Raw genomic sequence first — 144179 nt, forward strand, 5'->3', positions numbered from 1 at the left:
TAATATTATCCATCAAAAAGAATGAAATAAAGCCATGTAGCAAGACCTAAAGATCATCATATTAAGTGAAGTCAGACAGAGAAAGACAAATACCGTATCATTTACATGTGGAATCTAACAGAAATGATACAGTAGAACTTATAAAACAGAAACGGATTCAATGGAGGTTTTGATTTTGATGTCCCTGGCAATGAGTGAATTCGAATACCTGTTAATATGTTTAAACATTTGTATTTCTCTTACATGGACTGTCTGCTTATTTTCTCTGCCTATTTTCCCGTTGGTTTGTATGGATTTCTGTGTAATATTAAGACATTAACCCTCTTCCATTATCTTCACTTTGTTCATCTCTCTTTGTCTTGAGAGCTTGCAGCTATTCTTGGTAAATGTCACCACTATTCGTAGAATATATATGTATTCTCTTGTATGCCTATCTTACAGGTATTGTTCTCTTTTATTTGCCTTATTTTTAAATCTTTAGTCCCTCTAGAATGTTTTTATGTAGTATAATTGGAGGTCCACACTTATTGTTTTCTAGATGGATAGCCAGTTGAATTGACACTTTATTAAATAATCAATTTTTACCATATCATACTACAAATTTTATCATATACTACCATTCTCAAGTGTACGTTGATGTATTTCAAAACTATTTATTATCATTCTTTTCTATTCTTAAAACAAAAATATATTCATTTTTATTATTTTCTTGAGATTTGGGAACATTTTATATGCATTTAGAATAATTATATTCAGAGAAGATCAGGTAGGTGTCTAAATTTGCATATTAATTTGAGATATTTACATTTTGTAATGGTGCTTTTTTTTTGTCTTTTTGTCCTTTTTATGGCCACACCCATGGCATATGGAGGTTCCCAGGCTAGGGATCTAATCGGAGCTATAGCTGCTGGCCTACGCCAGACCCACAGCAATGCAGGATCTGAGCTGTGTAGGCGACCTATACCACAGCCCATGGCAGCTCAGATCCTTAACCCACTGAGTGAGGCCAGGGATTGAATCCACAACCTCATGGTTCCTAGTCAGATTCATTTCCACTGAGCCACGATGGGAACTCCACATTTTGTAATAGTACTTCCCACACAAGACAAGATCTGCATATCCTTTCTTTTTGAAGTTTTTTTTTAATAAGATATTGGAGTGTTCTTCAAGTAGGTTTGTATCTCAATTTTTTCCTGAGAATTTTGTAATTGTTCTGCGTTAAAAAAATTATTTTTCCCATTTTCCAAAATCTAGGTAATCCAGAAAATCTTTTACAATATTTTATAGTGTCCATATATGGTAAAAAACCTTCTGAGGCTTATCAGACACAACTTAGAATAGATTTACAAGGAGATCCTACTGAATAGCATTGAGAACTTTGTCTAGATACTCATGTTGCAACAGAACAAAGGGTGGGGAAAAAATGTAATTGTAATGTATACATGTAAGGATAACTTGATCCCCTTGCTGTACAGTGGGAAAATAAAAAAAAAAAACCTGAAAATTTTAGTACTTGCCTTAGCACTTCGAGTTTTCTATGTACTAAAGAATATATTAATCAAAAAGATTGTTTCTTTTTCTCAATGTTTTTCCCTATTTTATTTTCTTTCCCTTCTATGTTTGATGATGATAATGGCCACTGCCAATACTGTTTTCTCCCTAATTTTAACTGAAATCATTTTATTTGGATGATCTAGATAAAATACTTTGCTTTTGTTTTTTGTTAAATTGATTTATTACATTTAAATGATTTTCTTATTTTGAATTTTATTTCAAATATTTTACAATAAGAATTATTTAATTCAACTCAAAGTTTTTTTTTCTCATCTATAATGCAGTTAGCATCAATATCTATAATTCCTATACCATTTATAATTATCTCGCTCTTGAAAAAAGGTAGGACACGAAAGTTTTCAAAAAATAGTTCACTGCTCAGGGGAAGCCCTTCCTTTCGATCAAGGATATCTGAGTTTTCTTTGTCACATAATATCGACCTCAGGAAATATTTGCATCTCCACTGCACTTTGACCTTCCTCTCAAAATGTCATTAATGACATATTTTACTGACAAAATATGTAATCATATTTTAACATCTAATTACATTGATTTAGAACCTTGCTGCACTTTAAGTCTTAGAGTAAATTTAACCTTCTGATAACTAGTGCTGATTTTCCTGTGTTTAAAAGACCCCAAGTAATAATTTTCTGACTTACTTTCAAATCATCACTTGTTAGCCTTTGCCAGAATTTAAAAGTTGCCGATATTTAAGAAACATTTTTTTCTATGTTGGGACACTCTGTTTTCTCTTTAATAATAATTACTTCTCTCGCCCCATCACAACATTGCAAAAAGATAGGTTTTCTTAAATTGGTTGTTCTGTTTTAAGGACTTGTCTTCCTGGAAAAGTGTAATTCAAAATTAAGCCTAAATATATTATAGGATTTCATAGCTCTTTCTGTTAATATAAAATATTTTTAGGTATTTTAAGCCACCCTAGTTATGGTCACATCACCTACAAAAATATAGTCAATCAAGTGTGATCCCAGCTTCTTATTACAGATCCTGTGCTACTATCTACACCTGATCTGTCATCAATTTTCTGACTAATCAGTCAGTCTTTTTGCTTCTTTTAAACACTGGATAACATTACTTATTCCCCAATTAATTCACATATCTTTATATTGTGGAAAATCTTCTAAAACCAAAGACTTAGGTCATTAACTTGGCTCCAGTATTTATAAACTGTACAATCTAAATATCCTTAAGCTCACTAACCATCAGCTGAGAGTGTGTGAGATACCATATAACACATGTATTTATTCAATTTCTATTAACTGAACTTTAATGAAGAAAGAAGATGGAACAAAGTCCTGAGAAAATCAGTTATCCTAATGATAAACCCAACTGCAATATCATTGAAGCTTTTTGTGCAACAAATTGTTACTGAGAATACTATGTCAATTCATCGGCCTTGGCATCATAACATACATCCCATTTAGTAATTATGGGAGGCACACATCTTGTACCTATAAAAATTTTGTCTTGAAAATATTCTATGGTTTCAATAAGGAAAACAATTGAGATTATATTATTTATTTCAAATTTTGGTTTCATAGGAAAACAGATTAAATTTAGAACATATGCAGAAGTTAAAATCTTACAACTGGAGATTTAAGTGAATATAAATGTTGACTATGAAACATCTCTCTCTAATTATAGGGAATGTGTCTTAGAGAACCATGTGAATAAATATATCAATTAACCTATTTTTTTTGTCTTTTTGTCTTTTCTAGGGCCACACCCGTGGCATATGGAGATTCCTAAGCTAGGGGTCTAATCGGAGCTGGAGCCATCAGCCTATGCCACAGCCACAGCAATGAGGGATCTGAGCCGTGTCTGCGACCTACACCACAGCTCATGGCATCGCCTGATCCCAAACCCACTGAGAAAAGCCAGGGATCAAACCCGCAACCCCATGGTTCCTAGTCAGATACGTTAACCACTGAGCCACCATGGGAACTCTCCAGTGTATTAATTCATCTCTTAAGGCTCTGATTACTTATTTCCTTTGCTGCCTTTACTATAACAGATTCATTCTAACATTAATTTCTTATAGTAGTTCATGTACAAATTGCCTTTGAAAATATTATTAAATCTGAACCACCCCACAATACTTGGAAGATATTTTATCCACATTTTCATGTAAGGACACTGAGTTTTAAGGAATAGTTTTATTTCTAGACAAAGTAGCAAAGCTAATAGGTAGCCAAGTGCTGTGTCTTTCTGTAAACATGTACTCTTGTAGCTAATCAGTCATTTATCCTTGAATAGTCATGGTAATGAGATGCCTGTTTCTCAAGGCAAGTGAAATATTGTCATCATGGTGTATCTCATAATCTCTCAGCATTCCCTAAAGAGTAGATCCCAATATCCCTTCAAGAACTGGAGTAGACAATTCATTACCACATTAATCCCTGGCTTCATCCATGAGTTCCTCTGCAAAGGCTTTACTGTGTCTGGTCTCTCTTTCCCCCACTCTAGAGATCATTTTCTGCATCACCAACTCTCTTGGTCAAACTCTTGAAACTTTTTGGGGATGAGGTGGAATGTTGCATTAAAAAAATACAGAAATTTCAAGATGGCTGCAAATGATGGGTATGAGAATAGAGATAAAAGAAATATAAAAGTGAATAAACAAATATGTTAAATAAAATATTTTTTAAAAAATACAGAAAAGTACCTTGTGTGGACAAATGATAACATGATATAAATAAAGGATCTTAAGTTCAACCCTCTACACTTGAATACAAAATTTATGTGAAGAGATCAGTTTTGTCCCTGCCCAAACTCAAAACATTATCAAGACAAATATCCATTTATCTAAGTTTTTGCATCCCCTACCTTTTACCCTGAGGTCCAAGACCTATGGGGTTTTGGCACACACTATCGACTAACTATCACAACCCTGTTTACAACCCCCTTTTCTCACCCCCTTCAGCTATGCCAGGCCACATTTCACAGTAATGGCCAATGAGGGCTTGGCAAAAGTCTTCTGGGAAAACTTCCCCTTCCCAAATAGACAAAATATCTTTAAAAGACCTCATGCTCTTCATCATTTGTCCTTCTTCCCCTTTCCTGACTGGAATATATTCATGGCATTGATCATTTATAGCATCTCCTTTGAAACCATGAGTGTAAAATTCACACACAAGAATGGGATCAGAAAGAGAGGGGTCCTGGATCTTGCTGATTTCCTTAAGCAGTTGTATGTTCTTAGTGTGCTTGCTCCAAGATTCCTTGTTTCACATATATCAAAGAATGTTGACCACTTAAATTAATATTTTCCCCTTCATTACCAAGCCTCAAACTCAGGATCAAACCAATCACTTCTGTCTTGGACCAGTACACTGGCCTTATGGTAGCTTCCCCTTCTCATTGACATCCTTCTAATTACTTACCCACACAACATATGAAATTTGCGGTGTGGGATTTGTGTTTATGTTTAGAAATAATATAATGAATGAACATACCTAATGGATTAATCCATAATGAAGGGATTAAGAAATATGTAAAAGAACACATTTTTTGATTCAACCAGTAAAGAAACATAGTTTTATCCTAAGTTGTGTTCATCCAACTTTCCAAAAGGCCATAAACTCTGAAATCAATGATGACCCTGATATAAAGAAACCATATTTCTTAGTAAACAAATCTTTTTATTAAGAAACATATTTTTGTTCCATTTTAGTATATTCCAAATGTATATTCTTCCCATGCTTGTGCAAACAGCCACAGTACAGAGAAAAAATGCGTAAGAAGTTTTACTTGAAAAATGATCAGAATGAAATCTTCTGTCGTCAGTGGTCTGATGAATTACTCCATCCCCATCAACTGCAAACAGCTTCACTGAAGTTAAATCAGGTTCCTGACAGACAATTCTTTTCTTTGGTGTGAAGGTAATGGTGGAGGAGGGATGAGGTGGATTTCAGCTGGACTTAGAGTGATCACTTCAAAGGCACAATATGATCTGTAATGATGATTAGCAGCAAGAGGAATAGCATCTTCTGTAGCAAAGTGGTTGGTAATCCCAATAGCCAGAAACATATCCACAGTCATGGCCACAACCAGAACCATAGCCCCAGCCATGTCCATAGCCACAACCAGATCCAAAATCACAGCCATAGCCACAGCTGGAGCCATATACACAACCAGAACCATAGTCCCGACAGGGATTTCTGTAATAGTTATAGCACATGGTGTCAGGATGTAAGGCTTCAGTTGAGGTGTAGGAGAATTTCTGAAGTCTACTTTTCCAGGAACTTTATATACTTGCAGGTGTGGATGGGTCATATGTCACATGTACAATGATTTTCCCAAAATAAGCTCATTCTGTTTACAAAAAATTTGTTAGTTTGACATTATTTATTACTGTGCTAGGAATTTTCTCAAAATAATTATACACTTTCAAAGCATCCAAGTTTACATAAGCATAGTTTTATCTTCCATCATTGAATTTCATGACCATGACAGAACAAAAATACGTTTGACCTATAAATATATGCTTGTTATTTTGTTCTTTCAATGTCTTGGAAATCATCCATTCAATGCAAACTTCTACTCACTGTTATTAATATCCTTTTCTTCATCATCATATCATCTTGGCTTTTTTTTTTACCTTCCCAACTATTTTTTTTCACTATAATCACACACTGAACAGTATGAATCTGGAGAATTGATAACTGGTACACCTCTCTCTTAAGTTTCAGAGGCTCTGTAATAGTAATAGCGCTCCGTGGCAAACAGGTTGATTATTTCCTGACTGAGCCATTTCCTAATCTCATGATCATGGACGATGTCCCCAAATTTATACAATAGTTTCTGCATCTACTAAATGGGAATAAAAATAGTTGCATATATTTTAAAATTTGTTGAGAGGCCCATAGAAAATATAAAGATCTTAGTACAGATCCTGATTACATGATCATGGAAAATGTCCCCAAATTTATACAATAGTTTCTGCATCTACTAAATGGGAATAAAAATAGTTGCATATATTTTAAAATTTGTTGAGAGGCCCATAGAAAATATAAAGATCTTAGTACAGATCCTGATTATCATAGTGACTCAATACATTCTATTTCTTTACTCCCTTTCTTCAATTCAAGTACAAGCATTCCCAAATAACAGCAGCTTTTCAAATATCCATATTTACTTGTACTGATACAATTATTGTACTAAAATTTTAAGATTTACTTTAATGTTGCTCTGTTAATTAATGTTTTTCATAATGACTTTTCAAAAGTGATCCAATTCCCTCAGAAAATTAACTACCATATGATAGGCCACTCTGCACCATGCATTTTAAGGAATATTTCTGTAAAAATACAGTATTAGGAAATTTATCACAGGGCTTGCCTTCATAGCATATTTAAAGCTTGTAATCATGAACATCTATTGAAATTATAAGTACCTAACTTGAGAATAAGCACATGTTTTTAAAGAGGAGACACAATTTTTGCATTCCAAGATTGTCACAGGATTGCTTTGTAAAAGTAAAGTCAGTCTCTGGAAGTGCAACCATACTGCAGTTGGCAATTTCAGTAGAAATGAATAATGTGTTATTATAAAGTAGCTCCTCCTGATTCTTAAGATAATACCCTAAAAGTTCTATGAGAATCATACTGATAGCAAATATACCTTTTCTCTCTTTCCCCTAGATGTCAATTCAACCTGAGTTAAGAAGTGATTTGATCCACCACCTTACACAGCCATGCATACACTCTACATATAAAATACTTCATTTTCTAAAAACAAAAATTGCTTTTAAGATATATGTATTTGAACCTTAAAACCATTTGATGAAACTACTAGATTATGAATCATGACATCATTTAACAAAGGCTGGGGCTAAGAAGGGTTTGCTTCCAAATCAAAATCACAGTAACATTTCCAAGTTTTCTTGGTCTCACTTGCAATCTATAGACATGCCAGTAACTTCTCTTTGAATGTTCTCAGTGTTGGGGAACTCTCAACTTATTGTTTTAAACAATCCCATTTTATTATGAAATCTCTTTTTGTTAGTAGTTTCTACACAATCCAAATCTCTCAGAAGCCCCATTAGGAGTTCCTAGTGTAACTTAAGATCCTTGTATGCATAACATTTATCTTCCTAGTCCCTCCCTACCCTGTCCCCCATGAGGTCTCTAATGAAGCCTTTAGTTAATATGAAATATTTCTATCTTGCCTTCTTTAGGTTTATGCTTCTGCCAGTACTACACTCTACTTTTCTAATATGTTCATTATTCCCTCACTGCCATCACAAAGCTTTTTCTCTTCTATAGGATAAGATACTCCAAATATCTCTGATCATCTCTGACCAAACATATATAAAGTTGTTTCTTTCACCTCTTTCCCTATTAAGAGTATTACCATTTTTTTCAGTGATTCTTACTCTATGTCTTGCAGATATTGTTTAAAGGATAGGATCAATATATTTTTTAAATTAGAGTAGAAAGAGGTGTTAAAAGTCAAATAGATCTCTCTGTCTCCTGTTTGTTTTAATTTCTTCACAACATCCAGAATAAGTACTAATGTAGCGTAATACCCAAATACACTTAGAGCTGGATAAACCCTTCTGAAACTGAAATCAGTTTGAAGCTCTTAGATTTAGAAAACTCAAATATTGGGAAGTTAGCCCCCTTGTAATTCCAAATGCATTCATCAAATTCTGGTTCCTGGAAACAGAAGACCAATATTAATCTATCTTCTATGTAAGAATTCTTTTAAAATACAGAGAAAACGCTACCCTCAACACAAGTACTATAAGGTACACACTTCTAAGTATTCCCTCTCATCATCTCCTCTTTAATTCCTCTCATTCTCTGAGCTACCCTTGCAATTTTTTTTGGTTGTGCCTGTGGCATGCAGATATTCCTAGGCCAGGGATGGAACCCATGCCACAGAAGTGAGAACACCGTACCCTTAACTTGTTGAATCACCAGAGAACTCCAACCCTTGCAAATTTCTAAGTTGAGACCATAGAACATAACCCCTCCCCATTCTAATATCCTCCCAACAACACATCTTTCTTCTTTTCCTCCATAGTCCAATCTGAATATGTGGAAATGTTTTCAATTCATGTTTTAGTTTCAGTGTGAAATGTGACAAAGAAACAGAAAAGGGATGAAGTTACAAATTCAGAAAAAAAATGGTTGATGAAACCAATAAATTTTTTGAAGTAAAATTCATACACAACCCCACTCCTTATAAAACAACGCCCTGAGTGAACTGGCCTCTAGCTAACTCTCCAGCCTCATTACTTTCTGCTCTCCTGTCACACAGACCTGTTTATATCCCTAAGCACACTGGACAGTTATCATCACAGAGCCTTTATACATGAGTTATGTCAGACCACATGATTTTCTATAGCCAGTCAAATTTCTTAATGATTGTTAAAAATATTTATAATGCTGGGAGTTCCCATCATGGCGCAGAGGTTAACGAATCCGACTAGGAACCATGAGGTTACGGGTTCGATCCTTGCAATTGCTCAGTGGGTTAAGAATCCGGCATTGCCGTGAGCTGTGGTGTAGGTTGCAGATGCGGCTCAGATCCCATATTGCTGTGGCTCTGGTGTAGGCTGGCAGCAACAGCTCCAATTAGACCCCTAGCCTGGAACCCCTCCATATGCCATGGGAGCAGCCCAAGAAATGGCAAAAATACAAAAAAAAAAAACTTATTTATAATTCTGTTGATTTATTCATTTTATTTAGTTATTTTTTAAATTTTCTATTGCTATTTCCCCAATACATTTTTTTCCTGCTGTACAGCATGGTGACCCAGTTACACATACATGTACACATTCTTTTTTCTCACTTTGTCGTGCTCCATCATACGCACAGCAATGCTTCGTTGCTACACAGCAATATTTTATTGCTGATCCATTCCAAAAGTAATAGTTTGCATCTATTAACCCCAAGCTCCCAATCTATTCCACTCCCTCCCCCTCCCCCTCGGCAACCACAAGTCTATTCTCCAAGTCCATGATTTTCTTTTCCATGGAAACATTCATTTGTTCTGTATATTAGATTCCAAGTTAGACTTAATTGACATTTTTAGGACATTATATCCAAAAAAAATCAGAATATACATTCTGCTCAAGTACACATGGAACATTCTCAAGAATTGATCACATCCTGGGTGAAAAAGCTAACCTCAACAAATTTAAGAGTGTAGAAGTTATTTCAAATATCTTTTCTGACCATGATGGCATGAAACTAGAAATCAACCACAGGAAAAGAAATGAGAAAAAACTTACTACATAGATACTAAAAAACATGCTACTGAAAAACCAATGGGTCAAGGAGGACATCAAGAAGGAAATTAAAAAATACCTCAAGACAAATTGTAATGAGGTCACAACCACTCAGAATCTATGGGATGCTGCAAAAGCAGTGCTCAGAGGGAAATTTGTAGCAATACAGGCCTCCCTCAAAAAAGAAGAAAAATCTCAAATTGACAACTTAACCCACCACCTAAATGAATTAGAAAAAGAACAACAAACAGAACCTAAAGACAGCAAAAGGAAGGAAATCATAAAGATCAAAGAGGAAATCAATAAAGTAGAGACAAAAAAAGAGAAAAAAATTAATAAAACCAAGAGCTGATTCTTTGAAAAGGTAAACAAAATTGACAAACTTCTGGCTAGACTCACCAAGAAGGGGAGAGAAAAAAAAAACCAAATAAAATAAAAAATGAAAAAGGAGAAAGCACAACTGATACTACAGAAATACAAAAAAAAAAAAAAAAAGAGAGGGAGAATATTGTGAACAATTATATGCTAACAAATTTGACAGCCTAGAAGAAATGGATGACTTTCTAGAGATTTACAGACTGCCAAAACTGAATCAAGAAGAAATAGATCAGGTGAACAAACTGATCACTAAAAACGAAATTGAATATGTCGTAAAAACACTCCCTACAAATAAAAGTCCAGGACCAGATGGCTTCACAGCTGAATTCTACCAAACATGCAAAGAAGAACTTATACATATTCTGCTTAAACTTTTTCAAAAGGTTGAAGAAGAAGGAACACTCCCAAAGACATTTTATGACACCAACATCACCCTAATTCTAAAACCAGGCAAAGATACCACCAAAAAAGAAAACTATCAGCCAATGTCTTTGATAAATATAGATGCAAAAATTCTCAACAAAATTTTAGCCATCTGAATCCAACAACATAGAAAAAACATCATACACCATGACCAGGTGGGATTCATCCCAGGTGCACAAGGATGGTTCAACATATGCAGATTAATCAACATCATACACCACATTAACAAAAGAAAAGTCAGAGAGTGTTTTGCCTATGTTTTCTTCTAGGAGTTTGATGGTGTCCTGTCGTATATTTAAGTATTTCAGCCATTTGGAGTTTATTTTTGTGCATGGTGTGAGGGTGTGTTCTAGTTTCTTTGCTTTGCATACAGCTGTCCAGGTTTCCCAGCAATACTTGCTGAATAGACTTTCTTTTTCCCATTTTATGTTCTTGCCTCCCTTGTCAAAGATTAATTGACCATAGGTGTCAGGGTTAATTTCCGGATTCTCTATTCTGTTCCATTGGTCTGTCTGTCTGTTGTGGTACCAGTACCACACTGTCTTGATGACTGTGGCTTTGTGATATTGCCTGAAGTCTGGGACAGTTATGCCTCCTGCTTGGTTTTTGTTCCTCAGGATTGCTTTGGCAATTCTGGGTCTTTTGTTGTTCCATATAAATGTTTGGATTGTTTGTTGTAGTTCTGTGAAAAATGTCATGGGTAATTTGATAGGGATTGCATGGAATCTGTAGATTGCTTTGAGTAGTATGGCCATTTTTACAATATTGATTTTTCCAATCCAGGAACATGGAATATCTTTCCATTTCTTTACATCTTCTTTGATTTCATTGATTAAAGTTTTATAGTTCTCGGCATATAGGTCCTTTACCTCTTTGGTCAGGTGTATTCCGAGGTATTTGATTTTGTGAGGTACAATTTTAAAAGGTATCGTATTTTTGCATTCCTTTTCTAATATTTCATTGCTGGTATACAGAAATGCAACTGACTTCTGAATGTTAATCTTATATCACTTATAACTTGAATCTAATATCCAGCACAAATGAACATCTCCTCAGAAAAGAAAATCATGGACTTGGAGAAGAGACTTGTGGCTGCCTGATGGGAGGGGGAGGGAGTGGGAGGGATCAGGAGCTTGGGCTTATCAGACACAACTTAGAATAGATTTACAAGGAGATCCTGCTGAATAGCATTGAGAACTATGTCTAGATACTCATGTTGCAACAGAAGAAAGGGTGGGGGAAAAACTGTAATTGTAATGTATACATGTAAGGATAACCTGACCCCCTTGCTGTACAGTGGGAAAATTAAAAAAAAAAGAAAATTAAAAAAAACAAAAAACAAAAAACAAAAGAAAAGTCAAAAACCACTTGATAATCTCAATACATGCAGAGAAAGCATTTGACAAAGTCCCATACCAATTTATGATAAAAACTCTTAGCAATGTGTGTATAGAGGGAACATACCTTAACATAGTCTAAGCCATTTACAACAAATCCACAGAAAATAGAATATTCAATGGAGAAAGTCAGAAAGCCATCCCACTAAAATATAGAACAAGACAGGGATGTCCACTCTCACCACTGTTATTCAACAGAGTACTGGAAGTCCTAGCCATAGCAATCAAACAAAAGAAATAAAAGACATCCAAATAGGAAGATAAGAGGTAAAACTGTCACTGTATGCAGGTGACATGATACTATATTTAGAAAACCCTAAGGACTCAACCCAAAAAAAATTTGAACTGCTCAACAAATTTAGCAAAGTAGCAGGGTATAAGATTAACATTCAGAAATCAGTTGCATTTCTATATACTAACAATGAGATGTTAGAAAAGGAATACAAAAATACAATATCTTTTAAAATTGCACCCCCAAAGAATCAAATACCTGGGAATACACCTGACCAAGAAAGTAAAGGACTTATATGCCAAGAACTATAAAACATTAATCAAGGAAATTAAAGAAGATGTAAAGGAATGGAAACATATTCCATGCTCCTGGCTTGGAAAAATTAATATTGTAAAAATGGTCATACTACCCAAAGCAATCTACAGATTCAATGCAATCCCTATCAAATTACCCATGACATTTTTCACAGAACTACAACAAACAATCCAAAAATCTCTATGGAACCACAAAAGACCCAGAATTGCCAAAGCAATCCTGAGGAACAAAAACCAAGCAGGAGGCATAACTGTCCCAGACTTCAGGCAATATCACAAAGCCACAGTCATCAAGACAGTGTGGTACTGGTACCAAAACAGACAGACAGACCAATGGAACAGATTAGGAACTCAGAAATAAAGCCAGACACCTATGGTCAATTAATCTATGACAAAGGAGGCAAGAGCATAAAATGGGAAAAAGACAGTCTTTTCAGCAAGCATTGCTGGGAAACCTGGACAGCTGCGTACAAATCAATGAAACTAGAACACACCCTCATACCATGCACAAAAATAAACTTAAAATGGCTTAAAGACTTAAATATAGGACAAGACACCATCGAACTCCTGGAAGAGAACATAGGCACAAGACTCTCTGACATCAATGCTACAAATATTGTCTCAGGTCAGTCTCCCAAAGCAACAGAAATAAAAAGGAAAATGAACCAATGGGACCTAATCAAACTGACAAGCTTTTGCACAGCCAAGGAAACCAAAAAAGAAACCAAAAAGACAACTTACAGAATAGGAGAAAATAGTTTCAAATGATGAACTTATTTAGTTATTTAGATGTCTCATTTTTTAAAAAATTTTGTCTGTCGTTCCCTCTAAAATATGACTTCTGTGAATACACAGAGAATCATTCTTGTTCATTGTTGCATTAGAGGTCACCACAGAAATAAAAAAAAAGATCTAAATATATACAGAGATATGCCATTTTTGTGGGTTGGAAAATTCAATATTATTATGATGTCCTTTCTCCCAAAATATATCTATTGATTCAACTTAATCATAATTAAAACCTACTAAAATCTCAGCAGGATGTATTTGTTGATATTGACAAGCTGATTTTAACATTTAAGCATTGCTGGGAAACCTGGATAGCAGCATGCAAAGCAATGAAACTAGAACACACCCTCACACCATGCACAAAAATAAACTCCAAATGGCTGAAAGACTTAAATATACGACAGGACACCATCAAACTCCTAGAAGAGAACATAGGCAAAACACTCTCTGACATCAACATCATGAATATTTTCTCAGGTCAGTCTCCCAAAGCAATAGAAATTAGAGCAAAAATAAACCCATGGGACCTCATCAAACTGAAAAGCTTTTGCACAGCAAAGGAAACCCAAAAGAAAATCAAAAGACAACTTACAGAATGGGAGAAAACAGTTTCAAAAGATGCAACTGACAAGGGCTTAATCTCTAGAATATATAAGCAACTCATACAACTCAACAGCAAAAAAAACCAATCAATCAATGGAAAAATGGGCAAAAGACCTGAATAGACATTTCTCCAAAGAAGATACACAGATGGCCAACAAACACATGAAAAAATGCTCCACATCGCTGATTATAAGAGAAATGCAAATCAAAACTACCATGAGATACCACCTCACACCAGTCAGAATGGCCATCATTAATAAATCCACAAATAACAAGTGCTGGAGGGGCTGTGGAGAAAAGGGAACCCTCCTGCACTGCTGGTGGGAATGTAAACTGGTACAGCCACTATGGAGAACAGTTTGGAGATACCTTAGAAATCTATCCATAGAACTTCCATATGACCCCGCAATCCCACTCTTGGGCATCTATCCGGACAAAACTCTACTTAAAAGAGACACATGCACCCGCATGTGCATTGCAGCACTGTTCACAATAGCCAGGACATGGAAACAACCCAAATGTCCATCGACAGATGATTGGATTCGGAAGAGGTAGTATATATACACAATGGAATACTACTCAGCCATAAAAAAGGATGACATAATGCCATTTGCAGCAACATGGATGGAACTAGAGAATCTCATCCTGAGTGAAATGAGCCAGAAAGACAAAGACAAATACCATATGATATCACTTATAACTGGAATCTAATATCCAGCACAAATGAACATCTCCTCAGAAAAGAAAATCATGGACTTGGAGAAGAGACTTGTGGCTGCCTGATGGGAGGGGGAGGGAGTGGGAGGGATCGGGAGCTTGGGCTTATCAGACACAACTTAGAATAGATTTACAAGGAGATCCTGCTGAATAGCATTGAGAACTATGTCTAGATACTCATGTTGCAACAGAAGAAAGGGTGGGGGAAAAACTGTAATTGTAATGCATACATGTAAGGATAACCTGACCCCCTTGCTGTACAGTGGGAACAGAAAACTAAAAAAAAAAAATTAGATGGAAAACAAAAGAACTAGAATAGCCAAATATAATTTTGAAAAAGAAAAAATTTTGAAGTCTGTGCTAGCTGATAGTAAAATTTACTGTAACTGTGCAGTAAAAAAAAAAAGATGATGTTGTATTAGCAAGGAATGGACACTAAATAGCTGATGGAGAAAGAAATAATCCACAGGCTAAGACAACACAGTGGTTACCCAACTTTTTAGAGAGGCACAAATATTAACCTCAGTAATAATTCTGGCCCAAAAGACATAATTTCTTGCAGGAACAAATCAAATTTGATTATTAAATAAATACAATTCCCTCCAATTATGGAGTATTTATGCTGATGGACAACACAAAATCTTAGAAAAGGATAACCAAGAATTTACATTTCTGAGATAATCAGAATCAAATCTGTCTTCAGTAACCTAATGGAAACATTCATAACTCCTCAAAAACAAACAGGTTCTTCGAGGTAAACGCAGGTGATATCCAATCCTTACTTGAATGTAGAGACGATGCAATGAAGCATCCTTTGGGGAAAAAAATGTTAATCTTTATTATTTCAGAGGCATAGTGTATTCTAGGATTTGTTCTATCAACAAGATGAATAGCATCGTCTATAGAAAAATGTTCAGTGGGCATAGCAGCCGTAGTCATAGCCAAACCCATAGTCAGACTTACAGCCATGGCCAGCACCAGAGTTAAAGCCACAGTCATGTCTACTACCAGAGACAGAGCCCACATAGGCATTCCCATAATAGTTGCAACACATGATGGCAGAGGGTGAGGTTACAGTTGAGGTGCAGAAAAATGCTTTTGAAGTTTAAATGTCACCTCCTACCCTGGAAACTTTCTACACTGACGGGAAGGACTGGAGCATACCAACAATTTTCTGATTCACACAAAAAATATTTACTTGGTACCTGGTATTTACAAGTTATTCCTGTCAGTTTTTCATAGTTATAATATCCGTCTTAAAATGCTCCTATTATTATAGTCTCCAGTTTTACTAGGGAACCAGGTTTGTTTTTTGTCACCTAGGCATTGTCTTGAGCCAATTACAAATCTATAAAGAAAGTTTTCATCAATTATGCAGTCATCTGAACACATGATTCCAAGATATATTCTATGTAGCAGGGCTCTGTAGAGGCTAGGGAAGTTTATGTTTGGGAAAGCAACTTTTAAAATGAGCTTGACTAATTACATTAACTAGCTTACTAATAATTATCTCATAAGAGACGTCATTGGAACACAATGCAGCTCTATATAGAAACTCTTCAACATTTTAGAGTGTAGAGATTCTGTGAACCCAAATACTTATAATATTCTGATAATATATTTTTACCCCAAGAGCCATTCTGTGATAAATTTTTAACAACTCTAGCTGGTCATTTAGTTCAAACCAGAACAGGAAATGCAAAAACTATCCTTTACACTAACACTGTTGAATGTTTTGTAAATCATAAATTTCCTTCAGACATTTTAATCTATTTGATCCCAATGAAAGCATGAAAGTGGTAGGCAATTTATAATAAGGAAACATGGTACAAAGAGGTTTGGAAACTTACTAAAAATACACAGCTAATTCATTATGAAGTTAGAGTACTTGTTCTTTGTTATGCTACATAATCTTTCCTTCTTTGATTGCACTGGAGGCTTGAACACTTGTTTTAACAAGGAGCTTATCTTTTTTTATGGTGACCCATTTCATTTCTTTGTAAATTACTCTGTTACATAATCCCCATGTGCTTCTGAATCTTTCCTTACTCCCGGTGTCAATTTGGGTCCTAATTAAAATGGGTTTCAATATCTTGTTCACAAGCCCTTCCCATCAAGAATGGCTGATAGCCCCTCTCAATCTTTCACGTCTACTCCAAAGTCATCTCTCCTTGTTTTCTATGGGCGGGAATGGTCTCCTAGTCATATCTGATATGCAGATATGACATCCAGATCACAAGTCAACCATACTATTTACTAGGAAATTTAGAGGGAAGTAGGAGAACCCTTTTGTAAATTACCCCAAAAATAGCATCTTGGAAAAACACTCATCCATTATCTCACAGTCTTGGTGGATCAGGAGTCTGAACACAACCTAACTGGAATCTTTGCTCAGGGTCTCATAATAATTGCAATCAAGGTGTCAGCCAGGACATCCGCAAAATCTCTAGAGTTACCAGATTTAGCAAGTATACCCAAAATATTTCAGGAAACGTATTTATACTAAAGAGTAATTTGTTTTTTCATGTGAAATTCAAATTTATCCATGTTGTATTCTATCTGACAACCCTAAATGTAACGTAATTTAGGGTTGTCAGGAATGATATCCAGTCATCTCTACCAAGGTTAGAGGCAAGCTACAGATCCTTCTTTCCACACTGAAGAGAAGGTGATAATACAAAGGAATGTCACTGGCCATCATACTAGCATTCTCACTACCCACACCTGTGAAGTTACTCTTTAAGCCCAACTAGCGATTACATTTCCTCCAGGATAGTTGATAGCTTTTGCAATAGGGTTCCAACATAGGGACACTTTCCAAAATTTTTTTCTTCTCTCTCCCTTGTCAAGAAGGATATTTCTTTTCATCTATAATTGACCAACTTCTATTTATCTTTCCTATTTAAACCAGAGGTATGTCTCTTTTTTAGAAAGTTTCCTGACCCTTTTCTCTACTTCCTCTTAGCCTTAGTCTCTCCTCTGATTTCTCCCTCTGTATTTCCCAAACACTATAGTGTATAGTTATATTATAGCAGTATTCTGATCTTTGTGACTTGTATAATTTTTTGTCTTTTCCACACTTTAGGAAGCAGGAATGAAACATTTTTGTTCTCTGTTCATATCACATAATAAAATGGCCTCTGTGAGGAGCTCAATAAATGTTTGATGAATGGCACTACTCATCCACCTAACTCACAAGAAGCAGTTCTATTTCTTCAAAAATACAATCTATCCACCCATCCTTTTCTCAAGACTGCAATTACTTTCAAGTTTCAGTGGATTTTAGAAACAATGAAAGTTTATTTAGCCATGAGTGGTTGAATCTTGACTTCAGTTCTTGAAGTCTTCTTAGATCTCACATGAATATTGAATTTCTAAAGCCAAAACATATTAGACCTCTTAAACTGGCCTCACAAAACTGGCCTCTGCTACCAGATATAGAAACATAAAATTTTCCAGTTCTGTACTTAACTGGGTATTAGCATCTCCATTTTCACCATTAGGGTTCAAACCTCAAATCCATTACTAGCCTATAGTATCCTAGAATAGATTGGGACAATATTGGATGTGTAAGATTAGTTAATGCCACCCCTCTCCCTGAGTTTGTAATTTCCTTCTTAAACACCCCTAGCAGTGCGGGACCCTGCCTGGATTTAGAGACAACCAGTCATAGAGCCCTGAATGAGGAAGTCATTCTTGTTTCAGATGGGATCACAGGATCGAAAGTGCTTTTATGTGGAGAGACCTCTGTATCATTATCGTCCTTTCATCCCCACCCTGTTTAGTGTCTCTAGCAAGACACAGAATATCTGCAATGCTAGTCTTATTAATTTTGCAATACCAGAATTTCAGATATATAACTATATATACCACCACCAATTTCCCACAATTCTAAGTGCTAAAAAAAAAAAAAATACACTTCTTTAGAAATGATCTTCTCTAGGTTTTTGTCCCTTCTCTTTTACCATTGTTGTCTAAGATCTTACAGGTACGACCTTCACACAGTCCCTGAAGGTAATCTGTTTCCTTTCATTATCTATATCTATATCATTATCCATAAGGGCCACCACTTCTATCCAGCTCTTTTAACCAGTCTCTGGGTCAAGTTTCGACCTAACTTCACTAAGTCTTCTGCCTTTCTGCTTTTAACACATTTTTCTTTTCTTTTCTTTCTTCTTTTTCTTTTTTTTTTTTTTTTTTTTTGTCTTTTTGTCTTTTTGCCTTTTCTAGGGCCACACCCATGGCATAAGGAGCTTCCCAGGCTAGGGGTCTAATTGGAGGTGTAGCCACCAGCCTATGCCTGAGCCACAGCAATGCAAAATCCGAGCCGCGTCTGTGACCTACACCACAGCTCATGGCAACACCAGATCCTTAACCCACTGAGTGAGGCCAGGTATCAAACCCACAACCTCATGGTTCCTAGTCGGATTCGTTAACTACTGAGCCATGACAGGAACTCCCACATTTTTCACCATTAGTATTTTTGGAAAGCAGATTTTTCTGAAACATTTGTCTGTGTTTATATGTGTGTACAGGTTTGATGAGTACATAAATGCTGATTAATATGGAAAGAGATAAATGGATAGACCCAGGATCATGAAACACAAATGCTTAAGAACAAACCTTAGAGTTAAATTAATTAAGAGCACAAGACTCAGCCAGAGGAGCTACTTTTGAGAGGGATGAAATTCAAGATGTGTAATATTCTATATGTTACCAGTACTGACCAATCAGAATGGAAGCCAGACATAACAATTGTAATGAACAGCTGAACGTTATTCCTGCCGATCTCTGAGGATGACACAGAAATAGGAGACAAAAATATGTCGTTATCATGTTTGACACAAAAAAATACACAAACTTATTAGGACCAATGAAAAGTGTTTATTTGGAAATAATCACAATATATACAAACATAGAATAAGAAAGTGGTGGGTTTACACTTGGACTTCTGCCTTCCAGGAACATTATGGAGTAAATTGGGACTCCGTACAATTACAAACAGGACTTTCAAGAAGACAATCAAAAAGTTTTCTGCAGGCTCTGACTACTCTATTTAATGAGAAAGAATGTGATTTTGAGACATTGAAGGAAGAAGCCTGAAATAATCATTTTAGAGGAAAAGGTGCCCTGAAATTACATTCTAGTAGCAGGAAGAATGATATCTTCTATATAAAAATAGTCAGTAGCTAAGCAGGCAGAGCCATAACCACAGCCATATCCAGAGCCATATCTGGAACAATATCCACAGCCATATCCAGAACCGTAGCCTCAGCCGTAGACACAGCTACCACAATATTTTCTGTAGTAACCACAATACATGGTGTTTACAGGCAGGAGTTCAGTAGTTCTACAGACGAGCAGATGGAGGCTTCTGATGTCTGAATGTCATCTTCTGCCCTGAGACCTTTGTATACCACCAGAAATGGGTGTAGCACACAGCAATTTTCGTTTTTAAAAAGCTCATCACACCAAGGACAACAACGTTTTCAGGAAGTCAGGTTCAGGATGTAGCCCTAGCTAGTCATAAAATGTCTAGAAAACAGATGTAACCTTCACATTGAACAAGCATGTCTTGTGGAATGTAATCAAGCTTAACTTAGATTTTCACCTCAGGGGCATTAACCTTTCTGCAACTTGTAGTTTATATATACATATATATATACACACACATACATACACACTAGCATCTTATATACTCCAGCATCTTATATCTCAGCATTGACAGGAAAACACCAGGTCTGCATCACCAAAATTTTATTTGCCCAAATCCTACATGAATCTTCAAAGCACAGCTTAGGCTGCACTTCCTGTAAAAAGCATTCCTGGACATTCACAGCATTCATTAGCCTTAGTTCCTCAGTTCTTCCATAGCTCCCTGTGCCTAAATCTACTGCGGAATTGAATATTATATTAGTATGTTCCATTTTAATTATATGACTCCCTCAGTCACTTGTAATTTAAGACAAATAACTTTGTGTTTATTTTCTGTAAATCTAAAGAACTAAGCACTCACTAACTATTGAAGGAGAGCCTGTAAGATTTCTTCCACTTGTAAAAATTGCTAGTATTTTAATTTATGAGATGTATGTAAAAATAAGAACAATAATAACAACTAATAGCATTTATATTTCCTTTTATAGCTTTGAGACCACTCACATATATTGCTTCATTTTATTCTTATAAAAACAGTGTAAAACAGGAAGTCAGGTATTTATTTCTATATGCACACTAACAGATGACAAAACAGAGGCCAAGGATAGTTACATTTTACCCAAGGACTCTCAGCTGTTTAGTAGTCCAAATCCTACCATAACCATAAAAGTTATGAATTATTTTGTCCTCCAGTTTTTGTTTGTTTGTTTGTTTAGCTACGACCGTGGCATATGAAAGTTCCTGGGCCAGAGATCAAATCCAAGCTGCAGCTCAACCTATGCCACAGCTGTGGCAAAACGAGATCCTTAAGCTACTGCACCAGGTTGGAGATCAAACCCTTGCCACCTAAGTGACAACACAAGATCTTTAACCCTGTACCACAGAGAGAATTCCATTCTTACAGTTTTTAAGATGGAAAAATATTCACTTCATCTGATTAAAATTACAAATACTTTGCAACTTCTTCCTTACACTTCTTGATTTTCTTTCTTTACGACTTTTGCCACTCTTGCTAAAGTATGCTGTAAACCGTTAAGCAACCACTCAATCCCCTTTTAAACCTGCTCCATAATCCTGAATACCACATAGTAGAATCATAACTGTTCTACTCATGCCACTGCATTCTCTGTCTATTCAAAGTACGGTCTTCTTAACCCTCTATGGGTTAATTTTAGAAACTATAGCATTGAAGTAAAAACCTTTCCTAGACATCTCAAATTTTGATCAACAGGATGGAAGTACTCTAGATCCACAACTTCCACGTCAAAATATAAACACAGATTCTAGGTTTGCTTTCTAATTATGATTGTCCACTTTTGAAATTCTTTCCACTGATACCTGTTTAAGATTGGCTCCATTCCTGCCAAGTCCATGGCCCTTACGTTTTGTGTCACCTGCTTTCTCCCCCAAAGAGCTCTGGCATGACCATATTTATTTGTATTATTTTATTAATTGTTTTTCTAGACAGTGACTGAACAGTATAATTGAACTTTACAAGAATTTTTGAGTACTTACATTGGGCAAGCAGTATTCCAGGGCATAGAATATGGAAAAAAAATCTATCTAGAGCTCAAAGATAGTTCTGTACTTTAAAAACTCTCCAGGAAGAGTGAATCACCATTTCCATTGGACCAGTTTCCATCCTTTCCCCAGATGCTGCATGAAAGATCAGAGTATTCTCAATCTTGACACTGTCACACTCACTCACTCTTTAGTCCACTGCAGCCAATATTTACTATTATCATATACCCCCAACACACACACTCACACACACTCACACACACAAAACTTTCTTCATGAAAAATCCTATGTCTTTTGCCAAATCCAATGGAAACTTCACATGTAATTAATACTATTTGACCAAAAAAAAATACTATTTGATGATAAGGTGAAAATCAGGAACAAATCATCAGAAAATAAGCCATTCCAGTAAAGCCTACTAATTTGTTACTGATAACACAGTGACAAACATAACAATTTACTTGGTGTCATGTGTTTGTTGGAGTTCATAACTATAGAATGTATGTTTGATAGATGTGAAAAACATCTTATAGGAGTTTACCTGTGTATTTGACCTGAGAAAATAGAAATTATTGATTAAAATTTTTGCATTTTCAAAATATTGTCAAGAATAATATATAAGATAGAGTTATAGGAGCTCTGTTACGGTTCAGCAGGTTAAGGACCCAGTGTTGTCTCTGTGAGGATGGAGGTTCCCGGCCTTGTTCAGTGGGTTAAAGATCAGGCATTGCCACATGCTATGGCTTAGGTCATAGATGCAGCTCAGGTCTGGTGTTCCCGTGGCTGTGGCCTAGGCCTGCAGCTGTAGCTCCAATTCAGCCCTTAGCCTGGCAACTTCCATATGCCACAGGTGTGGCCATAGAAAAGAAAAAAGATTAAGTCACAGAAAATTTATCATTTTTGTAGATTAAGATGGTGAAATATCTGCAGTTTCATATTAAGCAATCTAGTAACATAATAATATAAATCTGAGTTTTCACAGTGGTATGGAAGGCATATTTTAATTTAGTACTCAGAACTATCCTGACCTAGTGCATTTTTCTCATTTTACCTTTAAGTACACCGAGGCACAGAGTAGTTAATGTTCCTGTGATCACACAGCTAATAACTAATGGAGCCTATGCTTGATCGTAAAAGCTATGACTCTGAAACCTACTATCTACACAACTTTCTGTTCATAAATATGATCACTTGTAGACCTTGAGAAATAATATCTTGCAGGACAGCACAGTTAAAGAAAATATTCCTTGTGCCAGAGAAATGTGGCTATTGAATCAAAATAGGCTTAAGATTTCTGAACATAGGGCATTAATTTCCATGAATTTTTCTTTTCCAGTCTCATAAATAATCCATACACAATGGTAAAACTTTCAAAGAAATAAATTTTATCTCAGTGACAGAAGGGATATGGCAATAGCGTGCTATTAATTGTTTAATGACTTCTGTTGGGAGTAGGGGGTCTAATTTGCTAATTATCATGGTGAACATACTGCTAGCATGACTAGTTTTAAGTTACCAACTGGCCTATGCAATTGCTGAAAGTCTGTACCACCTGCTAGTACTTTCATGTTTAGAACTTTAATCAATAAAAAATCTCTGTTGTGTATGGTGTGAGGCAGGCATCTATCTTTTCTGCATCTAAACAGATGGCAAATTTATCAGTCCCACTTACTGAATAAAGTATATCATATAAAAACTTTGTCTCTACTGGGAATCCCCCTGAAGTCTTCATCGCTAGATACTGTGGTCCTACCGGCTCAGAATGATCTGCTGCTTATATCTTGGTAATATTGCTAGACTGACTGGTCTTTGCAGGGGCACCTAACATGGCTTCTCTTCCAAACTACAGCTCTCTCCCAGGCAGCTTGTTGTGACCTTCTAAAACCATGTGGCAGAGTCTAAATACGTCATGAAATACATTTCTAATTTTAAATTCTCCAGCATCTACATTTTTAAAAAAGGTAAAAAGAAGCAGGTGAATTAATTTTACAGCATATTTTATTTAACCTAATACATCCAAAATATGATCACTTAATATATAAACAGTACTTTTAAAATTATTTGATATAGTTTTCCTAATGTTTTTACACCAAGTCTTTGAAATCAGTTTTTACTTTAAACTTACAGCACCTTTCACTTAGCACTTAGCCATATTTCAAGTAGTTAATAGTTACATCTCTCTAGTGGCTACCGTGGTGGACAGCTCAGCTGGAGGCAATCTGAGGATTCCTCTGTGAGCACAGCCATTGATTATAATTTTTCCAATAGCAATTACTACTCTAGAAATAAGCTTCCAGCTTATTTGCTTCTTTTTTCTAAATTTTATCTGCCTTGAATTCTATTTTCCCTCTTCTATAAATGACAAATTTCAACCCATCCTTTATAGCTGTGCTTATATACCATATCTTTTGGAAGCAAATTATGACTCTTTTCTCACCTCCTCTTCCCACATCCTGACTGATTAAGATTTCCCCTTTGAGTTCTTCCTCAGTAACCCCATAACAGCTGCAAAAAAACTCCTACTATTATGTGAATATGTGATTTACTATTTATTTTTTGGCTGCACCCATGGCATATGGAATTTCCCTAGCCATAGATCGAATCTGAGCCACAGCTGTGACCTATGCCACAGCTGTGGAAACACTGGATCCTTAACCCACTGCATCACAGTGAGAACTCCTGACTTACTATTTTTTATCCAACTGAATATTTCTAATTCTTAAAAGAAGGAAAAATGTGTTTTATATCTCTAAACCCAACACCAAGTCACAGCACATAGCTGGAATATGAATCTTAGAATTTAAAACACTAAAAGAACAAATAATGGATTTTACAATTTAGAACTGCTACAATGTGCAATAGCTCATCAAGGAAAAGGAGATTGAAGTTCCTGCTGTGGCCCAGTGGGTTAAGAATCTGACTGTAGCAGCTGTGGGGATGTAGGTTCAAACCCCAGAACAGCGCAATGGGTTGATGTAGCATTCCTGTAGCTGTCGTGTGAGTCACAGCTGGGTTCAAATTCAATCTCTGGCCTCAGAAATTTCCATATGCTTCCTGCATGACCATAAACATTTAAAAAGAAAAGAAGGCATGTTTCCTCATAAAGTGGTTTTAAGGCTTAAATCATTTTCTGACTATGGAAAGAACACACCCATGGCAATGGTCTTCCTTTTCCTCTGTTATATGATTAGATAAGCAATGCCAAATCTTCATTCCTCCCAGCATTCACCAAACTCATACTAAACACACACACACACACACACACACACACACACACACACACACACACATCTTCCCTAATTTTATCATCTCCATCTCTCTTAACATTATTACCATTTTCTCTTTTAACAGGCTGAAAGTATCAAACTTTCTTCGACAATGTTAGCATTTCAGATTTTGAATATAGGTTGTATTAGTTTGTGAAGATGCTAATCTGAATATACAAATTATTTTATACACCCCTAATAAATTACCTCCTTCCTTATCAATGCCTTTGATGATAAGGAGCATAATGAAACAATAATTTAGATTTTCAAAGAGGTTTAATTATTCAAACCCTCTTCCTCTGCTTGAAATACTAACCTTAGAGTTACACAGAGTACAGTCAGTCCTCAGATCAGACTTGACAAACATTCCAGCTGTGAAAACTGTCCTGCTCTTGAAAAAACTCTGGCTCCTTCATATGTTGGACATATCTTATCCTGGGCATAAGCTCATGCCAGGTATGATTTTGATGCCATCTTCCTTGGTTTGAGCCATTTTTTAAGGGGTGTCCTAGCTCCAGAGACCTCAGGGTCAGATTTTGTGCAGTACACTCTGTCATGCAGATGAGACAGCAATACCTTTACCCCTGCTAGTTTATCTCTGCTCATCACTTAATCTAAAAAGGCTTTCGGTTTTAGGATCTAAATGTTAGAGTTCAGAAAGGTCAAAGGAGGAAAGAAGACTAAAGTCAGGACCCAACAAGGTAATAGGCTCTTTAATTTAGAAAATTGACTGGACTTTTTAATCCCACTCTTGTATCTGCCACAAGTAAGGCATTGGAGAACCTTATTAAGCCACTAGACCTTATTCTTCTCCAAATGAAAAATGTCGGACAACATGACCTTACCCAAAACTTAATGAACTTCCCTTCCCCCTTTATACTTGCTACTGTCCTGGATAGACTTTCTTTGCAACTGGCATCAAGTCATTTCTCACAATTTCAAAATACCTCTCTGAGCTCTATCTCTAATATCTCAACCCTTAATCTCTTTCCCATTAAAGTGTTTTATTCCCTCCAAGCTACTGTCAGTCTGAATTTACCTTAATTATTTAAACTATTAATTTTTAATCTTCACTTACCAGAATGTGACCACTGTGAGACCAGGAAATATGTCTATCATTTGTCTCTGTGTCTTTACTGCCTAAGATAGGGCACTTTCAAAATTACTCAATAATATTTGTCAATTAAGTGACGAATTAATTTTCTCTATCTCAATAAACATATGCAAATAAATAATTTTCAATTCCATCAAAAATATAGGATATAATATTTTATTCTATTTTATCTTTTCCTAGGTTCTTTATTCTTCATGTATTTAATACATAGTTCTCCTTCTAATTTCTCATTAATTATAGAAAGTATCTCTTTCATTCCATTTCTCCTTAAAACAGACAGTGCACCTCTTATCTACCATGACATTGGAATACACCTCCAAATGAGATGTTATTCCACCTACTCTTTCTCCTCCAGTTCCATTCTAGACACAGGGAGACTTGCAAACTTACTTTTGAAAAATGGTGAGATTTGTGCTTAAGTAAGTGCGTGCATGATGATGTGGAAGAAAAGAAATAGATGGAGAAGGTATAAATACTGGCTGGCATAAGAAAAAATACTTCCTTTATGCCAGAAAGAACTCAAGGTTGAGGCAAGCTGTTAGTCCAATCTACAAGACAGGCCATGACACTTCAAAAAAAAAAATACAAATTCAGAGCAAAGAACAGAAATTTGTGCAAAAGAATGAAATGTTTTTATAGAGGAAAAAGTCATTTCCCCAGTGGTTGTATGTGAGGATCATTAAAGGATTCAAAACTGAGAGTCAGAAATTAAAGGAACATTTGGAAAAGAGTCAGAAGATACCATGTAGCAACAGGTCACAAAGATTCCAATATAAAACTAAGTAGTGAGAGGTCAAGACTTCTGTCAAACATGGAAATTCATGGATATAGAAGCTGTAGGTGGGATCCTTGAAAAAGCCATATCTTCAGGTGTGTTGTTTCAGAATCAAGGGAGGGGTGAATAGTTATGTTCTAGAAGCAAGAAGAATAATGTCTCCTGCAGCAAATTGGGCAGTAGCTGCAGTAGCCAGAGCCAGAGCCATATGCACAGCCATAGTAGGAGCCATATAAACAGCCATAATGTGAGCCATAGTCAGAGCCACAGCCATAAAGGAGACTATATCCATAGCCATAGCCTTTTCCACAGCCATAGCCCCAGGGGTTGCTGTAGTAGGTACAGTACATGGCATCTGGGGAAGTGAGTTCAGGTGGGTCGCGAGAGGATGGTTCTCAAGTGTGTGTGTGTCTTCTGTTCCCCTTGGACCTTTATATACTGTCAGAAACTGGCAGAGCATTCCATTCCTTCCATGACAGAGCCAACAACTATGTAAGCAAGCAGTATGTGCCAATCTCTGCTGTCAGTCATGGTGTGCTTGGAGCAGCTCATTGTTTTGGAGACCCCAAATTTGTTTAAAGAACATCATTTTAATTGGCTCTGCTGAACTCTGGTCTCAGCAGAATCGTGTGCCCTAATTCTGATATCCATTTTCAAAGCCTCCAATCATTTGGCTTGCAGTTTTTATTTAAATATTTTGGGGGGAGTCCTGTAGAAAAGTTTTACCCCCTTTTCTGTCTCTGCTTTCTTAATTCATCTGCCTCTGCCCATTGGAAAAGTAATACTCCTGTCTCCTTTCTTGAATTGTAGTGACTTGGTTCCAGACATCTCCCACCCAGGGAACTATGTGCCAAATATCTGTTGACATCTAATGTAGAAACCCAAAATGCCGATCATTCTACAGGAAACAAAACAGCCCCCAGAAAGAAGAACATCTGGTCCGAAATGGCAAGAATGCTAAGAGTGGATATCTTGGTCGAGAGCCATGCATTTCTACAGAAGCTTCTCTCTGTATCAACGCCCAGATCCAAACATACTCTGTCTTTCCCCTTGGAACAAATATTTAACCTTCCCATCACTAAACATGCTCTCAAAAGTCTAGGTGTTTTGGTTTATTGGTTTGTTTGATTGAAGAGTTTTTTTGTTTTTATTTTTATTTTTTTGCTTCTTTTACTGGTACAGATTCTATATTTGATTTCCAGAATCAGGCAGACTCACAAACTTAGGTGTGCGTGTGTGTGTTTTTTTTAATGCAAGGCCAGTTGATTTACCATAGTGTGTTTTTTCAAGCAAACAATAGAATGATTCAGTATTTCAGAATATTACACTCCATTATAGGTTATTACAAGATCATGTATAATTCCCTGTGCTATACAATACATACTTCTTGTGCATCTCTTTGTATAGTTTCTATCAATGAATCCCATAGCCGTAATATGCCCCTACCCCTTCTCTCAGGCCTTTGCTAACCATATGTTTGTTTCTATATCTGTGAATTTATCTCTGTTTTGTATGTACATTCATTTTATTTTTTAGAGTGTTTTTTTTTTAATTTCCCCAATACCTACCCCTACTGTACAGCATGGTGAGCAAGTTATACATAGAGTTTTCATAGAATTGGTAACCCTACAGTATGTTTTTTTCTTCTTGACATTTCACTAGGCATAATATTCTCTAGGTTCACCCACTTTTCTGCAAATGGCAGTATTTCATTTTTTATGACTGAGTACTGTCATTAAATGCATGAACACCGCATCTTCTTCAGCGAGTCATCTGTTGGTAGGTACTCAAGTTACTTCCATTCGTTGGATATGGTAAACAAAGTTGCTATGAATACTGGGATGCATATATCTTTTCAAACTAGGGTCTTTATTATATGACGGAAGCAAAAGGTTGAATCATGTGGTAGTTCTAGGTTTAGTTATTTAGGAAGCCTCCATCCGTGCATTCCCAAAAATAGTGGGATTCCCCTCCTCCACGTTCCCTCCAGTATTTGCTATTTATAGATTTTTGAGGATACCCATTCTGAAGGTGTGAGGTGATATCTCATTGTTGTTTTGATTTTCATTTCTCCCATAATTAGTGATGTTGAGACCTTTTCTGCTGCTTGTTATCCATCTGAATGTCTTCCTTGGGGGAAGAAAAGCCTGTTTCGGTATTCTGCCCGTGTTTTGATTGCGTTGTTCATTTCTTTTGATATTGAGTTTTATGAGCTGATTATTAGCACCTGGCTGGTCACATCATTTGCTATAGTTTCTTCTAAGAGTTTTTATAAAAAACCTTTAGGCTTTTAAGTTTGAGGTGATTTTTTTTTTTTTTTTGTATTTTGTCCTTTTAGGACTGCACCCCGTCATATGGAGTTTCCCATGCTAGGGGTCTAAACGGAACTACAGCTGCCAGCCTACACCAGAGCCACAAAATGCCAGATCCGAGCCATGTCTGCAACCTACACCACAGCTCTTGGTGATGCCAGATCTTAACCAACTGAGTGAGGCCGGGGATTGAAGCCGCAACCTCATGGTTCCTAGTCAGATTCGTTTCCACTGCACCAAGACGGGAACTCCTGAGGTAATTTTTTTAAATTGTGTTTGAGAATGTTCTAATCTCACTGTTTTACATGTGGCTGCCAGGTTTCCCAGCACCACTTGAAGAGACTGTCTTTCCACCGTTGTATATCTGGTCTCCTTTTTTATAGACTAATTGGTAGTAAGTGCATGATTTTATTGCTGGGGTCTTTATTCTGTACCATTGATCTATGCATCTATTTCTGTGCCATTACCAGGCAGTTTTTAATGCCTATAGTTTGGTAGTATACTCTAAAGTCTAGGAGAATTTTACTTACAGCACTGTACTTTTTCTGAGAGTGTTTGGAAATTGCAGATGTTTTGTTGTTCTCATTTTAGGAATATCTCTCTATGAATTTTAGGATTGCAAAAGGATTATTTGTTTTCATTCCATGAATTTTAAAAGTACTTGTTACAGTTCTGTTAAAAAATCTCTTAGGTATGTTGATAGGTGTTGCAATGAATCTGTACATTGCTTTGGGGAGTGAGGCCAAAATAACAGTACTGATTCTTTCCATCCAAGGACATGGGATATCTAGTTATTCATGAAATTTTCAATTTTCTCCTTCAAAGTTTTCAGAAGATAAATCTTTCATGTCCTTTTCTTTTTCTTGGTATTTTTATGCAATTTTGGGGATTTTTGTTGTTGTTGTTTTCCCTTACTAATATTTCATGATTAGTATACTGAAAAACAACGGATTACTGTGTATTAATCCTCTATCATGCAAACTAACCATTCCTTTATTATTAGTTCTAATGGATTTGGGTAGAGACTATAGAGTTCTCTGTATAAAAGACCATGTCTTCTGCAGATGGTGTCAGTGTTACCTCTTTTTTTCCAGTATGAATACATTTTGTTTGTTTTCCTTGTCCAGTGGCTGGGGCTAGGTCTTTCAGGTCTCTCTTAAATATACTGGTGAGAGGGAGCCCCCTTGTCTTCTTCCTGAATTTAGCAGGAAGGGGTTCATCTCGACACCTTGGAGGGTCATCCTGGCTGGAGGGTTAGCCTAAATGGCCTTATTATGTTGAGATCGTCTCCCTGCACACCCACGGTGATGAGAATTGTTAGCAGGAAGGGATGTTGAAGTTCTTCGAGTGCTCCCTCCGCATCTGTTGAGGGGGAGGGTGTGATGTTTTGTCCTTCCTTGTGTTGAGGGTGTGTAGCCCGTTGACTGCTTGGCCCTTGTTGAACCATCCTGGTGACCCTGGAATTCACCCCACTTGATCATGCTGTGGGAGACTTTTGTGTTCCTGAAGTGGACTCCTTAGGGTACTGTGGAGGATTGTTGCATCTGGATGCATCAACCATCTTGAACGATCATTTGCTGTTCCGTCGTGCCTCTGCCTGCTCCTGGTATCATGGTATCTAGGAGTGATCCCTCATCCTCAGTGTTTTGGACTCGTTTGAGAAGGACAAGTACAAGTTCATTGTATACATTGTCGAATTCCAGTGTGAGGCCCTCTGGTCCTCGACTTTGATATGCCCGGATTTTTATTGAACTATGGATACAATTTCACCTCTAGTGATCAACCTGTTCAATTGCTGGATTCCTCTTGACAAGTTCTTGGCCTTCTGCATGTTTGTCGAGATTAGTCTATCTCTTCTGCCTGGTCAAATTTCTTGGCATATCACTGTTCACAGTTTCTCTTCAGATTTTCTGTGTGTGTCCATCATAGCAGTTGTTATTTCTCCACTTTCATTTCTAATCAAAATCGAAGCAAAATTTTAGAGAAAAAAGAATGAAATCCAAGTTGGAAGGGGGTATAAACTTGTGAAGGTGATCCTTCTACTGGACACCCACATACATTTCAACCAGAGAATGGATGGTTTATGATCTAATAATTTTGAAACACCTTCAACAGGAATTTTCACCAAGCTGCTGATTAAATTTCTGGAGAATCTTCCATTTTCAGGGTTTTCCTATAATTGAGAAATCATTCAACCTGTATTTCTGAATTTGTCACTGGAATCATCTGATCACCTTGCTATGTTTAATCCCTAGGAACATGTGGGAAGAATATGTATCTCCATTCCAATTTTTTTATGCCTCAGTTTCTTTCCTTTTCTGTCATCTTGGAAATTCTAAACTATTTCATCTCACCAGATCTCTGGAATAGACACTTCACTTCTCAAAACCATGGCAAGCACACAATTTCTGGCCACAGTACTCTGGAATATTGAAAAGTCTTCTTCTTCTTTGCGTTACGTTAAACTTCTTTCAATTCAAACCGCTAGATATTGACCTACAACAACAGAAACAATTTCTATTCTATGAAAAACGGAATCACCAGCACAGGAAAGATTGCCTGGCACTTAAGTGGCACTCCATCACTCTTTCTCTAATAAAACAGGAATGGATGGATTAAGACAAATATCAGTGATTTACTTCTAAACTGGAAGACATTTAGATATATTATCACCATTTTCTCATGTCTCTAACGCTGAAGGCCTGTAATGTCCTTTAAGGGAGTTGCCACGTTTCAGAGTGTGCAGGGATCTTAAGAGTTAGTACATGTACACCCCGTTCTGAATATCGAAGTTTTCTCATCCCTGTCCAGTGAATGATATTAGACAACAGGTCCTTGGCCTTCTCTGCCCCCTTTCCCCTAGCCACTGTCGATCTACACTTCCTTTTCATTGGACTTCATGCTCATTTTTCACAATTCAAAATACTTCCCAGAACTATGTGTCTAAATCTTTGGTCTTCTCTCATGTTCCCATTAATCTGTTCTGATAACTCTCTGAAAATTATTTTATGAATTTATCTTAACTTTCTGTAATGTTAGTTTTTAATTTTCACTTACTAGAAAGAACCACAGTGAGAGCAGGAAACTTGCCTATCATTTTCCATTGTGTCCTCACTCTCTACAATAGGGCATTTTCCACTATATTCCTACTTACTTATTTTCCTCAGTCTCAACCAATATGGGCAAACAAATACATGTTCAATCCCATCAAAGGCAAATGATGTGATGGAATATTTTTCTTTTCATCTATCCTGTCCTTTGATCTCTACTCTAACATGCTTAACACCTAACTCTGCTTGAACTTTCTCCTTGTGGTCCGAAAGTATTTCTTTCAGGGTAGTACTCCTTTAAGCACAGGAGCCACCTCTCCTCTCGTGGGATCTTGTCATGACCAACTGAGCATGTGTCATTCCTCCTCTTCTTACCCCTCCAAGTCCATCTGGGAAAAGTGTGATTTGCAAAGCATACTTCTAAAATACTTGTTCACTTGTGCTTTGGTAAGGGAGTCCCTGAGTAGAAAATTTTGCAAACTACGTGGGAAAGATAGCACAAATGATGCCAATATAAAAAAAATTTCTTAAACTCAAAAAAATTTCTGGAATATATATATATATATGTATACACACACACACATATATATACACACACACATATATACATACATATATGAGAATAACTCTACTGTACAATTGAAAACACTGAAAATTGAATATACTTTTTAAAAAGTGACAAAAAATAAGCATTATATACAGAAAGAATTCAAGGGTCAGGTAATCTGAGTCTTCAAGGGAGGCCGTTACGCCCCACAAAAGACTAATTTACAAGTAAGTACAAAGAGGCTTGTTAGAGGCAATGAACCGTTTTTATTGAGCAAAAGTCATTTCCCCAGTGGAAGGCGGTTAGGAACATCAATATGGTCATAACAGAGAATCAGAGATTAAGGGAACATTTGGGAAAGAGTCCGATGATACCACGGGGCCTCGGGACACAAAGTTTCCAATCTAGACCTGGGGAGTCTGAGGTCCACACTCGTGTCAAGCATGGATTCTTGGATAGGGATGTGGCAGGCTGGATCCGTGACAGAGCCTTGTCTCTAGGTGGGTTGTTTCAGAAGCCAGCAGGGCCTGGATCGTGATGGTCTAGCAGCAAGAGGAATAATGTCTCCTGTAGCAAACGGGCCGGTAGCTGCAGTAACTAGAGCCAGAGCCGTAGCCACAGCCATAACGGGAGCCATAGCCACAGCCATAGCCATAAAAGGGGCCCCATCCATAGCCATAATAGGGGCTGCATCCGTAGCCATAGCCTTTTCCACAGCCATAGCCCCAGGGGTTGCTGTAGTAGCTGCAGTACATGGTGTCCGGGGACGTGAGTTCAGCTGGGTCACAAGTGGATGGTTCTCAAGTGTGTGTGTGCCTTCCGTTCCCCTTGGACCTTTATATACCATCGGGAACTGGCAGAGCATTCCATTCCCTCCGTGACCGAGCCAGCAACTATGTAAGCAAGCAGTATGTGCCACGCTCTGCTGACAGTCCGTCATGGTGTGCTTGGAACAGCTCATTGTTTGGGAGACTCCAAGGTGCGTTAAAGAGCATTGTTTTAATTGGCTCTGCTGAAGTCTAGTCTCAGCCCAATCCTGTGGCCAAGCTCGGCTACTCCGTTCTCAAAGCCACCAATCATGTGGCTTGTACTTTTCCTTCAAATGTTTTGAGGGGAGTCCTGTGGAACACTTTTGCCCCCTTTGCTGTCTCCACTGTCTTAACACATCTGCCTCTGCCCATTGGAAGCGTACTACTCCTGTCTCCTTGCTTGAATTGTAGGGACTTGGTTCCAGACATCTCCCCTCCCAGGGAACTATGTGCCTCATATCTATGGACATCTTATGTAAGACACCCAAAATGCTGATCATTCTACACGGAAAAAACAGCCCCCTGGAAGAAAGAACATCTGGTCTGAAATGGCAAGAATGATAAGAGTGGATATCTTGGTCGAGAGCCATGCATTTCTACAGAAGCTTCTCTCTGTATCAACGCCCAGATCCAAACCTGTTCTGTCTTCTCCTGTTGAACAAATACTTAACCCTTACATCACTAAACATGCCCTCAAAAGTCTAGGTGTTTTGGTTTATTGCTTTCGTTTCAGTGGTGTTTTTCTTGTTTTTTTTTTTTTGTTTGTTTGTTTGTTTTACTGGCATTTTTTTTTAATGATAGCAGTATTTTTTTTTTCATTTTTTTTTTTTGTCTTCTGTCTTTTTTAGGGCCATATCCAGCACATATGTTGGTTCCCAGGCTAGGGGTCTAATTAGAGCTGTTGCTGCCAGCCTACGCCAGAGCCACAACAATGCCTCTTCCAAGCTGCATCTGTGACCTACACCACAGCTCATGGAAATGCCAGATCCTTAAGCCACTGAGCGAGGCCAGGGATCAAACCAGCAACCTCATGGTTCCTTGTCAGATTCATTTGTGGCATACCCACGAGGGGAACTCCTGGAATAGATTCTTGATCTTGATTGTCAGGATCAGGCAAACTCCCAAACTTGGGTGGCTTTTATATTTATTTTAATTTAAGGACAGTTGATTTACCATACTGTGCTGTTTTCAGGCATATAGCAGCGTGTTTCAGTATTTCACAATATTATACTCCATTGTAGGTTATTACAAGATCATGTATAATACACTGTGCTATACAGTATATACTGATTGTTCATCACTTTGTATAGACTAGTTTGTATCAATGAATCCCATAGCCATAATATGCCCCTAACCCTTCACTTGGCCCTTTGCTAACCATACATTTGTTTCTATATCTCTGACTTTATTTCTGTTTTGCGTGCACATTCACTTTATTACGTTTAGAGTTCTCATATGAGTGATATCCTACAGTATTTTTTTTCTATTTGACTTAATTCACTATGCATAATATTCTCTACAATCACCCACTTTGCTTCCATTGGCAGTATTTACTTTTTTAAGGCTCAGTACTATCACATTAAATGCATACACACCACATCTTCTACACTGGGTCATCTGTTGCTGAGCACTCGGTTACTTCCATTTGTTGGATATTGGAAACAATGTTGCTATGAATACTGGGATACATACATCTTTTCAAACTCGTGTCTTTATTATGCCAAGGAATTAAATGGTTGAATCATATGGTCCCTCTGCATTCAGTTATTTAAGAAGCCCCCAACCTCTTTTTCCATGGTGGTTGCAACAACATACATTCCCACCAATAGTGGGATTCCCCTCCTTCACGTTACCTCCTGCTTTGTTATTTGTAGATTTTTGAGGATAGCCATTCTGAAGGTGTGAGGTGATACCATATTGCTGTTTTGATTTTCATTTCTCTCATAATTAGTGATGTTGAGATCTTTTCTGCTGCTTGTTATCAATCTGAATATCCTCCTTGGGGATAAAAAACAGCTGCTTTAAGTATTCTTCCCATATTTTGATTGCATTATTCATTTCTATTTTGTTGAGTTATATGAGCTGGATATTAACTTCTGGATGGTCACATCATTTGCTATATTTTCTTCTAAGAGGTTTTTATGTTCGGATCTTACCTTCAGGCTTGACACCAGATTTGTGGTAATTTTTGAAAATGGTGCAAGAGAATGTCCTCTTCTCAGTGTTTTACGTGTGGCTGCTCGGGTTTCCCAGCACAACTTGAAGAGACCGTCTTTCCATCATTGTGTATCTTGTCTTCTTTTTCATAGATTAATTGGTAATAAGTGTGTGATTTTATTGCTGGGGTCTTCATTCTATTCTATTGATCCATGGGTCTATTTTTGTGTCATTATCATGCAGTTTTTATGCCTGTAGTTTGACAGTATACTCTAAAGTCTAGGAGGATAATACTTTCAGGATGGTCCTTTTTCAGAGAGTGCTTTAAAAATTGCAGATGCTTTGTTATTATAGTTTTAGGAATATCTTTCTATGAATTTTTGGTTTGTAAAAGGATTATTATTTTTTGTCCTATGAATTTTAAAACTACTTGTTACGTTTCTGTTGAAAATTTTCTTAGGTATATTAATAGGGTTTGCATTGAATCTGTCTATTGCTTTGGCATGTATGGCCAATTTAACATTACTGATTCTTTCCATCCAAGGACATAGATATCTTTTTAGTTATTTGGGTAATTTTCAGTTTTCTCCTTCAAAGTTTTATAGCTGTCAGAAGATAAATCTTTCATCTCCTTGTTTACATTTTTCCCTTGGTATTTTTGATGCAATCATTTTCATTTTTTTTTTGTTTTGTTTTGTTTTACTATCCCTTCATAATATTTCATGAATAGTAAAATAAAAAAACAGATTCCTGTGTATTAATCATGTATTGTGCAAACTAACAATTTGGGGTAGAGAGTTTAGAATTCTCTGTATAAAGGACCATGTCTTCTGCCAATGGTGTCAGTGTTATCTCACCCTTCCCCATATGGACACATTTTATTTCTTTTTCCTGTCCAGGGTCTAGGTCTTTCTGTTCTCTCTTTATTTATTTATATTTATTTTTGTTTTTATTATTTTAATAGTTATTTCCACAATTTTTTTCTACTGTAGAGCATAGTGACCATTGATACATACATGTACACATTCTATTTTCTCACATTATCATACTCCATCATAAGTGACTAGACACAGTTCCCAGTGCTATGCAGCAGGATAACATTGCTAATCCCTTATTAAATAGACTAGTGAGAGTGAGCACCCTTGGCTTCTTCCTGAATTTAGCAGGAAGGGGTTCATCTCTACAGCTTGCAGGGTCATACTGGGTGGAGGTTTAGCCTAAATGTCCTTTATTATTTTGAGATAGTTTCCCTTCATACCCATTGTGATGAGAATTGTTAGCATGAATAGATGATGAATTTTGCCAAATGCTTTTTCTGCATCTGTTGAGGTGATCATGTGATATTTTGTCTTTCCTTGTATTGATGTGGTGTAGCACATTGATTGCTTGGCATACATTAAACTGTCCTTGTTACCCTGGAATTAATCAAATTTGGTCATGTGGTGTGAGCTTTGTTGTATTCTTAAATTTGACTTGTTAAAATTCTCTGTAGGATCGTTGTTACTGTAGTCATCAAAAATTTTCCATGTTGTAGTTTCCTTCTCTGCTTTTGGTATGAGGGTATTTGGGAGTGTCTAGTCATTTTCACTTTTTTGGACTCATTTGAGAAGGACATGTATAAGTTCATTCTATATGTGGTAGAATTCCCATGTGAATCCCTCTGGTCGTACACTTTCATATGCCCAGAATTTTATTGAACTATGGATACAGTTGACTTCCAATGATCAGACTGATCAATTGTATGTTTTGTGCTGACAAATTCTTGGCATTCTCTAAGTTTTGAGAAATTTGACTATTTCTTCTACATTGTCCAATTTCATGCCATATAACTTTTCAATATATCTCTTGTGAATTTCACTGTGTCAGTAATGTCAGTTGTTTAAATCCACATTCCTTTTTAAAAAAATTGCAACAACATTTTAGAGTAACAACCATGAAATCTAAGATGTAAGGCTCTCCAATATAGGGCTTAGTCCACTCTAATCCAGCAGATGTATTTTCTTCCATCTCAATCAATACGGGCGAACAAATATATGTTCACAGCAATCAAAGGCAAGTGGTATGATGGAATATTTTTCTTCTAACGTTACCTTTCCTTCACTCTCTCCTCTCACGTGCTGAAAACATAACTCTGCCTGCAATTTCATTAAGGTGAGAACATATCACTCTCGGGCTAGCACTCCTTTCAGCCCAGGAGCCACCTCTCCTCTCCTCTCTCTGGGATCCTGTCATGACCAAATGAGCAGCTGTCCCTCCTCGTCCTCTTGAGCACCAGCTCCATCTGTGACATGGGGCTCTTTGCAAGACACCCTTCTAAATTATTCCGGGACTTGTCCTTCAGTAACTGAGTGCCTGAGTATGTGGGTTTGCGCAATACGTGGGAAAGGTATCATTCATGATGTGAATATTCAAAAAAAGTCTTCTACAGAAAAATAATCTGAAATAAGTATGTGTATGTATATATATATATAAGTGTGTGTATATATGTACATACATATATAACTTGGATAAAAATTGAAACATGTAACTCACTGTAAAATGAGTATTCCTTTGCAAAAAGGAGACAGTATTAGGGAGGATATCCAGAAAGAACGCAAGGTTCAGGTATCCTGAATCGTCAAGAGAATCCGTGACACCCCCCCAAAAGACATATCTCCCCAGGAAGTACAAAGAGGCTTGTTAGAGACAATGAACCGTTTTTATTGAGCAAAAGTCATTTCCCCAGTGGAAGGCGGTTAGGAACATCAATACGGTCATAAGAGAGCCTGAGAGCTTAAGGGGACGTTTGGGAAAGAGTCCCATGATACCCTGGAGCCTCGGGCTTCAGAGATTCCAATCTAGACCTGGAGGTCCACACTCGTGTCAGAGATCCACACTCGTGTCAAGCATGGATTCTTGGATAGGGATGTGGCAGGCTGGATCCGTGACAGAGCCTTGTCTCTAGGTGGGTTGTTTCCGAAGCCAGCGGGGCCTGGATCGTGATGTTCTAGCAGCAAGAGGAATAATGTCTCCTGTAGCAAACGGGCCGGTAGCTGCAGTAACTAGAGCCAGAGCCGTAGCCACAGCCATAACGGGAGCCATAGCCACAGCCATAACGGGAGCCATAGCCACAGCCATAGCCATAAAAGGGGCCCCATCCATAGCCATAATAGGGGCTGCATCCGTAGCCATAGCCTCTTCCACAGCCATAGCCCCAGGGGTTGCTGTAGTAGCTGCAGTACATGGTGTCCGGGGACGTGGGATCACGTGGGTCGCGAGAGGATGGTTCTCAAGTGTGTGTGTGTCTCCCGTTCCCCTTGGACCTTTATATACCATCGGGAACTGGCAGAGCATTCCATTCCCTCCGTGACCGAGCCAGCAACTATGTAAGCAAGCAGTATGTGCCACGCTCTGCTGACAGTCAGTCATGGTGTGCTTGGAGCAGCTCATTGTTTGGGAGACTCCCAGTGGCATTAAAAAGCATCGTTTTAATTGGCTCTGCTGAAGTCTAGTCTCAGCCGAATCCTGTGGCCAAGCTCGGCTACTCCTTTCTCAAAGCCACCAATCATGTGGCTTCTACTTTCCCTTCAAATGTTTTGGGGGCGTCCTGTGGAACACTTTTGCCCCCTTTGCTGCCTCTGCTGTCTTAAGTCATTGGTCTCTGCCCATTGGAGGCGTACTACTCCTGTCTCCTTGCTTGAATTGTAGGGACTTGGTTCCAGGCATCTCCCCCCCAGGGAAGTCCGTGCCGCATATCTATGGACATCTTATGTAGACACCCAAAATGCTGATCATTCTGCAAGGAACAGTGCAGCCCCCAGAAAGAAAGACTCTCTGGTGCCCAGCAACAGTAAGGCTACACGTGGAAACCTTGGTCCGGGGCTCCGCATTTCTACAAAAGTGTCTCTCTGTATCGATGTCCAGATCCAAACCTGTTCTGTCTTCTCCTGTTGAACAAGTCCTTACCCCTGCCATCATTAAACGTGCTCCCCAAAGCATGGATATTTTCCTTTTTTGGTGTAATTGTGGAGTATTTTCTTTATTCACACATCTTTGTGTGGCATAGATACTTGATCTTCATTTTCAGAATCCGGCAGACACCCAAACATAGGTGTGTATTTTATATTTATTTTATTTTATTTTATTTTATTTTATTTTATTTTAATTGACTATATTTTATTAATTCAAGGACCAGTCGACTTAACCATACTCTGTGTTTTTTCTGGTGAACAGCAGAGTGGTTCTGCATTTCAGGATATTCTACAGCATTATACGTTGTTAGAATGCAGGTATACTTCCCAGTGCCATACTGTAAATCCTTTTTGTTCATCTATTTGGATAGTGTACTTGGTATCCAGGAATGCCATATCCACCAAATGCATCTACCTCGTCTCTCAGCCCTTTGCTCACCACTCGTTTGCTTCTATATCTCTGAATTTATGTCTGTTTTGCATGTACGTGCTGTGTTTACTCTCCAGAGTTCTCCTAGCAGTGATAAGCCTACAGGATGCTGTTTTCTCCTTGACTCATTTCCCCAAGCATACTCTTCTCGACCAGCACCCACTGTGCGGCCATTGGCAGTATTTCTTTTGGGGGCTCACTACTATACCCTGAAAGGCATAAACACCACATCTTCTTCACTGAGTCCTCTGTTGGTGGCCACCCGCGAAGCTTCATTCCTCGGATATTGGAAACAATGTTGCTCTGAATCCTGGGATGCGTGTAACTTTTTGGACTAGTGTCGTTATTATGGTGATGTTTATTCCTTTGCACAGAGTTGGGTGAGCTGGTGTTAAACAATTTGCGGATCACATCCTTGGCTGTAGTTTCTTCTAAGAGGTGGCTACGTTCAGGTCTCCCCTTAAGGCTTTACACCACGTTAGTGGGGATTTTTGACAATGGAGTGAGAGAATGTTCTCTTCTCGGTGGTTTCCGTGTGGCTGCTCAGGTTTGCGAGCACCCCTTGCAGAGACTGTCTCTCCGTCGTTGTGTACCTGGTCTCCTTTTGCATTGCTGCATTGGTACTAAGGGTGTGACGTCACTGCTGGGGTCTTCATGCTCTTCCGTTGGTCCACGGGTCTGTTTCTGTGCCCCTGTCATGCAGTTTTTATGCCTGTCACTTGGCAGTACCCTCTAAGGTCTAGGAGGATGTTCTGTTCCGCAAGGCCCTTTTTCGGAGAGTGCCTTGGAAACTGCAGATGGTTTCTTGTTCTCCTTTGAGGAATAGCTTTCCAGGAATACTAGGGTTACAAAGGAGTATTTTTTTCCCTTCCAGGAATGTTAAAAGTACGTGTTCCAGTTCCGGGAGAAAATGTCTTCAGTGTATTGCTAGGGGTTGCCTTGAATCTGCACCTTGCTTTGAGGAGTAGGGCCAAGGTGGTAGTACTGATTCTTCCCATCCAAGGACACAGGATATCTATGTCTGTAGTTCAGTAATTCTCAATTTTCTCCTTCAACATTTTTTAGTTTTCCGAATATGCATCTTTCTTCTTGTTTATGGATTGTCCTTGCTATTTTTCATGCATTCCTTTTCATTTTGTGATTTTTCCTGTTTCGTATTGTTGTCACTTGGCCGTCCTGCTATGGCATGTTAGGAATACGGAAAAACAGTGGATTCCTGTGCATTAATCTTGGTATGGTGCCCACTAACCATTCCTTTATTATTCGTTCCATGGGATTTAGGGTGGAGCCTCTTGAGCTCTCTGTGTTCCAGACCCTGTCTTTGGCTAATGGGGTCAGTGTTAGCTCTTTCTTCCCCACACGGACACATTGTGTTTCTTTGTCTTGTCCAGTGGCTGGGGCTAGGTCGTTCAGGTCTGTCTGAAAGAGACGGGTGAGAGGGAACACCCTTGGCTTCTTCCTGGATTGAGCAGGAAGGGGTTCATCTCGACACCTTGGAGGGTCATCCTGGCTGGAGGGTTAGCCTACGTGGCCTTATTATGTTGAGATCGTCTCCCTGCACACCCACGGTGATGAGATTTGTTAGTCTGAAGGGATGTTGAAGTTCTTCGAGTGCTCCCTCCGCATCTGTTGAGGGGGAGGGTGTGATGTTTTGTCCTTCCTTGTGTTGAGGGTGTGTAGCCCGTTGACTGCTTGGCCCTTGTTGAACCATCCTGGTGACCCTGGAATTCGTCCCACTTGATCATGCTGTGGGAGACTTTTGTGTTCCTGAAGTGGACTCCTTAGGGTTCCACGGAGGATCGTTGCATCTGGATGCATCAACCATCTTGAATGTTCACTTTCTGTTCCGTCGTGCCTCTGCCTGCTCTTGGTATCACAGTATTGGGGAATGATCCCTCATCCTCTGTGTTCTGGATTCATTTGAGAAGGACATGTGCATTTCAACCACACAACGGATGGTTTATGATCTCAGACTTTATGACAATTCCTTCAGCAGGAATTGTCACCGAGCTGCTGCTTGGTTTCCCTGAGACTCTTCCATTGTCGGTGTTTTTCCCTGATTGAGAAATCATTCCACCTGTGTTTCTGAATTGTTCTGAATCGCTGGAATCATCTGATCACCTGGCTAGGTTTGGTCCCTAAGAACACATGGGAAGAACATAGATCTCCGTCCCAACTTGTGTTATCCTCCAGGTTCTTTCCCCTTCTGTCACCCTGGAAATTCAGGGCTTTCCACTGGATGTCTCCGGTTCTCAGGAATAGACACTTGACTAGTCCATTCCACGGCCAACACACCCCTTCCGGCCACAGGTCTCTGGACGATTGAAAAGGCAGTGTCTGCACTGCATTGCACTTACCGCTTCTCCACTCCAACCACTGGATACTCACCTCCAACAACAGAAACAATTTCTATTCTATGCCAAAGGAATCACCAGGGCAGGAAAGAATGCCTGGCACCTAAGTGGCCCTCCATTGCTCTTTCCCCAGTAAAACAGGAATGGATGGCTGAAGACAAATCTTGGCGAGTGGCTTCTAAACTGGAAGCTATTTAGATATATGACCACCAGGTTCTCATGTCTCTGAAGCTCGAGCTCTCAAGTGTCCTCTGAGGGAGTGTCCACGTTTCTGAGTGTGCAGGGAGGGAAGAGGTAGTGTGCTTGACCCTGTTCTAGGGATCGAAGTTCCCTTGTCGCCGCCCAATAAATGCCAGGCGCCCGCAGGTCCGGGGCCTTCTCTGCCCCCTTTCCCCTGGCCACCGTCGATGTAGACTTCCCTTCCATTGGACTTCATGCTCCCTTTTCCCAATGCCAAATACGTCCCTGCACGATGCGTCTAAATCCTCAGGTCTCCTCCCTGTCCCCTTAGTCTGTGCGCGCACCTCTCGGAAAATGATTTGATGAAGTTATCCGAATCTTCCTCACTGTTCATGTGGACTTTCCTTTCACTAGAAAGGAACCAGTGTGAGAGCAGGACCTTTGCCTCTCTTCTTCCTCTGTGTCCTCACTCTCTACAATGGGGCAGAGTCCACTCTCTCCCAGCTGACGTATTTTCCTCAGTCTCCATCAATACGGGCGAACAAATAAGTCCTCAGTCCAACCAAAGGCAAGTGGTATGATGGAATCTTTTTCTTCTCACGTTTCCTTTCCTTCAGTCTGTCTTCTCACGTGCTGAACACGTACCTCCGCCTACAATATCTCATTGAGGGGTGAATATATCTCTTTCGGGCTAGCACTCCTTCCAGCCCAGGAGCCACCTCTCCTCTCCTCTCTCTGGGATCCTGTCATGACCAACTGAGCAGCTGTCCCTCCTCGTCCTCTTGGCCGCCAGCTCCCTCTGTGACATGGGGCTCTTTGCGAGCCGAACTTCTAAACTATTCCGGGACTTGTCCTTCGGTACCTGAGTGCCTGAGTATATGGGTTGGCGCAATACGTGGGAAAGGTATCCTTCATGATGCCAATACTAAAAACAAAAGGCTTGTATGAAGAAATAATCTGAAATATGTATGTGTATGCATATGTAGATATAGATATAGATATACATAGGGATACCTGTGGTATAAAATTGAAATGTATACCTCACTGTAAAATGAGTATTCCTTTGAACAAAGGAGACAGTATGAGGCAGGATATCCAGAAAGAACGCAAGGGTCAGGTATCCTGAATCATCAAGAGAATCCCTGACACCCCCCCAAAAGACATATCTCCCCAGGAAGTCCAAAGAGGCTTGTTAGAGACAATGATCCATTTTTTATTGAGCAAAAGTCATTTCCCCAGTGGAAGGCGGTTAGGAACATCAATACGGTCATAAGAGAGCCTGAGAGCTTAAGGGGACATTTGGGAAAGAGTCCCATGATACCCCAGAGCCTCGGGCCTCAGAGACTCCAATCTAGACCTGGAGGTCCACACTCGTGTCAAGCATGGATTCTTGGATAGGGATGTGGCAGGCTGGATCCGTGACAGAGCCTTGTCTCTAGGTGGGTTGTTTCCGAAGCCAGCGGGGCCTGGATCGTGATGTTCTAGCAGCAAGAGGAATAATGTCTCCTGTAGCAAACGGGCCGGTAGCTGCAGTAACTAGAGCCAGAGCCGTAGCCACCGCCATAGCAGGAGCCGTAGCCACAGCCATAACGGGAGCCATAGCCACAGCCATAGCCATAAAAGGGGCCCCATCCATAGCCATAATAGGGGCTGCATCCGTAGCCATAGCCTCTTCCACAGCCATAGCCCCAGGGGTTGCTGTAGTAGCTGCAGTACATGGTGTCCGGGGACGTGGGATCACGTGGGTCGCGAGAGGATGGTTCTCAAGTGTGTGTGTGTCTCCCGTTCCCCTTGGACCTTTATATACCATCGGGAACTGGCAGAGCATTCCATTCCCTCCGTGACAGAGCCAGCAACTATGTAAGCAAGCAGTATGTGCCACGCTCTGCTGACAGTCCGTCATGGTGTGCTTAGAACAGCTCATTGTTTGGGAGACTCCCAATGGCATTAAAAAGCATCGTTTTAATTGGCTCTGCTGAAGTCTAGTCTCAGCCGAATCCTGTCGCCAAGCTCAGCTACTCCGTTCTCAAAGCCGCCAATCATGTGGCTTGTACTTTTCCTTCAAATGTTTCGGGGTGCATCCTGTGGAACACTTTTGCCCCCTTTGCTACCTCTCCTGTCTCAAGTCATCGGTCTCTGCCCATTGGAAGCGTACTACTCCTGTCTCCTTGCTTGAATTGTAGGGACTTGGTTCCAGACAGCTCCCCTCCCAGGGAACTATGTGCCGCATATCTATGGACATCTTATGTAGACACCCAAAATGCTGATCATTCTGCAAGGAACCGTGCAGCCCCCAGAAAGAAAGACTCTCTGGTGCCCAGCGACAGTAAGGCTACGCGTGGAAATCTTGGTCCGGGGCTCCGCATTTCTACAAAAGCGTCTCTCTGTATCGATGTCCAGATCAAACCTGTTCTGTCTTCTCCTGCTGAACAAGTCCTTACCCCTGCCATCATTAAACGTGCTCCCCAAAGAATGGATATTTTCCTTTTTTGGTGTAATTGTGGAGTATTTTCTTTTTTCACACTTCGTTGTGTGGTCTGGATTCTTGATCTTCATTGTCAGAATCAGGCAGACACCCAAACATAGGTGTTTATTTTAGTTTTATTTTTATTTCTTTTATTTTACTTTATGTTATGTTATGTTACGTTATGTTATTTCCTTTCATTTCTTCAAGGCCAGTTGAATTAACCATACTCTGTGCTTTTTCTGGTGAACAGCAGAGTGGTTCTGCATTTCAGGATATTCTACGGCATTATAGGTTGTTAGAATGCGGGGGTAATTCCCTGTGCCGTACTGCTTATCCTTCTTGTTCCTCTCTTTGGATAGAGTAGTTTGGATCCAGGAATCCCTTAGCCATGTAATGCCCCTACCCCGTCTCTCAGCCCTTTGCGCACCGCTCGTTTGCTTCTATATCTCTGAATTTATGTCTGTTTTGCATGTACGTGCTGTGTTTACTCTCCAGAGTTCTCCTAGCAGTGATAAGCCTACAGGATGCTGTTTTCTCCTTGACTCATTTCCCCAAGCATACTCTTCTCGACCAGCACCCACTGTGCGGCCATTGGCAGTATTTCTTTTGGGGGGCTCACTACTACACCCTGAAAGGCATAAACACCACCTCTTCTTCACTGATCCTCGGTTGGTGGCCACCCATGAGGCTTCCATTCCTCGGATATTGGAAACAATGTTGCTCTGAATCCCGGGATGCGTGTAACTTTTTGGACTAGTGTCGTTATTACACGAAGACAGTGACAGGTTGCATCATATGGCCGTTCTAAGCTGAGTTATTTGAGAAGCCCCCATCCTGGTTTTCCACGGTGGTTGCAGCCACGTACACTCCCACCAGGAGTGGGAGTGGCCTCCTCCACCTTCCCTCCAGCCTTTGGGATGTGTAGATTTTTGAGGATGGCCATGCTGAAGGTGCGAGGTGATATCTCATGGATGTTTGGATTTTCCTTTCCCTCCCAATTAGTGATGTTGAGACCTTGTCTGCTGCTTGGTATCCATCTGAAGGTCTTCCTTGGACAAACAGCACGTTTGGATACTCTGCCCATATTTCCATGGCATTGTTCCTTCCTTTGCACACTGAGTTGGAAGAGCTGGGCGTGAACGCCTTGCGGGTCACATCCTTGGCTGTAGTTTCTTCTAAGAGGTGGCTACGTTCAGGTCTCCCCTTCAGGCTTTACACCACGTTGGTGGGGATTTTTGACAATGGAGTGAGAGAATGTTCTCTTCTCGGTGGTTTCCGTGTGGCTGCTCAGGTTTGCAAGCACCCCTTGCAGAGACTGTCTCTCCGTCTTTGTGTACCCGGTCTCCTTTTGCATTGCTGCATTGGTACTAAGGGTGTGATGTCGTTGCTGGGGTCTTCATGCTCTTCCGTTGGTCCACGGGTCTGTTTCTGTGCCCCTGTCATGCAGTTTTTATGCCTGTCACTTGGCAGTACCCTCTAAGGTCTAGGAGGATGTTCTGTTCCGCAAGGCCCTTTTTCGGAGAGTGCCTTGGAAACTGCAGATGGTTTCTTGTTCTCCTTTGAGGAATAGCTTTCCAGGAATACTAGGGTTACAAAGGAGTATTTTTTTCCCTTCCAGGAATGTTAAAAGTACGTGTTCCAGTTCCGGGAGAAAATGTCTTTGGTGTATTGCTAGGGGTTGCCTTGAATCTGCAGCTTGCTTTGGGGAGTAGGGCCAAGGTGGAAGTACTGATTCCTCCCATCCAATGACACGGGATATCTATGTCTGTAGTTTGGTAATTCTCAATTTTCTACTTCAACCTTTTTTAGTTTTCTGAATATGCATCTTTCTTCTGCTTGTTTATGGATTGTCCTTGCTATTTTTCATGCATTCCTTTTCATTTTGTGATTTTTCCTATTTCGTATTGTTGTCACTTGGCCGTCCTGATATGGCATGATTAGAATACGGAAAACCAATGGATTCCTGTGCATTAATCTTGGTATGGTGCCCACTAACCATTCCTTTATTATTCGCTCCACGGGATTTAGGGTGGAGCCTCTTGAGCTCTCTGTGTTCCAGACCCTGTCTTTGGCTAATGGGGTCAGTGTTAGCTCTTTCTTCCCCACACGGACACATTGTGTTTCTTTGTCTTGTCCAGTGGCTGGGGCTAGGTCGTTCAGGTCTGTCTGAAAGAGACGGGTGAGAGGGAGCACCCTTGGCTTCTTCCTGGATTGAGCAGGAAGGGGTTCATCTCGACACCTTGGAGGGTCATCCTGGCTGGAGGGTTAGCCTACATGGCCTTATTATGTTGAGATCGTCTCCCTGCACACCCACGGTGATGAGAATTGTTACCCGGAAGGGATGTTGAAGTTCTTCGTGTGCTCCCTCTGCACCTGTTGAGGGGAAGGGTGTGATGTTTTGTCTTTCCTTGTGTTGAGGGTGTGTAGCCCGTTGACTGCTTGGCCCTTGTTGAACCATCCTGGTGACCCTGGAATTCGTCCCACTTGATCATGCTGTGGGAGACTTTTGTGTTCCTGAAGTGGACTCCTTAGGGTTCCACGGAGGATCGTTGCATCTGGATGCGTCAACCATCTTGAATGCTCATTTTCTCTTCCCTCGTGCCTCTGCCTGCTCTTGGCATCACAGTATTGGGGAGTGATCCCTCATCCTCTGTGTTCTGGACTCGTTTGAGAAGGACATGTTCACGTTCGTTCTATATGTGGTCGATCTCCGCTGTGAGGCCCTCTGGTCCTCGACTTTGATATGCCCGGAGTTTGACTCAACTGGGGATACAGTTTCCCTTCTCGTGGTCAGACTGTTCAATTGCTGGTTTCCTGTTGACAAGTTCTTGGCCTGCTGCATGTTGGTGGAGATTTGTCTATGTCTTCTACGTGGTTCAGTCTCTTGGCACATGAGTGTTCGTTCACCCGTTCTCCGAGGATTTTCTGTGTGTCTCCGTCCTGTCAGTTGTTACTTCTCCACTTTTGTCTCAAATCCCAGGGGAAGCAACTAATTATAGGGTAACGACCAAGAGATCCAAGGTGGAAGGCAGGCATAAAGGTATCAGGGTGATCCTTCTTCTGGACCCATACGTACATTTCAACCACACAACGGGTGGTTTATGATCTCAGACTTTATGACAATTCCTTCAGCAGGAATTGTCACCGAGCTGCTGCTTGGTTTCCCTGAGACTCTTCCATTGTCGGTGTTCTTCCCTGATTGAGAAATCATTCCACCTGTGTTTCTGAATTGTTCTGAGTCGCTGCAATCATCTGATCACCTGGCTAGGTTTGGTCCCTAAGAACACATGGGAAGAACATAGATCTCCGTCCCAACTTGTGTGATCCTCCAGGTTCTTTCCCCTTCTGCCACCCTGGAAATTCAGGGCTTTCCACTGGATGTCTCCCGTTCTCAGGAATAGACACTTGACTTGTCCATTCCATGGCCAACACACCCCTTCTGGCCACAGGTCTCTGGACGATTGAAAAGGCAGTGTCTGCACTGCATTGCACTTACCGCTTCTCCACTCCAACCACTGGATACTCACCTCCAACAACAGAAACAATTTCTATTCTATGCCAAAGGAATCACCAGGGCAGGAAAGAATGCCTGGCACCTAAGTGGCCCTCCATTGCTCTTTCCCCAGTAAAACAGGAATGGATGGCTGAAGACAAATCTTGGCGAGTGGCTTCTAAACTGGAAGCTATTTAGATATATGACCACCAGGTTCTCATGTCTCTGAAGCTCGAGCTCTCAAGTGTCCTCTGAGGGAGTGTCCACGTTTCTGAGTGTGCAGGGAGGGAAGAGGTAGTGTGCTTGACCCTGTTCTGAGGATCGAAATTCCCTTGTCGCCGCCCAATAAATGCCAGGCACCCACAGGTCCGGGGCCTTCTCTGCCCCCTTTCCCCTGGCCACCGTCGATGTAGACTTCCCTTCCATTGGACTTCATGCTCCCTTTTCCCAATGCCAAATACATCCCTGAATGATGCGTCTAAACCTTCAGGTCTCCCTCCCTGTCCCCTTAGTCTGTGCGCGCACCTCTCGGAAAATGATTTGATGAAGTTATCCGAATCTTCCTCACTGTTCATGTGGACTTTCCTTTCACTAGAAAGGAACCAGTGTGAGAGCAGGACCTTTGCCTCTCTTCTTCCTCTGTGTCCTCACTCTCTACAATGGGGCAGAGTCCACTCTCTCCCAGCTGACGTATTTTCCTCAGTCTCCATCAATACGGGCGAACAAATAAATCCTCAGTCCAACCAAAGGCAAGTGGTATGATGGAATCTTTTTCTTCTCACGTTTCCTTTCCTTCAGTCTGTCTTCTCACGTGCTGAACACGTACCTCCGCCTACAATATCTCATTGAGGGGTGAATATATCTCTTTCGGGCTAGCACTCCTTCCAGCCCAGGAGCCACCTCTCCTCTCCTCTCTCTGGGATTCTGTCATGACCAACTGAGCAGTTGTCCCTCCTCGTCCTCTTGGCCGCCAGCTCCCTCTGTGACATGGGGCTCTTTGCGAGCCGAACTTCTAAACTATTCCGGGACTTGTCCTTCGGTACCTGAGTGCCTGAGTATATGGGTTGGCGCAATACGTGGGAAAGGTATCCTTCATGATGCCAATACTAAAAACAAAAGGCTTGTATGAAGAAATAATCTGAAATATGTATTCTATGCATATGTAGATATAGATATAGATATACATAGGAATACCTGTGGTATAAAATTGAAATGTATACCTCACTGTAAAATGAGTATTCCTTTGAACAAAGGAGACAGTATGAGGCAGGATATCCAGAAAGAACGCAAGGGTCAGGTATCCTGAATCATCAAGAGAATCCCTGACACCCCCCCAAAAGACATATCTCCCCAGGAAGTCCAAAGAGGCTTGTTAGAGACAATGATCCATTTTTTATTGAGCAAAAGTCATTTCCCCAGTGGAAGGCGGTTAGGAACATCAATACGGTCATAAGAGAGCCTGAGAGCTTAAGGGGACATTTGGGAAAGAGTCCCATGATACCCCAGAGCCTCGGGCCTCAGAGACTCCAATCTAGACCTGGAGGTCCACACTCGTGTCAAGCATGGATTCTTGGATAGGGATGTGGCAGGCTGGATCCGTGACAGAGCCTTGTCTCTAGGTGGGTTGTTTCCGAAGCCAGCGGGGCCTGGATCGTGATGTTCTAGCAGCAAGAGGAATAATGTCTCCTGTAGCAAACGGGCCGGTAGCTGCAGTAACTAGAGCCAGAGCCGTAGCCACCACCATAGCAGGAGCCGTAGCCACAGCCATAACGGGAGCCATAGCCACAGCCATAGCCATAAAAGGGGCCCCATCCATAGCCATAATAGGGGCTGCATCCGTAGCCATAGCCTCTTCCACAGCCATAGCCCCAGGGGTTGCTGTAGTAGCTGCAGTACATGGTGTCCGGGGACGTGGGATCACGTGGGTCGCGAGAGGATGGTTCTCAAGTGTGTGTGTGTCTCCCGTTCCCCTTGGACCTTTATATACCATCGGGAACTGGCAGAGCATTCCATTCCCTCCGTGACAGAGCCAGCAACTATGTAAGCAAGCAGTATGTGCCACGCTCTGCTGACAGTCCGTCATGGTGTGCTTAGAACAGCTCATTGTTTGGGAGACTCCCAATGGCATTAAAAAGCATCGTTTTAATTGGCTCTGCTGAAGTCTAGTCTCAGCCGAATCCTGTCGCCAAGCTCAGCTACTCCGTTCTCAAAGCCGCCAATCATGTGGCTTGTACTTTTCCTTCAAATGTTTCGGGGTGCATCCTGTGGAACACTTTTGCCCCCTTTGCTACCTCTCCTGTCTCAAGTCATCGGTCTCTGCCCATTGGAAGCGTACTACTCCTGTCTCCTTGCTTGAATTGTAGGGACTTGGTTCCAGACAGCTCCCCTCCCAGGGAACTATGTGCCGCATATCTATGGACATCTTATGTAGACACCCAAAATGCTGATCATTCTGCAAGGAACCGTGCAGCCCCCAGAAAGAAAGACTCTCTGGTGCCCAGCGACAGTAAGGCTACGCGTGGAAATCTTGGTCCGGGGCTCCGCATTTCTACAAAAGCGTCTCTCTGTATCGATGTCCAGATCAAACCTGTTCTGTCTTCTCCTGCTGAACAAGTCCTTACCCCTGCCATCATTAAACGTGCTCCCCAAAGAATGGATATTTTCCTTTTTTGGTGTAATTGTGGAGTATTTTCTTTTTTCACACTTCGTTGTGTGGTCTGGATTCTTGATCTTCATTGTCAGAATCAGGCAGATGCCCAAACGTAGGTATGTATTTTATTTTTATTTTACTTTATTTTATTTTATTTTATTTTATTTGACTATATTTTATTAATTCAAGGACAGTCGACTTAACCATACTCTGTGTGTTATCTCGTGAACAGCAGAGTGGTTCTGCATTTCAGAATATTCTACGGCATTATACGTTGTTAGAATGCGAGTGCAATTTCCTGTGCCGTACTGTTTATCCTTTTCGTTCCTCTCTTTGGATAGAGTAGTTTGGATCCAGGTTGCCATATCCATGAAATGTCTCTACCTCGTCTCTCAGCCCTTTGCTCACCGCTCGTTTGTTTCTATATCTCTGAATTTATGTCTGTTTTGCATGTACGTGCTGTGTTTACTCTCCAGAGCTCTCCTAGCAGTGATAAGCCTAGAGGATGCTGTTTTCTCCTTGACTCATTTCCCCAAGCATACTCTTCTCGACCAGCACCCACTGTGCGGCCATTGGCAGTATTTCTTTTGGGGGGCTCACTACTATACCCTGAAAGGCATAAACACCACATCCTTTTCACTGATCCTCAGTTGGTGGCCACCCACGAGGCTTCCATTCCTCGGATATGGGGAACAACGTTGCTCTGAATCCCGCGATGCGTGTTAATTTTTGGACTACTGTCGTTATTACACGAAGACAGTGACAGGTTGCATCATATGGCCGTTCTAAGCTGAGTTATTTGAGAAGCCCCCATCCTGGTTTTCCACGGTGGTTGCAGCCACGTACACTCCCACCAGGAGTGGGAGTGGCCTCCTCCACCTTCCCTCCAGCCTTTGTGATGTGTGGATTTTTGAGGATGGCCATGCTGAAGGTGCGAGGTGATATCTCATGGATGTTTGGATTTTCCTTTCCCTCCCAATTAGTGATGTTGAGACCTTGTCTGCTGCTTGGTATCCATCTGAAGGTCTTCCTTGGACAAACAGCACGTTTTGATATTTTGCCCATATTTCAATGGCGTTGTTCATTCTTTTGGACACTGAGTTGGATGAGCTGGGCGTGAACGCCTTGCGGGTCACATCCTTGACTGTAGTTTCTTCTAAGAGGTGGCTACGTTCAGGTCTCCCCTTCAGGCTTTACACCACGTTGGTTGGGATTTTTAACAATGGTGTGAGAGAATGTTCTCTTCTCGGTGGTTTCCGTGTGGCTGCTCAGGTTTGCGAGCACCCCTTGCAGAGACTGTCTCTCCGTCGTTGTGTACCTGGTCTCCTTTTGCATTGCTGCATTGGTACTAAGGGTGTGACGTCACTGCTGGTGTCTTCATGCTCTTCCATTGGTCCACGGGTCTGTTTCTGTGCCCCTGTCATGCAGTTTTTATGCCTGTCACTTGGCAGTACCCTCTAAGGTCTAGGAGGATGTTCTGTCCCGCAAGGCCCTTTTTCGGAGACTGCCTTGGAAATTGCAGGTGGTTTGTTGTTCTCCTTTGAGGAATAGCTTTCCAGGAATACTAGGGTTACAAAGGAGTATTTTTTTCCCTTCCAGGAATGTTAAAAGTACGTGTTCCAGTTCCGGGAGAAAATGTCTTTGGTGTATTGCTAGGGGTTGCCTTGAATCTGCAGCTTGCTTTGGGGAGTAGGGCCAAGGTGGAAGTACTGATTCCTCCCATCCAATGACACGGGATATCTATGTCTGTAGTTCGGTACTTCTCAATTTTCTACTTCAACCTTTTTTAGTTTTCTGAACATGCATCTTTCTTCTCCTTGTTTATGGATTGTCCTTGCTATTTTTCATGCATTCCTTTTCATTTTGTGATTTTTCCTCTTTCGTATTGTTGTTGCTTTGCTGTCCTGATATGGCATGATTAGAATACGGAAAACCAATGGATTGCTGTGCATTAATCTTGGTATGGTGCCCACTAACCATTCCTTTATTATTCGCTCCACGGGATTTAGGGTGGAGCCTCTTGAGCTCTCTGTGTTCCAGACCCTGTCTTTGGCTAATGGGTCAGTGTTAGCTCTTTCTTCCCCACACGGACACATTGTGTTTCTTTGTCTTGTCCAGTGGCTTGGGCTAGGTCGTTCAGGTCTGTCTGAAAGAGACGGGTGAGAGGGAACACCCTTGGCTTCTTCCTGGATTGAGCAGGAAGGGGTTCATCTCGACACCTTGGAGGGTCATCCTGGCTGGAGGGTTAGCCTAAATGGCCTTATTATGTTGAGATCGTCTCCCTGCACACCCACGGTGATGAGATTTGTTAGCCTGAAGGGATGTTGAAGTTCTTCGAGTGCTCCCTCCGCATCTGTTGAGGGGGAGGGTGTGATGTTTCGTCCTTCCTTGTGTTGAGGGTGTGTAGCCCGTTGACTGCTTGGCCCTTGTTGAACCATCCTGGTGACCCTGGAATTCGTCCCACTTGATCATGCTGTGGGAGACTTTTGTGTTCCTGAAGTGGACTCCTTAGGGTTCCACGGAGGATCGTTGCATCTGGATGCGTCAACCATCTTGAATGCTCATTTTCTCTTCCCTCGTGCCTCTGCCTGCTCTTGGCATCACAGTATTGGGGAGTGATCCCTCATCCTCTGTGTTCTGGACTCGTTTGAGAAGGACATGTTCACGTTCGTTCTATATGTGGTCGATCTCCGCTGTGAGGCCCTCTGGTCCTCGACTTTGATATGCCCGGATTTTGACTCAACTGGGGATACAGTTTCCCTTCTCGTGGTCAGACTGTTCAATTGCTGGTTTCCTCTTGACAAGTTCTTGGCCTGCTGCATGTTGGTGGATATTTGTCTATGTCTTCTACGTGGTCCAATCTCTTGGCACATGAGTGTTCGTTCACCTGTTCTCCGAGGATTTTCTGTGTGTCTCCGTCGTGTCAGTTGTTACTTCTCCACTTTTGTCTCAAATCCCAGGGGAAGCAACTAATTATAGGGTAACGACCAAGAGATCCAAGGTGGAAGGCGGGCATAAAATCATTATGGTGATCCTTCTCCTGGACCCATATGTACATTTCAACCACACAACGGGTGGTTTATGATCTCAGACTTTAGGAAGGGCCTTCAGCAGGAATTGTCACCGAGCTGCTGCTTGGTTTCCCTGAGACTCTTCCATTGTCGGTGTTTTTCTCTGATTGAGAAATCATTCCACCTGTGTTTCTGAATTGTTCTGAGTCGCTGCAATCATCTGATCACCTGGCTAGGTTTGGTCCCTAAGAACACATGGGAAGAACATAGATCTCCGTCCCAACTTGTGTGATCCTCCAGGTTCTTTCCCCTTCTGCCACCCTGGAAATTCAGGGCTTTCCACTGGATGTCTCCCGTTCTCAGGAATAGACACTTGACTTGTCCATTCCATGGCCAACACACCCCTTCTGGCCACAGGTCTCTGGACGATTGAAAAGGCAGTGTCTGCACTGCATTGCACTTACCGCTTCTCCACTCCAACCACTGGATACTCACCTCCAACAACAGAAACAATTTCTATTCTATGCCAAAGGAATCACCAGGGCAGGGAAGAATGCCTAGCACCTCAGTGGAACTCCATCGCTCTTTCCCCAGCCAGTAAAACAGGAAAGGATGGCTGAAGACAAATCTTGGCGAGTGACTTCTAAACTGGAAGCTATTTAGATATATGACCACCATGTTCTCATATCTCTGAAGCTCGAGCTCTCAAGTGTCCTCTAAGGGAGTTTCTACGTTTCTGAGTGTGCAGGAGGGAAGGGGTAGTGTGCTTTACCCTGTTCTGAGGATCAAAGTTCCCTCGTTGCCGCCCAATAAATTCTAGGCGCCCACAGGTCCGGGGCCTTCTCTGCCCCCTTTCCCCTGGCCACCGTCGATGTAGACTTCCCTTCCATTGGGCTTCATGCTCCCTTTTCAGAACACCAAATACGTCCCTGTACGAAGCGTCTAAATCCTCAGGTCTCCTCCCTGTCTCCTTAGACTGTGCGCGCACCTCTAGGAAAGGGATTTGATGAAGTTATCCGAATCTTCCTCACTGTTCATGTGGACTTTCCTCTCACTAGAAAGGAACCACTGTGAGAGCAGGACCTTTGCCTCTCTTCTTCCTCTGCGTCCTCACTCTCTACAATTGGGCAGAGTCCACTCTCTCCCAGCTGACGTATTTTCCTCGGTCCGTCAATACGGGCGAACAAATATGTGCTCAGTCCAACCAAAGGCAAGTGGTATGATGGTATCTTTTTCTTCTCACGTTTCCTTTCCTTCAGTCTGTCTTCTCACGTGCTGAACACGTACCTCCGCCTACAATATCTCATTGAGGGGTGAATATATCTCTTTCGGGCTAGCACTCCTTTCAGCCCAGGAGCCACCTCTCCTCTCCTCTCTCTGGCATCCTGTCATGACCCACTGAGCAGCTGTCCCTCCTCATCCTCTTGGCTCCATCTGTGACATGGGGCTCTTTGCAAGCCACCCTTCTAGACTATTCCGGGACTTGTCCTTCAGTACCTGAGTGCCTGAGGATATGGGTTTGTGCAATACGTGGGAAAGGTATCCTTCATGATGCCAATATTAAACACAAAAGGCTTGTACGGAGAAATAATCTGAAATATGTATGTGTATGCATATGTAGATATAGATATAGATATACATAGGAATACCTGTGGTATAAAATTGAAATGTATTCCTCGCTGTAATATGAGTATTCCTTTGAACAAAGGAGGCAGTATGAGGCAGGATATCCAGAAAGAACGCCACGGTCAGGTATCCTGAATCATCAAGAGAATCCCTGACACCCCCCCAAATGTCATATCTCCCCAGGAAGTACAACGAGACCTGTTAGAGACAATGAACCGTTTTTATTGAGCAAAAGTCATTTCCCCAGTGGAAGGCGGTTAGGAACATCAATACGGTCATAAGAGAGCCTGAGAGCTTAAGGGGACATTTGGGAAAGAGCCCCGTGATACCCCAGAGCCTCGGGCTTCACAGACTCCAATCTAGACCTGGAGGTCCACACTCGTGTCAGAGGTCCACACTCGTGTCAAGCATGGATTCTTGGATAGGGATGTGGCAGGCTGGATCCGTGACAGAGCCTTGTCTCTAGGTGGGTTGTTTCCGAAGCCAGCGGGGCCTGGATTGTGATGTTCTAGCAGCAGGAGGAATAATGTCTCCTATAGCAAACGGGCCGGTAGCTGCAGTAACTAGAGCCAGAGCCGTAGCCACCGCCATAGCAGGAGCCGTAGCCACAGCCATAACGGGAGCCATAGCCACAGCCATAGCCATAAAAGGGGCCCCATCCATAGCCATAATAGGGGCTGCATCCGTAGCCATAGCCTCTTCCACAGCCATAGCCCCAGGGGTTGCTGTAGTAGCTGCAGTACATGGTGTCCGGGGACGTGGGATCACGTGGGTCGCGAGAGGATGGTTCTCAAGTGTGTGTGTGTCTCCTGTTCCCCTTGGACCTTTATATACCGTCGGGAACTGGCAGAGCATTCCATTCCCTCCGTGACCGAGCCAGCAACTATGTAAGCAAGCAGTATGTGCCACGCTCTGCTGACAGTCAGTCATGGTGTGCTTAGAACAGCTCATTGTTTGGGAGACTCCCAATGGCATTAAAAAGCATCGTTTTAATTGGCTCTGCTGAAGTCTAGTCTCAGCCGAATCCTGTGGCCAAGCTCGGCTACTCCGTTCTCAACGCCGCCAATCAATTTGAAGGCTTGTACTTTCCCTTCAAATGTTTCAGGGGGCGTCCTGTGGATCACTTTTGCCCCCTTTGCTGCCTCTGCTGTCTTAAGTCATCGGTCACTGCCCATTGGAAGCGTACTACTCCTGTCTCCTTGCTTGAATTGTAGGGACTTGGTTCCAGGCATCTGCCGCCCAGGGAAGTCCGTGCCGCATATCTATGGACATCTTATGTAGACACCCAAAATGCTGATCATTCTGCAAGGAACAGTGCAGCCCCCAGAAAGAAAGACTCTCTGGTGCCCAGCAACAGTAAGGCTACACGTGGAAACCTTGGTCCGGGGCTCCGCATTTCTACAAAAGCGTCTCTCTGTATCGATGTCCAGATCCAAACCTGTTCTGTCTCCTCCTGTTGAACAAGGACCTACCCCTGCCATCATTAAACGTGCTCCCCAAAGCATGGATATTTTCCTTTTTTGGTGTAATTGTGGAGTATTTTCTTTATTCACACATCTTTGTGTGGCATAGATACTTGATCTTCATTTTCAGAATCAGGCAGATGCCCAAACGTAGGTATGTATTTTATTTTTATTTTACTTTATTTTATTTTATTTTATTTTATTTTATTTTATTTTATTTGACTATATTTTATTAATTCAAGGACAGTCGACTTAACCATACTCTGTGTGTTATCTGGTGAACAGCAGAGTGGTTCTGCATTTCAGTATATTCTACAGCATTATACGTTGTTAGAATGCAGGTATACTTCCCAGTTCCATACTGTAAATCCTTTTTGTTCATCTCTTTGGATAGTGTACTTGGTATCCAGGAATGCCATATCCATGAAATGCCTCTACCTCGTCTCTCAGCCCTTTGCTAACCGCTCGTTTGCTTCTATGTCTCTGAATTTATGTCTGTTTTGCATGTACGTGCTGTTATTACTCTCCAGAGTTCTCCTAGCAGTGATAAGCCTAGAGGATGCTGTTTTCTCCTTGACTCATTTCCCCAAGCATACTCTTCTCGACCAGCACCCACTGTGCGGCCATTGGCAGTATTTCCTTTTGGGGGCTCACTACTATACCCTGAAAGGCATAAACACCACATCTTCTTCACTGAGTCCGCTGTTGGTGGCCACCCGCGAGGCTTCCATTCCTCGGATATGGGGAACAACGTTGCTCTGAATCCCGCGATGCGTGTTACTTTTTGGACTAGTGTCGTTATTATACGAAGACAGTGACAGGTTGAATCATATGGCCGTTCTAAGCTGAGTTATTTGAGAAGCCCCCATCCTGGTTTTCCACGGTGATTGCACCCGCGTACACTCCCACCAGGAGTGGGAGTGGCCTCCTCCACCTTCCCTCCAGCCTTTGGGATGTGTAGATTTTTGAGGATGGCCATGCTGAAGGTGCGTGGTGATATCTCATGGATGTTTGGATTTTCCTTTCCCTCCCAATTAGTGATGTTGAGACCTTGTCTGCTGCTTGGTATCCATCTGAAGGTCTTCCTTGGACCAAAGGCCTGTTTCGGTACTCTGCCCATATTTCAATGGCATTGTTCATTCCTTTGGACACTGAGTTGGATGAGCTGGGCGTGAACGCCTTGCGGGTCACATCCTTGGCTGTAGTTTCTTCTAAGAGGTGGCTTCATTCAGGTCTCCCATTCAGGCTTTGCAGCACGTTGGTGGGGATTTTTAACAATGGTGTGAGAGAATGTTCTCTTCTCGGTGGTTTCCGTGTGGCTGCTCAGGTTTGCGAGCACCCCTTGCAGAGACTGTCTCTCCGTCTTTGTGTACCCGGTCTCCTTTTGCATTGCTGCATTGGTACTAAGGGTGTGATGTCGTTGCTGGGGTCTTCATGCTCTTCCGTTGGTCCACGGGTCTGTTTCTGTGCCCCTGTCATGCAGTTTTTATGCCTGTCACTTGGGAGTACCCTCTAACGTCTAGGAGGATGTTCTGTTCCGCACGGCCCTTTTTCGGAGAGTGCCTTGGAAACTGCAGATGGTTTCTTGTTCTCCTTTGAGGAATAGCTTTCCAGGAATACTAGGGTTACAAAGGAGTATTTGTTTCCCTTCCAGGAATGTTAAAAGTACGTGTTCCAGTTCCGGGAGAAAATGTCTTTGGTGTATTGCTAGGGGTTGCCTTGAATCTGCAGCTTGCTTTGGGGAGTAGGGCCAAGGTGGAAGTACTGATTCCTCCCATCCAATGACACGGGATATCTATGTCTGTAGTTTGGTAATTCTCAATTTTCTACTTCAACCTTTTTTAGTTTTCTGAATATGCATCTTTCTTCTGCTTGTTTATGGATTGTCCTTGCTATTTTTCATGCATTCCTTTTCATTTTGTGATTTTTCCTATTTCGTATTGTTGTCACTTGGCCGTCCTGATATGGCATGATTAGAATACGGAAAACCAATGGATTCCTGTGCATTAATCTTGGTATGGTGCCCACTAACCATTCCTTTATTATTCGCTCCACGGGATTTAGGGTGGAGCCTCTTGAGCTCTCTGTGTTCCAGACCCTGTCTTTGGCTAATGGGGTCAGTGTTAGCTCTTTCTTCCCCACACGGACACATTGTGTTTCTTTGTCTTGTCCAGTGGCTGGGGCTAGGTCGTTCAGGTCTGTCTGAAAGAGACGGGTGAGAGGGAGCACCCTTGGCTTCTTCCTGGATTGAGCAGGAAGGGGTTCATCTCGACACCTTGGAGGGTCATCCTGGCTGGAGGGTTAGCCTACATGGCCTTATTATGTTGAGATCGTCTCCCTGCACACCCACGGTGATGAGAATTGTTACCCGGAAGGGATGTTGAAGTTCTTCGTGTGCTCCCTCTGCACCTGTTGAGGGGAAGGGTGTGATGTTTTGTCTTTCCTTGTGTTGAGGGTGTGTAGCCCGTTGACTGCTTGGCCCTTGTTGAACCATCCTGGTGACCCTGGAATTCGTCCCACTTGATCATGCTGTGGGAGACTTTTGTGTTCCTGAAGTGGACTCCTTAGGGTTCCATGGAGGATCGTTGCATCTGGATTCATCAAGCACCTTGAACGATCATTTTCTCTTCCGTCGTGCCTCTGCCTGCTCTTGGTATCACAGTATTGGGGAGTGATCCCTCATCCTCTGTGTTCTGGACTCGTTTGAGAAGGACATGTTCACGTTCGTTCTATATGTGGTCGATCTCCGCTGTGAGGCCCTCTGGTCCTCGACTTTGATATGCCCGGAGTTTGACTCAACTGGGGATACAGTTTCCCTTCTCGTGGTCAGACTGTTCAATTGCTGGTTTCCTGTTGACAAGTTCTTGGCCTGCTGCATGTTGGTGGAGATTTGTCTATGTCTTCTACGTGGTTCAGTCTCTTGGCACATGAGTGTTCGTTCACCCGTTCTCCGAGGATTTTCTGTGTGTCTCCGTCCTGTCAGTTGTTACTTCTCCACTTTTGTCTCAAATCCCAGGGGAAGCAACTAATTATAGGGTAACGACCAAGAGATCCAAGGTGGAAGGCGGGCATAAAGGTATCAGGGTGATCCTTCTTCTGGACCCATACGTACATTTCAACCACACAACGGGTGGTTTATGATCTCAGACTTTATGACAATTCCTTCAGCAGGAATTGTCACCGAGCTGCTGCTTGGTTTCCCTGAGACTCTTCCATTGTCGGTGTTCTTCCCTGATTGAGAAATCATTCCACCTGTGTTTCTGAATTGTTCTGAGTCGCTGCAATCATCTGATCACCTGGCTAGGTTTGGCCCCTAAGAACACATGGGAAGAACATAGATCTCCGTCCCAACTTGTGTTATCCTCCAGGTTCTTTCCCCTTCTGCCACCCTGGAAATTCAGGGCTTTCCACTGGATGTCTCCCGTTCTCAGGAATAGACACTTGACTTGTCCATTCCATGGCCAACACACCCCTTCTGGCCACAGGTCTCTGGACGATTGAAAAGGCAGTGTCTGCACTGCATTGCACTTACCGCTTCTCCACTCCAACCACTGGATACTCACCTCCAACAACAGAAACAATTTCTATTCTATGCCAAAGGAATCACCAGGGCAGGAAAGAATGCCTGGCACCTAAGTGGCCCTCCATTGCTCTTTCCCCAGTAAAACAGGAATGGATGGCTGAAGACAAATCTTGGCGAGTGGCTTCTAAACTGGAAGCTATTTAGATATATGACCACCAGGTTCTCATGTCTCTGAAGCTCGAGCTCTCAAGTGTCCTCTGAGGGAGTGTCCACGTTTCTGAGTGTGCAGGGAGGGAAGAGGTAGTGTGCTTGACCCTGTTCTGAGGATCGAAATTCCCTTGTCGCCGCCCAATAAATGCCAGGCACCCACAGGTCCGGGGCCTTCTCTGCCCCCTTTCCCCTGGCCACCGTCGATGTAGACTTCCCTTCCATTGGACTTCATGCTCCCTTTTCCCAATGCCAAATACATCCCTGAATGATGCGTCTAAACCTTCAGGTCTCCCTCCCTGTCCCCTTAGTCTGTGCGCGCACCTCTCGGAAAATGATTTGATGAAGTTATCCGAATCTTCCTCACTGTTCATGTGGACTTTCCTTTCACTAGAAAGGAACCAGTGTGAGAGCAGGACCTTTGCCTCTCTTCTTCCTCTGTGTCCTCACTCTCTACAATGGGGCAGAGTCCACTCTCTCCCAGCTGACGTATTTTCCTCAGTCTCCATCAATACGGGCGAACAAATAAGTCCTCAGTCCAACCAAAGGCAAGTGGTATGATGGAATCTTTTTCTTCTCACGTTTCCTTTCCTTCAGTCTGTCTTCTCACATGCTGAACACGTACCTCCGCCTACAATATCTCATTGAGGGGTGAATATATCTCTTTCGGGCTAGCACTCCTTCCAGCCCAGGAGCCACCTCTCCTCTCCTCTCTCTGGGATTCTGTCATGACCAACTGAGCAGTTGTCCCTCCTCGTCCTCTTGGCCGCCAGCTCCCTCTGTGACATGGGGCTCTTTGCGAGCCGAACTTCTAAACTATTCCGGGACTTGTCCTTCGGTACCTGAGTGCCTGAGTATATGGGTTGGCGCAATACGTGGGAAAGGTATCCTTCATGATGCCAATACTAAAAACAAAAGGCTTGTATGAAGAAATAATCTGAAATATGTATGTGTATGCATATGTAGATATAGATATAGATATACATAGGGATACCTGTGGTATAAAATTGAAATGTATACCTCACTGTAAAATGAGTATTCCTTTGAACAAAGGAGACAGTATGAGGCAGGATATCCAGAAAGAACGCAAGGGTCAGGTATCCTGAATCATCAAGAGAATCCCTGACACCCCCCCAAAAGACATATCTCCCCAGGAAGTCCAAAGAGGCTTGTTAGAGACAATGATCCATTTTTTATTGAGCAAAAGTCATTTCCCCAGTGGAAGGCGGTTAGGAACATCAATACGGTCATAAGAGAGCCTGAGAGCTTAAGGGGACATTTGGGAAAGAGTCCCATGATACCCCAGAGCCTCGGGCCTCAGAGACTCCAATCTAGACCTGGAGGTCCACACTCGTGTCAAGCATGGATTCTTGGATAGGGATGTGGCAGGCTGGATCCGTGACAGAGCCTTGTCTCTAGGTGGGTTGTTTCCGAAGCCAGCGGGGCCTGGATCGTGATGTTCTAGCAGCAAGAGGAATAATGTCTCCTGTAGCAAACGGGCCGGTAGCTGCAGTAACTAGAGCCAGAGCCGTAGCCACCGCCATAGCAAGAGCCGTAGCCACAGCCATAACGGGAGCCATAGCCACAGCCATAGCCATAAAAGGGGCCCCATCCATAGCCATAATAGGGGCTGCATCCGTAGCCATAGCCTCTTCCACAGCCATAGCCCCAGGGGTTGCTGTAGTAGCTGCAGTACATGGTGTCCGGGGACGTGGGATCACGTGGGTCGCGAGAGGATGGTTCTCAAGTGTGTGTGTGTCTCCCGTTCCCCTTGGACCTTTATATACCGTCGGGAACTGGCAGAGCATTCCATTCCCTCCGTGACAGAGCCAGCAACTATGTAAGCAAGCAGTATGTGCCACGCTCTGCTGACAGTCCGTTATGGTGTGCTTAGAACAGCTCATTGTTTGGGAGACTCCCAATGGCATTAAAAAGCATCGTTTTAATTGGCTCTGCTGAAGTCTAGTCTCAGCCGAATCCTGTCGCCAAGCTCAGCTACTCCGTTCTCAAAGCCGCCAATCATGTGGCTTGTACTTTTCCTTCAAATGTTTCGGGGTGCATCCTGTGGAACACTTTTGCCCCCTTTGCTACCTCTCCTGTCTCAAGTCATCGGTCTCTGCCCATTGGAAGCGTACTACTCCTGTCTCCTTGCTTGAATTGTAGGGACTTGGTTCCAGACAGCTCCCCTCCCAGGGAACTATGTGCCGCATATCTATGGACATCTTATGTAGACACCCAAAATGCTGATCATTCTGCAAGGAACCGTGCAGCCCCCAGAAAGAAAGACTCTCTGGTGCCCAGCGACAGTAAGGCTACGCGTGGAAATCTTGGTCCGGGGCTCCGCATTTCTACAAAAGCGTCTCTCTGTATCGATGTCCAGATCAAACCTGTTCTGTCTTCTCCTGCTGAACAAGTCCTTACCCCTGCCATCATTAAACGTGCTCCCCAAAGAATGGATATTTTCCTTTTTTGGTGTAATTGTGGAGTATTTTCTTTTTTCACACTTCGTTGTGTGGTCTGGATTCTTGATCTTCATTGTCAGAATCAGGCAGATGCCCAAACGTAGGTATGTATTTTATTTTTATTTTACTTTATTTTATTTTATTTTATTTTATTTGACTATATTTTATTAATTCAAGGACAGTCGACTTAACCATACTCTGTGTGTTATCTCGTGAACAGCAGAGTGGTTCTGCATTTCAGAATATTCTACGGCATTATACGTTGTTAGAATGCGAGTGCAATTTCCTGTGCCGTACTGTTTATCCTTTTCGTTCCTCTCTTTGGATAGAGTAGTTTGGATCCAGGTTGCCATATCCATGAAATGTCTCTACCTCGTCTCTCAGCCCTTTGCTCACCGCTCGTTTGTTTCTATATCTCTGAATTTATGTCTGTTTTGCATGTACGTGCTGTGTTTACTCTCCAGAGCTCTCCTAGCAGTGATAAGCCTAGAGGATGCTGTTTTCTCCTTGACTCATTTCCCCAAGCATACTCTTCTCGACCAGCACCCACTGTGCGGCCATTGGCAGTATTTCTTTTGGGGGGCTCACTACTATACCCTGAAAGGCATAAACACCACATCCTTTTCACTGATCCTCAGTTGGTGGCCACCCACGAGGCTTCCATTCCTCGGATATGGGGAACAACGTTGCTCTGAATCCCGCGATGCGTGTTAATTTTTGGACTACTGTCGTTATTACACGAAGACAGTGACAGGTTGCATCATATGGCCGTTCTAAGCTGAGTTATTTGAGAAGCCCCCATCCTGGTTTTCCACGGTGGTTGCAGCCACGTACACTCCCACCAGGAGTGGGAGTGGCCTCCTCCACCTTCCCTCCAGCCTTTGGGATGTGTAGATTTTTGAGGATGGCCATGCTGAAGGTGCGTGGTGATATCTCATGGATGTTTGGATTTTCCTTTCCCTCCCAATTAGTGATGTTGAGACCTTGTCTGCTGCTTGGTATCCATCTGAAGGTCTTCCTTGGACAAACAGCACGTTTTGATATTTTGCCCATATTTCAATGGCGTTGTTCATTCTTTTGGACACTGAGTTGGATGAGCTGGGCGTGAACGCCTTGCGGGTCACATCCTTGACTGTAGTTTCTTCTAAGAGGTGGCTACGTTCAGGTCTCCCCTTCAGGCTTTACACCACGTTGGTTGGAATTTTTAACAATGGTGTGAGAGAATGTTCTCTTCTCGGTGGTTTCCGTGTGGCTGCTCAGGTTTGCGAGCACCCATTGCAGAGACTGTCTCTCCGTCGTTGTGTACCTGGTCTCCTTTTGCATTGCTGCATTGGTACTAAGGGTGTGACGTCACTGCTGGGGTCTTCATGCTCTTCCGTTGGTCCACGGGTCTGTTTCTGTGCCCCTGTCATGCAGTTTTTATGCCTGTCACTTGGCAGTACCCTCTAAGGTCTAGGAGGATGTTCTGTCCCGCAAGGCCCTTTTTCGGAGACTGCCTTGGAAATTGCAGGTGGTTTGTTGTTCTCCTTTGAGGAATAGCTTTCCAGGAATACTAGGGTTACAAAGGAGTATTTTTTTCCCTTCCAGGAATGTTAAAAGTACGTGTTCCAGTTCCGGGAGAAAATGTCTTTGGTGTATTGCTAGGGGTTGCCTTGAATCTGCAGCTTGCTTTGGGGAGTAGGGCCAAGGTGGAAGTACTGATTCTTCCCATCCAAGGACACGGGATATCTATGTCTGTAGTTCGGTACTTCTCAATTTTCTACTTCAACCTTTTTTAGTTTTCTGAACATGCATCTTTCTTCTCCTTGTTTATGGATTGTCCTTGCTATTTTTCATGCATTCCTTTTCATTTTGTGATTTTTCCTCTTTCGTATTGTTGTTGCTTTGCCGTCCTGATATGGCATGATTAGAATACGGAAAACCAATGGATTGCTGTGCATTAATCTTGGTATGGTGCCCACTAACCATTCCTTTATTATTCGCTCCACGGGATTTAGGGTGGAGCCTCTTGAGCTCTCTGTGTTCCAGACCCTGTCTTTGGCTAATGGGTCAGTGTTAGCTCTTTCTTCCCCACACGGACACATTGTGTTTCTTTGTCTTGTCCAGTGGCTGGGGCTAGGTCGTTCAGGTCTGTCTGAAAGAGACGGGTGAGAGGGAGCACCCTTGGCTTCTTCCTGGATTGAGCAGGAAGGGGTTCATCTCGACACCTTGGAGGGTCATCCTGGCTGGAGGGTTAGCCTACGTGGCCTTATTATGTTGAGATCGTCTCCCTGCACACCCACGGTGATGAGAATTGTTAGCAGGAAGGGATGTTGAAGTTCTTCGAGTGCTCCCTCCACATCTGTTGAGGGGGAGGGTGTGATGTTTCGTCCTTCCTTGTGTTGAGGGTGTGTAGCCCGTTGACTGCTTGGCCCTTGTTGAACCATCCTGGTGACCCTGGAATTCGTCCCACTTGATCATGCTGTGGGAGACTTTTGTGTTCCTGAAGTGGACTCCTTAGGGTTCCACGGAGGATCGTTGCATCTGGATGCGTCAACCATCTTGAATGCTCATTTTCTCTTCCCTCGTGCCTCTGCCTGCTCTTGGCATCACAGTATTGGGGAGTGATCCCTCATCCTCTGTGTTCTGGACTCGTTTGAGAAGGACATGTTCACGTTCGTTCTATATGTGGTCGATCTCCGCTGTGAGGCCGTCTGGTCCTCGACTTTGATATGCCCGGATTTTGACTCAACTGGGGATACAGTTTCCCTTCTCGTGGTCAGACTGTTCAATTGCTGGTTTCCTGTTGACAAGTTCTTGGCCTGCTGCATGTTGGTGGATATTTGTCTATGTCTTCTACGTGGTCCAATCTCTTGGCACATGAGTGTTCGTTCACCTGTTCTCCGAGGATTTTCTGTGTGTCTCCGTCGTGTCAGTTGTTACTTCTCCACTTTTGTCTCAAATCCCAGGGGAAGCAACTAATTATAGGGTAACGACCAAGAGATCCAAGGTGGAAGGCGGGCATAAAATCATTATGGTGATCCTTCTCCTGGACCCATATGTACATTTCAACCACACAACGGGTGGTTTATGATCTCAGACTTTAGGAAGGGCCTTCAGCAGGAATTGTCACCGAGCTGCTGCTTGGTTTCCCTGAGACTCTTCCATTGTCGGTGTTTTTCTCTGATTGAGAAATCATTCCACCTGTGTTTCTGAATTGTTCTGAGTCGCTGGAATCATCTGATCACCTGGCTAGGTTTGGTCCCTAAGAACACATGGGAAGAACATAGATCTCCGTCCCAACTTGTGTGATCCTCCAGGTTCTTTGCCCTTCTGCCACCCTGGAAATTCAGGGCTTTCCACTGGATGTCTCCGGTTCTCAGGAATAGACACTTGACTTGTCCATTCCATGGCCAACACACCCCTTCTGGCCACAGGTCTCTGGACGATTAAAAAGGCAGTGTCTGCACTGCATTGCACTTACCGCTTCTCCACTCCAACCACTGGATACTCACCTCCAACAACAGAAACAATTTCTATTCTATGCCAAAGGAATCACCAGGGCAGGGAAGAATGCCTAGCACCTCAGTGGAACTCCATCGCTCTTTCCCCAGCCAGTAAAACAGGAAAGGATGGCTGAAGACAAATCTTGGCGAGTGACTTCTAAACTGGAAGCTATTTAGATATATGACCACCATGTTCTCATGTCTCTGAAGCTCGAGCTCTCAAGTGTCCTCTAAGGGAGTTTCTACGTTTCTGAGTGTGCAGGAGGGAAGGGGTAGTGTGCTTTACCCTGTTCTGAGGATCAAAGTTCCCTCGTTGCCGCCCAATAAATTCTAGGCGCCCACAGGTCCGGGGCCTTCTCTGCCCCCTTTCCCCTGGCCACCGTCGATGTAGACTTCCCTTCCATTGGGCTTCATGCTCCCTTTTCAGAACACCAAATACGTCCCTGTACGAAGCGTCTAAATCCTCAGGTCTCCTCCCTGTCTCCTTAGACTGTGCGCGCACCTCTAGGAAAGGGATTTGATGAAGTTATCCGAATCTTCCTCACTGTTCATGTGGACTTTCCTCTCACTAGAAAGGAACCACTGTGAGAGCAGGACCTTTGCCTCTCTTCTTCCTCTGCGTCCTCACTCTCTACAATTGGGCAGAGTCCACTCTCTCCCAGCTGACGTATTTTCCTCGGTCCGTCAATACGGGCGAACAAATATGTGCTCAGTCCAACCAAAGGCAAGTGGTATGATGGTATCTTTTTCTTCTCACGTTTCCTTTCCTTCAGTCTGTCTTCTCACGTGCTGAACACGTACCTCCGCCTACAATATCTCATTGAGGGGTGAATATATCTCTTTCGGGCTAGCACTCCTTTCAGCCCAGGAGCCACCTCTCCTCTCCTCTCTCTGGCATCCTGTCATGACCCACTGAGCAGCTGTCCCTCCTCATCCTCTTGGCTCCATCTGTGACATGGGGCTCTTTGCAAGCCACCCTTCTAGACTATTCCGGGACTTGTCCTTCAGTACCTGAGTGCCTGAGGATATGGGTTTGTGCAATACGTGGGAAAGGTATCCTTCATGATGCCAATATTAAACACAAAAGGCTTGTACGGAGAAATAATCTGAAATATGTATGTGTATGCATATGTAGATATAGATATAGATATACATAGGAATACCTGTGGTATAAAATTGAAATGTATTCCTCGCTGTAATATGAGTATTCCTTTGAACAAAGGAGGCAGTATGAGGCAGGATATCCAGAAAGAACGCAAGGGTCAGGTATTCCGAATCGTCAAGAGAATCCCTGACACCCCCCCAAAAGACATATCTCCCCAGGAAGTCCAAAGAGGCTTGTTAGAGACAATGATCCATTTTTTATTCAGCAAAAGTCATTTCCACAGTGGAAGGCTGTTAGGAACATCAATACGGTCATAAGAGAGCCTGAGAGCTTAAGGGGACATTTGGGAAAGAGTCCAATGATCCCCTGGAGCCTCGGGCTTCAGAGACTCCAATCTAGACCTGGAGGTCCACACTCGTGTCAAGCATGGATTCTTGGATAGGGATGTGGCAGGCTGGATCCGTGACAGAGCCTTGTCTCTAGGTGGGTTGTTTCCGAAGCCAGCGGGGCCTGGATTGTGATGTTCTAGCAGCAGGAGGAATAATGTCTCCTGTAGCAAACGGGCCGGTAGCTGCAGTAACTAGAGCCAGAGCCGTAGCCACCGCCATAGCAGGAGCCGTAGCCACAGCCATAACGGGAGCCATAGCCACAGCCATAGCCATAAAAGGGGCCCCATCCATAGCCATAATAGGGGCTGCATCCGTAGCCATAGCCTTTTCCACAGCCATAGCCCCAGGGGTTGCTGTAGTAGCTGCAGTACATGGTGTCCGGGGACGTGGGATCACGTGGGTCGCGAGAGGATGGTTCTCAAGTGTGTGTGTGTCTCCTGTTCCCCTTGGACCTTTATATACCGTCGGGAACTGGCAGAGCATTCCATTCCCTCCGTGACCGAGCCAGCAACTATGTAAGCAAGCAGTATGTGCCACGCTCTGCTGACAGTCAGTCATGGTGTGCTTGGAACAGCTCATTGTTTGGGAGACTCCCAATGGCATTAAAAAGCATCGTTTTAATTGGCTCTGCTGAAGTCTAGTCTCAGCCGAATCCTGTGGCCAAGCTCGGCTACTCCGTTCTCAACGCCGCCAATCAATTTGAAGGCTTGTACTTTCCCTTCAAATGTTTCAGGGGGCGTCCTGTGGATCACTTTTGCCCCCTTTGCTGCCTCTGCTGTCTTAAGTCATCGGTCACTGCCCATTGGAAGCGTACTACTCCTGTCTCCTTGCTTGAATTGTAGGGACTTGGTTCCAGGCATCTCCCCCCCAGGGAAGTCCGTGCCGCATATCTATGGACATCTTATGTAGACACCCAAAATGCTGATCATTCTGCAAGGAACAGTGCAGCCCCCAGAAAGAAAGACTCTCTGGTGCCCAGCAACAGTAAGGCTACACGTGGAAACCTTGGTCCGGGGCTCCGCATTTCTACAAAAGCGTCTCTCTGTATCGATGTCCAGATCCAAACCTGTTCTGTCTCCTCCTGTTGAACAAGGACCTACCCCTGCCATCATTAAACGTGCTCCCCAAAGCATGGATATTTTCCTTTTTTGGTGTAATTGTGGAGTATTTTCTTTATTCACACATCTTTGTGTGGCATAGATACTTGATCTTCATTTTCAGAATCAGGCAGATGCCCAAACGTAGGTATGTATTTTATTTTTATTTTACTTTATTTTATTTTATTTTATTTTATTTTATTTTATTTTATTTTATTTGACTATATTTTATTAATTCAAGGACAGTCGACTTAACCATACTCTGTGTGTTATCTGGTGAACAGCAGAGTGGTTCTGCATTTCAGTATATTCTACAGCATTATACGTTGTTAGAATGCAGGTATACTTCCCAGTGCCATACTGTAAATCCTTTTTGTTCATCTCTTTGGATAGTGTACTTGGTATCCAGGAATGCCATATCCATGAAATGCCTCTACCTCGTCTCTCAGCCCTTTGCTAACCGCTCGTTTGCTTCTATGTCTCTGAATTTATGTCTGTTTTGCATGTACGTGCTGTTATTACTCTCCAGAGTTCTCCTAGCAGTGATAAGCCTAGAGGATGCTGTTTTCTCCTTGACTCATTTCCCCAAGCATACTCTTCTCGACCAGCACCCACTGTGCGGCCATTGGCAGTATTTCCTTTTGGGGGCTCACTACTATACCCTGAAAGGCATAAACACCACATCTTCTTCACTGAGTCCGCTGTTGGTGGCCACCCGCGAGGCTTCCATTCCTCGGATATGGGGAACAACGTTGCTCTGAATCCCGCGATGCGTGTTACTTTTTGGACTAGTGTCGTTATTATACGAAGACAGTGACAGGTTGAATCATATGGCCGTTCTAAGCTGAGTTATTTGAGAAGCCCCCATCCTGGTTTTCCACGGTGATTGCACCCGCGTACACTCCCACCAGGAGTGGGAGTGGCCTCCTCCACCTTCCCTCCAGCCTTTGGGATGTGTAGATTTTTGAGGATGGCCATGCTGAAGGTGCGTGGTGATATCTCATGGATGTTTGGATTTTCCTTTCCCTCCCAATTAGTGATGTTGAGACCTTGTCTGCTGCTTGGTATCCATCTGAAGGTCTTCCTTGGACCAAAGGCCTGTTTCCGTACTCTGCCCATATTTCAATGGCATTGTTCATTCCTTTGGACACTGAGTTGGGTGAGCTGGGCGTGAACGCCTTGCGGGTCACATCCTTGGCTGTAGTTTCTTCTAAGAGGTGGCTTCATTCAGGTCTCCCATTCAGGCTTTGCAGCACGTTGGTGGGGATTTTTAACAATGGTGTGAGAGAATGTTCTCTTCTCGGTGGTTTCCGCGTGGCTGCTCAGGTTTGCGAGCACCCCTTGCAGAGACTGTCTCTCCGTCTTTGTGTACCCGGTCTCCTTTTGCATTGCTGCATTGGTACTAAGGGTGTGATGTCGTTGCTGGGGTCTTCATGCTCTTCCGTTGGTCCACGGGTCTGTTTCTGTGCCCCTGTCATGCAGTTTTTATGCCTGTCACTTGGCAGTACCCTCTAAGGTCTAGGAGGATGTTCTGTTCCGCAAGGCCCTTTTTCGGAGAGTGCCTTGGAAACTGCAGATGGTTTCTTGTTCTCCTTTGAGGAATAGCTTTCCAGGAATACTAGGGTTACAAAGGAGTATTTGTTTCCCTTCCACGAATGTTAAAAGTACGTGTTCCAGTTCCGGGAGAAAATGTCTTTGGTGTATTGCTAGGGGTTGCCTTGAATCTGCAGCTTGCTTTGGGGAGTAGGGCCAAGGTGGAAGTACTGATTCCTCCCATCCAATGACACGGGATATCTATGTCTGTAGTTTGGTAATTCTCAATTTTCTACTTCAACCTTTTTTAGTTTTCTGAATATGCATCTTTCTTCTGCTTGTTTATGGATTGTCCTTGCTATTTTTCATGCATTCCTTTTCATTTTGTGATTTTTCCTATTTCGTATTGTTGTCACTTGGCCGTCCTGATATGGCATGATTAGAATACGGAAAACCAATGGATTCCTGTGCATTAATCTTGGTATGGTGCCCACTAACCATTCCTTTATTATTCGCTCCACGGGATTTAGGGTGGAGCCTCTTGAGCTCTCTGTGTTCCAGACCCTGTCTTTGGCTAATGGGGTCAGTGTTAGCTCTTTCTTCCCCACACGGACACATTGTGTTTCTTTGTCTTGTCCAGTGGCTGGGGCTAGGTCGTTCAGGTCTGTCTGAAAGAGACGGGTGAGAGGGAGCACCCTTGGCTTCTTCCTGGATTGAGCAGGAAGGGGTTCATCTCGACACCTTGGAGGGTCATCCTGGCTGGAGGGTTAGCCTACATGGCCTTATTATGTTGAGATCGTCTCCCTGCACACCCACGGTGATGAGAATTGTTACCCGGAAGGGATGTTGAAGTTCTTCGTGTGCTCCCTCTGCACCTGTTGAGGGGAAGGGTGTGATGTTTTGTCTTTCCTTGTGTTGAGGGTGTGTAGCCCGTTGACTGCTTGGCCCTTGTTGAACCATCCTGGTGACCCTGGAATTCGTCCCACTTGATCATGCTGTGGGAGACTTTTGTGTTCCTGAAGTGGACTCCTTAGGGTTCCATGGAGGATCGTTGCATCTGGATTCATCAAGCACCTTGAACGATCATTTTCTCTTCCGTCGTGCCTCTGCCTGCTCTTGGTATCACAGTATTGGGGAGTGATCCCTCATCCTCTGTGTTCTGGACTCGTTTGAGAAGGACATGTTCACGTTCGTTCTATATGTGGTCGATCTCCGCTGTGAGGCCCTCTGGTCCTCGACTTTGATATGCCCGGAGTTTGACTCAACTGGGGATACAGTTTCCCTTCTCGTGGTCAGACTGTTCAATTGCTGGTTTCCTGTTGACAAGTTCTTGGCCTGCTGCATGTTGGTGGAGATTTGTCTATGTCTTCTACGTGGTTCAGTCTCTTGGCACATGAGTGTTCGTTCACCCGTTCTCCGAGGATTTTCTGTGTGTCTCCGTCCTGTCAGTTGTTACTTCTCCACTTTTGTCTCAAATCCCAGGGGAAGCAACTAATTATAGGGTAACGACCAAGAGATCCAAGGTGGAAGGCGGGCATAAAGGTATCAGGGTGATCCTTCTTCTGGACCCATACGTACATTTCAACCACACAACGGGTGGTTTATGATCTCAGACTTTATGACAATTCCTTCAGCAGGAATTGTCACCGAGCTGCTGCTTGGTTTCCCTGAGACTCTTCCATTGTCGGTGTTCTTCCCTGATTGAGAAATCATTCCACCTGTGTTTCTGAATTGTTCTGAGTCGCTGGAATCATCTGATCACCTGGCTAGGTTTGGCCCCTAAGAACACATGGGAAGAACATAGATCTCCGTCCCAACTTGTGTTATCCTCCAGGTTCTTTCCCCTTCTGCCACCCTGGAAATTCAGGGCTTTCCACTGGATGTCTCCCGTTCTCAGGAATAGACACTTGACTTGTCCATTCCATGGCCAACACACCCCTTCTGGCCACAGGTCTCTGGACGATTGAAAAGGCAGTGTCTGCACTGCATTGCACTTACCGCTTCTCCACTCCAACCACTGGATACTCACCTCCAACAACAGAAACAATTTCTATTCTATGCCAAAGGAATCACCAGGGCAGGAAAGAATGCCTGGCACCTAAGTGGCCCTCCATTGCTCTTTCCCCAGTAAAACAGGAATGGATGGCTGAAGACAAATCTTGGCGAGTGGCTTCTAAACTGGAAGCTATTTAGATATATGACCACCAGGTTCTCATGTCTCTGAAGCTCGAGCTCTCAAGTGTCCTCTGAGGGAGTGTCCACGTTTCTGAGTGTGCAGGGAGGGAAGAGGTAGTGTGCTTGACCCTGTTCTAGGGATCGAAGTTCCCTTGTCGCCGCCCAATAAATGCCAGGCGCCCGCAGGTCCGGGGCCTTCTCTGCCCCCTTTCCCCTGGCCACCGTCGATGTAGACTTCCCTTCCATTGGACTTCATGCTCCCTTTTCCCAATGCCAAATACGTCCCTGCACGATGCGTCTAAATCCTCAGGTCTCCTCCCTGTCCCCTTAGTCTGTGCGCGCACCTCTCGGAAAATGATTTGATGAAGTTATCCGAATCTTCCTCACTGTTCATGTAGACTTTCCTTTCACTAGAAAGGAACCACTGTGAGAGCAGGACCTTTGCCTCTCTTCTTCTTCTGTGTCCTCACTCTCTACAATGGGGCAGAGTCCACTCTCTCCCAGCTGACGTATTTTCCTCAGTCTCCATCAATACGGGCGAACAAATAAGTCCTCAGTCCAACCAAAGGCAAGTGGTATGATGGAATCTTTTTCTTCTCACGTTTCCTTTCCTTCAGTCTGTCTTCTCACGTGCTGAACACGTACCTCCGCCTACAATATCTCATTGAGGGGTGAATATATCTCTTTCGGGCTAGCACTCCTTCCAGCCCAGGAGCCACCTCTCCTCTCCTCTCTCTGGGATTCTGTCATGACCAACTGAGCAGTTGTCCCTCCTCGTCCTCTTGGCCGCCAGCTCCCTCTGTGACATGGGGCTCTTTGCGAGCCGAACTTCTAAACTATTCCGGGACTTGTCCTTCGGTACCTGAGTGCCTGAGTATATGGGTTGGCGCAATACGTGGGAAAGGTATCCTTCATGATGCCAATACTAAAAACAAAAGGCTTGTATGAAGAAATAATCTGAAATATGTATGTGTATGCATATGTAGATATAGATATAGATATACATAGGGATACCTGTGGTATAAAATTGAAATGTATACCTCACTGTAAAATGAGTATTCCTTTGAACAAAGGAGACAGTATGAGGCAGGATATCCAGAAAGAACGCAAGGGTCAGGTATTCCGAATCGTCAAGAGAATCCCTGACACCCCCCCAAAAGACATATCTCCCCAGGAAGTCCAAAGAGGCTTGTTAGAGACAATGATCCATTTTTTATTCAGCAAAAGTCATTTCCACAGTGGAAGGCTGTTAGGAACATCAATACGGTCATAAGAGAGCCTGAGAGCTTAAGGGGACATTTGGGAAAGAGTCCAATGATCCCCTGGAGCCTCGGGCTTCAGAGACTCCAATCTAGACCTGGAGGTCCACACTCGTGTCAAGCATGGATTCTTGGATAGGGATGTGGCAGGCTGGATCCGTGACAGAGCCTTGTCTCTAGGTGGGTTGTTTCCGAAGCCAGCGGGGCCTGGATCGTGATGTTCTAGCAGCAAGAGGAATAATGTCTCCTGTAGCAAACGGGCCGGTAGCTGCAGTAACTAGAGCCAGAGCCGTAGCCACAGCCATAACGGGAGCCATAGCCACAGCCATAGCCATAAAAGGGGCCCCATCCATAGCCATAATAGGGGCTGCATCCGTAGCCATAGCCTCTTCCACAGCCATAGCCCCAGGGGTTGCTGTAGTAGCTGCAGTACATGGTGTCCGGGGATGTGGGATCACGTGGGTCGCGAGAGGATGGTTCTCAAGTGTGTGTGTGTCTCCCGTTCCCCTTGGACCTTTATATACCATCGGGAACTGGCAGAGCATTCCATTCCCTCCGTGACAGAGCCAGCAACTATGTAAGCAAGCAGTATGTGCCACGCTCTGCTGACAGTCCGTCATGGTGTGCTTAGAACAGCTCATTGTTTGGGAGACTCCCAATGGCATTAAAAAGCATCGTTTTAATTGGCTCTGCTGAAGTCTAGTCTCAGCCGAATCCTGTCGCCAAGCTCAGCTACTCCGTTCTCAAAGCCGCCAATCATGTGGCTTGTACTTTTCCTTCAAATGTTTCGGGGTGCATCCTGTGGAACACTTTTGCCCCCTTTGCTACCTCTCCTGTCTCAAGTCATCGGTCTCTGCCCATTGGAAGCGTACTACTCCTGTCTCCTTGCTTGAATTGTAGGGACTTGGTTCCAGACAGCTCCCCTCCCAGGGAACTATGTGCCGCATATCTATGGACATCTTATGTAGACACCCAAAATGCTGATCATTCTGCAAGGAACCGTGCAGCCCCCAGAAAGAAAGACTCTCTGGTGCCCAGCGACAGTAAGGCTACGCGTGGAAATCTTGGTCCGGGGCTCCGCATTTCTACAAAAGCGTCTCTCTGTATCGATGTCCAGATCAAACCTGTTCTGTCTTCTCCTGCTGAACAAGTCCTTACCCCTGCCATCATTAAACGTGCTCCCCAAAGAATGGATATTTTCCTTTTTTGGTGTAATTGTGGAGTATTTTCTTTTTTCACACTTCGTTGTGTGGTCTGGATTCTTGATCTTCATTGTCAGAATCAGGCAGACACCCAAACATAGGTGTTTATTTTAGTTTTATTTTTATTTCTTTTATTTTACTTTATGTTATGTTATGTTACGTTATGTTATTTCCTTTCATTTCTTCAAGGCCAGTTGAATTAACCATACTCTGTGCTTTTTCTGGTGAACAACAGAGTGGTTCTGCATTTCAGGATATTCTACGGCATTATAGGTTGTTAGAATGCGGGGGTAATTCCCTGTGCCGTACTGCTTATCCTTCTTGTTCCTCTCTTTGGATAGAGTAGTTTGGATCCAGGAATCCCTTAGCCATGTAATGCCCCTACCCCGTCTCTCAGCCCTTTGCGCACCGCTCGTTTGCTTCTATATCTCTGAATTTATGTCTGTTTTGCATGTACGTGCTGTGTTTACTCTCCAGAGTTCTCATAGCAGTGATAAGCCTACAGGATGCTGTTTTCTCCTTGACTCATTTCCCCAAGCATACTCTTCTCGACCAGCACCCACTGTGCGGCCATTGGCAGTATTTCTTTTGGGGGGCTCACTACTATACCCTGAAAGGCATAAAAACCACCTCTTCTTCACTGATCCTCGGTTGGTGGCCACCCACGAGGCTTCCATTCCTCGGATATTGGAAACAATGTTGCTCTGAATCCCGGGATGCGTGTAACTTTTTGGACTAGTGTCGTTATTACACGAAGACAGTGACAGGTTGCATCATATGGCCGTTCTAAGCTGAGTTATTTGAGAAGCCCCCATCCTGGTTTTCCACGGTGGTTGCAGCCACGTACACTCCCACCAGGAGTGGGAGTGGCCTCCTCCACCTTCCCTCCAGCCTTTGGGATGTGTAGATTTTCGAGGATGGCCATGCTGAAGGTGCGAGGTGATATCTCATGGATGTTTGGATTTTCCTTTCCCTCCCAATTAGTGATGTTGAGACCTTGTCTGCTGCTTGGTATCCATCTGAAGGTCTTCCTTGGACCAAAGGCCTGTTTCGGTACTCTGCCCATATTTCCATGGCATTGTTCCTTCCTTTGCACACTGAGTTGGAAGAGCTGGGCGTGAACGCCTTGCGGGTCACATCCTTGGCTGTAGTTTCTTCTAAGAGGTGGCTACGTTCAGGTCTCCCCTTCAGGCTTTACACCACGTTGGTGGGGATTTTTGACAATGGAGTGAGAGAATGTTCTCTTCTCGGTGGTTTCCGTGTGGCTGCTCAGGTTTGCAAGCACCCCTTGCAGAGACTGTCTCTCCGTCGTTGTGTACCTGGTCTCCTTTGGCATTGCTGCATTGGTACTAAGGGTGTGACGTCACTGCTGGGGTCTTCATGCTCTTCCGTTGGTCCACGGGTCTGTTTCTGTGCCCCTGTCATGCAGTTTTGATGCCTGTCACTTGGCAGTACCCTCTAAGGTCTAGGAGGATGTTCTGTTCCGCAAGGCCCTTTTTCGGAGAGTGCCTTGGAAACTGCAGATGGTTTCTTGTTCTCCTTTGAGGAATAGCTTTCCAGGAATACTAGGGTTACAAAGGAGTATTTGTTTCCCTTCCATGAATGTTAAAAGTACGTGTTCCAGTTCCGGGAGAAAATGTCTTCAGTGTATTGCTAGGGGTTGCCTTGAATCTGCACCTTGCTTTGAGGAGTAGGGCCAAGATGGTAGTACTTCTTCTTCCCATCCAAGGACACAGGATATCTATGTCTGTAGTTCAGTAATTCTCAATTTTCTCCTTCAACATTTTTTAGTTTTCCGAATATGCATCTTTCTTCTTGTTTATGGATTGTCCTTGCTATTTTTCATGCATTCCTTTTCATTTTGTGATTTTTCCTGTTTCGTATTGTTGTCACTTGGCCGTCCTGCTATGGCATGTTAGGAATACGGAAAAACAGTGGATTCCTGTGCATTAATCTTGGTATGGTGCCCACTAACCATTCCTTTATTATTCGTTCCATGGGATTTAGGGTGGAGCCTCTTGAGCTCTCTGTGTTCCAGACCCTGTCTTTGGCTAATGGGGTCAGTGTTAGCTCTTTCTTCCCCACACGGACACATTGTGTTTCTTTGTCTTGTCCAGTGGCTGGGGCTAGGTCGTTCAGGTCTGTCTGAAAGAGATGGGTGAGAGGGAGCACCCTTGGCTTCTTCCTGGATTGAGCAGGAAGGGGTTCATCTCGACACCTTGGAGGGTCATCCTGGCTGGAGGGTTAGCCTACGTGGCCTTATTATGTTGAGATCGTCTCCCTGCACACCCACGGTGATGAGATTTGTTAGTCTGAAGGGATGTTGAAGTTCTTCGAGTGCTCCCTCCGCATCTGTTGAGGGGGAGGGTGTGATGTTTTGTCCTTCCTTGTGTTGAGGGTGTGTAGCCCGTTGACTGCTTGGCCCTTGTGGAACCATCCTGGTGACCCTGGAATTCGTCCCACTTGATCATGCTGTGGGAGACTTTTGTGTTCCTGAAGTGGACTCCTTAGGGTTCCATGGAGAATCGTTGCATCTGGATGCGTCAACCATCTTGAATGTTCACTTTCTGTTCCGTCGTGCCTCTGCCTGCTCTTGGTATCACAGTATTGGGGAGTGATCCCTCATCCTCTGTGTTCTGGACTCGTTTCAGGAGGACATGTTCAAGTGCGTTCTATATGTGGTCGATTTCCACGGTGAGGCCCTCTGGTCCTCGACTTTGATATGCCCGGAGTTTGACTCAACTGGGGATACAGTTTCCCTTCTCGTGGTCAGACTGTTCAATTGCTGGTTTCCTGTTGACAAGTTCTTGGCCTGCTGCATGTTGGTGGAGATTTGTCTATGTCTTCTACGTGGTCCAATCTCTTGGCACATGAGTTTTCGTTCACCTGTTCTCCGAGGATTTTCTGTGCCAGTTGTTACTTCTCCACTTTTGTCTCAAATCCCAGTGGAAGCAACTAATTATAGGGTAACGACCAAGATATCTAAGGTGGAAGGCGGGCATAAAGTTATGAGGGTGATCCTTCTCCTGTACCCATACGTGCATTTCAACCACACAACGGGTGGTTTATGATCTCAGACTTTAGGAAGGGCCTTCAGCAGGAATTGTCACCGATCTGCTGCTTGGTTTCCCTGAGACTCTTCCATTGTCGGTGTTTTTCTCTGATTGAGAAATCATTCCACCTGTGTTTCTGAATTGTTCTGAGTCGCTGGAATCATCTGATCACCTGGCTAGGTTTGGTCCCTAAGAACACATGGGAAGAACATAGATCTCCGTCCCAACTTGTGTGATCCTCCAGGTTCTTTGCCCTTCTGCCACCCTGGAAATTCAGGGCTTTCCACTGGATGTCTCCGGTTCTCAGGAATAGACACTTGACTTGTCCATTCCATGGCCAACACACCCCTTCTGGCCACAGGTCTCTGGACGATTGAAAAGGCAGTGTCTGCACTGCATTGCACTTACCGCTTCTCCACTCCAACCACTGGATACTCACCTCCAACAACAGAAACAATTTCTATTCTATGCCAAAGGAATCACCAGGGCAGGGAAGAATGCCTAGAACCTCAGTGGAACTCCATCGCTCTTTCCCCAGCCAGTAAAACAGGAAAGGATGGCTGAAGACAAATCTTGGCGAGTGACTTCTAAACTGGAAGCTATTTAGATATATGACCACCATGTTCTCATGTCTCTGAAGCTCGAGCTCTCAAGTGTCCTCTAAGGGAGTTTCTACGTTTCTGAGTGTGCAGGAGGGAAGGGGTAGTGTGCTTTACCCTGTTCTGAGGATCAAAGTTCCCTCGTTGCCGCCCAATAAATTCTAGGCGCCCACAGGTCCGGGGCCTTCTCTGCCCCCTTTCCCCTGGCCACCGTCGATGTAGACTTCCCTTCCATTGGGCTTCATGCTCCCTTTTCAGAACACCAAATACGTCCCTGTACGAAGCGTCTAAATCCTCAGGTCTCCTCCCTGTCTCCTTAGACTGTGCGCGCACCTCTAGGAAAGGGATTTGATGAAGTTATCCGAATCTTCCTCACTGTTCATGTGGACTTTCCTCTCACTAGAAAGGAACCACTGTGAGAGCAGGACCTTTGCCTCTCTTCTTCCTCTGCGTCCTCACTCTCTACAATTGGGCAGAGTCCACTCTCTCCCAGCTGACGTATTTTCCTCGGTCCGTCAATACGGGCGAACAAATATGTGCTCAGTCCAACCAAAGGCAAGTGGTATGATGGTATCTTTTTCTTCTCACGTTTCCTTTCCTTCAGTCTGTCTTCTCACGTGCTGAACACGTACCTCCGCCTACAATATCTCATTGAGGGGTGAATATATCTCTTTCGGGCTAGCACTCCTTTCAGCCCAGGAGCCACCTCTCCTCTCCTCTCTCTGGGATCCTGTCATGACCCACTGAGCAGCTGTCCCTCCTCATCCTCTTGGCTCCATCTGTGACATGGGGCTCTTTGCAAGCCACCCTTCTAGACTATTCCGGGACTTGTCCTTCAGTACCTGAGTGCCTGAGGATATGGGTTTGTGCAATACGTGGGAAAGGTATCCTTCATGATGCCAATATTAAACACAAAAGGCTTGTACGGAGAAATAATCTGAAATATGTATGTGTATGCATATGTAGATATAGATATAGATATACATAGGAATACCTGTGGTATAAAATTGAAATGTATTCCTCGCTGTAATATGAGTATTCCTTTGGACAAAGGAGGCAGTATGAGGCAGGATATCCAGAAAGAACGCCACGGTCAGGTATCCTGAATCATCAAGAGAATCCCTGACACCCCCCCAAATGTCATATCTCCCCAGGAAGTACAACGAGACCTGTTAGAGACAATGAACCGTTTTTATTGAGCAAAAGTCATTTCCCCAGTGGAAGGCGGTTAGGAACATCAATACGGTCATAAGAGAGCCTGAGAGCTTAAGGGGACATTTGGGAAAGAGCCCCGTGATACCCCAGAGCCTCGGGCTTCACAGACTCCAATCTAGACCTGGAGGTCCACACTCGTGTCAGAGGTCCACACTCGTGTCAAGCATGGATTCTTGGATAGGGATGTGGCAGGCTGGATACGTGACAGAGCCTTGTCTCTAGGTGGGTTGTTTCCGAAGCCAGCGGGGCCTGGATTGTGATGTTCTAGCAGCAGGAGGAATAATGTCTCCTATAGCAAACGGGCCGGTAGCTGCAGTAACTAGAGCCAGAGCCGTAGCCACCGCCATAGCAGGAGCCGTAGCCACAGCCATAACGGGAGCCATAGCCACAGCCATAGCCATAAAAGGGGCCCCATCCATAGCCATAATAGGGGCTGCATCCGTAGCCATAGCCTCTTCCACAGCCATAGCCCCAGGGGTTGCTGTAGTAGCTGTAGTACATGGTGTCCGGGGACGTGGGATCACGTGGGTCGCGAGAGGATGGTTCTCAAGTGTGTGTGTGTCTCCTGTTCCCCTTGGACCTTTATATACCGTCGGGAACTGGCAGAGCATTCCATTCCCTCCGTGACCGAGCCAGCAACTATGTAAGCAAGCAGTATGTGCCACGCTCTGCTGACAGTCAGTCATGGTGTGCTTGGAACAGCTCATTGTTTGGGAGACTCCCAATGGCATTAAAGAGCATCGTTTTAATTGGCTCTGCTGAAGTCTAGTCTCAGCCGAATCCTGTGGCCAAGCTCGGCTACTCCGTTCTCAACGCCGCCAATCAATTTGAAGGCTTGTACTTTCCCTTCAAATGTTTCAGGGGCGTCCTGTGGATCACTTTTGCCCCCTTTGCTGCCTCTGCTGTCTTAAGTCATCGGTCACTGCCCATTGGAAGCGTACTACTCCTGTCTCCTTGCTTGAATTGTAGGGACTTGGTTCCAGGCATCTCCCCCCCAGGGAAGTCCGTGCCGCATATCTATGGACATCTTATGTAGACACCCAAAATGCTGATCATTCTGCAAGGAACAGTGCAGCCCCAGAAAGAAAGACTCTCTGGTGCCCAGCAACAGTAAGGCTACACGTGGAAACCTTGGTCCGGGGCTCCGCATTTCTACAAAAGCATCTCTCTGTATCGATGTCCAGATCCAAACCTGTTCTGTCTCCTCCTGTTGAACAAGGACCTACCCTGCCATCATTAAACGTGCTCCCCAAAGCATGGATATTTTCCTTTTTTGGTGTAATTGTGGAGTATTTTCTTTATTCACACATCTTTGTGTGGCATAGATACTTGATCTCATTTTCAGAATCAGGCAGATGCCCAAACGTAGGTATGTATTTTATTTTTATTTTACTTTATTTTATTTTATTTTATTTTATTTTATTTTATTTGACTATATTTTATTAATTCAAGGACAGTCGACTTAACCATACTCTGTGTGTTATCTGGTGAACAGCAGAGTGGTTCTGCATTTCAGTATATTCTACAGCATTATACGTTGTTAGAATGCAGGTATACTTCCCAGTTCCATACTGTAAATCCTTTTTGTTCATCTCTTTGGATAGTGTACTTGGTATCCAGGAATGCCATATCCATGAAATGCCTCTACCTCGTCTCTCAGCCCTTTGCTAACCGCTCGTTTGCTTCTATGTCTCTGAATTTATGTCTGTTTTGCATGTACGTGCTGTTATTACTCTCCAGAGTTCTCCTAGCAGTGATAAGCCTAGAGGATGCTGTTTTCTCCTTGACTCATTTCCCAAGCATACTCTTCTCGACCAGCACCCACTGTGCGGCCATTGGCAGTATTTCCTTTTGGGGGCTCACTACTATACCCTGAAAGGCATAAACACCACATCTTCTTCACTGAGTCCGCTGTTGGTGGCCACCCGCGAGGCTTCCATTCCTCGGATATGGGGAACAACGTTGCTCTGAATCCCGCGATGCGTGTTACTTTTTGGACTAGTGTCGTTATTATACGAAGACAGTGACAGGTTGAATCATATGGCCGTTCTAAGCTGAGTTATTTGAGAAGCCCCCATCCTGGTTTTCCACGGTGATTGCACCCGCGTACACTCCCACCAGGAGTGGGAGTGGCCTCCTCCACCTTCCCTCCAGCCTTTGGGATGTGTAGATTTTTGAGGATGGCCATGCTGAAGGTGCGTGGTGATATCTCATGGATGTTTGGATTTTCCTTTCCCTCCCAATTAGTGATGTTGAGACCTTGTCTGCTGCTTGGTATCCATCTGAAGGTCTTCCTTGGACCAAAGGCCTGTTTCGGTACTCTGCCCATATTTCGATGGCATTGTTCATTCTTTGGACACTGAGTTGGATGAGCTGGGCGTGAACGCCTTGCGGGTCACATCCTTGGCTGTAGTTTCTTCTAAGAGGTGGCTTCATTCAGGTCTCCCATTCAGGCTTTGCAGCACGTTGGTGGGGATTTTAACAATGGTGTGAGAGAATGTTCTCTTCTCGGTGGTTTCCGTGTGGCTGCTCAGGTTTGCGAGCACCCTTGCAGAGACTGTCTCTCCGTCTTTGTGTACCCGGTCTCCTTTTGCATTGCTGCATTGGTACTAAGGGTGTGATGTCGTTGCTGGGGTCTTCATGCTCTTCCGTTGGTCCACGGGTCTGTTTCTGTGCCCCTGTCGTGCAGTTTTTATGCCTGTCACTTGGGAGTACCCTCTAACGTCTAGGAGGATGTTCTGTTCCGCACGGCCCTTTTTCGGAGAGTGCCTTGGAAACTGCAGATGGTTTCTTGTTCTCCTTTGAGGAATAGCTTTCCAGGAATACTAGGGTTACAAAGGAGTATTTGTTTCCCTTCCACGAATGTTAAAAGTACGTGTTCCAGTTCCGGGAGAAAATGTCTTTGGTGTATTGCTAGGGGTTGCCTTGAATCTGCAGCTTGCTTTGGGGAGTAGGGCCAAGGTGGAAGTACTGATTCCTCCCATCCAATGACACGGGATATCTATGTCTGTAGTTTGGTAATTCTCAATTTTCTACTTCAACCTTTTTAGTTTTCTGAATATGCATCTTTCTTCTGCTTGTTTATGGATTGTCCTTGCTATTTTTCATGCATTCCTTTTCATTTTGTGATTTTTCCTATTTCGTATTGTTGTCACTTGGCCGTCCTGATATGGCATGATTAGAATACGGAAAACCAATGGATTCCTGTGCATTAATCTTGGTATGGTGCCCACTAACCATTCCTTTATTATTCGCTCCACGGGATTTAGGGTGGAGCCTCTTGAGCTCTCTGTGTTCCAGACCCTGTCTTTGGCTAATGGGGTCAGTGTTAGCTCTTTCTTCCCCACACGGACACATTGTGTTTCTTTGTCTTGTCCAGTGGCTGGGCTAGGTCGTTCAGGTCTGTCTGAAAGAGACGGGTGAGAGGGAGCACCCTTGGCTTCTTCCTGGATTGAGCAGGAAGGGTTCATCTCGACACCTTGGAGGGTCATCCTGGCTGGAGGGTTAGCCTACGTGGCCTTATTATGTTGAGATCGTCTCCCTGCACACCCACGGTGATGAGAATTGTTACCCGGAAGGGATGTTGAAGTTCTTCGTGTGCTCCCTCTGCACCTGTTGAGGGGAAGGGTGTGATGTTTTGTCTTTCCTTGTGTTGAGGGTGTGTAGCCCGTTGACTGCTTGGCCCTTGTTGAACCATCCTGGTGACCCTGGAATTCGTCCCACTTGATCATGCTGTGGGAGACTTTTGTGTTCCTGAAGTGGACTCCTTAGGGTTCCATGGAGGATCGTTGCATCTGGATTCATCAAGCACCTTGAACGATCATTTTCTCTTCCGTCGTGCCTCTGCCTGCTCTTGGTATCACAGTATTGGGGAGTGATCCCTCATCCTCTGTGTTCTGGACTCGTTTGAGAAGGACATGTTCACGTTCGTTCTATATGTGGTCGATCTCTGCTGTGAGGCCCTCTGGTCCTCGACTTTGATATGCCCGGAGTTTGACTCAACTGGGGATACAGTTTCCCTTCTCGTGGTCAGACTGTTCAATTGCTGGTTTCCTCTTGACAAGTTCTTGGCCTGCTGCATGTTGGTGGAGATTTGTCTATGTCTTCTACGTGGTTCAGCCTCTTGGCACATGAGTGTTCGTTCACCCGTTCTCCGAGGATTTTCTGTGTGTCTCCGTCCTGTCAGTTGTTACTTCTCCACTTTTGTCTCAAATCCCAGGGGAAGCAACTAATTATAGGGTAACGACCAAGAGATCCAAGGTGGAAGGCGGGCATAAAGGTATCAGGGTGATCCTTCTTCTGGACCCATACGTACATTTCAACCACACAACGGGTGGTTTATGATCTCAGACTTTATGACAATTCCTTCAGCAGGAATTGTCACCGAGCTGCTGCTTGGTTTCCCTGAGACTCTTCCATTGTCGGTGTTCTTCCCTGATTGAGAAATCATTCCACCTGTGTTTCTGAATTGTTCTGAGTCGCTGGAATCATCTGATCACCTGGCTAGGTTTGGCCCCTAAGAACACATGGGAAGAACATAGATCTCCGTCCCAACTTGTGTTATCCTCCAGGTTCTTTCCCCTTCTGCCACCCTGGAAATTCAGGGCTTTCCACTGGATGTCTCCCGTTCTCAGGAATAGACACTTGACTTGTCCATTCCATGGCCAACACACCCCTTCTGGCCACAGGTCTCTGGACGATTGAAAAGGCAGTGTCTGCACTGCATTGCACTTACCGCTTCTCCACTCCAACCACTGGATACTCACCTCCAACAACAGAAACAATTTCTATTCTATGCCAAAGGAATCACCAGGGCAGGAAAGAATGCCTGGCACCTAAGTGGCCCTCCATTGCTCTTTCCCCAGTAAAACAGGAATGGATGGCTGAAGACAAATCTTGGCGAGTGGCTTCTAAACTGGAAGCTATTTAGATATATGACCACCAGGTTCTCATGTCTCTGAAGCTCGAGCTCTCAAGTGTCCTCTGAGGGAGTGTCCACGTTTCTGAGTGTGCAGGGAGGGAAGAGGTAGTGTGCTTGACCCTGTTCTAGGGATCGAAGTTCCCTTGTCGCCGCCCAATAAATGCCAGGCGCCCGCAGGTCCGGGGCCTTCTCTGCCCCCTTTCCCCTGGCCACCGTCGATGTAGACTTCCCTTCCATTGGACTTCATGCTCCCTTTTCCCAATGCCAAATACGTCCCTGCACGATGCGTCTAAATCCTCAGGTCTCCTCCCTGTCCCCTTAGTCTGTGCGCGCACCTCTCGGAAAATGATTTGATGAAGTTATCCGAATCTTCCTCACTGTTCATGTAGACTTTCCTTTCACTAGAAAGGAACCACTGTGAGAGCAGGACCTTTGCCTCTCTTCTTCTTCTGTGTCCTCACTCTCTACAATGGGGCAGAGTCCACTCTCTCCCAGCTGACGTATTTTCCTCAGTCTCCATCAATACGGGCGAACAAATAAGTCCTCAGTCCAACCAAAGGCAAGTGGTATGATGGAATCTTTTTCTTCTCACGTTTCCTTTCCTTCAGTCTGTCTTCTCACGTGCTGAACACGTACCTCCGCCTACAATATCTCATTGAGGGGTGAATATATCTCTTTCGGGCTAGCACTCCTTCCAGCCCAGGAGCCACCTCTCCTCTCCTCTCTCTGGATTCTGTCATGACCAACTGAGCAGTTGTCCCTCCTCGTCCTCTTGGCCGCCAGCTCCCTCTGTGACATGGGGCTCTTTGCGAGCCGAACTTCTAAACTATTCCGGGACTTGTCCTTCGGTACCTGAGTGCCTGAGTATATGGGTTGGCGCAATACGTGGGAAAGGTATCCTTCATGATGCCAATACTAAAAACAAAAGGCTTGTATGAAGAAATAATCTGAAATATGTATGTGTATGCATATGTAGATATAGATATAGATATACATAGGGATACCTGTGGTATAAAATTGAAATGTATACCTCACTGTAAAATGAGTATTCCTTTGAACAAAGGAGACAGTATGAGGCAGGATATCCAGAAAGAACGCAAGGGTCAGGTATTCCGAATCGTCAAGAGAATCCCTGACACCCCCCCAAAAGACATATCTCCCCAGGAAGTCCAAAGAGGCTTGTTAGAGACAATGATCCATTTTTTATTCAGCAAAAGTCATTTCCACAGTGGAAGGCTGTTAGAACATCAATACGGTCATAAGAGAGCCTGAGAGCTTAAGGGGACATTTGGGAAAGAGTCCAATGATCCCCTGGAGCCTCGGGCTTCAGAGACTCCAATCTAGACCTGGAGGTCCACACTCGTGTCAAGCATGGATTCTTGGATAGGGATGTGGCAGGCTGGATCCGTGACAGAGCCTTGTCTCTAGGTGGGTTGTTTCCGAAGCCAGCGGGGCCTGGATCGTGATGTTCTAGCAGCAAGAGGAATAATGTCTCCTGTAGCAAACGGGCCGGTAGCTGCAGTAACTAGAGCCAGAGCCGTAGCCACAGCCATAACGGGAGCCATAGCCACAGCCATAGCCATAAAAGGGGCCCCATCCATAGCCATAATAGGGGCTGCATCCGTAGCCATAGCCTCTTCCACAGCCATAGCCCCAGGGGTTGCTGTAGTAGCTGCAGTACATGGTGTCCGGGGATGTGGGATCACGTGGGTCGCGAGAGGATGGTTCTCAAGTGTGTGTGTGTCTCCCGTTCCCCTTGGACCTTTATATACCATCGGGAACTGGCAGAGCATTCCATTCCCTCCGTGACAGAGCCAGCAACTATGTAAGCAAGCAGTATGTGCCACGCTCTGCTGACAGTCCGTCATGGTGTGCTTAGAACAGCTCATTGTTTGGGAGACTCCCAATGGCATTAAAAAGCATCGTTTTAATTGGCTCTGCTGAAGTCTAGTCTCAGCCGAATCCTGTCGCCAAGCTCAGCTACTCCGTTCTCAAAGCCGCCAATCATGTGGCTTGTACTTTTCCTTCAAATGTTTCGGGGTGCATCCTGTGGAACACTTTTGCCCCCTTTGCTACCTCTCCTGTCTCAAGTCATCGGTCTCTGCCCATTGGAAGCGTACTACTCCTGTCTCCTTGCTTGAATTGTAGGGACTTGGTTCCAGACAGCTCCCTCCCAGGGAACTATGTGCCGCATATCTATGGACATCTTATGTAGACACCCAAAATGCTGATCATTCTGCAAGGAACCGTGCAGCCCCCAGAAAGAAAGACTCTCTGGTGCCCAGCGACAGTAAGGCTACGCGTGGAAATCTTGGTCCGGGGCTCCGCATTTCTACAAAAGCGTCTCTCTGTATCGATGTCCAGATCAAACCTGTTCTGTCTTCTCCTGCTGAACAAGTCCTTACCCCTGCCATCATTAAACGTGCTCCCCAAAGAATGGATATTTCCTTTTTTGGTGTAATTGTGGAGTATTTTCTTTTTTCACACTTCGTTGTGTGGTCTGGATTCTTGATCTTCATTGTCAGAATCAGGCAGACACCCAAACATAGGTGTTTATTTTAGTTTTATTTTTATTTCTTTTATTTTACTTTATGTTATGTTATGTTACGTTATGTTATTTCCTTTCATTTCTTCAAGGCCAGTTGAATTAACCATACTCTGTGCTTTTTCTGGTGAACAACAGAGTGGTTCTGCATTTCAGGATATTCTACGGCATTATAGGTTGTTAGAATGCGGGGGTAATTCCCTGTGCCGTACTGCTTATCCTTCTTGTTCCTCTCTTTGGATAGAGTAGTTTGGATCCAGGAATCCCTTAGCCATGTAATGCCCCTACCCCGTCTCTCAGCCCTTTGCGCACCGCTCGTTTGCTTCTATATCTCTGAATTTATGTCTGTTTTGCATGTACGTGCTGTGTTTACTCTCCAGAGTTCTCATAGCAGTGATAAGCCTACAGGATGCTGTTTTCTCCTTGACTCATTTCCCCAAGCATACTCTTCTCGACCAGCACCCACTGTGCGGCCATTGGCAGTATTTCTTTTGGGGGCTCACTACTATACCCTGAAAGGCATAAAAACCACCTCTTCTTCACTGATCCTCGGTTGGTGGCCACCCACGAGGCTTCCATTCCTCGGATATTGGAAACAATGTTGCTCTGAATCCCGGATGCGTGTAACTTTTTGGACTAGTGTCGTTATTACACGAAGACAGTGACAGGTTGCATCATATGGCCGTTCTAAGCTGAGTTATTTGAGAAGCCCCCATCCTGGTTTTCCACGGTGGTTGCAGCCACGTACACTCCCACCAGGAGTGGGAGTGGCCTCCTCCACCTTCCCTCCAGCCTTTGGGATGTGTAGATTTTCGAGGATGGCCATGCTGAAGGTGCGAGGTGATATCTCATGGATGTTTGGATTTTCCTTTCCCTCCCAATTAGTGATGTTGAGACCTTGTCTGCTGCTTGGTATCCATCTGAAGGTCTTCCTTGGACCAAAGGCCTGTTTCGGTACTCTGCCCATATTTCCATGGCATTGTTCCTTCCTTTGCACACTGAGTTGGAAGAGCTGGGCGTGAACGCCTTGCGGGTCACATCCTTGGCTGTAGTTTCTTCTAAGAGGTGGCTACGTTCAGGTCTCCCCTTCAGGCTTTACACCACGTTGGTGGGGATTTTTGACAATGGAGTGAGAGAATGTTCTCTTCTCGGTGGTTTCCGTGTGGCTGCTCAGGTTTGCAAGCACCCCTTGCAGAGACTGTCTCTCCGTCGTTGTGTACCTGGTCTCCTTTGGCATTGCTGCATTGGTACTAAGGGTGTGACGTCCCTGCTGGGGTCTTCATGCTCTTCCGTTGGTCCACGGGTCTGTTTCTGTGCCCCTGTCATGCAGTTTTGATGCCTGTCACTTGGCAGTACCCTCTAAGGTCTAGGAGGATGTTCTGTTCCGCAAGGCCCTTTTTCGGAGAGTGCCTTGGAAACTGCAGATGGTTTCTTGTTCTCCTTTGAGGAATAGCTTTCCAGGAATACTAGGGTTACAAAGGAGTATTTGTTTCCCTTCCATGAATGTTAAAAGTACGTGTTCCAGTTCCGGGAGAAAATGTCTTCAGTGTATTGCTAGGGGTTGCCTTGAATCTGCACCTTGCTTTGAGGAGTAGGGCCAAGATGGTAGTACTTCTTCTTCCCATCCAAGGACACAGGATATCTATGTCTGTAGTTCAGTAATTCTCAATTTTCTCCTTCAACATTTTTTAGTTTTCCGAATATGCATCTTTCTTCTTGTTTATGGATTGTCCTTGCTATTTTTCATGCATTCCTTTTCATTTTGTGATTTTTCCTGTTTCGTATTGTTGTCACTTGGCCGTCCTGCTATGGCATGTTAGGAATACGGAAAAACAGTGGATTCCTGTGCATTAATCTTGGTATGGTGCCCACTAACCATTCCTTTATTATTCGTTCCATGGGATTTAGGGTGGAGCCTCTTGAGCTCTCTGTGTTCCAGACCCTGTCTTTGGCTAATGGGGTCAGTGTTAGCTCTTTCTTCCCCACACGGACACATTGTGTTTCTTTGTCTTGTCCAGTGGCTGGGGCTAGGTCGTTCAGGTCTGTCTGAAAGAGATGGGTGAGAGGGAGCACCCTTGGCTTCTTCCTGGATTGAGCAGGAAGGGGTTCATCTCGACACCTTGGAGGGTCATCCTGGCTGGAGGGTTAGCCTACGTGGCCTTATTATGTTGAGATCGTCTCCCTGCACACCCACGGTGATGAGATTTGTTAGTCTGAAGGGATGTTGAAGTTCTTCGAGTGCTCCCTCCGCATCTGTTGAGGGGAGGGTGTGATGTTTTGTCCTTCCTTGTGTTGAGGGTGTGTAGCCCGTTGACTGCTTGGCCCTTGTGGAACCATCCTGGTGACCCTGGAATTCGTCCCACTTGATCATGCTGTGGGAGACTTTTGTGTTCCTGAAGTGGACTCCTTAGGGTTCCATGGAGAATCGTTGCATCTGGATGCGTCAACCATCTTGAATGTTCACTTTCTGTTCCGTCGTGCCTCTGCCTGCTCTTGGTATCACAGTATTGGGGAGTGATCCCTCATCCTCTGTGTTCTGGACTCGTTTCAGGAGGACATGTTCAAGTGCGTTCTATATGTGGTCGATTTCCACGGTGAGGCCCTCTGGTCCTCGACTTTGATATGCCCGGAGTTTGACTCAACTGGGGATACAGTTTCCCTTCTCGTGGTCAGACTGTTCAATTGCTGGTTTCCTGTTGACAAGTTCTTGGCCTGCTGCATGTTGGTGGAGATTTGTCTATGTCTTCTACGTGGTCCAATCTCTTGGCACATGAGTTTTCGTTCACCTGTTCTCCGAGGATTTTCTGTGCCAGTTGTTACTTCTCCACTTTTGTCTCAAATCCCAGTGGAAGCAACTAATTATAGGGTAACGACCAAGATATCTAAGGTGGAAGGCGGGCATAAAGTTATGAGGGTGATCCTTCTCCTGTACCCATACGTGCATTTCAACCACACAACGGGTGGTTTATGATCTCAGACTTTAGGAAGGGCCTTCAGCAGGAATTGTCACCGATCTGCTGCTTGGTTTCCCTGAGACTCTTCCATTGTCGGTGTTTTTCTCTGATTGAGAAATCATTCCACCTGTGTTTCTGAATTGTTCTGAGTCGCTGGAATCATCTGATCACCTGGCTAGGTTTGGTCCCTAAGAACACATGGGAAGAACATAGATCTCCGTCCCAACTTGTGTGATCCTCCAGGTTCTTTGCCCTTCTGCCACCCTGGAAATTCAGGGCTTTCCACTGGATGTCTCCGGTTCTCAGGAATAGACACTTGACTTGTCCATTCCATGGCCAACACACCCCTTCTGGCCACAGGTCTCTGGACGATTGAAAAGGCAGTGTCTGCACTGCATTGCACTTACCGCTTCTCCACTCCAACCACTGGATACTCACCTCCAACAACAGAAACAATTTCTATTCTATGCCAAAGGAATCACCAGGGCAGGGAAGAATGCCTAGAACCTCAGTGGAACTCCATCGCTCTTTCCCCAGCCAGTAAAACAGGAAAGGATGGCTGAAGACAAATCTTGGCGAGTGACTTCTAAACTGGAAGCTATTTAGATATATGACCACCATGTTCTCATGTCTCTGAAGCTCGAGCTCTCAAGTGTCCTCTAAGGGAGTTTCTACGTTTCTGAGTGTGCAGGAGGGAAGGGGTAGTGTGCTTTACCCTGTTCTGAGGATCAAAGTTCCCTCGTTGCCGCCCAATAAATTCTAGGCGCCCACAGGTCCGGGGCCTTCTCTGCCCCCTTTCCCCTGGCCACCGTCGATGTAGACTTCCCTTCCATTGGGCTTCATGCTCCCTTTTCAGAACACCAAATACGTCCCTGTACGAAGCGTCTAAATCCTCAGGTCTCCTCCCTGTCTCCTTAGACTGTGCGCGCACCTCTAGGAAAGGGATTTGATGAAGTTATCCGAATCTTCCTCACTGTTCATGTGGACTTTCCTCTCACTAGAAAGGAACCACTGTGAGAGCAGGACCTTTGCCTCTCTTCTTCCTCTGCGTCCTCACTCTCTACAATTGGGCAGAGTCCACTCTCTCCCAGCTGACGTATTTTCCTCGGTCCGTCAATACGGGCGAACAAATATGTGCTCAGTCCAACCAAAGGCAAGTGGTATGATGGTATCTTTTTCTTCTCACGTTTCCTTTCCTTCAGTCTGTCTTCTCACGTGCTGAACACGTACCTCCGCCTACAATATCTCATTGAGGGGTGAATATATCTCTTTCGGGCTAGCACTCCTTTCAGCCCAGGAGCCACCTCTCCTCTCCTCTCTCTGGGATCCTGTCATGACCCACTGAGCAGCTGTCCCTCCTCATCCTCTTGGCTCCATCTGTGACATGGGGCTCTTTGCAAGCCACCCTTCTAGACTATTCCGGGACTTGTCCTTCAGTACCTGAGTGCCTGAGGATATGGGTTTGTGCAATACGTGGGAAAGGTATCCTTCATGATGCCAATATTAAACACAAAAGGCTTGTACGGAGAAATAATCTGAAATATGTATGTGTATGCATATGTAGATATAGATATAGATATACATAGGAATACCTGTGGTATAAAATTGAAATGTATTCCTCGCTGTAATATGAGTATTCCTTTGGACAAAGGAGGCAGTATGAGGCAGGATATCCAGAAAGAACGCCACGGTCAGGTATCCTGAATCATCAAGAGAATCCCTGACACCCCCCAAATGTCATATCTCCCCAGGAAGTACAACGAGACCTGTTAGAGACAATGAACCGTTTTTATTGAGCAAAAGTCATTTCCCCAGTGGAAGGCGGTTAGGAACATCAATACGGTCATAAGAGAGCCTGAGAGCTTAAGGGGACATTTGGGAAAGAGCCCCGTGATACCCCAGAGCCTCGGGCTTCACAGACTCCAATCTAGACCTGGAGGTCCACACTCGTGTCAGAGGTCCACACTCGTGTCAAGCATGGATTCTTGGATAGGGATGTGGCAGGCTGGATACGTGACAGAGCCTTGTCTCTAGGTGGGTTGTTTCCGAAGCCAGCGGGGCCTGGATTGTGATGTTCTAGCAGCAGGAGGAATAATGTCTCCTATAGCAAACGGGCCGGTAGCTGCAGTAACTAGAGCCAGAGCCGTAGCCACCGCCATAGCAGGAGCCGTAGCCACAGCCATAACGGGAGCCATAGCCACAGCCATAGCCATAAAAGGGGCCCCATCCATAGCCATAATAGGGGCTGCATCCGTAGCCATAGCCTCTTCCACAGCCATAGCCCCAGGGGTTGCTGTAGTAGCTGTAGTACATGGTGTCCGGGGACGTGGGATCACGTGGGTCGCGAGAGGATGGTTCTCAAGTGTGTGTGTGTCTCCTGTTCCCCTTGGACCTTTATATACCGTCGGGAACTGGCAGAGCATTCCATTCCCTCCGTGACCGAGCCAGCAACTATGTAAGCAAGCAGTATGTGCCACGCTCTGCTGACAGTCAGTCATGGTGTGCTTGGAACAGCTCATTGTTTGGGAGACTCCCAATGGCATTAAAGAGCATCGTTTTAATTGGCTCTGCTGAAGTCTAGTCTCAGCCGAATCCTGTGGCCAAGCTCGGCTACTCCGTTCTCAACGCCGCCAATCAATTTGAAGGCTTGTACTTTCCCTTCAAATGTTTCAGGGGGCGTCCTGTGGATCACTTTTGCCCCCTTTGCTGCCTCTGCTGTCTTAAGTCATCGGTCACTGCCCATTGGAAGCGTACTACTCCTGTCTCCTTGCTTGAATTGTAGGGACTTGGTTCCAGGCATCTCCCCCCAGGGAAGTCCGTGCCGCATATCTATGGACATCTTATGTAGACACCCAAAATGCTGATCATTCTGCAAGGAACAGTGCAGCCCCCAGAAAGAAAGACTCTCTGGTGCCCAGCAACAGTAAGGCTACACGTGGAAACCTTGGTCCGGGGCTCCGCATTTCTACAAAAGCATCTCTCTGTATCGATGTCCAGATCCAAACCTGTTCTGTCTCCTCCTGTTGAACAAGGACCTACCCCTGCCATCATTAAACGTGCTCCCCAAAGCATGGATATTTTCCTTTTTTGGTGTAATTGTGGAGTATTTTCTTTATTCACACATCTTTGTGTGGCATAGATACTTGATCTTCATTTTCAGAATCAGGCAGATGCCCAAACGTAGGTATGTATTTTATTTTTATTTTACTTTATTTTATTTTATTTTATTTTATTTTATTTTATTTGACTATATTTTATTAATTCAAGGACAGTCGACTTAACCATACTCTGTGTGTTATCTGGTGAACAGCAGAGTGGTTCTGCATTTCAGTATATTCTACAGCATTATACGTTGTTAGAATGCAGGTATACTTCCCAGTTCCATACTGTAAATCCTTTTTGTTCATCTCTTTGGATAGTGTACTTGGTATCCAGGAATGCCATATCCATGAAATGCCTCTACCTCGTCTCTCAGCCCTTTGCTAACCGCTCGTTTGCTTCTATGTCTCTGAATTTATGTCTGTTTTGCATGTACGTGCTGTTATTACTCTCCAGAGTTCTCCTAGCAGTGATAAGCCTAGAGGATGCTGTTTTCTCCTTGACTCATTTCCCCAAGCATACTCTTCTCGACCAGCACCCACTGTGCGGCCATTGGCAGTATTTCCTTTTGGGGGCTCACTACTATACCCTGAAAGGCATAAACACCACATCTTCTTCACTGAGTCCGCTGTTGGTGGCCACCCGCGAGGCTTCCATTCCTCGGATATGGGGAACAACGTTGCTCTGAATCCCGCGATGCGTGTTACTTTTTGGACTAGTGTCGTTATTATACGAAGACAGTGACAGGTTGAATCATATGGCCGTTCTAAGCTGAGTTATTTGAGAAGCCCCCATCCTGGTTTTCCACGGTGATTGCACCCGCGTACACTCCCACCAGGAGTGGGAGTGGCCTCCTCCACCTTCCCTCCAGCCTTTGGGATGTGTAGATTTTTGAGGATGGCCATGCTGAAGGTGCGTGGTGATATCTCATGGATGTTTGGATTTTCCTTTCCCTCCCAATTAGTGATGTTGAGACCTTGTCTGCTGCTTGGTATCCATCTGAAGGTCTTCCTTGGACCAAAGGCCTGTTTCGGTACTCTGCCCATATTTCGATGGCATTGTTCATTCCTTTGGACACTGAGTTGGATGAGCTGGGCGTGAACGCCTTGCGGGTCACATCCTTGGCTGTAGTTTCTTCTAAGAGGTGGCTTCATTCAGGTCTCCCATTCAGGCTTTGCAGCACGTTGGTGGGGATTTTTAACAATGGTGTGAGAGAATGTTCTCTTCTCGGTGGTTTCCGTGTGGCTGCTCAGGTTTGCGAGCACCCCTTGCAGAGACTGTCTCTCCGTCTTTGTGTACCCGGTCTCCTTTTGCATTGCTGCATTGGTACTAAGGGTGTGATGTCGTTGCTGGGGTCTTCATGCTCTTCCGTTGGTCCACGGGTCTGTTTCTGTGCCCCTGTCGTGCAGTTTTTATGCCTGTCACTTGGGAGTACCCTCTAACGTCTAGGAGGATGTTCTGTTCCGCACGGCCCTTTTTCGGAGAGTGCCTTGGAAACTGCAGATGGTTTCTTGTTCTCCTTTGAGGAATAGCTTTCCAGGAATACTAGGGTTACAAAGGAGTATTTGTTTCCCTTCCACGAATGTTAAAAGTACGTGTTCCAGTTCCGGGAGAAAATGTCTTTGGTGTATTGCTAGGGGTTGCCTTGAATCTGCAGCTTGCTTTGGGGAGTAGGGCCAAGGTGGAAGTACTGATTCCTCCCATCCAATGACACGGGATATCTATGTCTGTAGTTTGGTAATTCTCAATTTTCTACTTCAACCTTTTTTAGTTTTCTGAATATGCATCTTTCTTCTGCTTGTTTATGGATTGTCCTTGCTATTTTTCATGCATTCCTTTTCATTTTGTGATTTTTCCTATTTCGTATTGTTGTCACTTGGCCGTCCTGATATGGCATGATTAGAATACGGAAAACCAATGGATTCCTGTGCATTAATCTTGGTATGGTGCCCACTAACCATTCCTTTATTATTCGCTCCACGGGATTTAGGGTGGAGCCTCTTGAGCTCTCTGTGTTCCAGACCCTGTCTTTGGCTAATGGGGTCAGTGTTAGCTCTTTCTTCCCCACACGGACACATTGTGTTTCTTTGTCTTGTCCAGTGGCTGGGGCTAGGTCGTTCAGGTCTGTCTGAAAGAGACGGGTGAGAGGGAGCACCCTTGGCTTCTTCCTGGATTGAGCAGGAAGGGGTTCATCTCGACACCTTGGAGGGTCATCCTGGCTGGAGGGTTAGCCTACGTGGCCTTATTATGTTGAGATCGTCTCCCTGCACACCCACGGTGATGAGAATTGTTACCCGGAAGGGATGTTGAAGTTCTTCGTGTGCTCCCTCTGCACCTGTTGAGGGAAGGGTGTGATGTTTTGTCTTTCCTTGTGTTGAGGGTGTGTAGCCCGTTGACTGCTTGGCCCTTGTTGAACCATCCTGGTGACCCTGGAATTCGTCCCACTTGATCATGCTGTGGGAGACTTTTGTGTTCCTGAAGTGGACTCCTTAGGGTTCCATGGAGGATCGTTGCATCTGGATTCATCAAGCACCTTGAACGATCATTTTCTCTTCCGTCGTGCCTCTGCCTGCTCTTGGTATCACAGTATTGGGGAGTGATCCCTCATCCTCTGTGTTCTGGACTCGTTTGAGAAGGACATGTTCACGTTCGTTCTATATGTGGTCGATCTCTGCTGTGAGGCCCTCTGGTCCTCGACTTTGATATGCCCGGAGTTTGACTCAACTGGGGATACAGTTTCCCTTCTCGTGGTCAGACTGTTCAATTGCTGGTTTCCTCTTGACAAGTTCTTGGCCTGCTGCATGTTGGTGGAGATTTGTCTATGTCTTCTACGTGGTTCAGCCTCTTGGCACATGAGTGTTCGTTCACCCGTTCTCCGAGGATTTTCTGTGTGTCTCCGTCCTGTCAGTTGTTACTTCTCCACTTTTGTCTCAAATCCCAGGGGAAGCAACTAATTATAGGGTAACGACCAAGAGATCCAAGGTGGAAGGCGGGCATAAAGGTATCAGGGTGATCCTTCTTCTGGACCCATACGTACATTTCAACCACACAACGGGTGGTTTATGATCTCAGACTTTATGACAATTCCTTCAGCAGGAATTGTCACCGAGCTGCTGCTTGGTTTCCCTGAGACTCTTCCATTGTCGGTGTTCTTCCCTGATTGAGAAATCATTCCACCTGTGTTTCTGAATTGTTCTGAGTCGCTGGAATCATCTGATCACCTGGCTAGGTTTGGCCCCTAAGAACACATGGGAAGAACATAGATCTCCGTCCCAACTTGTGTTATCCTCCAGGTTCTTTCCCCTTCTGCCACCCTGGAAATTCAGGGCTTTCCACTGGATGTCTCCCGTTCTCAGGAATAGACACTTGACTTGTCCATTCCATGGCCAACACACCCCTTCTGGCCACAGGTCTCTGGACGATTGAAAAGGCAGTGTCTGCACTGCATTGCACTTACCGCTTCTCCACTCCAACCACTGGATACTCACCTCCAACAACAGAAACAATTTCTATTCTATGCCAAAGGAATCACCAGGGCAGGAAAGAATGCCTGGCACCTAAGTGGCCCTCCATTGCTCTTTCCCCAGTAAAACAGGAATGGATGGCTGAAGACAAATCTTGGCGAGTGGCTTCTAAACTGGAAGCTATTTAGATATATGACCACCAGGTTCTCATGTCTCTGAAGCTCGAGCTCTCAAGTGTCCTCTGAGGGAGTGTCCACGTTTCTGAGTGTGCAGGGAGGGAAGAGGTAGTGTGCTTGACCCTGTTCTAGGGATCGAAGTTCCCTTGTCGCCGCCCAATAAATGCCAGGCGCCCGCAGGTCCGGGGCCTTCTCTGCCCCCTTTCCCCTGGCCACCGTCGATGTAGACTTCCCTTCCATTGGACTTCATGCTCCCTTTTCCCAATGCCAAATACGTCCCTGCACGATGCGTCTAAATCCTCAGGTCTCCTCCCTGTCCCCTTAGTCTGTGCGCGCACCTCTCGGAAAATGATTTGATGAAGTTATCCGAATCTTCCTCACTGTTCATGTAGACTTTCCTTTCACTAGAAAGGAACCACTGTGAGAGCAGGACCTTTGCCTCTCTTCTTCCTCTGTGTCCTCACTCTCTACAATGGGGCAGAGTCCACTCTCTCCCAGCTGACGTATTTTCCTCAGTCTCCATCAATACGGGCGAACAAATAAGTCCTCAGTCCAACCAAAGGCAAGTGGTATGATGGAATCTTTTTCTTCTCACGTTTCCTTTCCTTCAGTCTGTCTTCTCACGTGCTGAACACGTACCTCCGCCTACAATATCTCATTGAGGGGTGAATATATCTCTTTCGGGCTAGCACTCCTTCCAGCCCAGGAGCCACCTCTCCTCTCCTCTCTCTGGGATTCTGTCATGACCAACTGAGCAGTTGTCCCTCCTCGTCCTCTTGGCCGCCAGCTCCCTCTGTGACATGGGGCTCTTTGCGAGCCGAACTTCTAAACTATTCCGGGACTTGTCCTTCGGTACCTGAGTGCCTGAGTATATGGGTTGGCGCAATACGTGGGAAAGGTATCCTTCATGATGCCAATACTAAAAACAAAAGGCTTGTATGAAGAAATAATCTGAAATATGTATGTGTATGCATATGTAGATATAGATATAGATATACATAGGGATACCTGTGGTATAAAATTGAAATGTATACCTCACTGTAAAATGAGTATTCCTTTGAACAAAGGAGACAGTATGAGGCAGGATATCCAGAAAGAACGCAAGGGTCAGGTATTCCGAATCGTCAAGAGAATCCCTGACACCCCCCCAAAAGACATATCTCCCCAGGAAGTCCAAAGAGGCTTGTTAGAGACAATGATCCATTTTTTATTCAGCAAAAGTCATTTCCACAGTGGAAGGCTGTTAGGAACATCAATACGGTCATAAGAGAGCCTGAGAGCTTAAGGGGACATTTGGGAAAGAGTCCAATGATCCCCTGGAGCCTCGGGCTTCAGAGACTCCAATCTAGACCTGGAGGTCCACACTCGTGTCAAGCATGGATTCTTGGATAGGGATGTGGCAGGCTGGATCCGTGACAGAGCCTTGTCTCTAGGTGGGTTGTTTCCGAAGCCAGCGGGGCCTGGATCGTGATGTTCTAGCAGCAAGAGGAATAATGTCTCCTGTAGCAAACGGGCCGGTAGCTGCAGTAACTAGAGCCAGAGCCGTAGCCACAGCCATAACGGGAGCCATAGCCACAGCCATAGCCATAAAAGGGGCCCCATCCATAGCCATAATAGGGGCTGCATCCGTAGCCATAGCCTCTTCCACAGCCATAGCCCCAGGGGTTGCTGTAGTAGCTGCAGTACATGGTGTCCGGGGACGTGGGATCACGTGGGTCGCGAGAGGATGGTTCTCAAGTGTGTGTGTGTCTCCCGTTCCCCTTGGACCTTTATATACCATCGGGAACTGGCAGAGCATTCCATTCCCTCCGTGACAGAGCCAGCAACTATGTAAGCAAGCAGTATGTGCCACGCTCTGCTGACAGTCCGTCATGGTGTGCTTAGAACAGCTCATTGTTTGGGAGACTCCCAATGGCATTAAAAAGCATCGTTTTAATTGGCTCTGCTGAAGTCTAGTCTCAGCCGAATCCTGTCGCCAAGCTCAGCTACTCCGTTCTCAAAGCCGCCAATCATGTGGCTTGTACTTTTCCTTCAAATGTTTCGGGGTGCATCCTGTGGAACACTTTTGCCCCCTTTGCTACCTCTCCTGTCTCAAGTCATCGGTCTCTGCCCATTGGAAGCGTACTACTCCTGTCTCCTTGCTTGAATTGTAGGGACTTGGTTCCAGACAGCTCCCCTCCCAGGGAACTATGTGCCGCATATCTATGGACATCTTATGTAGACACCCAAAATGCTGATCATTCTGCAAGGAACCGTGCAGCCCCCAGAAAGAAAGACTCTCTGGTGCCCAGCGACAGTAAGGCTACGCGTGGAAATCTTGGTCCGGGGCTCCGCATTTCTACAAAAGCGTCTCTCTGTATCGATGTCCAGATCAAACCTGTTCTGTCTTCTCCTGCTGAACAAGTCCTTACCCCTGCCATCATTAAACGTGCTCCCCAAAGAATGGATATTTTCCTTTTTTGGTGTAATTGTGGAGTATTTTCTTTTTTCACACTTCGTTGTGTGGTCTGGATTCTTGATCTTCATTGTCAGAATCAGACAGACACCCAAACATAGGTGTTTATTTTAGTTTTATTTTTATTTCTTTTATTTTACTTTATGTTATGTTATGTTACGTTATGTTATTTCCTTTCATTTCTTCAAGGCCAGTTGAATTAACCATACTCTGTGCTTTTTCTGGTGAACAGCAGAGTGGTTCTGCATTTCAGGATATTCTACGGCATTATAGGTTGTTAGAATGCGGGGGTAATTCCCTGTGCCGTACTGCTTATCCTTCTTGTTCCTCTCTTTGGATAGAGTAGTTTGGATCCAGGAATCCCTTAGCCATGTAATGCCCCTACCCCGTCTCTCAGCCCTTTGCGCACCGCTCGTTTGCTTCTATATCTCTGAATTTATGTCTGTTTTGCATGTACGTGCTGTGTTTACTCTCCAGAGTTCTCCTAGCAGTGATAAGCCTACAGGATGCTGTTTTCTCCTTGACTCATTTCCCCAAGCATACTCTTCTCGACCAGCACCCACTGTGCGGCCATTGGCAGTATTTCTTTTGGGGGGCTCACTACTACACCCTGAAAGGCATAAACACCACCTCTTCTTCACTGATCCTCGGTTGGTGGCCACCCATGAGGCTTCCATTCCTCGGATATTGGAAACAATGTTGCTCTGAATCCCGGGATGCGTGTAACTTTTTGGACTAGTGTCGTTATTACACGAAGACAGTGACAGGTTGCATCATATGGCCGTTCTAAGCTGAGTTATTTGAGAAGCCCCCATCCTGGTTTTCCACGGTGGTTGCAGCCACGTACACTCCCACCAGGAGTGGGAGTGGCCTCCTCCACCTTCCCTCCAGCCTTTGGGATGTGTAGATTTTCGAGGATGGCCATGCTGAAGGTGCGAGGTGATATCTCATGGATGTTTGGATTTTCCTTTCCCTCCCAATTAGTGATGTTGAGACCTTGTCTGCTGCTTGGTATCCATCTGAAGGTCTTCCTTGGACAAACAGCACGTTTGGATACTCTGCCCATATTTCCATGGCATTGTTCCTTCCTTTGCACACTGAGTTGGAAGAGCTGGGCGTGAACGCCTTGCGGGTCACATCCTTGGCTGTAGTTTCTTCTAAGAGGTGGCTACGTTCAGGTCTCCCCTTAAGGCTTTACACCATGTTGGTGGGGATTTTTGACAATGGAGTGAGAGAATGTTCTCTTCTCGGTGGTTTCCGTGTGGCTGCTCAGGTTTGCAAGCACCCCTTGCAGAGACTGTCTCTCCGTCTTTGTGTACCCGGTCTCCTTTTGCATTGCTGCATTGGTACTAAGGGTGTGATGTCGTTGCTGGGGTCTTCATGCTCTTCCGTTGGTCCACGGGTCTGTTTCTGTGCCCCTGTCATGCAGTTTTTATGCCTGTCACTTGGCAGTACCCTCTAAGGTCTAGGAGGATGTTCTGTTCCGCAAGGCCCTTTTTCGGAGAGTGCCTTGGAAACTGCAGATGGTTTCTTGTTCTCCTTTGAGGAATAGCTTTCCAGGAATACTAGGGTTACAAAGGAGTATTTGTTTCCCTTCCATGAATGTTAAAAGTACGTGTTCCAGTTCCGGGAGAAAATGTCTTTGGTGTATTGCTAGGGGTTGCCTTGAATCTGCACCTTGCTTTGAGGAGTAGGGCCAAGATGGTAGTACTGCTTCTTCCCATCCAAGGACACAGGATATCTATGTCTGTAGTTCAGTAATTCTCAATTTTCTCCTTCAACATTTTTTAGTTTTCTGAATATGCATCTTTCTTCTCCTTGTTTATGGATTGTCCTTGCTATTTTTCATGCATTCCTTTTCATTTGGTGATTTTTCCTGTTTCGTATTGTTGTCACTTGGCCGTCCTGCTATGGCATGTTAGGAATACAGAAAAACAGTGGATTCCTGTGCATTAATCTTGGTATGGTGCCCACTAACCATTCCTTTATTATTCGTTCCATGGGATTTAGGGTGGAGCCTCTTGAGCTCTCTGTGTTCCAGACCCTGTCTTTGGCTAATGGGGTCAGTGTTAGCTCTTTCTTCCCCACACGGACACATTGTGTTTCTTTGTCTTGTCCAGTGGCTGGGGCTAGGTCGTTCAGGTCTGTCTGAAAGAGATGGGTGAGAGGGCGCACCCTTGGCTTCTTCCTGGATTGAGCAGGTAGGGGTTCATCTCGACACCTTGGAGGGTCCTCCTGGCTGGAGGGTTAGCCTAAGTGGCCTTATTATGTTGAGATCGTCTCCCTGCACACCCACGGTGAGGAGAATTGTTACCATGACGGGATGTTGAAGTTCTTCGAGTGCTTCTTCCGCATCTGTTGAGGCGGAGGGTGTGATGTTGTGTCCTTCCTTGTGTTGAGGGTGTGTAGCCCGTTGACTGCTTGGCCCTTGTTGAACCATCCTGGTGACCCTGGGATTCATCCCACTTGATCATGCTGGGGGAGAGGTTTGTGTTCCTGAAGTGGACTCCTTAGGGTTCCATGGAGGATCATTGCATCTGGATGCATCAACCATCTTGAATGCTCATTTTCTCTTCCGTCGTGCCTCTGTCTGCTCTTGGTATCACAGTATTGGGGAGTGATTCCTCATCCTCTGTGCTCTGGACTCGTTTGAGTAGGACATGTTCAAGTTCGTTCTATATGTGGTCGATCTCCGCTGTGAGGCCCTCTGGTCCTTGACTTTGATATGCCCGGAGTTTGACTCAACTGGGGATACAGTTTCCCTTCTCGTGGTCAGACTGTTCAATTGCTGGTTTCCTCTTGACAAGTTCTTGGCCTGCTGCATGTTGGTGGAGATTTGTCTATGTCTTCTACGTGGTCCAATCTCTTGGCACATGAGTGTTCACCCGTTCTACGAGGATTTTCTGTGTGTCTCCGTCATGTCAGTTGTTACTTCTCCACTTTTGTCTCAACTCCCAGGGGGAGCAACTAATTATAGAGCAACGACGAAGAGATCCAAGGTGGAAGGCGGGCATAAAGTTATTAGGGTGATCCTTCTCCTGGACCCATACGTACTTTGCAACCACACAACGGATGGTTTATGATCTCAGACTTTTTGAAGGGCCTCAGCAGGAATTGTCACCGAGCTGCTGCTTGGTTTCCCTGAGACTCTTCCATTGTCGGTGTTCTTCCCTGATTGAGAAATCATTCCACCTGTGTTTCTGAATTGTTCTGAGTCGCTGGAATCATCTGATCACCTGGCTAGGTTTGGTCCCTAAGAACACATGGGAAGAACATAGATCTCCGTCCCAACTTGTGTGATCCTCCAGGTTCTCTCCCCTTCTGTCACCCTGGAAATTCAGGGCTTTCCACTGGATGTCTCCGGTTCTCAGGAATAGACACTTGACTTGTCCATTCCATGGCCAACACACCCCTGCCGGCCACAGGTCTCTGGACGATTGAAAAGGCAGTGTCTGCACTGCCTTGCACTTACCTCTTCTCCACTCCAACCACTGGATACTCACCTCCAACAACAGAAACAATTTCTATTCTATGCCAAAGGAATCACCAGGGCAGGAAAGAATGCCTGGCACCTCAGTGGCACTCCATCACTCTTTCCCCAGTAAAACAGGAATGGATGGCTGAAGACAAATCTTGGCGAGTGACTTCTAAACTGGAAGCTATTTAGATATATGACCACCATGTTCTCACGTCTCTGAAGCTCGAGCTCTCAAGTGTCCTCTAAGGGAGTTTCCACGTTTCTGAGTGTGCAGGGAGGGAAGAGGTAGTGTGCTTGACCCTGTTCTGAGGATCGAAGTTCCCTCGTTGCCGCCCAATAAATGCTAGGCACCCACAGGTCCGGGGCCTTCTCTGCCCCCTTTCCCCTGGCCACCGTCGATGTAGACTTCCCTTCCATTGGACTTCATGCTCCCTTTTCCCAATGCCAAATACATCCCTGAAAGATGCGTCTAAACCCTCAGGCCTCCCTCCCTGTCCCCTTAGTCTGTGCGTGCACCTCTCGGAAAGGGATTTGATGAAGTTATCCGAATCTTCCTCACTGTTCATGGGGACTTTCCTCTCACTAGAAAGGAACCACTGTGAGAGCAGGACATTTGCCACTCTTCTTCCTCTGTGTCCTCACTCTCTACGATGGGGTATAGTCCACTCTCTCCCAGCTGACATATTTTCCTCGGTCTCTGTCCATACGGGCGAACAAATATGTGCTCAGTCCAACCAAAGGCAAGTGGTATGATGGAATCTTTTTCTTCTCACGTTTCCTCTCCTTCATTCAGTCTTCTCTCATGCTGAACACGTACCTCCGTCTACAATGTCTCATTGAGGGGTGAACATACCTCTTTCGGGCTAGCACTCCTTTCAGCCCAGGAGCCACCTCTCCTCTCCTCTCTCTGGAATCCTGTCATGACCAACTGAGCAGCTGTCCCTCCTCATCCTCTTGGCCGCCAGCTCCATCTGTGACATGGGGCTCTTTGCAAGCCACCCTTCTAGACTATTCCGGGACTTGTCCTTCGGTACCTGAGTGCCTGAGGATATGGGTTTGCGTAAAACGTGGGAAAGCTATCCTTCATGATGCTGATACTAAAAACAAATGGCTTGTATGGAGAAATAATCTGCAATATGTATGTGTATACATATGTAGATATAGATACAGATATACATAGGGATAGCTGTGGTATAAAATTGAAATATATACCTCACTGTAAAATGAGTATTCCTTTGAACAAAGGAGACAGTATGAGGCAGGATATCCAGAAAGAACGCAAGGGTCAGGTATCCTGAATCGTCAAGAGAATCCCTGACAACCCCCTAAAAGACATATCTCCCCAGGAAGTACAAAGAGGCTTGTTGGAGACAATGAACCGTTTTTTATTGAGCAAAAGTCATTTTCCCAGTGGAAGGCGATTAGGAACATCAATACGGTCATAACAGAGCCTGAGAGCTTAAGGGGACATTTGGGAAAGAGTCCCGTGAAACCCCGGAGCCTCGGGCCTCAGAGATTCCAATCTAGACCTGGAGGTCCACACTCGTGTCAAGCATGGATGCTTGGATAGGGATGTGGCAGGCTGGATCCGTGACAGAGCCTTGTCTCTAGGTGGGTTGTTTCCGAAGCCAGCGGGGCCTGGATCGTGATGTTCTAGCAGCAAGACGAATAATGTCTCCTGTAGCAAACGGGCCGGTAGCTGCAGTAACTAGAGCCAGAGCCATAGCCACCGCCATAGCAGGAGCCGTAGCCACAGCCATAGCCATAAAAGGGGCCCCATCCATAGCCATAATAGGGGCTGCATCCGTAGCCATAGCCTTTTCCACAGCCATAGCCCCAGGGGTTGCTGTAGTAGCTGCAGTACATGGTGTCCGGGGACGTGAGTTCAGCTGGGTCGCGAGAGGATGGTTCTCAAGTGTGTGTGCGTCTTCCATTCCCTTGGACCTTTATATACCGTCGGGAACTGGCAGAGCATTCCTTTCCCTCTGTGACGGAGCCAGCAACTATGCAAGCAAGCAGTATGTGCCACGCTCTGCTGACAGTCAGTCATGGTGTGCTTGGAACAGCTCATTGTTTGGGAGACTCCCAGTGGCATTAAAAAGCATCGTTTTAATTGGCTCTGCTGAAGTCTAGTCTCAGCCCAATCCTGTGGCCAAGCTCGGCTACTCCGTTCTCAACGCCGCCAATCATGTGGCTTGTACTTTCCCTTCAAATATTTCGGGGGGCGTGCTGTGGAACACTTTTGCCCCCTTTGCTGCCTCTCCTGTCTCAAGTCATCGGTCTCTGCCCATTAGAGGCGTACTACTCCTGTCTCCTTGCTTGAATTGTAGGGACTTGGTTCCAGGCATCTACCCGCCCAGCGAAGTCCGTGCCGCCAATCTATGGACATCTCATGTAGACACCCAAAATGCTGATCATTCTGCAAGGAACAGTGCAGCCCCCAGAAGGAAAGACTCTCCGGTGCCCAGCGACAGTAAGGCTACGCGTGGACATCTTGGTCAGGGCGCCGCGTTTCTACAAAAGCTTCTCTCTGTATCGATGTCCAGATCCAAACCTGTTCTGTCTTCTCCTGGTGAACAAGTACCTACCCCTGCCATCGTTAAAGGTGCTCCCCAAAGAATAGATATTTTCCTTTTTTGGTGTACTTGTGGAGTATTTTCTTTTTTCACACTTCTTTGGGTGGCATACATACTTCATCTTCATTTTCAGAATCAGGCAGATGCCCAAACGTAGGTGTGTATTTTATATTTATTTTACATTATTTTATTTTATTTTAATTTTCTATATTTTATTAATTCAAGGACAGTCGACTTAACCATACTCTGTGTTTTTTCTGGTGAACAGCAGAGTGGTTCTGCATTTCAGGATATTCTACGGCATTATAGGTTGTTAGAATGCGGGTGTATTTCCCTGTGCCATGCTTCTTATCCTTCTTGTTCCTCTCTTTGGATAGAGTAGTTTGGATCCAGGAATCCCATAGCCATGAAATACCCCTACCCCATCTCTCAGCCCTTTGCTCACCGCTCGTTTGCATCTATATCTCTGAATTTATGTCTGTTTTGCATGTACGTGCTGTTATTACTCTCCAGAGTTCTCCTAGCAGTGATAAGCCTACAGGATGCTGTTTTCTCCTTGACTCATTTCCCCAAGCATACTCTTCTCGACCAGCACCCACTGTGCGGCCATTGGCAGTATTTCTTTTGGGGGGCTCACTACTATACCCTGAAAGGCATAAACACCACATCTTCTTCACTGAGTCCTCTGTTGGAGGCCACCCGCGAGGCTTCCATTCCTCGTATATTGGAAACAATGTTGCTCTGAATCGCCAAATGCGTGTAACTTTTTGGACTAGTGTCGTTATTATACGAAGACAGTGACAGGTTGAATCATATGGCCGTTCTAAGCTGAGTTATTTGAGAAGCCCCCATCCTGGTTTTCCACGGTGGTTGCACCCGCGTACACTCCCACCAGGAGTGGGAGTGGCCTCCTCCACCTTCCCTCCAGCCTTTGTGATGTGTAGATTTTTGAGGATGGCCATGCTGAAGGTGCGAGGTGATATCTCATGGATGTTTGGATTTTCCTTTCCCTCCCAATTAGTGATGTCGAGACCTTGTCTGCTGCTTGGTATCCATCTGAAGATCGTCCTTGGGCCAACACCCTGTTTCAATACTCTGCCCATATTTCAATGGCATTGTTCATTCCTTTGGACACAGAGTTGGATGAGCTGGGCGTGAACACCTTGTGAGTCACATCCTTGGCTGTAGTTTCTTCTAAGAGGTGGCTACGTTCAGGACTCCCCTTCAGGCTTTACACCACGTTGGTGGGGATTTTTGACAATGGTGTGAGAGAATGTTCTCTTCTCGGTGGTTTACGTGTGGCTGCTCAGGTTTGCGAGCACCCCTTGCAGAGACTGTCTCTCTGTCGTTGTGTACCTGGTCTCCTTTTGCATTGCTGCATTGGTACTAAGAGTGTGACGTCACTGCTGAGGTCTTCATGCTCTTCCGTTGGTCCACGGGTCTGTTTCTGTGCCCCTGTCATGCAGTTTTGATGCCTGTCACTTGGCAGTACCCTCTAACATCTAGGAGGATGTGCTGTTCCGCACGGCCCTTTTTCGGAGAGTGCCTTGGAAACTGCAGATGGTTTGTTGTTCTCCTTTGAGGAATAGCTTTCCAGGAATACTAGGGTTGCAAAGGAGTATTTGTTTCCCTTCCGTGAATGTTAAAAGTATGTGTTCCAGTTCCGGGAGAAAATGTCTTCGGTGTATTGCTAGGGGTTGCCTTGAGCCTGCAGCTTGCTTTTGGGAGTAGGGCCAAGGTGGAAGTCCTGATTCTTCCCATCCAAGGACACGGGATATCTATGTCTGTAGTTCGGTACTTCTCAATTTTCTCCTTCAACCCTTTTTAGTTTTCTGAATATGCATCTTTCTTCTCCTTGTTTATGGATTGTCCTTGCTATTTTTCATGCATTCCTTTTCATTTTTTTATTTTTCCTGTTTCATATTATAGTTACTTTGCCGTCCTGATATGGCATGTTAGGAATACGGAAAAACCGTGGATTCCTGGGCATTACTCTTGGTATGGTGCACACTAACCATTCCTTTATTATTTGTTCCACGGGATTTAGGGTGGAGCCTTTTGAGCTCTCTGTGTTCCAGACCCTGTCTTTGGCTAATGGGGTCAGTGTTAGCTCTTTCTTCCCCACACGGACACATTGTGTTTCTTTGTCTTGTCCAGTGGCTGGGGCTAGGTCATTCAGGTCTGTCTGAAAGAGACGGGTGAGAGGGAGCACCCTTGGCTTCTTCCTGGATTGAGCAGGACGGGGTTCATCTCGACACCTTGGAGGGACATCCTGAGTGGACGGTTAGCCTACGTGGCCTTATTATGTTGAGATCGTCTCCCTGCACACCCATGGTGATGAGAATTGTTAGCAGGAAGGGATGTTGAAGTTCTTCGAGTGCCTCTTCCGCATCTGTTGAGGTGGAGGGTGTGATGTTTTCTCCTTCCTTGTGTTGAGGGTGTGTAGCCTCTTGACTGCTTGGCCCTTGTTGAACCATCCTGGTGACCCTGGAATTCGTCCCACTTGATCATGATCATGCTGTGGGAGACTTTTGTGTTCCTGAAGTGGACTCCTTAGTGTTCCACGGAGGATCGTTGCATCTGGATGCATCAAGCATCTTGAATGATCACTTTCTGTTCCGTCGTGCCTCTGCCTGCTCTTGGTATCACAGTATTGGGGAGTGATCCCTCATCCTCTGTGTTCTGGACTCGTTTGAGGAGGACATGTTCACGTTCGTTCTATATGTGGTCGATCTCCGCTGTGAGGCCCTCTGGTCCTTGACTTTGATATGCCCAGATTTTGACTCAACTGGTGATACAGTTTCCCTTCTCGTGCTCAGACTGTTCAACTGCTGGTTTCCTCTTGACAAGTTCTTGGCCTGCTGCATGTTGGTGGAGATTTGTCTATGTCTTCTACATTGTCCAATCTCTGGGCACATGAATGTTCGTTCACCTGTTCTCCGAGGATTTTCTGTGTGTCTCTGTCGTGTCAGTTGTTACTTCTCCACTTTTGTCTCAAATCCCAGGGGAAGCAACTAATTATAGAGCAACGACCAAGAGATCCAAGGTGGAAGGCGGGCATAAAGTTATTAGGGTGATCCTTCTCCTGGACCCATACGTACATTTCAACCACACAACGGGTGGTTTATGATCTCAGACTTTTTGAAGGGCCTCAGCAGGAATTGTCACCGAGCTGCTGCTTGGTTTCCCTGAGACTCTTCCATTGTCGGTGTTCTTCCCTGATTGAGAAATCATTCCACCTGTGTTTCTGAATTGTTCTGAATCGCTGGAATCATCTGATCACCTGGCTAGGTTTGGTCCCTAAGAACACATGGGAAGAACATAGATCTCCGTCCCAACTTGTGTGATCCTCCAGGTTCTCTCCCCTTCTGTCACCCTGGAAATTCAGGGCTTTCCACTGGATGTCTCCCATTCTCAGGAATAGACACTTGACTAGTCCATTCCATGGCCAACACACCCCTGCCGGCCACAGGTCTCTGGACGATTGAAAAGGCAGTGTCTGCGCTGCATTGCACTTACCGCTTCTCCACTCCAACCACTGGATACTCACCTCCAACAACAGAAACAATTTCTCTTCTATGCCAAAGGAATCACCAGGGCAGGAAAGAATGCCTGGCACCTAAGTGGCCCTCCATCACTCTTTCCCCAGTAAAACAGGAATGGATGGCTGAAGACAAATCTTGGCGAGTGACTTCTAAACTGGAAGCTATTTAGATATATGACCACCATGTTCTCATGTCTCTGAAGCTCGAGCTCTCCAGTGTCCTCTAAGGGAGTTTCCACGTTTCTGAGTGTGCAGGGAGGGAAGAGGTAGTGTGCTTGACCCTGTTCTGAGGATCGAAGTTCCCTCGTTGCCGTCCAATAAATGCTAGGCTCCCACAGGTCCGGGGCCTTCTCTGCCCCCTTTCCCCTTGCCACCGTCGATGTAGACTTCCCTTCCATTGGACTTCATGCTCCCTTTTCCCAATGCCAAATACATCCCTGAAAGATGCGTCTAAACCCTCAGGCCTCCCTCCCTGTCCCCTTAGTCTGTGCACGCACCTTCCGAAAGGGGTTTGATGAAGTTATCCGAATCTTCCTCACTGTTCATGTGGACTTTCCTCTCACTAGAAAGGAACCACTGTGAGAGCAGGACCTTTGCCTCTCTTCTTCCTCTGTGTCCTCACTCTCTACGATGGGGCAGAGTCCACTCTCTCCCAGCTGATGTATTTTCCTTCATCTCAATCAATATCGGAAAACAAATTTATTTTCAATCCCATTATTGTTAAATGCTTTGATTTTTTTTGTTTGTTTTGTTTTTACCTTTTCCTTACTTCTCCTTTCACTTGCTTAATATGTTTCTCTGCTTCATATTTCTCATTGATATGTGAAAATATCTCTTTCCTTCTAGTACTCCTTTAAGCATAGGAGCCACCTCTCTTCTCACAGGGATCTTGTCATGACCAACTGAATACTTGTCATTCCTCCTCTTCTTACCCCTCCAACTCCATCCATGAATCAGAGCACTCGTCTAAAATATTGGGTGATTTTTGCTTTGCTAAGTTAGTACCTGAGTGTATGGGTTTGCAGAAAATGTGGGAAACACATCCGTAATGATGCCAATATAACAGATATTTTTATACTGGAAAATTATCTGAAATATATATGTGTAAATATATATATCTATATATACACACACATATATATATACTCACATTTATATATGAGAATAATTCTGCTGTATAATTGAATTGAATACAGTATGATAATTGAATATACTTTTTAAAAAGGAGAAAAATATATGCACTATATTCAAAAAGAACTCAATTTTCAAGTGACCTGTATATTCAAGAAAGGACATAAAATCCCACAAAATGCTAATTCACAAGTACAAAGTAGCTTCTTAGAAACAATTAACCATTTTTATTAAACAACAGTCATTTTCCCAATGATAGGATGTTAGCAACATCAGTACAGTCATAATAGACAATCAGAGATAATAGGGACATTTGGGAAATTGTCGGATGATACCATGGAGCCGCAGACCACAAAAATGCCGTTCTAAAAATGGGTGGTCCGAAGTCAAAACTTGTGTCAAGCATCAATATTTTTGGATATAGAAGGTCAGATCCATGAAACATCCTTGTCTTTAGATGTGTTGTTTCAGAAGCCAATGGGGCCTGGATCATGATGTTCTAGCAGCAAGAAGAATAACGTCTCCTGTAGCAAACGGGCCGGTAGCTGCAGTAACTAGAGCCAGAGCCATAGCCACAGGCATAGCACGAGCCATAGCCACAGGCATAGCACGAGCCATAGCCACAGCCATAATGGGAGCCATAGCCACAGCCATAGCCATAAAAGGGGCCCCATCCATAGCCATAATAGGGGCTGCATCTGTAGCCATAGCCTTTTCCACAGCCATAGCCCCAGGGGTTGCTGTAGTAGCTGCAGTACATGGTGTCCGGGGACGTGAGTTCAGCTGGGTCGCGAGAGGATGGTTCTCAAGTGTGTGTGTGTCTTCCGTTCCCCTTGGACCTTTCTATACCGTCAGGAACTGGCAGAGCATTCCATTCCCTCCGTAACAGAGCCTGCAACTATGTAAGCAAGCAGTATGTGCCACGCTCTGCTGACAGTCAGTCATGGTGTGCTTAGAACAGCTCATTGTTTGGGAGACTCCCAATGGCATTGAAAAGCATCGTTTTAATTGGCTCTGCTGAAGTCTAGTCTCAGCCGAATCCTGTGGCCAAGCTCAGCTACTCCGTTCTCAACGCCGCCAATCAATTTGAAGGCTTGTACTTTCCCTTCAAATGTTTCGGGGGGCGTCCTGTGGAACACTTTTGCCCCCTTTGCTGCCACTGCTGTCTTAAGTCATCGGTCTCTGCCCATTGGAGGCAAACTACTCCTTGCTTGAATTGTAGGGACTTGGTTCCAGGCATCTCCCCCCCAGGGAAGTCCGTGCCGCATATCTATGGACATCTTATGTAGACACCCAAAATGCTGATCATTCTGCAAGGAACCGTACAGCCCCCAGAAAGGAAGACTCTCTGGTGCCCAGCGACAGTAAGGCTACGCGTGGAAATCTTGGTCAGGGGCTCCGCATTTCTACAAAAGCGTCTCTCTGTATCGATGTCCAGATCCAAACCTGTTCTGTCTTCTGCATGTTGGTGGAGGTTTGTCTATGTCTTCTATGTGGTCCAATCTCTTGGCACATGAGTGTTCGTTCACCCGTTCTCCGAGGATTTTCTGTGTGTCTCCGTCGTGTCAGTTGTTATTTCTCCACTTTTGTCTCAAATCCCAGGGGAAGCAACTAATTATAGGGTAACGACCAAGAGATCCAAGGTGGAAGGCGGGCATAAAGTTATTAGGGTGATCCTTCTCCTGGACCCATACGTACTTTGCAACCACACAACGGATGGTTTATGATCTCAGACTTTATGACAATTCCTTCGACAGGAGTTGTCACCGAGCTGCTGCTTGGTTTCCCTGAGACTCTTCCATTGTCGGTGTTTTTCCCTGATTGAGAAATCATTCCACCTGTGTTTCTGAATTGTTCTGAATCGCTGGAATCATCTGATCACCTGGCTAGGTTTGGTCCCTAAGAACACATGGGAAGAACATAGATCTCCGTCCCAACTTGTGTGATCCTCCAGGTTCTCTCCCCTTCTGTCACCCTGGAAATTCAGGGCTTTCCACTGGATGTCTCCCGTTCTCAGGAATAGACACTTGACTAGTCCATTCCACGGCCAACACACCCCTTCCGGCCACAGGTCTCTGGACGATTGAAAAGGCAGTGTCTGCACTGCATTGCACTTACCTCTTCTCCACTCCAACCACTGGATACTCACCTCCAACAACAGAAACAATTTCTCTTCTATGCCAAAGGAATCACCAGGGCAGGAAAGAATGCCTGGCACCTCAGTGGCACTCCATCACTCTTTCCCCAGTAAAACAGGAATGGATGGCTGAAGACAAATCTTGGCGAGTGACTTCTAAACTGGAAGCTATTTAGATATATGACCACCAGGTTCTCATGTCTCTGAAGCTCGAGCTCTCCAGTGTCCTCTAAGGGAGTTTCCACGTTTCTGAGTGTGCAGGGAGGGAAGAGGTAGTGTGCTTGACCCTGTTCTGAGGATCGAAGTTTCCTCGTCACCGCCCAATAAATGCCAGGTGCCCACAGGTCTGGGGCCTTCTCTGCCCCCTTTCCCCTGGCCACCGTCGATGTAGACTTCCCTTCCATTGGACTTCATGCTCCCTTTTCCCAATGCCAAATACGTCCCTGAACGATGCACCTAAACCTTCAGGCCTCCCTCCCTGTCCCCTTAGTCTGTGCGCGCACCTCTCGGAAAGGGATTTGATGAAGTTATCCGAATCTTCCTCACTGTTCATGGGGACTTTCCTCTCACTAGAAAGGAACTACTGTGAGAGCAGGACCTTTGCCTCTCATCTTCCTCTGCGTCCTCACTCTCTACGATGGGGCAGTGTCCACTCTCTCCCAGCTGACGTATTTTCCTCGGTCTCCGTCCACACGGGCGAACAAATATGTGCTCAGTCCAACCAAAGGCAAGTGGTATGATGGAATCTTTTTCTTCTCACGTTTCCTTTCCTTCAGTCTGTCTTCTCACGTGCTGAACACGTACCTCTGCCTACAATGTCTCATTGAGGGGTGAACATATCTCTTTCGGGCTAGCACTCCTTTCAGCCCAGGAGCCACCTCTCCTCTCCTCTCTCTGGGATCCTGTCATGACCAACTGAGCAGCTGTCCCTCCTCGTCCTCTTGGCCGCCAGCTCCATCTGTGACATGGGGCTCTTTGCAAGCCATCCTTCTAGACTATTCCGGGACTTGTCCTTCGGTACCTGAGTGCCTGAGGATATGGGTTTGTGCAATACGTGGGAAAGGTATCCTTCATGATGCCAATACTAAAAACAAAAGGCTTGTATGAAGAAATAATCTGAAATATGTATGTGTATGCATATGTAGATATAGATATAGACATACATAGGAATAGCTGTGGTATAAAATTGAAATGTATACCTCACTGTAAAATGAGTATTCCTTTGAACAAAGGAGACAGTATGAGGCAGGATATCCAGAAAGAACGCAAGGGTCAGGTATCCTGAATCGTCAAGAGAATCCCTGACACCCCCCCCCCCAAAGACATATCTCCCCAGGAAGTACAAAGACGCTTGTTGGAGACAATGAACCGTTTTTATTGAGCAAAAGTCATTTCCCCAGTGGAAGGCGATTAGGAACATCAATACGGTCATAAGAGAGCCTGAGAGCTTATGGGGATATTTGGGAAAGAGTCCCATGATACCCCGGAGCCTCGGGCCTCAGAGACTCCAATCTAGACCTGGAGGTCCACACTCGTGTCAGAGGTCCACACTCGTGTCAAGCATGGATTCTTGGATAGGGATGTGGCAGGCTGGATCCGTGACAGAGCCTTGTCTCTAGGTGGGTTGTTTCCGAAGCCAGCGGGGCCTGGATCGTGATGTTCTAGCAGCAAGACGAATAATGTCTCCTGTAGCAAACGGGCCGGTAGCTGCAGTAACTAGAGCCAGAGCCGTAGCCACCGCCATAGCAGGAGCCGTAGCCACAGCCATAACGGGAGCCATAGCCACAGCCATAGCCATAAAAGGGGCCCCATCCATAGCCATAATAGGGGCTGCATCCGTAGCCATAGCCTTTTCCACAGCCATAGCCCCAGGGGTTGCTGTAGTAGCTGCAGTACATGGTGTCCGGGGACGTGAGTTCAGCTGGGTCGCGAGAGGATGGTTCTCAAGTGTGTGTGCGTCTTCCGTTCCCTTGGACCTTTATATACCGTCGGGAACTGGCAGAGCATTCCTTTCCCTCTGTGACGGAGCCAGCAACTATGCAAGCAAGCAGTATGTGCCACGCTCTGCTGACAGTCAGTCATGGTGTGCTTGGAACAGCTCATTGTTTGGGAGACTCCCAGTGGCATTAAAAAGCATCGTTTTAATTGGCTCTGCTGAAGTCTAGTCTCAGCCCAATCCTGTGGCCAAGCTCGGCTACTCCGTTCTCAACGCCGCCAATCATGTGGCTTGTACTATTTCTTTACATGTTTTGGGGGGCGTGCTGTGGAACACTTTTGCCCCCTTTGCTGCCTCTCCTGTCTCAAGTCATCGGTCTCTGCCCATTGGAAGCGTACTACTCCTGTCTCCTTGCTTGAATTGTAGGGACTTGGTTCCAGGCATCTCCCCCCCAGGGAAGTCCGTGCCGCATATCTATGGACATCTTATGTAGACACCCAAAATGCTGATCATTCTGCAAGGAACCGTACAGCCCCCAGAAAGGAAGACTCTCTGGTGCCCAGCGACAGTAAGGCTACGCGTGGAAATCTTGGTCAGGGGCTCCGCATTTCTACAAAAGCGTCTCTCTGTATCGATGTCCAGATCCAAACCTGTTCTGTCTTCTGCATGTTGGTGGAGGTTTGTCTATGTCTTCTATGTGGTCCAATCTCTTGGCACATGAGTGTTCGTTCACCCGTTCTCCGAGGATTTTCTGTGTGTCTCCGTCGTGTCAGTTGTTATTTCTCCACTTTTGTCTCAAATCCCAGGGGAAGCAACTAATTATAGGGTAACGACCAAGAGATCCAAGGTGGAAGGCGGGCATAAAGTTATTAGGGTGATCCTTCTCCTGGACCCATACGTACTTTGCAACCACACAACGGATGGTTTATGATCTCAGACTTTATGACAATTCCTTCGACAGGAGTTGTCACCGAGCTGCTGCTTGGTTTCCCTGAGACTCTTCCATTGTCGGTGTTTTTCCCTGATTGAGAAATCATTCCACCTGTGTTTCTGAATTGTTCTGAATCGCTGGAATCATCTGATCACCTGGCTAGGTTTGGTCCCTAAGAACACATGGGAAGAACATAGATCTCCGTCCCAACTTGTGTGATCCTCCAGGTTCTCTCCCCTTCTGTCACCCTGGAAATTCAGGGCTTTCCACTGGATGTCTCCCGTTCTCAGGAATAGACACTTGACTAGTCCATTCCACGGCCAACACACCCCTTCCGGCCACAGGTCTCTGGACGATTGAAAAGGCAGTGTCTGCACTGCATTGCACTTACCTCTTCTCCACTCCAACCACTGGATACTCACCTCCAACAACAGAAACAATTTCTCTTCTATGCCAAAGGAATCACCAGGGCAGGAAAGAATGCCTGGCACCTCAGTGGCACTCCATCACTCTTTCCCCAGTAAAACAGGAATGGATGGCTGAAGACAAATCTTGGCGAGTGACTTCTAAACTGGAAGCTATTTAGATATATGACCACCAGGTTCTCATGTCTCTGAAGCTCGAGCTCTCCAGTGTCCTCTAAGGGAGTTTCCACGTTTCTGAGTGTGCAGGGAGGGAAGAGGTAGTGTGCTTGACCCTGTTCTGAGGATCGAAGTTTCCTCGTCACCGCCCAATAAATGCCAGGTGCCCACAGGTCTGGGGCCTTCTCTGCCCCCTTTCCCCTGGCCACCGTCGATGTAGACTTCCCTTCCATTGGACTTCATGCTCCCTTTTCCCAATGCCAAATACGTCCCTGAACGATGCACCTAAACCTTCAGGCCTCCCTCCCTGTCCCCTTAGTCTGTGCGCGCACCTCTCGGAAAGGGATTTGATGAAGTTATCCGAATCTTCCTCACTGTTCATGGGGACTTTCCTCTCACTAGAAAGGAACTACTGTGAGAGCAGGACCTTTGCCTCTCATCTTCCTCTGCGTCCTCACTCTCTACGATGGGGCAGAGTCCACTCTCTCCCAGCTGACGTATTTTCCTCGGTCTCCGTCCACACGGGCGAACAAATATGTGCTCAGTCCAACCAAAGGCAAGTGGTATGATGGAATCTTTTTCTTCTCACGTTTCCTTTCCTTCAGTCTGTCTTCTCACGTGCTGAACACGTACCTCTGCCTACAATGTCTCATTGAGGGGTGAACATATCTCTTTCGGGCTAGCACTCCTTTCAGCCCAGGAGCCACCTCTCCTCTCCTCTCTCTGGGATCCTGTCATGACCAACTGAGCAGCTGTCCCTCCTCGTCCTCTTGGCCGCCAGCTCCATCTGTGACATGGGGCTCTTTGCAAGCCATCCTTCTAGACTATTCCGGGACTTGTCCTTCGGTACCTGAGTGCCTGAGGATATGGGTTTGTGCAATACGTGGGAAAGGTATCCTTCATGATGCCAATACTAAAAACAAAAGGCTTGTATGAAGAAATAATCTGAAATATGTATGTGTATGCATATGTAGATATAGATATAGACATACATAGGAATAGCTGTGGTATAAAATTGAAATGTATACCTCACTGTAAAATGAGTATTCCTTTGAACAAAGGAGACAGTATGAGGCAGGATATCCAGAAAGAACGCAAGGGTCAGGTATCCTGAATCGTCAAGAGAATCCCTGACACCCCCCCTCCCCAAAGACATATCTCCCCAGGAAGTACAAAGACGCTTGTTGGAGACAATGAACCGTTTTTATTGAGCAAAAGTCATTTCCCCAGTGAAAGGCTGTTAGGAACATCAATACGGTCATAAGAGAGCCTGAGAGCTTATGGGGATATTTGGGAAAGAGTCCCATGATACCCCGGAGCCTCGGGCCTCAGAGACTCCAATCTAGACCTGGAGGTCCACACTCGTGTCAGAGGTCCACACTCGTGTCAAGCATGGATTCTTGGATAGGGATGTGGCAGGCTGGATCCGTGACAGAGCCTTGTCTCTAGGTGGGTTGTTTCCGAAGCCAGCGGGGCCTGGATCGTGATGTTCTAGCAGCAAGACGAATAATGTCTCCTGTAGCAAACGGGCCGGTAGCTGCAGTAACTAGAGCCAGAGCCGTAGCCACCGCCATAGCAGGAGCCGTAGCCACAGCCATAACGGGAGCCATAGCCACAGCCATAGCCATAAAAGGGGCCCCATCCATAGCCATAATAGGGGCTGCATCCGTAGCCATAGCCTTTTCCACAGCCATAGCCCCAGGGGTTGCTGTAGTAGCTGCAGTACATGGTGTCCGGGGACGTGAGTTCAGCTGGGTCGCGAGAGGATGGTTCTCAAGTGTGTGTGCGTCTTCCGTTCCCTTGGACCTTTATATACCGTCGGGAACTGGCAGAGCATTCCTTTCCCTCTGTGACGGAGCCAGCAACTATGCAAGCAAGCAGTATGTGCCACGCTCTGCTGACAGTCAGTCATGGTGTGCTTGGAACAGCTCATTGTTTGGGAGACTCCCAGTGGCATTAAAAAGCATCGTTTTAATTGGCTCTGCTGAAGTCTAGTCTCAGCCCAATCCTGTGGCCAAGCTCGGCTACTCCGTTCTCAACGCCGCCAATCATGTGGCTTGTACTATTTCTTTACATGTTTTGGGGGGCGTGCTGTGGAACACTTTTGCCCCCTTTGCTGCCTCTCCTGTCTCAAGTCATCGGTCTCTGCCCATTGGAAGCGTACTACTCCTGTCTCCTTGCTTGAATTGTAGGGACTTGGTTCCAGGCATCTCCCCCCCAGGGAAGTCCGTGCCGCATATCTATGGACATCTTATGTAGACACCCAAAATGCTGATCATTCTGCAAGGAACCGTACAGCCCCCAGAAAGGAAGACTCTCTGGTGCCCAGCGACAGTAAGGCTACGCGTGGAAATCTTGGTCAGGGGCTCCGCATTTCTACAAAAGCGTCTCTCTGTATCGATGTCCAGATCCAAACCTGTTCTGTCTTCTGCATGTTGGTGGAGGTTTGTCTATGTCTTCTATGTGGTCCAATCTCTTGGCACATGAGTGTTCGTTCACCCGTTCTCCGAGGATTTTCTGTGTGTCTCCGTCGTGTCAGTTGTTATTTCTCCACTTTTGTCTCAAATCCCAGGGGAAGCAACTAATTATAGGGTAACGACCAAGAGATCCAAGGTGGAAGGCGGGCATAAAGTTATTAGGGTGATCCTTCTCCTGGACCCATACGTACTTTGCAACCACACAACGGATGGTTTATGATCTCAGACTTTATGACAATTCCTTCGACAGGAGTTGTCACCGAGCTGCTGCTTGGTTTCCCTGAGACTCTTCCATTGTCGGTGTTTTTCCCTGATTGAGAAATCATTCCACCTGTGTTTCTGAATTGTTCTGAATCGCTGGAATCATCTGATCACCTGGCTAGGTTTGGTCCCTAAGAACACATGGGAAGAACATAGATCTCCGTCCCAACTTGTGTGATCCTCCAGGTTCTCTCCCCTTCTGTCACCCTGGAAATTCAGGGCTTTCCACTGGATGTCTCCCGTTCTCAGGAATAGACACTTGACTAGTCCATTCCACGGCCAACACACCCCTTCCGGCCACAGGTCTCTGGACGATTGAAAAGGCAGTGTCTGCACTGCATTGCACTTACCTCTTCTCCACTCCAACCACTGGATACTCACCTCCAACAACAGAAACAATTTCTCTTCTATGCCAAAGGAATCACCAGGGCAGGAAAGAATGCCTGGCACCTCAGTGGCACTCCATCACTCTTTCCCCAGTAAAACAGGAATGGATGGCTGAAGACAAATCTTGGCGAGTGACTTCTAAACTGGAAGCTATTTAGATATATGACCACCAGGTTCTCATGTCTCTGAAGCTCGAGCTCTCCAGTGTCCTCTAAGGGAGTTTCCACGTTTCTGAGTGTGCAGGGAGGGAAGAGGTAGTGTGCTTGACCCTGTTCTGAGGATCGAAGTTTCCTCGTCACCGCCCAATAAATGCCAGGTGCCCACAGGTCTGGGGCCTTCTCTGCCCCCTTTCCCCTGGCCACCGTCGATGTAGACTTCCCTTCCATTGGACTTCATGCTCCCTTTTCCCAATGCCAAATACGTCCCTGAACGATGCACCTAAACCTTCAGGCCTCCCTCCCTGTCCCCTTAGTCTGTGCGCGCACCTCTCGGAAAGGGATTTGATGAAGTTATCCGAATCTTCCTCACTGTTCATGGGGACTTTCCTCTCACTAGAAAGGAACTACTGTGAGAGCAGGACCTTTGCCTCTCATCTTCCTCTGCGTCCTCACTCTCTACGATGGGGCAGAGTCCACTCTCTCCCAGCTGACGTATTTTCCTCGGTCTCCGTCCAACGGGCGAACAAATATGTGCTCAGTCCAACCAAAGGCAAGTGGTATGATGGAATCTTTTTCTTCTCACGTTTCCTTTCCTTCAGTCTGTCTTCTCACGTGCTGAACACGTACCTCTGCCTACAATGTCTCATTGAGGGGTGAACATATCTCTTTCGGGCTAGCACTCCTTTCAGCCCAGGAGCCACCTCTCCTCTCCTCTCTCTGGGATCCTGTCATGACCAACTGAGCAGCTGTCCCTCCTCGTCCTCTTGGCCGCCAGCTCCATCTGTGACATGGGGCTCTTTGCAAGCCATCCTTCTAGACTATTCCGGGACTTGTCCTTCGGTACCTGAGTGCCTGAGGATATGGGTTTGTGCAATACGTGGGAAAGGTATCCTTCATGATGCCAATACTAAAAACAAAAGGCTTGTATGAAGAAATAATCTGAAATATGTATGTGTATGCATATGTAGATATAGATATAGACATACATAGGAATAGCTGTGGTATAAAATTGAAATGTATACCTCACTGTAAAATGAGTATTCCTTTGAACAAAGGAGACAGTATGAGGCAGGATATCCAGAAAGAACGCAAGGGTCAGGTATCCTGAATCGTCAAGAGAATCCCTGACACCCCCCCCCCCAAAGACATATCTCCCCAGGAAGTACAAAGACGCTTGTTGGAGACAATGAACCGTTTTTATTGAGCAAAAGTCATTTCCCCAGTGGAAGGCTGTTAGGAACATCAATACGGTCATAAGAGAGCCTGAGAGCTTATGGGGATATTTGGGAAAGAGTCCCATGATACCCCGGAGCCTCGGGCCTCAGAGACTCCAATCTAGACCTGGAGGTCCACACTCGTGTCAGAGGTCCACACTCGTGTCAAGCATGGATTCTTGGATAGGGATGTGGCAGGCTGGATCCGTGACAGAGCCTTGTCTCTAGGTGGGTTGTTTCCGAAGCCAGCGGGGCCTGGATCGTGATGTTCTAGCAGCAAGACGAATAATGTCTCCTGTAGCAAACGGGCCGGTAGCTGCAGTAACTAGAGCCAGAGCCGTAGCCACCGCCATAGCAGGAGCCGTAGCCACAGCCATAACGGGAGCCATAGCCACAGCCATAGCCATAAAAGGGGCCCCATCCATAGCCATAATAGGGGCTGCATCCGTAGCCATAGCCTTTTCCACAGCCATAGCCCCAGGGGTTGCTGTAGTAGCTGCAGTACATGGTGTCCGGGGACGTGAGTTCAGCTGGGTCGCGAGAGGATGGTTCTCAAGTGTGTGTGCGTCTTCCGTTCCCTTGGACCTTTATATACCGTCGGGAACTGGCAGAGCATTCCTTTCCCTCTGTGACGGAGCCAGCAACTATGCAAGCAAGCAGTATGTGCCACGCTCTGCTGACAGTCAGTCATGGTGTGCTTGGAACAGCTCATTGTTTGGGAGACTCCCAGTGGCATTAAAAAGCATCGTTTTAATTGGCTCTGCTGAAGTCTAGTCTCAGCCCAATCCTGTGGCCAAGCTCGGCTACTCCGTTCTCAACGCCGCCAATCATGTGCTTGTATATTCTTTACATGTTTTGGGGGGCGTGCTGTGGAACACTTTTGCCCCCTTTGCTGCCTCTCCTGTCTCAAGTCATCGGTCTCTGCCATTGGAAGCGTACTACTCCTGTCTCCTTGCTTGAATTGTAGGGACTTGGTTCCAGGCATCTCCCCCCCAGGGAAGTCCGTGCCGCATATCTATGGACATCTTATGTAGACACCCAAAATGCTGATCATTCTGCAAGGAACCGTACAGCCCCAGAAAGAAGACTCTCTGGTGCCCAGCGACAGTAAGGCTACGCGTGGAAATCTTGGTCAGGGGCTCCGCATTTCTACTAAGCGTCTTCTGTGTGGATGTCCAGATCAAACCTGTTCTGTGTCCTCCTGTTGAACAAGCCCTTACCCCTGCCATCATTAAACGTGCTCCCCACAGAATGGATATTTTCCTTTTTTGGTGTAATTGTGGAGTATTTTCTTTTTTCACACTTCTTTGGGTGGTATGGATTCTTGATCTTCATTTCAGAATCAGGCAGACACCCAAACATAGGTGTTTATTTTATTTTTATTTTAATTTATTTTATTTTACTTTATATTATGTTATGTTATTTTATGTTATTTCCTTTCATTTTTCAAGGCCAGTTGAATTCACCATACTCTGTGCTTTTTCTGGTGAACAGCAGAGTGATTCTGCATTTCAGGATATTCTACAGCATTATAGGTTGTTAGAATGCGGGTGTAATTCACTCTGCCGTACTGCTTATCCTTCTTGTTCCTCTCTTTGGATAGAGTAGTCTGGATCCAGGAATCCCATAGCCATGAAATACCTCTATCCCGTCTCTCAGCCCTTTTCTCACCGCTCGTTTGTTTCTATATCTCTGAATTTATGTCTGTTTTGCATGTACGTGCTGTTATTACTTTCCAGAGCTCTCATAGCAGTGATAAGCCTACAGGATGCTGTTTTCTCCTTGACTCATTTCCCCAAGCATACTCTTCTCGACCAGCACCCACTGTGCGGCCATTGGCAGTATTTCTTTTGGGGGGCTCACTACTATACCCTGAAAGGCATAAACACCACATCTTCTTCACTGAGTCCTCGGTTGGTGGCCACCCGCGAGGCTTCCATTCCTCGGATATTGGAAACAACGTTGCTCTGAATCCCGGGATGCGTGTAACTTTTTGGACTAGTGTCGTTATTATACGAAGACAGTGACAGGTTGAATCATATGGCCGTTCTAAGCTGAGTTATTTGAGAAGCCCCCATCCTGGTTTTCCACGGTGGTTGCACCCGCGTACACTCCCACCAGGAGTGGGAGTGGCCTCCTCCACCTTCCCTCCAGCCTTTGTGATGTGTAGATTTTTGAGGATGGCCATGCTGAAGGTGCGAGGTGATATCTCATGGATGTTTGGATTTTCCTTTCCCTCCCAATTAGTGATGTCGAGACCTTGTCTGCTGCTTGGTATCCATCTGAAGGTTGTCCTTGGACAAACAGCACGTTTTGATACTCTGCCCACATTTCGATGGCATTGTTCCTTCCTTTGGACACAGAGTTGGATGAGCTGGGCGTGAACACCTTGCGGGTGACATCCTTGGCTGTAGTTTCTTCTAAGAAGTGGCTACGTTCAGGTCTCTCCTTCAGGCTTTACACTACGTTGGTGGGGATTTTTGACAATGGTGTGAGAGAATGTTCTCTTCTCGGTGGTTTACGTGTGGCTGCTCAGGTTTGCGAGCATCCCTTGCAGGACTGTCTTTCCATCGTTGTATACCTGGTCTCCTTTTGCATTGCTGCATTGGTACTAAGGGTGTGACGTCACTGCTGGGGTCCTCATGCTCTTCCGTTGGTCCACGGGTCTGTTTCTGTGCCCCTGTCATGCAGTTTTTATGCCTGTCACTTGGCAGAACACTCTCACGTCTAGGAGGATGTTCTGTTCCGCACGGCCCTTTTTCGGAGAGTGCCTTGGAAACTGCAGGTGGTTTGTTGTTCTCCTTTGAGGAATAGCTTTCCAGGAAATAGGGTGGTAAATGAGTATTTGTTTCCCTTCCGTGAATGTTAAATTACGTGTTCCAGTTCCTGGAGAAAATGTCTTTGGTGTATTGCTAGGGGTTGCCATGAGCCTGCAGCTTGCTTTGGGGAGTAGGGCCAAGGTGGAAGTCCTGATTCTTCCCATCCAAGGACACGGGATATCTATGTCTGTAGTTCGGTACTTCTCAATTTTCTCCTTCAACCCTTTTAGTTTTCTGAATATGCATCTTTCTTCTCCTTGTTTATGGATTGTCCTTGCTATTTCTAATGCATGCCTTTTCATTTTTTTATTTTTCCTGTTTCGTATTGTTGTCACTTTGCCGTCCTGATATGGCATGTTAGGAATACGGAAAAACCATGGATTCCTGTGCATTAATCTTGGTATGGTGCACACTAACCATTCCTTTATTATTCGTTCCACGGGATTTAGGGTGGAGCCTTTTGAGGTCTCTGTGTTCCAGACCCTGTCTTTGGCTAATGGGGTCAGTGTTAGCTCTTTCTTCCCACACGGACACATTGTGTTTCTTTGTCTTGTCCAGTGGCTGGGGCTAGGTCGTTCAGGTCTGTCTGAAAGAGACGGGTGAGAGGGAGCACCCTTGGCTTCTTCCTGGATTGAGCAGGTAGGGGTTCATCTCGACACCTTGGAGGGACATCCTGGCTGGAGGGTTAGCCTACGTGGCCTTATTATGTTGAGATCGTCTCCCTGCACACCCACGGTGATGAGAATTGTTAGCATGAAAGGATGTTGAAGTTCTTCGTGTGCTCCCTCCGCATCTGTTGAGGCAGAGGGTGTGATGTTGTGTCCTTCCTTGTGTTGAGGGTGTGTAGCCCGTTGACTGCTTGGCCCTTGTTGAACCATCCTGGTGACCCTGGAATTCGTCCCACTTGATCATGCTGGGGGAGAGGTTTGTGTTCCTGAAGTGGACTCCTTAGGGTTCCATGGAGAATCGTTGCATCTGGATGCATCAAGCACCTTGAACGATCATTTTCTCTTCCGTCGTGCCTCTGCCTGCTCTTGGTATCACAGTATTGGGGAGTGATCCCTCATCCTCTGTGTTCTGGACTCGTTTGAGAAGGACATGTTCACGTGCGTTCTATATGTGGTCGATCTCCGCTGTGAGGCCCTCTGGTCCTTGACTTTGATATGCCTGGAGTTTGACTCAACTGGGGATACAGTTTCCCTTCTCGTGGTCAGACTGTTCAATTGCTGGTTTCCTCTTGACAGGTTCTTGGCCATCTGCATGTTGGTGGAGATTCGCCTATGTTTTCTACATGGTCCAATCTCTTGGCACATGAGTGTTCGTTCTCCGAGGATTTTCTGTGTGTCTCCGTCGTGTCAGTTGTTACTTCTCCACTTTTGTCTCAAATCCCAGTGGAAGCAACTAATTATAGGGTAACGACCAAGAGATCCAAGGTGAAGGTGGGCATAAAGTTATTAGGGTGATCCTTCTCCTGGACCCATATGTACATTTCAACCACACAACAGATTGTTTATGAAGGGCCTTCAACTGGAATTTTCACCCAGCTGCTGCTTGGTTTCCCTGAGACTCTTCCATTGTCGGTGTTTTTCTCTGATTGAGACATCATTCCACCAGTGTTTCGGAATTTTTCTGAGTCGCTGGAATCATCTGATCACCTGGCTAATCATCTCATCACCTGGTCCCTAAGAACACATGGGAAGAACATAGATCTCCGTTCCAACTTGTGTTATCCTCCAGGTTCGCTCCCCTTCTGTCATCCTGGAAATTCAGGGCTTTCCACTGGATATCTCCAGTTCTCAGGAATAGACACTTGAATTGTCCATTCCATGGCCAACACACCCCTTCCGGCCACAGGTCTCTGGACGATTGAAAAGGCAGTGTCTGCACTGCATTGCACTTACCGCTTCTCCACTCCAACCACTGGATACTCACCTCCAACAACAGAAACAATTTCTATTCTATGCCAAAGGAATCACCAGGGCAGGAAAGAATGCCTGGCACCTAAGTGGCCCTCCATCGCTCTTTCCCCAGTCAAACAGGAAAGGATGGCTGAAGACAAATCTTCACGAGTGACTTCTAAACTGGAAGCTATTTAGATATATGACCACCATGTTCTCATGTCTCTGAAGCTCGAGCTCTCCAGTGTCCTCTAAGGGAGTTTCCACGTTTCTGAGTGTGCAGGGAGGGAAGAGGTAGTGTGCTTGACCCTGTTATGAGGATCGAAGTTTCCTCGTCGCCGCCCAATAAATGCTAGGCTCCCACAGGTCTGGGGGCTTCTCTGCCCCCTTTCCCCTGGCCACCGTCGATGTAGACTTCCCTTCCATTGGACTTCATGCTCCCTTTTCCCAATGCAAATACATCCCTGAAAGATGCATCTAAACCCTCAGGCCTCCCTCCCTGTCCCCTTAGTCTGTGCGTGCACCTCTTGGAAAGGGATTTGATGAAGTTATCCGAATCTTCCTCACTGTTCATGTGGACTTTCCTCTCGCTAGAAAGGAACCACTGTGAGAGCAGGACCTTTGCCTATCTTCTTCCTCTGTGTCCTCACTCTCTACGATGGGGCAGAGTCCACTCTCTCCCAGCTGACGTATTTTCCTCGACCTCCGTCAATACGGGCGAACAAATATGTGCTCAGTCCAACCAAAGGCAAGTGGTATGATGGAATCTTTTTCTTCTCACGTTTCCTTTCCTTCAGTCTGTCTTCTCACATGCTGAACACGTGCCTAGCCAACCATATCTCATTGAGGGGGTGAACATATCTCTTTCGGGCTAGCACTCCTTTCAGCCCAAGAGCCACCTTTCCTCTCCTCTCTCTGGGACCCTCTCGTGACCAACTGAGCAGCTGTCCCTCCTCGTCTTCTTGGCCGCCAGCTCCATCTGTGACATGAGGCTCTTTGCAAGCCACCCTTCTAGACTATTCCGGGACTTATCCTCCATTGACTGAGTGCCTGAGTATATGGGTTTGCGCAATATATGGGAAATGTATCATTCATGATGCCAATACTAAAAACAAAAGGCTTGTACAGAGAAATAATCTGCAATATGTATGTGTATACATATGTAGATATATATATATATATACATAGGAATAGCTGTGGTATAAAATTGAAATGTATACCTCACTGTAAAATGAGTATTCCTTTGAACAAAGGCGACAGTATGAGGCAGGATATCCAGAAGGAACGCAAGGGTCAGGTATCCTGAATCGTCAAGAGAATCCCTGACACCCCCCAAAAGTCATATCTCTGCAGGAAGTACAAAGAGGCTTGTTGGAGACAATGAACCATTTTTTATTGAGCAAAAGTCATTTCCACAGTGGAAGGCTGTTAGGAACATCAGTACGGTCATAAGAGAGCCTGAGAGCTTAAGGGGACATTTGGGAAAGAGTCCCATGATACCCCAGAGCCTCGGGCCTCGGAGACTCCAATCTAGACCTGGGGAGTCAGAGGTCCACACTCGTGTCAAGCATGGATGCTTGGATAGGGATGTGGCAGGCTGGATCCGTGACAGAGCCTTGTCTCTAGGTGGGTTGTTTCCGAAGCCAGCGGGGCCTGGATCGTGATGTTCTAGCAACAAGAAGAATAAAGTCTCCTGTAGCAAACGGGCCGGTAGCTGCAGTAACTAGAGCCAGAGCCGTAGCCACCGCCATAGCAGGAGCCGTAGCCACAGCCATAACGGGAGCCATAGCCACAGCCATAGCCATAAAAGGGGCCCCATCCATAGCCATAATAGGGGCTGCATCCGTAGCCATAGCCTTTTCCACAGCCATAGCCCCAGGGGTTGCTGTAGTAGCTGCAGTACATGGTGTCCGGGGACGTGAGTTCAGCTGGGTCGCGAGAGGATGGTTCTCAAGTGTGTGTGCGTCTTCTGTTCCCCTTGGACCTTTATATACCGTGGGGAACTGGCAGAGCATTCCATTCCCTCTGTGACAGAGCCAGCAACTATGTAAGCAAGCAGTATGTGCCACGCTCTGCTGACCGTCAGTCATGGTGTGCTTAGAACAGCTCATTGTTTGGGAGACTCCCAGTGGCATTAAAAAGCATCGTTTTAATTGGCTCTGCTGAAGTCTAGTCTCAGCCGATTCCTGTGGCCAAGCTCGGCTACTCCGTTCTCAAAGCCGCCAATCATGTGCTTGTATTTCGCTTCAAATGTTTTGGGGGGCGTCCTATGGAACAGTTTTGCCCCCTTTGCTGCCTCTGCTGTCTTAAGTCATCGATCTCTGTCCATTGGAGGCGTACTACTCCTGTCTCCTTGCTTGAATTGTAGGGACTTGGTTCCAGGCATCTCCCCCCCAGGGAAGTCCGTGCCGCCTATCAATGGACATCTTATGTAGACACCCAAAATGCTGATCATTCTGCAAGGAACAGTGCAGCCCCAGAAAGAAAGACTCTCTGGTGCCCAGCGACAGTAAGGCTACGCGTGGAAATCTTGGTCCGGGGCTCCGCATTTCTACTTAAGCGTCTTTCTGTGTGGATGTCCAGATCAAACCTGTTCTGTGTCCTCCTGTTGAACAAGCCCTTACCCCTGCCATCATTAAACGTGCTCCCCACAGAATGGATATTTTCCTTTTTTGGTGTAATTGTGGAGTATTTTCTTTTTTCACACTTCTTTGGGTGGTATGGATTCTTGATCTTCATTTCAGAATCAGGCAGACACCCAAACATAGGTGTTTATTTTATTTTTATTTTAATTTATTTTATTTACTTTATATTATGTTATGTTATTTTATGTTATTTCCTTTCATTTTTTCAAGGCCAGTTGAATTCACCATACTCTGTGCTTTTTCTGGTGAACAGCAGAGTGATTCTGCATTTCAGGATATTCTACAGCATTATAGGTTGTTAGAATGCGGGTGTAATTCACTCTGCCGTACTGCTTATCCTTCTTGTTCCTCTCTTTGGATAGAGTAGTCTGGATCCAGGAATCCCATAGCCATGAAATACCTCTATCCCGTCTCTCAGCCCTTTTCTCACCGCTCGTTTGTTTCTATATCTCTGAATTTATGTCTGTTTTGCATGTACGTGCTGTTATTACTTTCCAGAGCTCTCATAGCAGTGATAAGCCTACAGGATGCTGTTTTCGCCTTGACTCATTTCCCCAAGCATACTCTTCTCGACCAGCACCCACTGTGCGGCCATTGGCAGTATTTCTTTTGGGGGGCTCACTACTATACCCTGAAAGGCATAAACACCACATCTTCTTCACTGAGTCCTCGGTTGGTGGCCACCCGCGAGGCTTCCATTCCTCGGATGTTGGAAACAACATTCCTCTGAATCCCGGGATGCATGTAACTTTTTGGACTAGTGTCGTTATTATACGAAGACAGTGACAGGTTGAATCATATGGCCGTTCTAAGCTGAGTTATTTGAGAAGCCCCCATCCTGGTTTTCCACGGTGGTTGCACCCGCGTACACTCCCACCAGGAGTGGGAGTGGCCTCCTCCACCTTCCCTCCAGCCTTTGTGATGTGTAGATTTTTGAGGATGGCCATGCTGAAGGTGCGAGGTAATATCTCATGGATGTTTGGATTTTCCTTTCCCTCCCAATTACTGATGTCGTGACCTTGTCTGCTGCTTGGTATCCATCTGAAGGTCGTCCTTGGGCCAACGGCCTGTTTCGGTACTCTGCCCTTATTTCGTTGGCGTTGTTCATTCCTTTGGACACTGAGTTGGGTGAGCTGGGCATGAACACCTTGCGGGTCACATCCTTGGCTGTAGTTTCTTCTAAGAGGTGGCTACGTTCAGGTCTCCCCTTCAGGCTTTACACTACGTTGGTGGGGATTTTGACAATGGTGTGAGAGAATGTTCTCTTCTCGGTGGTTTACGTGTGGCTGCTCAGGTTGCGAGCACCGCTTGCAGAGACTGTCTCTCCATCGTTGTATACCTGGTCTCCTTTTGCATTGCTCCATTGCTACTAAGGGTGTGATGGCATTTCTGGGGTCTTCATGCCCTTCCGTTGGTCCACGGGTCTGTTTCTGTGCCCCTGTCATGCAGTTTTTATGCCTGTCACTTGGGAGTACCCTCTAACGTCTAGGAGGATGTTCTGTTCCGCATGGCCCTTTTTTGGAGAGTGCCTTGGAAACTGCAGGTGGTTTGTTGTTCTCCTTTGAGGAATACCTTTCCAGGAATACTAGGGTTGCAAAGGAGTATTTGTTTCCCTTCCGTGAATGTTAAAAGTATGTGTTCCAGTTCCGGGAGAAAATGTCTTTGGTGTATTGCTAGGGGTTGCCTTGAGTCTGCAGCTTGCTTTGGGGAGTAGGGCCAAGGTGGAAGTCCTGATTCTTCCCATCCAAGGACACGGGATATCTATGTCTGCAGTTTGGTAATTCTCAATTTTCTCCTTCAACCCTTTTAGTTTTCTGATTATGCATCTTTCTTCTCCTTGTTTATGGATTGTCCTTGCTATTTTTCATGCATTCCTTTTCATTTGGTGATTTTTCCAGTTTCGTATTGTTGTCATTTTGCCGTCCTGATATGGCATGTTAGGAATACGGAAAAGCAGTGGATTCCTGGGCATTAATCTTGGTATGGTGCCCACTAACCATTCCTTTATTATTCGTTCCACGGGATTTAGGGTGGAGCCTTTTGAGGTCTCTGTGTTCCAGACCCTGTCTTTGGCTAATGGGGTCAGTGTTAGCTCTTTCTTCCCCACACGGACACATTGTGTTTCTTTGTCTTGTCCAGTGGCTGGGGCTAGGTCGTTCAGGTCTGTCTGGAAGAGACGGGTGAGAGGGAGCACCCTTGGCTTCTTCCTGGATTGAGCAGGAAGGGGTTCATCTCGACACCTTGGAGGGTCATCCTGGCTGGAGGGTTAGCCTACGTGGCCTTATTATGTTGAGATCATCTCCCTGCACACCCACGGTGATGAGAATTGTTAGCAGGAAGGGATGTTGAAGTTCTTCGTGTGCTTCCTCTGCACCTGTTGAGGTGGAGGGTGTGATGTTTTCTCCTTCCTTGTGTTGAGGGTGTGTAGGCCGTTGACTGCTTGGCCCTTGTTGAACCATCCTGGTGACCCTGGAATTCGTCCCACTTGATCATGCTGTGGGAGACTTTTGTGTTCCTGAAGTGGACTCCTTAGGGTTCCATGGAGAATCGTTGCATCTGGATGCATCAACCATCTTGAATGATCACTTTCTGTTCCGTCGTGCCTCTGCCTGCTCTTGGTATCACAGTATTGGGGAGTGATCCCTCATCCTCTGTGTTCTGGACTCGTTTGAGGAGGACATGTTCAAGTTCGTTCTATATGTGGTCGATCTCCACTGTGAGGCCCTCTGGTCCTCGACTTTGATATGCCCAGACTTTGACTCAACTGGGGATACAGTTTCACCCCTCGTGTTCAGACTGTTCAATTGCTGGTTTCCTCTTGACAAGTTCTTGTCCTTCTGCATGTTGGTGGAGATTTGTCTATGTCTTCTACGTGGTGCAATCTCCTGGCACATGAGTGTTCGTTCACCCGTTCTCCGAGGATTTCCTGTGTGTCTCCGTCGTGTCAGTTGTTACTTCACTTTTGTCTCAAATCCCAGGGGAAGCAAGTAATTATAGGGTAACGACCAAGAGATCCAAGGTGGAGTCGGGCATAAAGTTATTAGGGTGATCCTTCTCCTGGACTCATACGTACATTTCAACCACACAACGGATGGTTTATGATCTCAGACTTTATGACAATTCCTTCGACAGGAGTTGTCACCGAGCTGCTGCTTGGTTTCCCTGAGACTCTTCCATTGTCGGTGTTTTTCCCTGACTGAGAAATCATTCCACCTGTGTTTCTGAATTGTTCTGAATCGCTGGAATCATCTGATCACCTGGCTAGGTTTGGTCCCTAAGAACACATGGGAAGAACATAGATCTCCATCCCAACTTGTGTGATCCTCCAGGTTCTCTCATCTTCTGTCATCCTGGAAATTCAGGGCTTTCCACTGGATGTCTCCGGTTCTCAGGAATAGACACTTGAATTGTCCATTCCATGGCCAACACACAACTTCCGGCCACAGGTATCTGGACGATTGAAAAGGCAGTGTCTGCGCTGCATTGCACTTACCTCTTCTCCACTCCAACCACTGGATACTCACCTCCAACAACAGAAACAATTTCTCTTCTATGCCAAAGGAATCACCAGGGCAGGAAAGAATGCCTGGCACCTCAGTGGCACTCCATCACTCTTTCCCCAGTAAAACAGGAATGGATGGCTGAAGACAAATCTTGGCGAGTGACTTCTAAACTGGAAGCTATTTAGATATATGACCACCACGTTCTCATGTCTCTGAAGCTCGAGCTCTCCAGTGTCATCTAAGGGAGTGTCCACGTTTCTGAGTGTGCAGGGAGGGAAGAGGTAGTGTGCTTGACCCTGTTCTGAGGATCGAAGTTTCCTCGTCACCGCCCAATAAATGCCAGGCGCCCACAGATCTGGAGCCTTCTCTGCCCCCTTTCCCCTGGCCACCGTCGATGTAGACTTCCCTTCCATTGGACTTCATGCTCCCTTTTCCCAATGCCAAATACGTCCCTGAACGATGCACCTAAACCTTCAGGCCTCCCTCCCTGTCCCCTTAGTCTGTGCGCGCACCTCTCGGAAAGGGATTTGATGAAGTTATCCGAATCTTCCTCACTGTTCATGGGGACTTTCCTCTCACTAGAAAGGAACTACTGTGAGAGCAGGACCTTTGCCTCTCATCTTCCTCTGCGTCCTCACTCTCTACGATGGGGCAGAGTCCACTCTCTCCCAGCTGACGTATTTTCCTCGGTCTCCGTCCATACGGGCGAACAAATATGTGCTCAGTCCAACCAAAGGCAAGTGGTATGATGGAATCTTTTTCTTCTCACGTTTCCTTTCCTTCAGTCTGTCTTCTCACGTGCTGAACACGTACCTCTGCCTACAATGTCTCATTGAGGGGTGAACATATCTCTTTCGGGCTAGCACTCCTTTCAGCCCAGGAGCCACCTCTCCTCTCCTCTCTCTGGGATCCTGTCATGACCAACTGAGCAGCTGTCCCTCCTCGTCCTCTTGGCCGCCAGCTCCATCTGTGACATGGGGCTCTTTGCAAGCCATCCTTCTAGACTATTCCGGGACTTGTCCTTCGGTACCTGAGTGCCTGAGGATATGGGTTTGTGCAATACGTGGGAAAGGTATCCTTCATGATGCCAATACTAAAAACAAAAGGCTTGTATGAAGAAATAATCTGAAATATGTATGTGTATGCATATGTAGATATAGATATAGACATACATAGGAATAGCTGTGGTATAAAATTGAAATGTATACCTCACTGTAAAATGAGTATTCCTTTGAACAAAGGAGACAGTATGAGGCAGGATATCCAGAAAGAACGCAAGGGTCAGGTATCCTGAATCGTCAAGAGAATCCCTGACACCCCCCCCCCAAAGACATATCTCCCCAGGAAGTACAAAGACGCTTGTTGGAGACAATGAACCGTTTTTATTGAGCAAAAGTCATTTCCCCAGTGGAAGGCTGTTAGGAACATCAATACGGTCATAAGAGAGCCTGAGAGCTTATGGGGATATTTGGGAAAGAGTCCCATGATACCCCGGAGCCTCGGGCCTCAGAGACTCCAATCTAGACCTGGAGGTCCACACTCGTGTCAGAGGTCCACACTCGTGTCAAGCATGGATTCTTGGATAGGGATGTGGCAGGCTGGATCCGTGACAGAGCCTTGTCTCTAGGTGGGTTGTTTCCGAAGCCAGCGGGGCCTGGATCGTGATGTTCTAGCAGCAAGACGAATAATGTCTCCTGTAGCAAACGGGCCGGTAGCTGCAGTAACTAGAGCCAGAGCCGTAGCCACCGCCATAGCAGGAGCCGTAGCCACAGCCATAACGGGAGCCATAGCCACAGCCATAGCCATAAAAGGGGCCCCATCCATAGCCATAATAGGGGCTGCATCCGTAGCCATAGCCTTTTCCACAGCCATAGCCCCAGGGGTTGCTGTAGTAGCTGCAGTACATGGTGTCCGGGGACGTGAGTTCAGCTGGGTCGCGAGAGGATGGTTCTCAAGTGTGTGTGCGTCTTCCGTTCCCTCGGACCTTTATATACCGTCGGGAACTGGCAGAGCATTCCTTTCCCTCTGTGACGGAGCCAGCAACTATGCAAGCAAGCAGTATGTGCCACGCTCTGCTGACAGTCAGTCATGGTGTGCTTGGAACAGCTCATTGTTTGGGAGACTCCCAGTGGCATTAAAAAGCATCGTTTTAATTGGCTCTGCTGAAGTCTAGTCTCAGCCCAATCCTGTGGCCAAGCTCGGCTACTCCGTTCTCAACGCCGCCAATCATGTGGCTTGTACTATTTCTTTACATGTTTTGGGGGCGTGCTGTGGAACACTTTTGCCCCCTTTGCTGCCTCTCCTGTCTCAAGTCATCGGTCTCTGCCCATTGGAAGCGTACTACTCCTGTCTCCTTGCTTGAATTGTAGGGACTTGGTTCCAGGCATCTCCCCCCCAGGGAAGTCCGTGCCGCATATCTATGGACATCTTATGTAGACACCCAAAATGCTGATCATTCTGCAAGGAACCGTACAGCCCCCAGAAAGGAAGACTCTCTGGTGCCCAGCGACAGTAAGGCTACGCGTGGAAATCTTGGTCAGGGGCTCCGCATTTCTACAAAAGCGTCTCTCTGTATCGATGTCCAGATCCAAACCTGTTCTGTCTTCTGCATGTTGGTGGAGGTTTGTCTATGTCTTCTATGTGGTCCAATCTCTTGGCACATGAGTGTTCGTTCACCCGTTCTCCGAGGATTTTCTGTGTGTCTCCGTCGTGTCAGTTGTTATTTCTCCACTTTTGTCTCAAATCCCAGGGGAAGCAACTAATTATAGGGTAACGACCAAGAGATCCAAGGTGGAAGGCGGGCATAAAGTTATTAGGGTGATCCTTCTCCTGGACCCATACGTACTTTGCAACCACACAACGGATGGTTTATGATCTCAGACTTTATGACAATTCCTTCGACAGGAGTTGTCACCGAGCTGCTGCTTGTTTCCCTGAGACTCTTCCATTGTCGGTGTTTTTCCCTGATTGAGAAATCATTCCACCTGTGTTTCTGAATTGTTCTGAATCGCTGGAATCATCTGATCACCTGGCTAGGTTTGGTCCCTAAGAACACATGGGAAGAACATAGATCTCCGTCCCAACTTGTGTGATCCTCCAGGTTCTCTCCCCTTCTGTCACCCTGGAAATTCAGGGCTTTCCACTGGATGTCTCCCGTTCTCAGGAATAGACACTTGACTAGTCCATTCCACGGCCAACACACCCCTTCCGGCCACAGGTCTCTGGACGATTGAAAAGGCAGTGTCTGCACTGCATTGCACTTACCTCTTCTCCACTCCAACCACTGGATACTCACCTCCAACAACAGAAACAATTTCTCTTCTATGCCAAAGGAATCACCAGGGCAGGAAAGAATGCCTGGCACCTCAGTGGCACTCCATCACTCTTTCCCCAGTAAAACAGGAATGGATGGCTGAAGACAAATCTTGGCGAGTGACTTCTAAACTGGAAGCTATTTAGATATATGACCACCAGGTTCTCATGTCTCTGAAGCTCGAGCTCTCCAGTGTCCTCTAAGGGAGTTTCCACGTTTCTGAGTGTGCAGGGAGGGAAGAGGTAGTGTGCTTGACCCTGTTCTGAGGATCGAAGTTTCCTCGTCACCGCCCAATAAATGCCAGGTGCCCACAGGTCTGGGGCCTTCTCTGCCCCCTTTCCCCTGGCCACCGTCGATGTAGACTTCCCTTCCATTGGACTTCATGCTCCCTTTTCCCAATGCCAAATACGTCCCTGAACGATGCACCTAAACCTTCAGGCCTCCCTCCCTGTCCCCTTAGTCTGTGCGCGCACCTCTCGGAAAGGGATTTGATGAAGTTATCCGAATCTTCCTCACTGTTCATGGGGACTTTCCTCTCACTAGAAAGGAACTACTGTGAGAGCAGGACCTTTGCCTCTCATCTTCCTCTGCGTCCTCACTCTCTACGATGGGGCAGAGTCCACTCTCTCCCAGCTGACGTATTTTCCTCGGTCTCCGTCCATACGGGCGAACAAATATGTGCTCAGTCCAACCAAAGGCAAGTGGTATGATGGAATCTTTTTCTTCTCACGTTTCCTTTCCTTCAGTCTGTCTTCTCACGTGCTGAACACGTACCTCTGCCTACAATGTCTCATTGAGGGGTGAACATATCTCTTTCGGGCTAGCACTCCTTTCAGCCCAGGAGCCACCTCTCCTCTCCTCTCTCTGGGATCCTGTCATGACCAACTGAGCAGCTGTCCCTCCTCGTCCTCTTGGCCGCCAGCTCCATCTGTGACATGGGGCTCTTTGCAAGCCATCCTTCTAGACTATTCCGGGACTTGTCCTTCGGTACCTGAGTGCCTGAGGATATGGGTTTGTGCAATACGTGGGAAAGGTATCCTTCATGATGCCAATACTAAAAACAAAAGGCTTGTATGAAGAAATAATCTGAAATATGTATGTGTATGCATATGTAGATATAGATATAGACATACATAGGAATAGCTGTGGTATAAAATTGAAATGTATACCTCACTGTAAAATGAGTATTCCTTTGAACAAAGGAGACAGTATGAGGCAGGATATCCAGAAAGAACGCAAGGGTCAGGTATCCTGAATCGTCAAGAGAATCCCTGACACCCCCCCGCCCAAAGACATATCTCCCCAGGAAGTACAAAGACGCTTGTTGGAGACAATGAACCGTTTTTATTGAGCAAAAGTCATTTCCCCAGTGGAAGGCTGTTAGGAACATCAATACGGTCATAAGAGAGCCTGAGAGCTTATGGGGATATTTGGGAAAGAGTCCCATGATACCCCGGAGCCTCGGGCCTCAGAGACTCCAATCTAGACCTGGAGGTCCACACTCGTGTCAGAGGTCCACACTCGTGTCAAGCATGGATTCTTGGATAGGGATGTGGCAGGCTGGATCCGTGACAGAGCCTTGTCTCTAGGTGGGTTGTTTCCGAAGCCAGCGGGGCCTGGATCGTGATGTTCTAGCAGCAAGACGAATAATGTCTCCTGTAGCAAACGGGCCGGTAGCTGCAGTAACTAGAGCCAGAGCCGTAGCCACCGCCATAGCAGGAGCCGTAGCCACAGCCATAACGGGAGCCATAGCCACAGCCATAGCCATAAAAGGGGCCCCATCCATAGCCATAATAGGGGCTGCATCCGTAGCCATAGCCTTTTCCACAGCCATAGCCCCAGGGGTTGCTGTAGTAGCTGCAGTACATGGTGTCCGGGGACGTGAGTTCAGCTGGGTCGCGAGAGGATGGTTCTCAAGTGTGTGTGCGTCTTCCGTTCCCTGGACCTTTATATACCGTCGGGAACTGGCAGAGCATTCCTTTCCCTCTGTGACGGAGCCAGCAACTATGCAAGCAAGCAGTATGTGCCACGCTCTGCTGACAGTCAGTCATGGTGTGCTTGGAACAGCTCATTGTTTGGGAGACTCCCAGTGGCATTAAAAAGCATCGTTTTAATTGGCTCTGCTGAAGTCTAGTCTCAGCCCAATCCTGTGGCCAAGCTCGGCTACTCCGTTCTCAACGCCGCCAATCATGTGGCTTGTACTATTTCTTTACATGTTTTGGGGGGCGTGCTGTGGAACACTTTTGCCCCCTTTGCTGCCTCTCCTGTCTCAAGTCATCGGTCTCTGCCCATTGGAAGCGTACTACTCCTGTCTCCTTGCTTGAATTGTAGGGACTTGGTTCCAGGCATCTCCCCCCCAGGGAAGTCCGTGCCGCATATCTATGGACATCTTATGTAGACACCCAAAATGCTGATCATTCTGCAAGGAACCGTACAGCCCCCAGAAAGGAAGACTCTCTGGTGCCCAGCGACAGTAAGGCTACGCGTGGAAATCTTGGTCAGGGGCTCCGCATTTCTACAAAAGCGTCTCTCTGTATCGATGTCCAGATCCAAACCTGTTCTGTCTTCTGCATGTTGGTGGAGGTTTGTCTATGTCTTCTATGTGGTCCAATCTCTTGGCACATGAGTGTTCGTTCACCCGTTCTCCGAGGATTTTCTGTGTGTCTCCGTCGTGTCAGTTGTTATTTCTCCACTTTTGTCTCAAATCCCAGGGGAAGCAACTAATTATAGGGTAACGACCAAGAGATCCAAGGTGGAAGGCGGGCATAAAGTTATTAGGGTGATCCTTCTCCTGGACCCATACGTACTTTGCAACCACACAACGGATGGTTTATGATCTCAGACTTTATGACAATTCCTTCGACAGGAGTTGTCACCGAGCTGCTGCTTGGTTTCCCTGAGACTCTTCCATTGTCGGTGTTTTTCCCTGATTGAGAAATCATTCCACCTGTGTTTCTGAATTGTTCTGAATCGCTGGAATCATCTGATCACCTGGCTAGGTTTGGTCCCTAAGAACACATGGGAAGAACATAGATCTCCGTCCCAACTTGTGTGATCCTCCAGGTTCTCTCCCCTTCTGTCACCCTGGAAATTCAGGGCTTTCCACTGGATGTCTCCCGTTCTCAGGAATAGACACTTGACTAGTCCATTCCACGGCCAACACACCCCTTCCGGCCACAGGTCTCTGGACGATTGAAAAGGCAGTGTCTGCACTGCATTGCACTTACCTCTTCTCCACTCCAACCACTGGATACTCACCTCCAACAACAGAAACAATTTCTCTTCTATGCCAAAGGAATCACCAGGGCAGGAAAGAATGCCTGGCACCTCAGTGGCACTCCATCACTCTTTCCCCAGTAAAACAGGAATGGATGGCTGAAGACAAATCTTGGCGAGTGACTTCTAAACTGGAAGCTATTTAGATATATGACCACCAGGTTCTCATGTCTCTGAAGCTCGAGCTCTCCAGTGTCCTCTAAGGGAGTTTCCACGTTTCTGAGTGTGCAGGGAGGGAAGAGGTAGTGTGCTTGACCCTGTTCTGAGGATCGAAGTTTCCTCGTCACCGCCCAATAAATGCCAGGTGCCCACAGGTCTGGGGCCTTCTCTGCCCCCTTTCCCCTGGCCACCGTCGATGTAGACTTCCCTTCCATTGGACTTCATGCTCCCTTTTCCCAATGCCAAATACGTCCCTGAACGATGCACCTAAACCTTCAGGCCTCCCTCCCTGTCCCCTTAGTCTGTGCGCGCACCTCTCGGAAAGGGATTTGATGAAGTTATCCGAATCTTCCTCACTGTTCATGGGGACTTTCCTCTCACTAGAAAGGAACTACTGTGAGAGCAGGACCTTTGCCTCTCATCTTCCTCTGCGTCCTCACTCTCTACGATGGGGCAGAGTCCACTCTCTCCCAGCTGACGTATTTTCCTCGGTCTCCGTCCATACGGGCGAACAAATATGTGCTCAGTCCAACCAAAGGCAAGTGGTATGATGGAATCTTTTTCTTCTCACGTTTCCTTTCCTTCAGTCTGTCTTCTCACGTGCTGAACACGTACCTCTGCCTACAATGTCTCATTGAGGGGTGAACATATCTCTTTCGGGCTAGCACTCCTTTCAGCCCAGGAGCCACCTCTCCTCTCCTCTCTCTGGGATCCTGTCATGACCAACTGAGCAGCTGTCCCTCCTCGTCCTCTTGGCCGCCAGCTCCATCTGTGACATGGGGCTCTTTGCAAGCCATCCTTCTAGACTATTCCGGGACTTGTCCTTCGGTACCTGAGTGCCTGAGGATATGGGTTTGTGCAATACGTGGGAAAGGTATCCTTCATGATGCCAATACTAAAAACAAAAGGCTTGTATGAAGAAATAATCTGAAATATGTATGTGTATGCATATGTAGATATAGATATAGACATACATAGGAATAGCTGTGGTATAAAATTGAAATGTATACCTCACTGTAAAATGAGTATTCCTTTGAACAAAGGAGACAGTATGAGGCAGGATATCCAGAAAGAACGCAAGGGTCAGGTATCCTGAATCGTCAAGAGAATCCCTGACACCCCCCCCCCAAAGACATATCTCCCCAGGAAGTACAAAGACGCTTGTTGGAGACAATGAACCGTTTTTATTGAGCAAAAGTCATTTCCCCAGTGGAAGGCTGTTAGGAACATCAATACGGTCATAAGAGAGCCTGAGAGCTTATGGGGATATTTGGGAAAGAGTCCCATGATACCCCGGAGCCTCGGGCCTCAGAGACTCCAATCTAGACCTGGAGGTCCACACTCGTGTCAGAGGTCCACACTCGTGTCAAGCATGGATTCTTGGATAGGGATGTGGCAGGCTGGATCCGTGACAGAGCCTTGTCTCTAGGTGGGTTGTTTCCGAAGCCAGCGGGGCCTGGATCGTGATGTTCTAGCAGCAAGACGAATAATGTCTCCTGTAGCAAACGGGCCGGTAGCTGCAGTAACTAGAGCCAGAGCCGTAGCCACCGCCATAGCAGGAGCCGTAGCCACAGCCATAACGGGAGCCATAGCCACAGCCATAGCCATAAAAGGGGCCCCATCCATAGCCATAATAGGGGCTGCATCCGTAGCCATAGCCTTTTCCACAGCCATAGCCCCAGGGGTTGCTGTAGTAGCTGCAGTACATGGTGTCCGGGGACGTGAGTTCAGCTGGGTCGCGAGAGGATGGTTCTCAAGTGTGTGTGCGTCTTCCGTTCCCTTGGACCTTTATATACCGTCGGGAACTGGCAGAGCATTCCTTTCCCTCTGTGACGGAGCCAGCAACTATGCAAGCAAGCAGTATGTGCCACGCTCTGCTGACAGTCAGTCATGGTGTGCTTGGAACAGCTCATTGTTTGGGAGACTCCCAGTGGCATTAAAAAGCATCGTTTTAATTGGCTCTGCTGAAGTCTAGTCTCAGCCCAATCCTGTGGCCAAGCTCGGCTACTCCGTTCTCAACGCCGCCAATCATGTGGCTTGTACTATTTCTTTACATGTTTTGGGGGGCGTGCTGTGGAACACTTTTGCCCCCTTTGCTGCCTCTCCTGTCTCAAGTCATCGGTCTCTGCCCATTGGAAGCGTACTACTCCTGTCTCCTTGCTTGAATTGTAGGGACTTGGTTCCAGGCATCTCCCCCCCAGGGAAGTCCGTGCCGCATATCTATGGACATCTTATGTAGACACCCAAAATGCTGATCATTCTGCAAGGAACCGTACAGCCCCCAGAAAGGAAGACTCTCTGGTGCCCAGCGACAGTAAGGCTACGCGTGGAAATCTTGGTCAGGGGCTCCGCATTTCTACAAGCGTCTCTCTGTATCGATGTCCAGATCAAACCTGTTCTGTCTCCTGTTGAGTTATCCTATTGTCCCGAATGATTTCCTTAATTTGAGATTTTCTTTTCCACTTCGTGTTATTCTGATCTTCATTTCAGAATCAGGCAGACACCCAAACATAGGTGTTTATTTTATTTTATTTTAATTTATTTTATTTTACTTTATATTATGTTATGTTATTTATGTTATTTCCTTTCATTTTCAAGGCCAGTTGAATTCACCATACTCTGTGCTTTTTCTGGTGAACAGCAGAGTGATTCTGATCGGAATTCTAGCATTAGTTTTTAGAATGGGGTTAATTCACTCTCCGTACTGTTATCCTTCTTGTTCTTCTTTGGATAATTAGTCTGGATTCCAGGAATCCCATAGCCATGAAATACCTCTTCCCTCTCTCAGTTTTCTCACCGCTCTTTTTCTATATCTCTGATTATGTTTTTTGCATGTACGTGCTGTTATTACTTTCCACTCTCATACAGTGATAGCTAAGATGCTGTTCTCTTGACTATTTTCCCCAGTTCTCTTCCGACCAGCCCCACTGTCCATTGGAGTATTTCTTTGGGGGCTCACTACTATACCCTAAGGCATAACACCACATCTTCTCACTGAGTCCTCGTTGGTGGCCACCCGCGAGGCTTCCATTCCTCGGATATTGGAAACACGTTGCTCTGAATCCCGGGATGCGGTAACTTTTTGGACTAGTGTCGTTTTATACGAAGACAGTGACAGGTTGCAATCATATGGCCGTTCTAAGCTGAGTTATTTGAGAAGCCCCCATCCTGGTTTTCCACGGTGGTGCCACCCGCGTTACACTCCACCAGTATGGAGTGGCCTCCTCCCCTTCCCTCCAGCCTTTGTGATTGTAGATTTTTGAGGATGGCCATCTGAAGTGCGGTGATATCTCATGGATGTTTGGATTTTCCTTCCCTCCCAATAGTGATGTCGAGACCTTGTCCTGCTGCTTGTACCATCTGAGGTTGTCCTGGACACCAGCACGTTTGATACTCTGCCCACATTTTCGATGCATTGTTCCTTCCTTTGGACACAGAGTTGATGAAGCTGGGCGTGAACACCTTGCGGGTGACATCCTTGGCTGTAGTTTCTTCTAAGAAGTGGCTACGTCAGTCTCTCCTTCAGGCTTTACACTACGTTGGTGGGATTTTGACAATGGTGTGAGAGAATGTTCTCTTCTCGGTGGTTTACGTGTGGCTGCTCAGTTTGCGAGCATCCCTTGCAGGACTGTCTTTCCATCGTGTATACCTGGTCTCCTTTTGCATTGCTGCATTGGTACTAAGGGTGTGACGTCACTGTGGGGTGCCTCATGTCTCTTCGTTGGTCCACGGTCTGTTTCTGTGCCCTGTCATGCAGTTTTTATGCCTGTCACTTGGCAGAACACTCTCACGTCTAGGAGATGTTCTGTTCCGCACGGCCCTTTTCGGAGAGTGCCTTGGAAACTGCAGGTGGTTGTTGTTCTCTTTGAGGAATAGCTTTCCAGGAATAGGGTGGTAAATGATATTTGTTTCCTTCCGTGAATGTTAAATTACGTTTTCCAGTTCCTGGAGAAAATGTCTTTGGGTGTATGCTTAGGGGTTGCCAATGAGCTGCAGCTTGCTTGGGGAGTAGCGGCAAAGGTGGATCCTGATTCTTCCCATCCAAGGACACGGGATATCTATGTCTGTATTCGGTACTTCTCAATTTCTCCTTCAACCCTTTTTAGTTTTCTGAATATGCATCTTTTCTCCTTGTTTATGGATTGTATCCTTGCCTATTCTAATCGCATGCTTTTCATATTTTATTTCCTGTTTGTATTGTGTCAAACTTTGCCGTCTGGATATGGCATGTTAGGAATACGGAAAAACCATGGATTCCTGTGCATTAACTTGGTATGGTGGACAACTAACCCATTCCTTTTCATCGTTCCACGGGATTTACGTGGAGCCTTTGAGGTCTCTGTGTTCAGACCATGTCTTTGGCTAATGGTGTCAGTGTTAGCTCTTTCTTCCCACACGGACCATTGTGTTCTTTGGTCTTGTCCAGTGGCTGTGGTAGGTTCGTTCAGGTCTGTCCTGAAAGAGACGGGTGAGAGGGAGCAACCCTTGGCTTCTTCCTGGATTAGCAAGCCGTAGGGTTCATAAACTCCGACACCTGGAGGGACATCCTGGCTGGAGGGTTAGCACTACGTGGCCTTATTAATGTTGAGATCGTCTCCCTGCACACCACGGTGATGAGAATGTTAGCTGAAAGGATGTTGAAGTTCTTCGGTGCTCCCTCCGCATCTTTGAGGCCAGAGGGTGATGTTTGTGTCCTTCCTGTGTTGAGGGTGTTAGCCCGTTGACTGCTGGCCCTTGTTGAACCATCCTGCGTGACCTGGAATTCGTCCCACTTGATCATGCTGGGGAGACGCGTTGTGTTCCTTAAGTGGACTCCTTAGGGTCCTGGAAATCGTTGCAATCTGGTGCATCAAGCACCTTGAACGATCATTTTCTTTCCGTCGTGCCTCTGCCTGCTCTTGGTATCACAGTTTGGGCGAGTGATCCTTCCTCTGTGTTCCTATCTCGTTTGAGAAGGACATGTCACGTGCGTTCTATATGTGGCATCTCCCACCCGGTCCTGCGATATCCTGGAGTTTGACTCAATGGATCAGTTTCCCCTCGTGTCAGACTGTTCAATTGCTGGTTTCCTCTTGACAGGTTCTGCCACTGCCATGTTGTGATTGCTATGTTTCTCATGGTCCAATTCTGGCACATGAGTTTTCTTCTCGAGGATTTTCTTTGTCTCCTCGTGTAGTTGTTACTTCTTCCTTTGTCTCAAATCCCAGGGAAGCAACTAATTATAGGGTAACGACCAAGAGATCCAAGGTGGAAGGCGGGCATAAAGTTATTAGGGTGATCCTTCTCCTGGACCCATACGTACTTTGCAACCACACAACGGATGGTTTATGATCTCAGACT

This window comes from Sus scrofa, chromosome 13 (assembly GCF_000003025.6).
Source record: "Sus scrofa isolate TJ Tabasco breed Duroc chromosome 13, Sscrofa11.1, whole genome shotgun sequence".
NCBI classification, from domain to species: Eukaryota; Metazoa; Chordata; class Mammalia; order Artiodactyla; family Suidae; genus Sus; species Sus scrofa.